The sequence below is a fragment of the Gossypium hirsutum genome, chromosome D08 (assembly GCF_007990345.1).
Source record: "Gossypium hirsutum isolate 1008001.06 chromosome D08, Gossypium_hirsutum_v2.1, whole genome shotgun sequence".
Classification (NCBI taxonomy): Eukaryota; Viridiplantae; Streptophyta; class Magnoliopsida; order Malvales; family Malvaceae; genus Gossypium; species Gossypium hirsutum.
Window position 1 is genome coordinate 9,904,673 of NC_053444.1, and position 144,179 is coordinate 10,048,851.

The following is a 144,179-nucleotide window of genomic DNA, read 5'->3' on the forward strand; positions in this document are numbered from 1 at the left end:
TAACTTCATTTATAAGCCTATGCTTATCCTCTTTCCTTTCTAAATTCCATTTGTAATCAAACAATATGGTTCTCCATATATATATATATATATAAAAGTATTTGTGAATTAATTACGTATCAACTTTAAAAAGTTATAAAATAATCATTAAATTATTTAAAAAATTATTTAAGTTAATGAATTATTTGGAAATTTTTATTTAAATCAATGGCTATTAAGTATTTTTTTAAAGTACAGCTAATGAGCTTTAAGTGACAATTCGATGATTAGTACAATGAATTAGTACCAAAATTGACCTAACAATCAGTGTCAGATTGGAGAAGAAAGCAACTTGGATTTTGGTTCGCAGATTTGTGACGTTCAAAGTTGTTTCACGAAAAAAAACCCTAAATTGTAGAAAAGAAGGGGAAGGAGAGCTTGCGATTGGTACAGGCAGTGCAAACAAAGAAGGCCATAAAACAACGACTTTATCAATCTGGTGACTTAAATGAAAACTTTCGAATAGTTCAATGACCATTTTATATCTTTTTGAAGTTGAGTGACCAAAACGTAAACTTATTAATTGTTTAGCGACCTTGGATGAAATTTACCCATATTTTTTGGGTTGAATTATAGAGTAACAATTAAAAGGTTAAAATATGTTATAAGCCCCTATACATTTTGTAGGTTTAGAATTTAGTCCCCCAACTATAATTTTCAAGAATTTGACTTCTCAACTTTTTAGATTTAAAAAATTAAGTCCATTTAATCACGGTTAACATTTTTCTATTAAACCTATTGATGTGACATTTTGAAATTAAACAAATATTCACTTGGTAGTTGTGTACAATAATGTTGAAAATGGTAATGTGGATTTTTTTTAAAAAAATTCATTTGAACTTGTGATGATAAAATTAATTTTTTTGTTGAAATAGTAATTTTTAAAGATCTTGTTCGAATAGTGTTATTAAGAAAGATTGACATCAATATTTTGATTGAAGTAGCTAATAATATGAATCATTTAGACAAACTAATGACATTATAGATTAAAATTTGAGAAGCAAGGCAAACTTAAAAGAAATGAGAAGTCACGTGTCAACCTTCAAGACCCTTCGGGCATTTAAATTATATATAATCACGTAACATTTTAATCAGAAAGTTAACAATATTAATTATTTAGGCTAACTAATAACATCATAAAAATATAGCAACCAAATTATGTTAAAAATTAAAGTATAAATATTTAATCTCAAATTTAAACATACTTCTAGAGGGACCAAAATTAAAATGTAATCATTTTTTTATAATTGTTAAAAAAAAAGAGTGGTTACGAATTAAGATCCACTCTGTTATTTTTTTATCCATTAATATTCAATATAAATATCATTACCATTCAAATGCGTAGGAACATTTGGAGTGGAGCCAAACCCAAGAAAGAGAACCCTCATGAATTAGTGCTACACTGGCCTGCTTTTCTGTTTTACAATATAATATAATGGTTGAATTGCAATTTTGATCCCTTTTAAACATTTATAAAAGCCCTTAATAGGACACGTGTCCTGCTTATTTTTACATTACAATATAATGGTTAATTTTGATTCCCCTTTTTTTACATTATAAAATGATGGTTCAATTGCAACTATGATCCCTTTAATTTCCCTAGTTTATATAATAATGATCAAATTCTAGTTTTGGTCTCTATACTACGCTCAAATTTGAGATTTTATCTCTATATTTAAATTTTGACATAATTTGATACTTTTCAAGAATTATTTATATAATTTATCATAATAATTGTATACAAATAAGTATATTTTATTACTTAGTGATTATTTTATTTTAAATTATATTATAAAGTTATTGATTTACACATTAAACGGTGTGTCATGTTTTAATTCTATCGCACATATTTTAATCTCAATTTATCTCATATTTTATTAATTTAATTTTATAAAATATTAAAAATATAAAATAATATTTTAAATGACAGTTATTCAAAATAATTAAAATTTTTAATTAATTATTAATGTTGTGAGGTATACAATCTAGAAATATATAAGGTGATGCAGTTATCCTATCCTTTTCCTTATATATTTGTTGAGTTTTATCATTGGGCTTTGGAGAAGACTTATATGCTAAATTAATTAATAAAATAAGTAACAAACAACTTGTGTGTACATTAACATTTTTCAACTAAGGGTGGGCTTTTAAGGAAAAATATTATTTATCGGAAATTTTTAGATTCCACAATCCGGTTAAAGGTTTAATAAATATGTTGTGTAATAAAAAATAAGAAAAAATTACTTAAATAAGTGTAACACTAATCATACTCTCAAATCTCTTGTAAAGTTTAGAAGCCTTCGATATATCAAATACTTATCTAAATAAAATAATAATAAGTTGTAAGTGGTTTTTATAAGGCAATAATACAAAAAAAATCCATTTTCCCTTTTTTTCAACTTTGACATTAATTAAACTTGTGTAATTATTTAAATCACTTGTGGAATTTTTTAGACTCTACAAGCGGATCGAAGATGTGGTAAGTGTCACATTTATTTATACATATTATTTTTTACTACACCGTATAAGACATTTGTCACACCCTAAATTTGCTTGTGGAGACTAAGAAACCCTACAGGTGATGTATGAATAATTTTTTAATTAGTTAAGGTTAGTATTTGGTATTTTAACGGTGTACCTTTTTATTCCAACAATCCCCTTAAAAAATTGCCATATGTCTCTCTCTTTTTAAATATTTTATTATATCCTTATACAATGCTTATTAACTCTTAATGTTGCTTGTGAAATTTAAAAACTTCACTATACCAAATATTTTCCCCCTTAAATTAATTGAAAAAGGATAGAAAGAACATAAAATTAAAATATTATTTTTAAATATTAAGAAATTTCAATGGGATTTTGTAACGAAAAAATTGATAATTTTTAAATAATTATATTTTTAGAAAAATTTGGTAAAAATATTTAATAATAATTTTGTTTAAATGAATAATTCAATAAATAAAATAAATTTACTAAGACAAACCAAAATTGGAATCTCATCATATTTGTTTGGTACTATTTCAGTATTCTCTTATAAATTTTCTTATACTTCCTCATAATTTTTGGTATTGATTCAAAAAGAGAATTTGGTACGAGATATAATTTTGGAGTAAATAAAAAAAACATTAATTTTAAATATTAAGAAATTTCAATGAGATTTTGTAATGAAAAAAATTGTAATTGTTAAATTATAATTTTTAATGCAAAAATTTGGAACTAAAAAATATATATTTCATGGTATTTCCTCAGAATTTTTAGTGTTTTTTAAATATATTTTGGTATTCCCTTATAATTTTTGGTATGATTTTGAAAATAAAATTTGGTATGAAATATAATTTTGAGTAATTAAAAATATTTAAATATTAAGAAATTTTAATGAGATTTTGTAACAAAAAGAATTTGTAACTGTTACATTATAATTTTTTAATGCTAAAATTTGCACTGAAAAATTATATTTCATAATAATTTTTTTAAACATACAAAAATTAAATAAAAAAAGTTACTGAGACAAACCAAAAATTGGTATGCCTCGCAATTTTTGTCATCCTCTCATGTTGTTTGGTATTTTCTCATAATTTTTTGTACTTCCACATGTTTTTTAGTATTCCTTATTGGTACATTTTCATATTTTTTTTATACTTTTTCATTTTTTTGGTATTCCCTCATAATTTTTAGTACATTCTCATGTTTTTGGCACTTCCTCATAATTGTTGGTATTCCCTCATAATTTTTGGTATTTTCTAAGAATTTTTAGTACTTCCTCGTGTTCTTTTTTGTATTCCCTCATAATTTCTTGTACTTCCTCATATTTTTTGATACACCCTCATTATTTTTGGTAATCCCTTATGCTTTTTTTTTTGTACTTTTTTTTATATTTTATGGTATTCCCTCAAAATTGTTTATACTTACTCATAATTTACTCCCTCTTATTTTTTGGTACTTCCACAGGTTTTATGGTATTATCTTCTTCTTTTTTGTATTCCTTCAAAATTTTTGATACTTCCTCGTACACCCTCATAATTTTTTGTATGGTTTCAAAATGATGTTTTGGTATGAGATATAATTTTGGAATAAAAAAAATATTATTTTTAAATATTAAAAAATTTCAATGAGATTATGTAACAAACAAATTTGGTAACTTTTAAGTTATTATTTTTATGCTAAATTTTTCAAGGAAAAAATATATTTCATGATAATTTTTAAAAATATGAAAATTTAAATAAATGAAAAAAAATTAGTAAGACAAACCAAAATTGGTATCCCCTTATATTTTTTCGATACTTCCTCATATTTTTTGGTATTCCCTCATAATTTTTTGTACTTCTTCATCTTTATTGGCATTCTCTTAGAATTTTTGGTATTCCCTTGTTATATCCTATCCCAGATTTGACACGTGGCAGCACGATGTTCGATCTGGTGCCCTGAGTATAGTATATTCATTTGTAAACTTTTAGTTTTCTTGAACAAATTGATTAATAAAACAAATTCATTGATTACATACATTAGTATACTTTGTATGCTTGTCCTCATATGATTTTTGCACGCCGAGCAAAATGGAAGCAAATGTTGCTCATTAGTTGTCTAATGTTTAAACTAATATTAAATGCTATTACGTGGTCGGATTGTAATGTAGAAAGACAACTTGTATTAGTAAACGAACCTAAACATGTCATTAGTCTAATAAAAAATGAATGAACCGATTGAAAGACTAATATGTCGTCTATCAAGTCCAGTTGGGGAGATACTTTGTCTTGGGCATCGAAGCGGATTTATCAAGATAGAGACATAGATGTGACTGATTGGACTAATAGTACATCGGACATGATCCAAGAAGAATAGATCCTGAATCTGTTTATAGATTTATTCACTTGTGACGTTTATAGTGTAACATACCTAAATCCTTAGTGGATGACAGACTATGTATGCGTGACTCGTACACTTTGATATAAGTAAAAGCCTAAGCTTGAATATATAAGGAATTGAAAGTTGGTGCGTTGGGTGTATGACTTCTGCAGTATGTAGCATCATTCACAACAGTAGAATTCATAGCCCGAGACATAGGTAAATGATATCCTCTCATTGGCATTACATGGTTGATGAAAAGTAAACATGGTCATGGGTCGGTCATCTTTATGATGACTGACTTGATTACTATTTGATAGTAATTGACTTTTCATGAAAGAAGATGTAATGGTTACCATGAGATAAAATAGGACCATATTGGGAGAATGAATATTATCCCAAAGATTTCAAGGATATCTTATGAGGGTAACATATTTATGACAAGGTCATTAGACGAGCACTGAGTAGTTGCTTTCATATTGGTATGTCGTTAATGAGAGTTCAGTCACGATACTATAGTGGAATGACTTCATGATTAAATGAGTTTATAATTAATAGGTGAAAAGCTGGGTGCGCTTTCCTTCAACGGTATTCCCAACGGTCAAATTTCAAATCCAGCCAACGGTAAAATTATAAATGACCTAATGTTAACTTTTTTTCCTATATAAACCTAGTCCATTTTCCACTCTTTTCACTCAAATCCAATTCTCTCCATTCTTTCTATCCTCTCAATTCTCTCAAGATTAGTTCCAAATTTTCCAATAATTTTTTATAAAAATATTCTAGTTTTACTTTATTATTTCATAAATTATTCATTTTAATTAATTTTCACGAACGGTAAATTATTTTATTCATTTTTCGATGACAAACGCATTTCCGTCACGCAATTGGAAATGGTAAGAATTTTTTTATTAATTTTAATTAAGTTAATTTTAATGTTTTTAAATTTATAATTTATTTTGTTGATATAAATAGGCATGATGGGGTTTTGGAGGAGTTCATACACAATTTATCAAAGAGCGCACCCAATGCAATTTGTTGTCATTTGCAGAATGTGGGATTCTTACATGTGTCTCGTATGCTCGGGGGCTGTAAATTGGATCCCACACTTATCATTGTGTTGGTGGAAAGATGGAGACCTAATACACACATATTCCATCTTTTATATGGTGAGTGTATGATCACACTATAGGACTTGACTTTACAATTGGGCTTACCGGTGGATAGGGGAGTTGGTACGGGGCTAGTGATCATTCTCGGTAAGGAGGACTTTTGCAATACACTATTAAGGAAAGTGTCGAAGAAGTTTCAAGGTGGCCAGATAAGGATCAAGTGGTTGGAAGATAATTTTAGTGAACTTAATGAGCACGCGATTTCCCTTGAAAAAGAACAATTCGCTCGAACATTCATTCCGAGGTTAATTGAAAGCCTTCTAATGCCTGATAAATCTTAAAATTTGGTACACAAAAAGTGACTACTACATTTGGTCGACTTTAATGAATGCGGTCAACTTAGTTGGGGATCAACCGTGTTGGTCACGTTGTACCGAGAGTTGTGCCAGACAACGGAACTATATAAGATGTCAATCAATGGTTGCCTGCTCCTACTGCAGTCATAGGCATGGTGGCGGCTACCATTTTTACATCTTCAAGTGGACGTCCTTATACATTCCTACTAGAGACAAGGTAAAATTCATTTGATAATAATATAGTTACAATAGTAAATATTGTTTAGTTTTTATATATTTGAATTAACATATTGTTTGAGTAGGTGGAACTTTGGCCTGAGTTATTTGGGACTACTAGAGCTACTCGAAGAAATCTGACTATTGTTAGATCAACGCTCGGAAGCTGATGTAAGTTGTTAAAATTTTCAATCATATAATAATCTAATGATTTGGAATTTAATATTTTACAGATAAAAAAATATAATTGTGTACTACAGTTTGAATGGATGGCATACGTTGATCCAACAATCGTAGAATACATCCCGCTAAAAAAATTGGTTAATCAGAGTATGTGGGATGCGAATGTGCCATTGGTAGTTAACACGATGATGGAGATGTACGAATCTGTTTGAGTGATGCGACAGTTCGAGTGGAGGCAAAATATTCCACCTCCATCACAAGACATTGAAGCACTGCACAAGCTTGATTTGTAGGGGAAAACCAACAAAAATTGGTAGGGATTCCACAAGAAATATATCGACATTTGGGATCGTATGAATGATTTCATACCCATGTGCGAACCTTTTTTGCACCGAAGATGACGACCTCTGCAGAGTATATGCTGTGGTTTATACACCACGGGAAGCCATATCTATTGTCAGTGGAGGCAAGGAGTAGACAAATTTGTCCGAAGAGATCACAATGAACGTTACAAAATCTTAAGTCTGAACTACGTGATGCAACGGGTTCATCATTGGCTCCAAACCAACAAGGGGCACCGATGTCTGCACCACATCCCTGTTGATTCCCTCTATATTTTCCTATTCCTTTCAGTAACCCAATGTATTTTACATAAACACCACACTATGCACCACCACAACACCCCACTTTTACATCTTGATCTACCATAAATAGATATTTCAAATTAGACTTCCCGTTATACTTATTGAGCTTATTCTTGAGTAGTTTTAATGTATTTTTCATAGTTTTCGTTTAATTTTCATTTTTTAGCTCTAATAAGCCCTTCATGCATTTTGTGTTATTTTAAGACCTAAATTGGATACATGTGTCATTTGGACCCTAATGAATGATTGAGTGGTGTAGGAAGTTGAAAATAGTCGAGTCAACTACCCGTGACCCGAATAGGTCCCACTGAATGATTGAGTATGAGACAAACCACGAAGGGACAATAGGGGAGTTCACTAATCTAGCTCGCGAATTTAGCTCGATCAAATTGGGTGAGGATCGTGACCCCCAGTCTGTATATACCCAAGGTGCTCGCTAAAGGCCCAAGGTATTCATAGAAAGGAGATCACATGTTCTACAGGCAACCCAGAGTAAAACACATGTCTAGTGGGTCTAAAGCCCGCTCAGAATGCCAGTCCCAAGAACATAGAGGACTGTATACACTGCAGGCAACCCAAGGCGAAACACGTGTCCAGTAGGCTTGGAGCTCACATGGAATGTTAATCCAAGAACGATGGAGTCAAGACAAAATAGTGGGGTCGATTTATGAGCTGTGATAGTATAAATACCTGAATGCTCCTATTGATGAGATACGAGACAAAATTACTCAACAGATCTCAAGTTTCAACATAGATTAGAGGCCAAAATTAAAATTTGACAATTTTCTTATAATGTAAAAAAGCGACAAAAACTTAAAAGAAATGTGGAGCCATGTGTCAAAATCTAAGACTTTTGGGGTAAAAAATTATATATAACCACGAAATATTTTAATCGAAAAATTAACGTTATTACCTATTTGGACTAATTAATAACATTATAAAAATATAAGACCAAATTAAAATTTAAACATTAAATTTAGACATATTACAAGGATTAAAAATGTTATTTAACCTTTTTGTAAAATGAAAAAAAATTAAGGAAAAATGGTTGATGTTCCGCGTGTTACCTTCTTTTTATATATAAGTGTCACATTACTTTTATATATAAGTGTACAGATATGGCTTAGTATTTGATATCAATAAAACTTTTATATATAAGTGCATAGAAGCTAAGACTTAGAATTATATTTTCTTTCATCCATCAAAATTTGTGAAAGCAAATATGACTCTAGGTCTTGGCTTCCATACATGACAAAGGTACATTGTATTGTTGCATGAACCTGTAATGTTGCAGTAAAGGAATGTAAACCCGCTGTCATCCTGCACTCTTTCCCTCACTTATGTTGTGATCACACTGAATATTTTCCAATAGAATGAATCGTGGTGTACTACATAAAAAACATACATCATCGCAGTAATAAATAGATATCCTTTAAGATAGTACAGGGACTAAATCCCTGATTTGAGGATAATAAAGGGACCTAAACCATAATTTAACCAAGAAAAGGAAAAAAACCAAATAAACGAATTTACCATTTCTGAAAATGAAATCAATAGTTCCTTCAATGTAGCAGTCTTTGAAGAAATGCATGCCCCTATTGTCGCAGAATGTATCTTGAAACCCTATGAACTTGCAGTTATAGAAGGTTGTGTTGTCCCCTGATATTCTCATGGCGATTGTCTGTGCCAAAATTTTTATACCATCCGGTATCTCAGCTAAATTTTGTAACAAAAACAAGCCATGAAAGGACTAAGAAACCTTGCCAAGATTCAATAAAAAACCTAATAATATAACGCTCAAGTAATTTATAATACTATAAATTAATATGAGAAAAGATGTAATAAATAGAAACATTACCACAAATGTAATGTTGGCAACCACAAAGTAGTCGCTTTCCACCGCCACTGTTACACTATGCACCGTACCAAACTACTTCGCTGTCCCATTAAACACTATCTTGGACATATTTAGGGACATCAACACCTAAACCCTAAACTTGAGTGGAAACATCACCAAAGGAAAGGGCATCGTAACATTGAAGCATGAAATTCATAATACCTCTAACAGGTCTGAAATGAAGAGAAATGAATCACCTACAGTGGTATCACGATACCCACCATTGGGTTTAAAAAAAATAATTGCAAGGGTAGTTTTTATCCAATGACCACACCAGCAAAATTAGATGTTTATGGGCATTTTGGTCCAAAAGTTAGGGTCAAAATCAACTATTTAAAGCCATTTCTAGATAAAAGAAAGGGATACTCTTTTGCTTCGGCTTTCTATCATCTTTTTCATTAGTTTTAGGTTAGGGTTAGGGTTAGGGTTTTTCTTTTCATTTTTAGTTTAGGTTTTCTCTTTTCTTTTTAGAGTAGATTTTATTCTCATAGTTTCATTTTTTTTCTTTCTTGTACAAGACTTTGTAAATGAAAATGGATGAAGGTTTTAGGGTCCCATTTGTTTCACATCTAAATGAGCATTTCTTATCCTTATCTTTATATAGTGCTTATTAACTGTTTGATGAAATATTTGTTTGGATGTTAAGCTTTATCATGTGTTAAGTTGTTGGATGGTTGGTTTATTGGTTGTTTGTTAGCTTAAGTTGATGTCTATTCTTGATTTTCTGATTGTTCAATTATATCAAAATGCTTAATACGTTAGAATTGACGCCTCTAGTAGAAAACTTAGATAAACGAGACTGAAAGGAGAGTTTATCCTTAGATAGTTCGATATAATCGTGCCGAGTAGTGAGACTGAGAGGTAATCTATATGCCTAGGTGAGACCGAGAGGTAATATTAGGTGGTATCTTTTAGTCTAGGATGAGACCGAGAGAAAATTCCTAACTAAGAGTGACAACTTATATAATCGGTATAGGTTCATTAGTTTAATTATCACTCAAATAAACAATCAACCATCGTTTAATCATTTACATTATCTAAAACATTAGGAAGAAAGTTTAGCTTAATTAGTTTAATTAATAGTTTAATTTTAGTTTATAAACAATTAACTTGATAAACGCATTTACCCACTTGACAATCCTTTGGGTTCGAACCTTAGGATACTTGAGTGTCCCATAAAAACTACAAATATTATAACTGTCACTATATGTTTGCAGTCAAAACTCGTTTTTCAAAATAGTTTTTCAAAATCGTTTGTTTTTCTGCGCATAAATGCATGCGGGTCGCACCTCTTCTAAGTGTGTTTCTTGCGACACTTTCGTCCCCAACATATTACGCCCCGATGAAAACATTGATGTCGTCACAAATTCCAATACTAATGTCGACGTATCTGCCAACAACAATGATTCTGGGATATTATTTGTAATTAGCTTATGCGGCACCGTACACTTATCCCCTGATAGTGTCGTAAGCACCCCCACAATATTATTTTATCAAGGTGTCTCATCTTTGTAACCACCTTATCATAGAACAGAGGAGACACGTTGGGAGACTAGGATGACATCACACTCAACCACGGAGGAATGAGATGAAGATGAAGACGGGGATCGAGGTGAAGATGAAGATGGAGGAAGGAGCCGGAACCTCAACTTGTATGAAGAAATCCTACCCACAATCGTCAGCCATCATCTTATGGTACACATTTGGCCCGACGGCACTGATGATATTTCATTCCTTTAGTTTTGTGATGTAAATATATCTAATATCAATAAAATATGGTCACTTTTTTAGTTTTGTGTTGCAAATCATAATTCACTTTGTTAAATTCTAATGTATATTATATACAAATTTTCCATCCATAATTTTTTATAATAATAATTTAATAATAATTTTATAAAATTTTAAAGGTAAATTATTAAAATGAAAATCAACTCATAATTTAATAATATTAAATAAAGTATACCCAAAAATAAAATCTAATACCTTGAGAGAGAGAGCCTCGAACTACCTATTACACCTAGTTTATCCTTATTCATTATTTCACCATGGAAAACAAAATAGTGAATGGGGTAAAATTTATTTCTCTATTAATTTCTATGAATAATTCAAAGTTAAACATGTAATGTGACCAAACGATTTGTGAGGTGTACAAAAGAATAAACAAATTTTGTACAAAAAACAAAAGAAAATAAATAAACTTGTGTACAAAAAATGAATAAAATTTGTTAATGAGGTCTTGTCCTCAATGTATCCCCCAACTATGGACATGTTACCCTTGTATACCCTAGGTTCTTACAATAGCTGCATAACCTCAATTGATTGGTCCTCTCCCAAATATCTAACTCGAACGGGGTGCTTGAAATAGGCGGCTACATACTCTCATTTGAGAACGATGGGAATTCAGATTTCCATACTTTATACAAGTGTCCCACTCTATACACTTAATTAATATATGGTGTGTATTGTATTTGTGTCTGCGCACATACAGAAATTGCATGTGCACATAGGAATCAAAGTACCTAGAATCTCCTACAATCATAGGTCTCTTGTGTAGGGAAACATTGTACGCTACCCAAACAAGATCTTGGTTCGGTCTAAAGAACTCTGTGACCCGAAATGATAGGTTTGGACACAAGTGACACACTAAATACATAGTGTTTTCTCTCTCTGCATTTTATTTAATTTCTTTCATGACATCCTCACACCAAAGATGATCACCCGCTACCTGTCTAACATATTTCTCTACTCTCTCTATATTTTGTTTAATTTCTTTCACAACTGAGGTTATCGATAAATGACACGTCCCATTCAATATGAAATTGATACGTTCCGCTAGGTTCGTTGTCATGTGCTTGTATCGTAGACCATCGTCATACAATTGTGTTCACTAGTCGAAGGGTATGTGAGTAGGTTCCCTGTACCAGCGAAAGTTATCCAACATTTCATGTAAACGATGTTGGACGAGCTCGTACCCTGTCGAAAATTCAAAGGAAAATAGTATACCCATGAATGCAAACATTATATATGTTATAGCATGATTGTGGAAATAGTGACAATTACATACCCATGTTAATGACTTGTTGCCGCTGACTATCCAAATGATATTTTGCCATGTAGTTAGAAGTGGCATGTCTTATATAATACCTAAGGTGTGTGCGATCCCAAAGGCTTCCATACTGTTCAATTGCTACTAAGACTCCGAGTCCCCTATTAGAGATGACACATATATTGGGTTGTAGGACAATATGACAGCATAATCGTCTTAGGAAGAAATCTCAATCATATTCCATTTCTCTCGGTGTTATTGCAAATATTATCGGCAGAATTCTTCGATTACCATTCTATACAATGACCATTAACAACCAATGCTCATACCTCCTATACAATCAAGTGAAATCAATTTGTACCAATGATTTACAGTACCGAAAAACTTCTCTCCATTGGTCGAAGTTCCAAAAGAATCAATGGAGAACTCTTTCCCAGGGGCCAAACGATTGTGGCAGTACACTGCCTATATTTCCAGATAGGTTATGGAACCTGGTACGTACCAATCCAGTACTTGACACCATTAACACAAACCCTTATAAGACTTATCCCACCCATTATGCACCTTCTCCATAGCCTTCTATTTTGCGACCTATGCCTTGTAATATGATGGCTTGTAATCGTACTAACTGTGGATATTGGCAATCAGAACCAACACAGGAATTCTAGGACTCGTTTTTACCTTAGGTAATATTATGTCAGCTATCATGTCAGATACTAGCTTCGAATGATCTTGTCTTACACTTGCAACAGGAGGAGTTAAAGTCAGATACGAAGATCATGATTTTCCATTAGCATTTGTCATCACACATTGCCCACTTGGCCTCAAATTTCTCCAAATAGGACTTTGTGACATAGTAGTTCACGCCATTCTTAATGCTAAACTGCTTCACTGTAGGAAGAAAATAATATTTTGATGAATACTCCATGCCAACTTGTAATTACTCGACATTTGACAAAGAACTTGCATGATCAAGTCTTCTGTGTAGGAGATCTGAAAACTTTAACCTACCCTCAGCCGAGATGCTGATGTTATGCATGTGGGTCGAAGATGCATATGCCTTGAATCACATATCTATTTTAAGAGCATTATCCGAATCGTTAACGTCAGACCGTAAGATTCGAGCTTAGTTGGAACCTGTTCAGGTTAAGATAAAATTGTTATTTTTGAACCATCCGATTTGGGCCGCCGAATTGGATCGAGATCAAATTTAAATCCACCAAAAACATCTGTTGCCCCTTTGTCTGGGTCTGCATCTTCTTCTTCAGCTACATCTTCATTCTCATCTTCCTTAACAACCCTAGTAACATATGTAGGTTTGGATGTCCCTTCAACGACTTCAAATATAGGGAGTAAATCATCAGTTCTTCTATACCCTACGCTATGATCAAAATCTCCACCAGATTGCCAAATAATGTAGGCTAATGCCATACTGGTATAAGTGTTTTCGGCCTAGGACATTAGACCAATAAAGTTGAATTCAAATGCACTGACTGAATGTCGTGCCTAGGTTTCGAAGTTTGGGTTACCGAGATACCTCGAATGATGGACAGAATGGTCACCGAAGTTAAAATTGATGTTTGAAACAAAAGAATGTCTTTCTATTGATGTTTTCGGGACATTGTAATGTGATCTTTGTAACAAAGTGGTAAACCCATAACACAACAATGTCGTAGGACTTTCTACTTCTTGTTTGGTGCCCGCATGACCCGAAACATTGGTTGAAGACAGACCAACTCCATCAACTTCAAAAAACTCAACATATAACTCAAGTATAGCATTTCCACTTGAGCAATTCAAATCCAGCACCTCCTCGAACTTTATCTTGCCTTTTACGTCAAAAAGCTCATACTTAACAGGGTCTAGTGAGGTTAGATATCTACATTTCAAGCTCGAAATTTTTTCTGGCTTGAACCTCTTAGTTTCCTCATAATTTTTGTCCATAGCTCATGAAATTGAATGTTATGATTGAAAGTTAAGCCCATTGATTGGACTCCTACAAATACGACCCCAACGTCGATATTACAAATTTAAAATGAATTTAATATTTAGAAAGAATGAGTTTTAATTATCCAAAATTGAGAAGAATGAAACACACTTAAAATAGTTATTTAGAGAAATGGGAGACAATTCTTGAAATGTAAATCTGAATGAGATACAATTTGATGGGTATTTTAATGGAGAAAAAATGGATGGAGGGATACTAAAATATGCATCCTAGAAGATGTGTTTTCGTCGAATAATAGAAATGTAGATATTAGTTGAAGGCGATGTGTGCTTGAAAACTTAACTGGGATTCCGAGCGTAGGGCATTTGGGAAAATAGAGGAGAGAAAGCACGTCTATATGGGCGTGCTTTCACTCATCCATTTGTCTAAGGCATGAGCAAATGGCCTGCGCCTAGGAATCCCGTGTAAGCTTTAAAGCACAACTTGAGCATACATTATTATTCAATAAAAACGTGTCTCAGAAGATGTATTTTTAACATATCCCTCCCTCCCTATTTTTTTCTCTTTCATTCTCACTCCTCCAACCTATAAATGGGGGGCTCTCCCCTCTACTCCATCTTTCTCAGCCACCATCCCTCCCATTTAAAATATTGTCTCTCAGTTTTTTTCCCACTTCAATGTCTAAATTTTTAATCAGAAATATTTATTTTTGTTTCACCTAGAAATTGTGCTAGTTTTAAGGTATTTTTGAGTTTCTAGTGATGCTATAATGCTTCGAGACACACATTTCATATGTCGTGTCGAGATGAGACCATTACTTTAGAAACTCGTCATATGGAAGTCAGGTTCCAAGGTAATGGTAGTTTATGTAACACTTCAAAAATTAGGTTAGAGAAAATTGGGTTTTGAAATCAAGAGTGGTCATCCCTCGATTTTGAATTTATACTTCGGAAATTTTTGTCAAGTAAATTAATTTGGTTCAGTGGTTAACTGTTCTGGGTATATGTGTGAGGTTCTGAGTTCGAATCCTGTTTCTGAAAATTTTGTTATTTTACTTAAACCCTTGCTCTCGAATGTGTGGTTTATAAGTTAATTGTGTGCAATTGATATCAAGAATGAGCTTGTTGGTTCAGTGGTAAGGCCCTAACTTACCCTTTGGCCTTGTGGGGTAGTTTATTTTAGTTAAAATTTCCCCAAAACAAAAACTTCCTTTAATGTTCATGGTTTTTATTTTTTTTATTTTTCTAATGTTACTTTCGGTTTTTTTCTTCACCGTTTCGATTTCACTGTTTCAAGTTCATTTCTTTTTGCTATGTTACATTACGTTGGTTCTATATGGGATATTGCTTCTTCTTTAGTTCAATTTGTTGGCTGGTAAGTTTGATTTAAGTTCTGGTGTCGAAAGTTCTTCGATGTAACTTTAATTTTAAAATGTTAGTTTTTAGCAATTTAATTGTTTGTTGGATAATTGCTTGTCGTTTAAGGTCAAGAATTCATCATTGTTTCTCCTACATTGATTTTGTATTATATTGGTGCCAAAACCCCTCTTTTTATGTGTTTTCAATTGTCGAAAAATGGGCTGTCGATGCCATACGGCCAGGAACATGGGCGTGTGCCCAGGCCGTGTGAGCCACACGGGTAAGGGCATGTGTCCAAGCTGTGTAACTCACTATTTATGCTTTAGAACCACGTGGCCAAGGACATGAACGTGTGCCCAGGCGGTGTGAGCTACGCGGGTAAGGACATGAGCGTGTGCCAAGCGGTGTGAGTCATATGGACAAGGACATAGGCTCGTGTCCAGGCCATGTAACTCACTGTTTATGATTTAGAACCACACGGGCAGATGATATGGGTGTGTGTCCAGGTTGTGTATCATATAAATATGATCCGAAGATTATTTTTGAGGCCGTGGGTGTTGCCCAACACGAGCACTGACCTCCACAATGTATTTATGATATGAATTTATTCGTAAGATGACTATCTGATGCCCTAAGACTGATATATGGATGATATATGCGATATCTGAACGTGTTAGACTGATTATGAAAAATTTGTGATCTGTACGTGTATCTATTATGTTTGAACCTAAGTAAGTAGGATCCATACGAATGTAATATGCTATTGTCTATATGTGCGAAGTATCATGTATGATCCGTATTCTGTTGAGCTTTTTGGTACGCCTCTACGTTGCTCTGTTTGTGAAGAATATGAGATATCTGAACATGTTAAATTGATTGTTATTGATTTTGTTTTATGACCATGCACGTGACTTAATGACAAATCTGATATGATCTATTATGGTTTGAAAAGTCTGTTTTACAAAACATGGATTCTCATGGTTACTAATTCTGTTATTGAAAGATAACATGTCATACATGCTCTTTACTCTGATTCTATATATGTATGCCATGACACAATGCATAAGATTGGGGTTAATGGTAAATGAGGAAGATTTTGTACTGGCAGTTAATGATCTACGTAAGTAGTGGCTTGACCACATATATTTGATTGGCAGTTTAACTACATATTGATAAGCCATCGTTCCTGGGCAACCCAGGGTGGCGGGTCATCGTTGTCGGGTAACCCAGGATGACTTTATTGGTGTGTTATGGATGGATGAGTTCGGGGAAGAACTTTATTTTGGTATGTAACGGAGTTTGGAAAAACTGCTTCTGATAAATCTACATTCTGATCTGTTTGAAAAATATTGCATTTGTATAAACATACAAGTTCTGTTCTGTTTTGCTCTGCTCCATTCTGTTCTACTCTGTTCTGTCCTGCTCTGCTCCATTCTATTTAGTTCTGTTCTGCTATTTACCTGTAACACGCCTAACCCATATCCGTCATCAAAACAGGGTTACAGAGCATTACCGAACAAACAAAATAGTAAACTATTCAAATCATACATTAATATAAGCATAATCAAATTTTACTCAAATATATTCATAATGTCCCTTAATAGAACCCTCGAGGCCCTGAAATTACTACAGAAATTATTCGGGACTAAATCAGAAACATTTGGAAAATTTAAGAAAAAGCTAAAAAATTTGGATTGCAGGGGTTACACGACATGTGACCAGGCCGTGTGACTCACATGGCTGAGACACATGCCTGTGTACCAAGCTGTGTGCTAGGCCATGTAACTGTCTGACTTGCATGCCTTGAACCTACAGGGGACACATTAAATACCATCCAAAATACCAATTAAAAATGACATTAATTTAGCAAAAAACACATCAAAACCAACCTAATAAGTGCCTAACCAATGTACCTTATTGGTACCACAAGTATATACAATTTTACTACGAAATAACATTGATTCAATTCATCAATTCACTCAAGCAAGTCCTAATCAAAATACCTATCAAAGGTACCACAATTACAACATTTCAATTATATATTCACCATACATACTAGCATAACATCTATACCTCATTCTCATATAGTATGTAAGTTGGTTATTTGCACAAAATATCAATCATAATATTTACATAAGCCAAACATTAACCAAAACAACACAAGAACCTATACATGCCATATAATCTGAATTAAGACGTTCCAAAAACTACCGAGATAAGCTGGATAGTGTGACTTGAGTACCGATCGATTATCCAACCTTTCGAGAATCTACAATGACATTAAAAAACACAAGCAAACTTCATGAAGCTTAGTAAGTTTGACGAGTTAAACAATAAATCTTACTGAACTAACTATAATAATTCAAACAATAATAATCATCTAAGAGAACTCCCATTCCTTCACAACTTCAATCGACAAATACATCCATGTTCAGATTAATAAGAAATAAATAACATATCTTTCAAATTCATTACCAGATTACCTTACTGAAATTTTCCATTCGAAGAACGACTTACGGGTAAGAGTACATCGTCAGTAGAAGCTCATAGAGCTGGTTCATAAGAGTTTAACAGAAGCTCGAGTGAGCTGATCCACCCAAATCACACCAAACAAACAGTAAAAAATGAGAGTTTGCAACAAATGCTAAACCTTGGCTTACATGGGTAATAGGCCGACAGAACATGTCAACAGAAGCTCATGAGAGCTGAACAGAAGCTCGTAAAAGCTGATCCACCCAAATCACGCCAAACAAAAAGTAAAACACGAGAGTTTGCAACAAATGCTGAACTCCGGTTTACTTGGGAAGTAAGTCAACATCTCCCTCCAATACGATCTCCACTCCACACCTCCATCAAACACCAAACACGAATGTACTCAAATCCTACGTTCAATCAAAACTAAGTATTAAATTCGATAATATAATTCCCAACAATAATTCAATTCCAACAATAGAACATATATATAATACCAATAATTAATTTATAAAAATGTTAAATTTTAACTGTTCGAACTTACCTGGACTGAATTGTACTTGTTGCAAAGGTTCAGGGATTATTCTGCTATTTTTCCTTTTCCACGAGAATCTACAAAATTTTAATCTAAAATGTAAAAATATTTATTTATTAGCATATATTCAAATTCCAAAATATTTTACAATTAATACCCTTTTATTTTTCAAAATTATGCAATTGCCCCAAACTTTTACCATTTTGCAATTTAGTCATTTAACTCGAATTTCATCAAATTAACCAATTTTCTCAAGTCAATATTTTATCCAAATATACTAGGCCCTCAAATAGCCCTTAATAAACATAAAATTCACTATTAAACCTTAAAATTTTGACATTTTCACAATTTAATCCTCAAATCAAAATTTAACAAAAATCACTTTACAAAATCATCACACAACACAATCAAAGCTCCAAATACATGATATTCATAAAAAAATCCAATATTCAACAATGGAAACTTCCAAATTTTTAACAGAATCAAAAACGAAGGTAAGAACTAGTTAGACTTAGTTGCAACGATCTTAAAAACATAAAAATTACAAGAAACCAAATCAAATAGACTCACATGCAAGAGTATAAAGTGGCGAAACCTCCGAGTTAAGCTCCTATGGTGTTTTAGCAATGGAAATTAGAAAGATGAAGAGAAAATGTCTTTTTCTTCTTTTAATTTTGTTTTAATTTCAACAAATTTACAATTATGCCATTATCATTAAATTTTCTTTCATTTTTAACTCTAATTGTCATCCCACTCATTATTTATGGATTAATTATCACTTCAGCCCTTCCTCATTTATTAATTAAACCATCTAATCACCTAAATGTATTAATTAACAAGTTTTACACCTTTTTCAATTTAGTCCTTTTCTCTTAATTAACTATCTAAAAATTAATATTTCTAAACAAAATTTTAATACGACTTTAATGACTCTATAAATATTCTAAAAATAATATTTACGAGTCAATGCGATAGAAATTTTGGTCCCAAAACCATTGTTCCGTCACCACTAAAAATCGGGTTGTTTTAACTCCCCCCTTAGGAAATTACATCCTCGAAATTGTTACCTGAAAATAGATTCAAATATTGTAATCCCATTGATTCTTCAGTTTCCCAGGTAGGTTCTTGTGAACCATGACGATGCCCCAAAGAATTTTACTAACAGTACTCGTTTATTCCAAAGTTCTTTGACTTCCCGAGCTAAAATTCCCACTGGTTCCTCTGAATACGTCAAATCTGACTGTAGTTCAATCTCGCTATGAGGAATCACATGTGAAAGATCAGATATGTACCGCCTCAACATTGAAACATGAAATAAATTATGAATTTTCTCGAGTTTAGAGGGCAAAACTAATCTATAAGCTGCAGAACCGATTCTTTCAAGAATCTTATACGGTCTTATAAATATCGGGCTTAGATTATCTTTCTTGCCAAAGCACAACACTTTCTTCCATAGAGAAAATTTGAAGAATACTCAATTTCCAATTGAAAATCCTATATATTTTTCTTTTCAGATCAGCGTATAGTTTTTTTTATCAGATGCAGCTTTTAAAGAATCCCGAATAATTCAAACTTTGTCTTCAGTTTCTCGGATCAAATGAACTCCCACCATTTTGGATTCACTCAACTCAGACCAATACAATGGTTTTTACATTTTCTCCCATAAAGAGCTTTAAACAGTGTCATTTTTATACTAGATTGATAACTATTATTATAAGCAAATTCAGCTAATGGTTGAATGCTTTTCCTAGTTACCTTCAAATTCAAGTATACAACATCTCAGCATATCTTCCAGAATCTGTATCACTCGTTCTTATTGCCCGTTAGTCTGAGGATGAAATGCTGTGTTGAAATTAAGCTTAGCGCCTAAAGCCTCGTGAAGTTTTCTCTAAAATCTCGATGTAAATCTCGTATCTCGATCTGAAATAATAGATGTCGGAACTCCGTGTAGTCTCACAATCTTGGATACGTATTGTTCCACTAATTTCTCAAGTGAAAATTACGTTCTGACTGAAATAAAATGTGCCAATTTAGTGAATCTGTCAACAATTGCGTAGATCGAATGAGCTACAAGTAAACCAGATACGAAATCCATCGTGACTCGCTCCCACTTCAGTACATTTGTTCTTCTTTCAGGAATCATAGCAAAAATACCAATTCAAAATGACATTAATCGAGCAAAAAACACATCAAAACCAACCTAATAAGTGCCTAACCAATGTACCCTCATTGGTGCCACAAGTATATACAATTTTACAACAAAATAACATTGATTCAATTCGTCAATTTACTCAAGCAATATCTAATCAAAATACCAATCAAAGGTACCACAATCATAACATTTCAATTATATATTCACCATACATACTAGCATAACATCAATACCTCATTCTCATATAGTATGTAAGTTGGTTATTTCACAAAATATCAATCATAATATTTATATAAGCCAAACATTAACCAAAAAAACACAAGAACCTATACATGCCATATAATCTAAATTAAGACGTTCCAAAAACTACCGAGATAAGCTGGATAGTGTAACTTGAGTGCTAATCCAATCATCTAACCTTCCGAGAATCTACAATGACATTAAACAACACAAGTAAGCTTAATGAAGCTTAATAAGTTCGACAAGTTAAACGATAAATCTTACTGAACTAACCATAATAATTCAAACAGTAATAATCATCCAAGAGAACTGCCACTCCTTCACAACTTCAATCGATGAATTCATCCATGTTCAGATTAATAAGAAATAAATAACATATCTTTCAAATTCATTAACAGATTTCCTTACCAAAATTTTCCAGTCAAAGAATAACTTACGGGTAAAAGTACATCGTCAATAGAAGCTCATAGAGCTAGTCCACCAAAACACGCCAACAGAAGCTCATAAGAGTTAAACAGAAGCTCGAAAGACCTGGACAGAAGCTCGTAACAATTGATCGACCCAAATCACGCCAAATAGAAAGTAAAATGCGAAATTTTGTAATAAATACTAAACCCCAATTTACTTGGGTAATATGTCGACAAGAAACGCTAATAGAAGCTCAAGAGAGTCAAACAGAAGGTCGTAAGAGCTGATCCACCCAAATCACGCCAAACAAAAAGTAAAACACAAGAGTTTGCAACAAATGCTAAACCCTAGTTTACTTAAGTAATATGTTGATATCTCCCTCCAATACCATCTCCACTCCAAACCCTTGTCATACACCAAACACGAATGTACTCAAATCCTGCATTCAATCCAAACTGAATATTAAATTCGATAATATAATTCCCAAAAATAATTCAATTCCAACAATAGAACATGTATATAATACCAATCATTTACGAACTTACCTGGATTGAATTGTAGTCGTTGCAGAGGTTCAGGGATTATTCCGCTATTTTTCCTTTTCAACGAGTATCTACGAGAGTTTGATCTAAAATGTAAAATTCTTCAGCTATTAGCATATATTTCAATTCATATATATTTTACAATTAATACCCTTTTATTTTTAAAAATTACGTAATTACCCTAAACTTTTACCATTTTTGTAATTTAGTCCTTTAACTCGAATTTCATTAAATTAACCAATTTTATCAAGTAAATATTTTATCAAAATATACTAGGCCCTCAAAAAACCCCTAATAAACATCAAATTCACTATTAAACCTTAAAATTTTGACATTTTCACAATTTAATCCTAAAATCAAATTTTAACAAAAATCACTTTACAAAATCATCACACAACACAATCAAAGCTCCAAATACATGATATTTATCAAAAAAATCCAATATTCAACAATGGAAACTTCCAAAGTTTTTAACAGAATAAAAAACGAAGGTACAAGCTAGTTAGACATAGTTGCAACTATCTCAAAAACATAAAAATTATAAGAAACCAAATCAAATAGACTCACATGCAAGAGTATAAAGTGGATAAACCTCCAAGTTAAGCTCCCATGGTGTTTCGGCAATAGAAATTAGAAAGATGAAGAGAAAATGTCTTTTTCTTCTTTTAATTTTGTTTTAATTTCAACAAATTTACAATTATGCCATTATCATTAAATTTTCTTTCATTTTTAACTCTAATTGCCGTCCCACTCATTATTTATGGCTTAATTATCACTTAAGACCTTCCTCATTTATTAATTAAACCATCTAATCACCTAAATGTATTAATTAACAAGTTTCGCACCTTTTTCAATTTGGTCATTTTCTCTTAATTAACTATCTAAACGTTAATATTTCTAAACCAAATTTTAATACAGTTTTAATGACTCTATAAATATTCTAAAAATAATATTTTTGATTCAATGCGATGAAGATTGTGGTCTCGAAACCACTGTTCCATCACTACTAAAAATCGGGTTGTTACAGTACCATTCAGTTTTATTCTAATTTATTCTGTTTTTCTTTGTTCCGTTGTACTACCTTTGATTAAATCTCTGTGAGACTCTAGAAGTGTTCGTACTGGTTATACAACTATTCTTAAGTTTTTTGCGTTGCTACGATTTATGTAGTATGCTTTGCCTATTTGTATTGAGTCTGGTTATACGCAGTGAATGGTAACTCACCCTTTGTCTTACCTTTATTTGTTCAAGAAAACATCAAATTTAGGGTTGGACGGTGTACGGGAGCTCAGATTGTCTTACACTGTAATAAATGTGATTTGATCTTTTAGGTTTGTAAATTGTCTTTGGTTTTTCCTTGCTTTCCTTTTGATAATCTCGTCCGTATCAGTCAATTTCTAATAAAAAACTATAGAATCACCTAAACCGACAAAAATGAATTTCTGGTTTTCAAAGTTAAAATCTCGAAAAGAAATCAGTTTTCAATGCGTTGATGTAACTCATCCAAATTCGACTTAAACTTCTAGGCCGAGTTTGGGGTGTTACAGTTTATATGGTCACGAGTCAAAGTCTAAGTAGAGGTCCCGGTCAGCGGTCGTTATACGGTCACGGGTTGGAAACTCAAGGGTCAGTTGACGGTCATTATGCGTTTAAGAGTTTAAGGCTTTTTGGATACCCGGAGATGATGCCTTATAAATACCATACATAAGTTTGAGGGCATAATCATAGGGAAAAACTAAGGAGCTTTTTGGCATAATCAGCTTATTATTTTTCCCTATCTCCACTAAATGTGGTGTCATTAACCTTCATCTTATTTGAAATCCCAGACTGAGTTTGAGGCAAGAGGACTCTCAGGGGGGATCGACTATGACAATAGAAACATTTGCTCTCCTCTTAAGAGTCTTCTTGCATCCAACAAGGTCCCGGGCTTCAAATAAGAATAAAGGTTAAAAACACACCTTTCAGTAGAGATAGAGAAAAAAATTACGTTGATTACATAGGAAAGCTCCTTTATTTTCCCCTATGATTATGGCATCAATCTTACGTATGGTGTTTATAAACCAGCACATCCAGGTATCCAAAAAGTTTAAATTCATGACCGCATAATGACTGTCAACTAGCCCCCAAGTTATACTCCAACCCATGACTGCATAACGGTCGTTGATTGAGACCTTTATATAAACTTCAACCCATGACTGCATAAAGCATCTTCACCCTGGAACCTAACTTATGACATGACATATGACATATGTGTGTCTTCGAGTGTTATTGCATCCTCGACAACTTAAATCTACCTTAAACTTTCACAATTTCTACCTAAATTCCCAAAATAGTAAAAAAAAACCTTAACCCATAAAAATCTTTAAACCTTAAACCCTAAACTCTAAATCTTAAAACTAACCAAACCCTAAAAACCATAAATAGGAAACCCTAAAGAAAAAAAAAGCGACAAAGGAGAGAAAGCAAAGCGCGTCCAACTGGGCGCACTTTCCTGTCAATTGTGCAAAAAATGTGTCCAGCTGGACACATTTTCACACACACTCTCTAAAATCGACCTATTTCTCTAGTTTTCCAAAATCCCGATGTAATTTTAAAAATATTTTTCAACATATTTGCTTAATTTAACCTTATCCTTTATTAGTTGATTTGATTGATGAATGAAAAGTAAATATATATATATGTTTTTTTAATGTTTTTCTATAATTTCTATTGATATCAAAATTGTTAAAAAAAGGAAAATTAATTTTGAAAAAAAAATCGAATTTCTCTCTCTTACTACAAAATTTGTATTAAGTTAGCAAATAATATAAAATATGTATTAAATTTATTATTTTTTTTATTTTTGTATTATTGGGCTTTAGGCTGTGTTTAGTAGTATTTTTTAAAAGAACTTTTGAAGCAAAAGACTGTTAAACAAGCAACTTTTAAAGGAAATTTTTTGCTTTTCAATAGCACTTTTTCTTAATGAAAAAGTTAAAATTTTTAGTTTTTCTCCTCCAAAAGTACTTTTGACAGCTTAATTATGTTTCCACCTCTCCAACACATGGTACTTTCCCTTCTTTGGTTAATTGCTTAAAAAATATTTAAAATTTATTTTTCATATATTAAAGTATTAACAACAAATTATAATAAATTATTTTCTATATTCTTATTAAAATATCATAATATTAATTAATTTGAACATTATTTAAATGCTTTTATGTTACTTTATAACATGTCTAAACAGAATATTTTATTTCTCAAAAGTACTTTTTTTACAGTAATATTAAACACTTAAATCTTAAACCAAACTTTTTAAAAAGTATTTCTCAAAATCACTTTTCCAAAATACTTTTTAAAATAACTTCTCAAAAACAATGCTAACTAGCCCAGCCATTAGTTAAAGAAAAATTTAAAAGTGACATTAATGATTTTTAAGAGTTAATTGCACCATACATCTTAAATTATGTCATTTATTTTAAATTGGTCATTAAAGTTCAAAATATTTTAATATATCCTCCAATTATTAATGTTATATCAATCAAGTCCAATCATTAATAAAATAATTAATTATACAATTAAATAATACGTCAGATTTTGTGTAACATACCTTGAAATGAAAATTTTAAAGAAAAAATGATATTATAAAAATGGATGTAAAATCTTGGTTTTGATGGTTTTAATGCTTTTGTAGAATCTTTATTATCTATCTCTTTCTCTGTGGTATCTGTAAAAGATTTGATATGTCATTTTGCAGTTAAATTTAGTGTCATCAAACAACTGGTATTCTGTAGCAGATTAAAACGCGTATCATTCAACAAAAATATCAAGCAGCTAATATTTTGTACCAAATTGAAATTTTAAAATCTTAGAATATAAAAAATTTGAATCACGGATTTAAACAAAATTTTGTTAGACACCATCATCATTACGTATGAAACCAACGACAGCAATAGAAATTTCAACAACATTTAAAGGAGAAAACCCCCCCCCCCCCGAAAGTCAGAAGGAGTGATGTAAGTTGAAGTGGACTTCATATTACGGGATATATAAATCATTTAGATTATTGTAAAAATAATATGAGTTTATATCATTGCATAATTTTTTTAATAGATATTTTAATAATTTAATTGTTGTGATTCTGTCATTTTGACTTAAGTTATCTTTGATTTAAAAGCCACAACTTGAGATTTAATTATTGAATTTAAATGTCATATTGATTTAAAATATTGTTTATATTAATATATATTTAACGGTTAAATTTTTTATATAAAAGAAATAGTTAAAAAAATTACTCTAAACTTAGCGTGCATGATCTCTATAAATAAAATATAAAATATAATAGTGAAATTGTTAAAATATGAATAGTAAAATAGAAAATCATGTTAGTTTTACCCATAAAAGAATTTACTTTATATATAATAGTTAAAAAGAGCAGAATCGATTCATATAAAAGAATAGTATATAATAATAATAATAATAATAATAAATTTGATGATGCAACATCTAATTAATAAACATATGAAATGTAATTGATACATTAACAATTATTTTAAGCACAAATTATATATATATTGAAGCTACAAGTATAAATAAAATTATAAATAATATAAATCTGAATAATCTATAAGTAAAATCAAATATTACAAAGCTAAAAGATTAACCATAGTTAAATTTAAGCTAAAATTAAATTTTTTGATAAACAATATTAGGGTCTGGTCATATCTATTTTTTTTATATCATGCTTAGAACTATTTATAGTCCCTTCCCAGCCCATAAATAGGAGGATAATACATTTCGGCATACTCAAACTCACGTCCTCCTATAATGACAGCAATGTCCATACCAATTAAATTAAGACCCAATCGATTAAATAAAAAAAATTTAAATGTCCATTCTTTTTACTCAAAGTAACTACGATACAAAAGGGGTAAGAAATGGGTAAATCATACCATTAACCATCTAACTAATAAAGTATTTTTGTTTTAGTCGCCAAATTACAAAAACTTACCATTTTTTATCAGTTCTGTTTTACTTACTTTCTATTAAATGATTAACGAAAATGATGATGTGGCATTTTAATTGGTATGATAATATATTTAGTTCTCAACACTATTCTAAATAATTCAATGAATTTAACCCTCCAAATGTACAAATTCAATCGATTTGGTCTTCAAATACATCTTCATAAAAAATCAGAATTATAAACGCATAAAAAAATCATCTTTGAGAATTTCATCTAGAAGGAACTTTCTTGTTTCTCAGTTTAGATAAGGTTAAGTCTTTGACTGTTTATTTATTTATCTCTATTTTTAAAGCTTAATTATAATTTTTACTCTAAGATTCTACTTAAAAAACATTGTCTTTCTTCACAGAAGTTGCAAGCTTGGAGTTTAGGTACTTTAACATCGGCAGAATTTGAGTTTTTATTTATTTATTTTAGCCTATTTATCATTGTAGACTTGAAGGTTTTGCTAGAAAAGCATTGGATTTCTTTGAAAATGCTGTAATATTAAAATCCGTAAAATTCTAGTTTTTGTTTTTGCTTTTGCTTTTGAAGTTGGTGGAACATCCTCACCCGAAGTGAATACATCACAAGCAAGGGATATCACACTTGAACACTAAGACTACTCAACTCGAACATCACTTTTAAAACTTTGTTTTGACATAAATAGACTCATTTGGAGTTATTCAAGTCATTTCTAGGCTTTCTTTAAAGTTCAGTTACAAACGGAGACCATTTGGGATTTATTCGGGTCAAAACAAGGTAAACAGGGTCAATGTCGCGACACTAACTAATGCCGTGACATCAAAAGCAGATTACTAAATAGTAGACCTAATCATGGGTCAGGCCACCCGCCCAGGCTTGAATGCCCGCCCGAAAAGTGAGAGGGTTTGAGCAAAAATATAGGCCCGAAAAATGGGCTTAAACAAAAAATGGGTCTTTGGTATGATTTTTTGGCCCAAGCTCGACTAGGCCCGGCTCGAATAAACTATTTTGTTGTTTTTTGTTGTCATTTCGCTATTATATTGCTACTATTTTATTTTTATTGTTTGGATATTGTATAACTCTTGTTTTATTGTTAATTTTACTACTATTTTAGGGGCATTTGCTTGTTAACTTGTAACTATCTTAGTGTTATTTAGGTATAAATACTTTTTTAAAAGTATTTTCAATTTGTTGGAAAACATTTATTTTAATGATTTTAGTGTATTTGATGTATTATATTTTTAAATTTTTTTATATAAAACAAATCTAAAAAAAATTAATATGGGCAGGCCGAGTCGAGCTTGAGTTTAAGATTTTTAATATGGGCTGAGCTCAGGCATAATTTTAGGCCCATTTTTGGGTCGAGCCTATAAAATTGGCCTAAAATTTTGTATTGGCCTGACCAAGCCCATTATTAGGTCTACTAAACAAGGATAATGTCACGACACTAGGAAGTGGGTGTCGCGACACCAAATACAGATTATTCTAATTACATGTCCAATATAGTGACACTGATTACTGATGTGGCGACACAGAAGACAGATTACCCAAAACATGTCTGAAACAGCTAAAACCAAGTCTAAACTATCATCAATCATTCCATATCACTTTTAAACATTATAAAACATAAATATCCATCAAAACATCATATGATTCCACATTTAACTCAATCAAAATTTAACTAAGTTTGTAAGGTTAACAAAATGATTAAGATTCTTCAAGTATTTTCACTAGAAATCATGTCCTTATGCTTTGCATTAACCTATGTACATGTCATAATCTAGAACCAAAATTTCAAAATCATAATCTCTTCCTAGCCTTGAGATGTGATGAGTTGAGATGGTATCTTCACTTTAGAGCTTCAACTCGAGTCTTTACCTAGGCATTGAAAAAATAATGTATTAAGCTTATAAATGCTTAGTAAATACATCAAGAATTAAACTTAACGTTTAGAACAACCAATGTTAACATTTAAATACCTGAATAATAATAATAATAATAATAATAATAATAATAGACAAGTAAATTAAATAGAAAGTAACCATAGTGAATTCTTAGACCAACATTCTATAATTTACTTACCAATTCATTAATATGGCCACTTACTATTTTAGTTATTAGCTCAATTATAGATTCAATAGAACACGTAAGATATGCGAAATGAACACTAGTTCATTTGTACAAACGTGCATACACTACCTTACACTAAAGTGTAAAGTTAACAAACTGCACCAAAGTGCCACTATCACTAGTATTGAAGTGCGAAATCTCTGAATTGCACCAATGTGCCACTATCACTAGCGCGCTTGAAGATCTCCTAATGGCATGCCATCTATATCCTACTAGTTCACACTTTGTCTACATTGTAATTTATAGGTTGAATTCACTACATTTACTCAACAATTAAAACAATTTAAATTTTACAATTTAGTCTTTATTAACATGAAAATTTACTGTTCTCTATAAATTCCACTATAATATCACTTTTCGTCTATTCACTAATACACCACACTTTGTTCAAACCCTATTTATCAACATTTTAGTTCACATGTCTAATTTTTTACACTTTATAATTTTGTCCCTTCTTACTACTATTTCAATATACCAAATCTATTCATTTTGTAATAAAAATCCAATTCATATTTTCACTACTCATTCATCAACTTAATATATGTTATATTCACATATTGACATACAAATTAATCATATAATAGTATTACTTAATTCAAAGTTGCCTCCTTTTCTGTCTATTAAGACTTCCATAAACAAAGACAATGTGGATAGGGATAAAATGAATATCCTTAAGAACCCATACGCAAATGAATTGTGGACGGCTACAAATTACCTCCACTGTTATTGAGTCCTTCCAACCAACCCAAATACATCTAGAAAAATCAACGGTCTTTATCCTGCGAGAACGTTGAAATCCCAAACTGATAATGATTTTATCTGCTTTACCTCCACTAACCGTTGTCTCAAGCAAACTAACAATGTTAGGTTTATATTCTCTGTTGTATTCACAAAAAAATCAAGGAAACTTGATATTGGCACATCCCTGACAATTTCAAGAAAAAATAGACAAATCCATAAAATAAAATAGATAAAGGAAAGAAAACCAAACTTACTGCTTGTGAGTTCCGAGCTTCTCTAATCGCATTCCATTCGAAGGTGAAGAATCTTTTCGCATTCCATTATTAAGTTGAGGATTGATTAACTCGACCGTGGAATTTATAGAATCGAACAAGGAAATATTAGCGATTCTAACTAATTTAAACATGTCCCCACAATATTTGATAGTTCGATTAAGCTTTCATCCAATACGGACTGGGCCACCTTTTCCACATTTATTTTTAGGACCAGAATTACCCGCACCTCTATTGGAAAAATCAGCCTCATTCGAAACTCCATCTTTATTAGGGTCAGTATTTTTTTTAAAGTAACTATCGTACGTTTCCCCGGATCAAGAACTGCACCATCCAAAGTTACATTCATACTGCTAAAATCTTCAAAGATGGGATTAAAATGTGTAATAGCACCAAACCCCAAGTCACCTTTGTGCAAATTGGCAGCTCTATCAACAACCCCCAAAGTAAAAAAAGAACTGTAAGAACCAGCGTGTACATCACCAACTAAGATAAAATTCAAACATGAGGAATTAAAATTATATATGGCAGCAGACCCAAAATTACCTTGATTTGGCCCAAAGATGTGTAGAGGCCTCTTTCCAAATTTTTTAGTCAAAAGCCTGACATTACCACTGCCCAAGCTTGCTTCTCCATCAACACGCACCCCGGTCAAATTAACAGACCCCGCTTGAGCCTCGAAATTCGCATTCAATCCCCGGCCTATCACAGTCTTATGAATTAAAAATTCTTTATAATTTTCCTTAGCCCTAGTGTCATGGGTTGCGCATGAGATCTCGCAACCATGACGGATTCGTGCGATCCATCGCATTCGAGGGAGGTCATTTGGCCTAACTGGACTGGTCCATTGCCTGGAGGATTTAAAAGCCCATCTCCGGAGCTTGGCAAATAAGGAAAGAGATCTTTTGAAGATATGCTTGGCAAATATGGAAGGTGATCTTTTGAGATATGTGATCCTAGATATTAAATGAAATCTTTAGAAGATACGATTATGTAATCTTAGAGATTTGATATTGTGATAGCTTTTAATTGTAGCCATTGATGTATTTTGATTTAGACCGTTGATTTTGGAGAGCCTCAACTATAAATAGAGGACTCTCTGCTCATTGTAAATCATTCAGTTGTTAATAAGAATTTTGAGAGTATTCACTCAAACTTTTCTCTCAAGTGTTCTTGCTTTTGTTCATCTTTCAAGGCTCGTTCTTACTTCACTCTTCTGCAGTTCTTCGTGGAAACCCTAAGGGAATTCTGTTGAATCCTTTATTATTGCGAGTTAAGCTGACTTAGGCGTTTTTACTGTTAAATCCTTTATTACTGCAAGTTAGGTTGACTTAGGCGTTTTTGAGCAAAGAAACTGCCTAAGGCCGTACGGATCCGTGAGAAAACTCTAAGTCCGTGACAGTTGGTATCAGAGCCAGTGTTTGTAGGTACCACTAAAAGATGTCCAAAGAAGCTGCTGAGAATGTTGAGGGAATGGAGACCCGCGGGAGGGCTAGGAAAGCTAGTCGTTCGAGAGACATACTGTCAGCTTTGGAGGATCAAGTCATCACTCTCAAGGATTCCGTGGGAGACATCAAGGAGAGGATTGATGATGTCGATGATAGGCTCCATGGTGGGTTGCAGTCCATGCAGGAGCAACTCAAAGAGTATGTGTTGGATAATGTTGAAAAACTGAATGGCAGAGATGATGTCATTGAGGCTATGGTAACAGCCTTGAAAGAGGAGATTGCGGAGCTCAAGGGTGAACTCACAATCTACAAGGTTGCTTTGGGCAATGGAGGGTTAGCTGCTGTAGCACCCAAGCCCAGTGTTGATGTTCCCAAGCCAAAGGAGTTCAAGGGAACAAGGTCTGTTAGAGATGTGGACAACTTCCTTTGGGGAATCGAGCAATACTTCCGTGCCAAAGGCATTATGGAGGATGCCACTAAGGTAACTACTGCTGCTATGTATCTCACTGACGTTGCTTTGTTGTGGTGGCGTCGTAGGTCCACTGATGTGAGTCGTGGTGGGACTGAAATTGAAACTTAAGAGGAGTTTCGATGTGAGTTTAAAGCACAGTTTTACCCAAAGTATGCCGAGGATGAGGCTCGGGCAAAGTTGCGTCGGCTTACGCAACAAGGCACTATGAGAGAGTATGTGCAGGAATTTAGCAAACTTATGCTTCAAATCTCAGATATGGGTGAGAAAAAGCATTCTTTTCCTTCATGGATGGGTTGAAACCGTGGGAAAAGCAAGAGTTGCAACGCCGAGGAGCCCAAGAGCTTACCAAGGTGATGTCTTTGGCAAAATCGCTTGCTGAATTTGGTGGGAAGAAAGACAATGCGAATTTTTCTAAGCCCAGATTCAATCAAAAGGGTAATAGTGGGGGAGATAAAGAAAGGCCCGCTAGGAATGACAACGGTAAGAAACCTTGGGACAAGAGAAAGAGTGGGCCTATAAGTTGTTTTCACTGCGATGGTCCACATATGATCAGGGACTACCCAAAGAAGGTCACTCTCACGGCTATGGAAACAAAGGGGGAGTCAGATGTGGAGGACAATAATCTCGGTTCGATACTAGGGGGTGTCGAAGATAGAACGAGTCATGGATTGATGTTTCTGGACATTATTGTGGCCGGCAGAAAATTGAATGCGCTGGTCGACACTGGGGCGTCTGATTTGTTCATGTCCGAAGAGGCAGTTCAGAAACTGGGCTCAAGATAGAGAATGAGCTGGGTTGGATCAAAACAGTGAACTCAAAAAGTGTCCCAATCAAGGGTGTTGCCAAGGGAGTGGATCTTCAACTGGGTGATTGGGCCGGCAAGGTATCCATTAAGGTAATACCACTCGATGACTATGATTGTGTGGTTGGACTAAGTTTTCTTGATCAGGTTAAGGCACTTATTGCCCCTTCGAGTGATTACATGGTGATTGTGGGTTCGAACCATCCATGCATGGTAAGAATGACAAAGAAGAGAAGCTTAGAGGGAAAAACACTGTCAGCAATTCAATTTGCTAAAGGAGTACGCAAGGATGAAGTCTCTTATTTGGCTACCTTGAAGATCGAGGATACCGTTAAGTCCGTTAGTGAAATCCCGAAAGAAGTGAGCCAATTATTGCAGTGCTTTTGGGATGTGATGCCTGCTCAGTTGCTAAAAAGTTTGCCACCAAAGAGGGAGGTGGACCACAAAATTGAGTTAGTGTCTAACGTGGTACCGCCAGTAAGGGCCCCCTATCGTATGGCTCCGCCAGAGTTAGAAGAATTGCGAAAACAGCTGAAGGAGCTATTGGATACAGGATTTATTAGACTATCTAAATCCCCATATGGTGCGCCAGTGTTGTTTCAAAAGAAACATGATGGGTCCTTGAGAATGTGCATTGATTATCGGGCTCTAAACAAGGTCACTGTAAAGAACAAGTACCCTATTCCTCTTACTGCAGATTTGTTCGACCAACTTGGTAGTGCAAGATGGTTTACCAAGTTGGATTTGAGATCGGGGTACCATCAAGTTCAGATAGCCGAGGGGGATGAACCAAAGACAGCTTGTGTGACACGATATGGTTCGTACGAGTTCCTTGTGATGCCTTTCGGACTCATGAATGCCCCAGCTACCTTCTGCACCCTAATGAATAAGGTACTTCAACCTTTCCTTGATCGTTTTGTGGTTGTTTATCTTGATGATATTGTGGTGTATAGCAAGTCTCTCGAGGAGTACGTGGAACACTTGAGGGAGGTGTTCCAAACTTTGAGGGAAAATGAGTTGTTTGTTAAAGAGGAGAAGTGCTCATTTGCCCAACAAGAGGTGTCATTCTTAGGCCACATTGTGGGAGGGGGTAAGATCCGAATGGATAAGAGCAAGGTTCGAGCCATTTCCGAGTGGGAGCCCCCAACCAAGGTGATAGAGTTGAGATCTTTTCTTGGGTTGGCAAATTACTATCGACGCTTTATTAAAGGCTACTCGAGAATTACCACACCCTTGACGGACATGTTGAAAAAAGGGAAGGTATGGGATTGGAATCCAGAATGTGAGAGGGCCTTTAATCAATTAAAGCAAGAGATGACGAAGGAACCTGTGCTTGCCTTGCCAGATTTTTTGAGGCCATATGAGGTACACACAGATGCATCAGATTATGCTATCGGGGGAGTCCTAACGCAAAATGGACATCCTATTGATTTCGAGAGTCGAAAGCTTAATGAGACGGAGCGAAGATATACGGTCCAAGAGAAGGAGATGACTGCGGTGATGCATTGCTTACGCACTTAGAGGCATTATTTATTGGGTTCCAGGTTCGTTATCCTTACCGATAATGTTGCCAACAGTTATTTTCTAACCCAGAAAAAGTTGTCTCTCAAACAGGCTCGTTGGCAGGTCTTCTTAGCTGAATTTGACTTTACCATGGAGTATAAGCCGGGGAGTGCCAACATTGTGGCTGACGCACTGAGTCGAAAGATAGAATTTGTGGTAATTAACCAACCTGATGGTTCCTTGTTGGAACGTATTCGAGAAGGATTGTCCCATGATCCCACAGCCAAAAATCTGACGGAGTTGGCCAAGGAGGGAAAAACGAGAAGATTTTGGCTTGATAGAGAGCTGCTATACACCCAAGGGCGTCGCCTCTATGTGCCTCATTATGGGAAGCTACGTAAGGAAGTCATGAAATAGTGTCATGACTCGAGATGGGCAGGCCACCCAGGGATGCACCGTACTTTGGCCCTTTTGGAGGAACGTTACTATTGGCCTCACATGGGTGATGATGTGGAAACTTATGTGAAGACTTGTCTGGTTTGCCAACAAGACAAGGTTGAGTTAAAGACCCCAGCCGGTTTGCTTCAACCCTTGCCCATTCCGGAAAGACCATGGAAGAGTTTATCCATGGATTTTATTGTTGGTTTACCTAAGTCTGACGGGTTTGCGAGTATTCTTGTTGTGGTGGACAGGTTCTCGAAGTATGCGACGTTCATTCCGGCCACCAAGGAATGTCCTGCTGAGGAGGTAGCTCGTTTATTCCTTAGAGATGTGGTAAAATATTGGGGCGTGCCACAGTCGATTGTCAGTGATCGAGATGGACGATTTACAGGTCGGTTCTGGACCGAGTTGTTCAAGTCAATGGGCTCAGACTTGAACTTTTCCACGAGTATGCATCCGCAAACCGATGGGCAAACTGAGAGAGTAAATGCATTGTTAGAAACATATCTGCGACACTATGTGAGTGCCATACAAAGGGATTGGCCAAAGTTATTGGATGTGGCTCAATTCTCATATAACTTGCAGCGAAGTGGGGCAACGAACCAAAGTCCGTTTGAGATAGTGATGGGCCAACAGCCACTCACACCCAATGCTGTGGTAACTTGTTATACAGGACCAAATCCGGCAGCTTATCGTTTTGCGAAGGATTGGTAAGAGAAGAATGACTTAGCTAGGGCTTGTTTACACAAGGCAAGCAAGCGCAATAAGAAGTGGGCCATCAAAACCGAAGAGACATGCAATTTCAAGTAGGTGACTCAGTCCTTGCCAAACTACACTTGATGTTGCGATATACGGGCTTGCACAAAAGGCTCGTGCGAAGGTATGAGGGGCCGTTTAAAGTTGTTAAGAGAGTGGGCAAAGTGGCATACAAGCTTGAGTTGCCTCCAAAACTTAAAATCCACCCAGTGTTCCATGTAAGCATGCTTAAGCCATTTCATTGGGACCAAGAAGATCTGAATTGGGGCAAGTCTGAACGAGCACCAATGGGGGTAAAGGTCTCTTACGACCGCGACGTGGAAACCACTGAGGCAGACTGTGTGATTAGACAAAAGTACCATCGACCACGTCATGAATACTTAGTTCGATGGAAGGGACTTCCTGATAGCGAAACAAGTTGGGAACCTGCCGAGGCATTGTGGCAGTTTCAAGGAAAGATTAACCAGTTCCATGAGGAGGATGCGACGAGGGCGTCGCTAGAACAAGTGGGGGAGAATGTCATGGGTTGCGCATGGGATCTCGCAACCATGACGGATTCATGCGATCCATCGAATTCGAGGGAGGTCATTTGGCCCAACTGGACTGGTCCATTGCCTGGAGGATTTAAAAGCCCATCTTCGAAGCTTGGCAAATAAGGAAAAAAATCTTTTGAAGATATCCTTGGCAAATATGGAAGGTGATCTTTTAAGATATGTGATCCTAGATATTAAATGAAATCTTTAGAAGATGCGATTATGTAATCTTAGAGATTTGATATTGTGATAGCTTTTAATTGTAGCCATTGATGTATTTTGATTTAGACCGTTGATTTTGGAGAGCCTCAACTATAAATAGAGGACTCTCTGCTCATTGTAAATCATTCAGTTGTTAATAAGAATTTTGAGAGTATTCACTCAAACTTTTCTCTCAAGTGTTCTTGCTTTTGTTCATCTTTCAAGGCTCGTTCTTACTTCGCTCTTCTGCTGTTCTTCGTGGAAACCTTAAGGGAATTCTGTTGAATCCTTTATTGTTGCAAGTTAAGCTGACTTAGGCGTTTTTACTGTTGAATCCCTTATTACTGCAAGTTAGGCTGACTTAGGCGTTTTTGAGCAAAGAAACTGCCTAAGGCCACACGGATCCGTGAGAAAACTCTAAGTCCGTGACACTAGCACCTGCAGAACCCTCCTTTTCTTTTCCGATTTTCTTGAAAATCGCTTACCAAAAAGAGCCGTGAATCTTGATCCTAATGTTGCCTTCTTTGTAACCTTATCCTTGGAACCCTGGGAATCACTCTTACCACGCCGAGATTTTCGCTCCACCATCATCGACATCCCATACATTGTTTCAGCCACTACCCCTGTTCCGATCACAGCCTCTCTAGATAATTCAAACGTTGCCTTTTTTCCACTCTCACTAACCGGATCCATGGCCAGCGAAGGGCATATATATTTAACTTGCTCGTACTTACCACAAGAAAAACATATCGTCAGAAGAGCTTCATATTCTACATGTTGAATCTCTCCGTTCACCAGCACCTAAGAAACAAGCGACCTATCGAGGTTGATGAACATCGTCATTCTGGAAAAACAACCCCTGGTCCTACTATCTATTTTAAAATAAAAATTTGCAACTTTGCCTACCATGCCCCCAATCGCCTTAAGAATCCTCCTTTTATATATGAACCCCGGTAATCCTGGCAACCTAATCCAAGCCATGACCATGCTGGAATATAGTTGAAGCGGTGAAAAGTCTTTGGTCCATGGTTGGACAGTTAAATACTAGCCATAAATAATCCATGGCCCCTGAGTCAGAACTTTTTCATAGTCCTCGATATTCTGAAACTTTGCCAAATAGCAACTGTTTTCTATGTCCATGAGTTGAAAAGGTTTTGATGGCTTCTAGAGGTTTCTAATTCTATTATGGAGGGCAACATAGCCAATAGTATGACGCAGAAGCTTCAGGACTACCGTCGTCTCCATCTTCTTATAAAGAATCTACTTGATTCGGATTGAAAAATCTATTTCCAGAATCCCATTAATGATAGATCTTATCACATCGCCTTCTAGTAACACAAGACCTCCATCGCTACCATTTCCATATACCATGTGTTCCTTACCAGAAGCAATTAAACCTATCCCTAGAAGTTTATCCTTCCAGGACATATTCAGAGATAGCTCTAAATCCATAGCCATATCCACCACCACCCCTTCGGGACCATCCTTAAACCTTACTTTCTTGGTGTTCTAATCCTCGGAAGATCAAGTTCCATCGCAACCATCATCGCTCAGAACGTTCGCCATTCTTGAAACTTTAGAGTTTTATGCTTTATTGCAACAAGTGAATTTTGAGTAAAAAAAATGAAATATATTAAAGACAATGAAATGAGGTGCACTTGTTGTTAAAACATAATATAATTAATATATTTTATACATGATTAACCACATAATTAATTAATTAATTAAAGTATCGTAAATATATAAGAGTTTAGCTAATGATTTATTTGTTTAATATTAATAAATTATCTAATTATTTTAATATATATGAAATTAGTTATTAATTATTACATTTAATATAGATAAGTTGGTTAGCCAAATCCATTACGCAATTTGTTTTCATATAGCTATAAATAATTATAATTAAATAAGTTATTTGATTAATCTTACTTTCTAAAAATTAAATTTTTAAAATTATATCTCAAATTTACAGTATATAATATAATAAAAATATTATTCCAATGATTATTAAGTAGTACAATAGAGATTAACAAAACTCCTACTAATAGAAAAACGGCACCCCTGCAATGTACAAAATAAATTTTGTAGTCGAGTATAAATGTTTCTTTCCCCACACATGGATAAGTATTTTTGTCAATTTAATTATTATTGATTGAGTCTTAACTCAATTGGTATAGAAATTATTGTCAATGCAGGAGGACGTGGGTTCAAATGCGGTGAAATGTATTATCCTCCTATTTATAGGTTGAAGGGGGGCTATGGATAGTTTTAGGTTACCCAAATTTTAAAAAATTCTAACCGATGTCCCACCTAAAATATTAAATAATTAATTTTATATTTATATTTATATTTTTTTAATAATTAAATTTAAGATTTTATATATAATTTGGTACTTGAGTATAACATTTTTTTTTATAATGTGGTACCTATGTTATTTATTGGTCCACTCCGGTACTTGTATTTGACAAAAATTATATATTTTGGTATCCAAAGGTAACAATGTTAATTTTTTTAGTGCTTAATTTATGTTTTAGAGTTGACTTAATGAGAATTCATAATTAGCTAGTAATATTAACAATTAACTTTCATTCAATCAACTCTAAAACATGAATTAAATCACACTCATCTAATTGTATTTGACAAATTAAAGTAAAAGTAAACAATTCATAGTTAATACTAAATTTATTCTATTAACCAAATCACGAAAAATTCAATCATAATAAAATTAGCAATTAACTCCTATCAAATCAACTTTAAAACCCGAAGTAAACGCTAGAAAAGTTAACATTGTTATCTGAGTACTAAAATATAACTTTGGTCAAATATAAGTATCAAATTAGACAAAAAAAAACATAAGTATCACATTAAAAAAAAGTGTCAAACTGAAATACTAAATGATATATTAAGCCTAAATTTAAATAAAAAAATATCTAAAATTATTTAATTTGATTTTGGGCTTGATTGAAATTAATAATCCTTAAACAAACCCGACTCGAGCCAACCGAGCCGGACCGAATAGGATTAATAGATAATGAAGAGGCTGAACTAATTAGTTTGCACTTGAATATTTTATATATAGAAAATAGGTGAGAAGTCCTTAGAATTAGGAAAATATGTTATTACCACTAGTTAATATTTTATTTTAGTACACATCTAAAGGTTGCTTGAGATTTAAATGAAGGAGTCATAAAGAAATAGAAAAGCTTTTGGTCTCTATGGTCCATGCTTATAAAAGGCTGTGCAAACATGAAACAACTCAACCAGGAAAACAAGTTCCAAAGTCGATGAGAGAAAAGGAGATGGTCAATCTTCGCTTCCTTTATTCACTTCTTGTATTTCAGCTTCTACTGTTAAAGGTAAATGTCAATCTCTTGCCTAAACATTGAGTTACTACTGCAAATAAAAGTACTTTGCTACTAACATTTTTTTTCTAAACTTTAATCTCTTTCTGTCTTCTGCAGTGTGACCAATGCAATGCTGTGAAGGATTTGAAAGAAACACATTCCGCCGCTAGCTTTAATGAAGATTGTGATCAAGCAGAGGAAAAGAGTAATTCTTCTCCATCGCCGTCTTACATTAAACGCCTTGAAAGCAAGTACAAACCTGGTTACATAATGGATGAAGAAGAGGACAAGAGTTCTTCCTCATCTTCTTACATTTTACGCCTTGAAAGCAAATACAAACCAGGTTATGTAGTGGATGGAGCAGAGGAAAAGAGTTCTTCCTCATCTTCTTACATTTCACGTCTTGAAAGCAAATACAAGCCGGGTTATGTAGTGGATGAAGTAGAGCAAAAGAATTCTTCTCCCTCATCTCGTATTGCACGCCTTGCGGGCAAATACAAGCCGGGTTATGTAGTGGATGGAGCAGACGAAAAGAGTTCTTCTTCATCTTCTTACATTTCACGCATTGAAAGCAAATACAAGCCGGGTTATGTAGTGGATGAAATAGAGGAAAAGAATTCTTCTCCCTCATCTCGTATTGCACGCCTTGAGAGCAAATACAAGCCGGGTTATGTAGTCGATGAAATTGAGGAAAAGAATTCTTCTCCCTCATCTCGTATTGCACGCCTTGAGAGCAAATACAAACCCAGTTATGTAGTGGATGGAGCAGACGAAAAGAGTTCTTCCTCATCTTCTTACATTTCACGTCTTGAAAGCAAATACAAGCCGGCTTATGGAGTGGATGAAGTAAAGGAAAAGAATTCTTCTCCCTCATCTCGTATTGCACGCCTTAAGAGCAAATACAAACCGGGTTATGGAGTGGGTGGAGCAGAGGAAAAGAGTTCTTCCTCATCTTCTTACATTTCACGTCTTGAAAGCAAATATAAGCCGAGTTATGGAGTGGATGAAGTAGACGAAGAGAATTCTTCTCCCTCATCTCGTATTGCTCGCCTTGAGAGCAAATACAAGCCGGGTTATGGAGTGGATGGAGCAGAGGAAAAGATTTCTTCCTCATCTTCTTACATTTCACGTCTTGAAAGCAAATATAAGCCGAGTTATGGAGTGGATGAAGTAGACGAAGAGAATTCTTCTCCCTCATCTCGTATTGCACACCTTGAGAGCAAATACAAGCCGGGTTATGGAGTGGATGGAGCAGAGGAAAAGAGTTCTTCCTCATCTTCTTACATTTCACGTCTTGAAAGCAAATACAAGCCGAGTTATGGAGTGGATGAAGTAGACGAAGAGAATTCTTCTCCCTCATCTCGTATTGCACACCTTGAGAGCAAATACAAGCCGGGTTATGGAGTGGATGGAGCAGAGGAAAAGGTTTCTTCCTCATCTTCCTACATTTCACGTCTTGAAAGTAGATACAAGCCGAGTTATGGAGTGGATGAAGTAGACGAAGAGAATTCTTCTCCCTCATCTCATATTGCACGCCTTGAGAACAAATACAAGCCGGGTTATGGAGTGGATGGAGCAGAGGAAAAGAGTTCTTCCTCATCTTCTTACATTTCAAGTCTTGAAAGTAAATACAAGCCGGCTTATGGAGTGGATGAAGTAGAGGAAAAGAATTATTCTCCCTCATCTCGTATTGCACACCTTGAGAGCAAGTACAAGCTAGGTTATGGAGTGGATGGAGCAGAGGAAAAGAGTTCTTCCTCATCTTATGTTTCACGCCTTGAAAGTAAATATAAGCCGGGTTATGGAGTTGACAAAGATGAGTATATGCAATCTCCGTCAAGGATTGATCATCATAACTTGGAAAACGACAGAGATGATGACATAGGAAGTGAAGATGTAGGTGTATTCACCATAGATGATGTACATGCTTTCAACGTAGGGAGGAAATTGAGCACTTTCTTTTCCATCAGGAACAACTCTCTTTATCCTGGTTTCTTACCTAAAGAATTAGCCGATTCCATCTCATTTTCATCATCAGAAATTCCCAAAATTCTCAAGTTCTTTTCTATTCCTGCAGCCTCACAGAAAGCCAAAGTCGTTAAAGATACAATTAGGAAATGTGAACTCGAACCGGTCAAAGGGGAGACCAAAATCTGTGCCACCTCTTTGAAATCCATGCTTGAATTCGTGAGAAATGCTTTGGGGCCCGATGTTGATTTTGAGTTAATAAGCACAAGCCACCCTACGATGACTACACCAATATTGCAGAGTTACACAATTACAGAACCTCCTCGAGAGATCAAATCTCCAAAGAAAGTGGCATGTCATCCCCTCCCATACCTTTACACGATCTACATGTGCCATTATGATACCTATGAGACCAAGATTTTTAAAGTTGCACTCGTTGGTGACAATGGCGATAAAGTGGATGCTCTCATTGTTTGCCATATAGATACCTCAGCTTGGAGCCCTAAACATGTTGCGTTTAGCTTGCTCGGTACTAAGCCTGGTATCCCTGTTTGCCATACTTTTACTGAAGGTCATGGTGTTTGGATTCAGGGCTCCACTATTGCAGCCATTTAAGACGTAGCTTTACTTGGATTCAGGCCTCCACTATTGTGGCCATTTAAGACGTAGCTTTTGCCGTCACATTCACAACTCAAACCACCCTTGTGTCTCTCTAGTATATAATAAATGCTTCCAATGTAATAAATTGAAGGATGCGAGGCTTTTTATGCTTTTAAGTTTCAAGTGACTCAATCACCATTGTGTCTGTAGTAGATAATAACTGTTTCCAATGTAAGAAATTGAAGGATGTGAAGCTAGAAGCTTTTTCAAGTGACTCAAATAGCTTATTTTATGCCTTTTTCTTTTTGGGTTCAAAAAACTAAATTAAAAGATCTCATATTCATTAAAGAAAAAAATCAAAAATTTATATATTTGTTTTGATTTATATTTGATATATGTTTAATATAGAAATCCATCCATAATAAATTATTCTTTCATTCTTAAAAATCATAATATTTACATATTTTACGCGAGATTTATTATTGGACCTCTCCTTCATTCTTAACATTTATGTGTCACTATATAATCACTTATAGCATGTTTGTAGTGCATATGAAACTCATTCAATTAAAGTTGACTAAAGTTATCATTTTTCAAGTTTAAAATATCAGTTGATTTGTAATGTATTTTTGGATGAGATCCAAACATTTCTATGTTGAGTTATCTTTATATAATTTAAAGATATTTCTCTTTACTTCATAACGTCTTCTGGAATCTATTATTTTGAGTTTGGGGCTCAAATTATGATTATTTTTGTGAAGATTATATAAATAGAAAATTGTGAATGTAATTAAGACTAAAATTGTGAGTTTTAGACTTTGGATTAACTTTTAAATCATGTCGGGTTTAATTTTAAAGCTTAATTTTGATTATGTATAAGCTCGATGATGTATTTATGAACTCTTATATTTTTTGGATTTATTTATTACAAATGTTAAAGTATTTTAGGTTAGTTTACTTACAAAATAATATTATAACCAGGTCAATTGTTTGGAGACAAAGGGAGGGGTTGTTTCCTTAATTTTCAAGTAGATTAGGTCTCTCTTTATCAAGATCTACAAAAATAAAGCCTACTTGAAAATATAATAACAATAAGTAGGGTTGTATCCACAAAAACCAATGATAATTTTATTTCTTTAATAAAAATGTAAAAAGATACTAAAATAGAAGAAAAATCAATGTGAAGAAGTTGTAGATACAGGTAAAATTTGTGTTTGATTCATAGGGTTTTGTGTGAGAGCATATGACTATATTCACTACTAGAGCTTGGTATTTCAAGGCCATTTCTTTAATGAAGAGTAGTAAAGAGATGGGGGAGATTAGAGAGAATTATTAAGTATATCCAGCTCATTGTAAGATAGCAATAATATAAATAAAATAATTTTTATCTAAAGGTAAAATTATTATTTTAATCCATTTTTGTTATTCCTTAAATTATAATATTATTACTCAACCAATGATATAATCCCTATTACCTTTCTATTCTATTTCCAGGGCTAAAGTATCTTTAAAGCTCTAGAGCTTTTAAAAGAAATATTCTTTTTAAAATTTCAATCAATTAAGTCTTTTGAGTGTTAAAGTTAATGGTCAAGAACTAAAGGGTAACAACTGCCCCTTTTGGATTATTTTATGTTAATCAGCAGTAGAAATTTGCTAATAGAAAATACCATATTTACAGTATTATATTAATTAAAAAGAAAATAATTAGATGTCAACGATGGAAATTTGCATTTAACAAAGTGCATGGGAAGGTCAAAATATACAAAAACCTCAATGGCATTAAGCTATTCTAGACAATACTATTCGCCTATACTGTACATAGCTATAAGAATTACGGTACGCATCCTTAAAGCTCGCCTGCCATGGCATCTATCATCCAGGCTCCACATGTTAAATCTTCCATAACTCGCATCATAAAATTTCTATACTACGCATACAAATATCTAACACCTTAATTAGTAGCTGTCATTCAAAAACGACACCTGATCTCAACAGGATATAGCCAAAGGAAGGAGCGTGGTTTAGACAAAACAATCACCTCGATTTCGTGTGTGATTCATTCCTCACAGATGCATGGTTAAGAGCCACTCCAGAATTAGAATGAGTTAAGATCCAGAATAGCGGTCAACTCAATATGATGTGCTCAGGAGATTTGGCATTCAGCTGAGCCATATTAGTAACTATATTACCTTTTCAGATATCCGACACTGTTGCAGTTGATGTGTCTCTGATCATGCATGTTAGTCATGGCAAACCTCAGAACCAGCTGAGACAACCTCTGCAGGCTTGCACATGCACTGCTGCACATTTTCTCTTTTGGAAGTATCACTGCAAACCTCGTAAGTAATGAAATTTACATCGATTGTAGATGACACTTCTCCAGAAGCTTCCATCTTGACTCCCTGTCTGGAAGGGCCACTTTTACTGTCGTTGGATGCAACATCGTAATGACCATTGGGAGCATGTTGAGCACCTTGGCTAGTTGATGGAGAAGTTTGGTTGGTCGCATCTTTGCCAATAGCATGGCAATTTTTTTCTTCCTCAGACTGAAAGATCGACTTTACAAAGTAAAAAATTTTTGCTTCTTCAGACTGAACGACTGTCTTGACAAAATCAGAAACACATTCTACCATCTCTAATTTAGAATTTCCATGATGCTTGATGTCATTTACATCCTCAGACATCTGAACTGTACCATCAAAGCCATTAGTAAGAACATCCTTACCAGCATCCTTTGACGCTTGTACAGGAACTGCCACTTCATTGTCAGCATGTTCGATATTATCAGAGTGTTTGACAGATCCAGCATGCTCAGAATCAAGGTTCTGTTTAACAATGCTGTCATCAGCTTTCTCCTCTGAATATATATTTTGAGAGTCAAATTCCAGATTGCTTTCTTCAGGTGCTGGAATGCAAGAGGAAGAAACAGCAGCAGATTCTGGAAGATTGACAGTCTCAGCCATTATATCGGAAGTATATTTTAAGGTACCATCGGGAAGTGGTGTTGTAGACTCAATAGCAGCAGGTTCATCAGTTCTATCATCTATTTCAGGTTCAGGGTCCTCAGCAGAAACATTCAAATCAAACACAGCTGGGCACCTCTCTACAGATTTATAGGTCGCCTTGCCCATAATCTGCTCCTCCATAACATGTGTCAGCAGTGGTTTCTCTAACATATCTACACCTGGAAAGACCAGTATATTCATGTTCCTCATCTTCGGCTTGCTTGCAGTTTCTAGTGGTTGGAAACCAAAGACAGAAGTCCATGTTTCCCTGAGTTCTGGGACTGCAGGTATGACCAATTTCTGAACATTCAGGGATCTGAGGGCCTGAACTCAGGGAACAAGGAAAAAGAAAATAAAAGACAAAATTAGGGTGAATTATATTAATTAAAATCAAAATAGCCTAATTTGATATCACGCTATTACGCTTTTCAGGCATACCTACAGATCTTTGAATAAACACCGGTTACCTATGAATTATCCTGTGTCACTAGATTGAGGAAAAAATTGATTTCTGGTTTTCTCTTTTGAAAAAATAATCTAATTCGTAAGTATTTTCCAAAAAAACTGTGGCAGGAAGTGCCATGATCTCATACGTATAAAATAAATTTGTACATGTCCAAGTTTTAAAAAAGTAATATAATACTCCAGCAATATAATAGAGAAATGCAAATATAAAAATAAAACAGAGAGATCACTGATTCAGACATACAGATTCAATTGCGCAAAGAAGCCGGCGACACATCCCTTGACGCCTATAAGCATACCGGGTGCCAATGAAAGGCATCTCAGCTAACTGGTTTCCATGGATCCTATTAGTCCAATAAGTAAATAATAGTAATCATTAGGATTTAAGCAATCAAGTGCAACAGTTTGGCGAGTGGGCAAGTTTATCTTTTTATGATCAGCAACCCTATGGCAATCAATACAACACGGAAACCAGAAACAAGAGTATTACCTGATGGAAGCTGCAGAGATGACCTCATCCCCCCTTTCTAGAATTGCAGTGTAAAAACCACTGTAGTTTAGCCTAGTGAAGTTTGACCTGAGAACAAAAGGAGATTGATTAATAATTCTCTTGAAACAAGAATGTCTTGGTTTTATTCAATTTCAAAAGCACAGCAGCAATAATTCTGCAGAAAAATCATATATCATCTCACCATAAATATAGGCATTAGGTGGTCTTTCAGATATTTTGATACATGCCAATCTCTTAAATGTCAGCCTTTAATAATTTTTCTAGGTTCGATGCCGACATTTCATATAGTTATAAACTCTTATAATGTATAAATCTCACACTAAGCCAATATATATTGACTGTTCTGATGTTGTTATCAACAAATTTGGAGCCATTTGGCTTCATTCAATTTAGAATTCCCTAAATCTGCAGACCTAGGGCAAGGTTAACATTGCACAAGGTTCTGCTAGAAACTTCTAAAGCAGTAACGTGACTCTTTATCAACAACACATGCTTCTTCAGACCTATCAGACTTCAAATTAGGGACTATTGAAGAAAGTTCTGGCCACTTCTTCATTGCCAAACCCCAAAAGGGATTACAAAAACAAAGTACATAAGAGCAACAGGCAAAAAATCATGCCATACGTTTCACATCACAGTTAGAAGGAAAAGGCAACTTTTCTTGAAGAATGTAATTTATTTACTATAAACTGATATCTCTTGAAGCAAAATTAGAGCAGTTTAGGAGCACATACCAAAAATTATAGACAATATTATGAATCAGATTGATCCCACTTCTGTGGTCAACAAGAGGCAAAAAGCACTCATCCATCACAGATAATGCAACAGCTAGCTTTGAATTTGATTCAACCTTTTGATATGCTTCATTAAGACAAACATCTGAAGTGATATCAAAGCGCTGAACAAGAGTCCATGAGAAGCCTTCTTGCAGTTCATGTTTAACCCCAACTAGCATCTGAAGTCTCTCAAACAACTGGAAAAACAAGAACTTCAACATCAACTTCCAAACACGCACACACACACAAACAAAGCAAAGATTTCCCACTTGTTTCTAAAGGGTGGGGTGCTATGGAATGTCATGCATTTAAAGTCAGATCATAACATGCGTGCATGTGAGTAGCTCGCAATGAAAGCTAAAGATTAGTTGAATGCACACAACAAGAGCATAGGGCTACCTTCCCATTCTTGCTAAACGTAGTGCACAAGATGGAATCAACTTAGAGGTTGCGTTCCAATAACTGAAACACCTCTTAATTCAAAAAAAGAAAATAGAGAAATAAAAAGAAGAAACACCTCTAGTAGATAGAGTTAGGCTCCTGGTTAAGAAATAGAGAAAACAGCCCTTAAATTTGACAAAGCAAGAACCACAATTCCCCACAGCAAAAAATAGCAATTAAAACTATATATAAAAATCTAGCAAGTCACTACAATTCCCCACAGCACAATTATATCAATTGATAACTAAAATTATACCTCTTTGCATCTCTTCCCACAAAAGAACGCACTACTTGAATCATCATCAAAAGCATCCATTGGCTGAATACATGGTTCATGATCTACAAAAAGAAGAAACAAAATGTCCTCCTGAAATGAATGACATATAATAGCAAGAACAAAAACAGTTACACCAAATTAAAAAATAAAAAAAGGTCAAGAGGAATCAAAATCAACACAAACAAACAACTTGGAACTTAACAAATGCATACATTTTTCTTCACATGAATGGCATGTTAGAACTGTAGAACTCATATCCTCAGTTTTGGCCCTTTGATATGTATTTCCAACCATCCCACAATATTTGCATGTACAGTACACACAATTCCAGTTACCTGAAGGAAATGCCTGTGGCGAAGAAAAGAAAATCAGAAAAAAGAGTAGATTAAGCACGATCAGGATTTCAATTTTCATTGACACTAAAATCTATACTTCTTCACGTTACTCCAAAAAGGAAAATACATTGAAATAGAATTCTCACACAGGTTTCTGGCTACTTTTCACAAAAAATAATCTGCAACGATAAAGTAACTTCACAGAAACTCCTTTTTCCCAAAGCCTTCAACAAATAATTCTAAGCATAAGTAATATATAATCTAGCTTGTTGCTCTATGTTTCATTAACTCTTTGCTCTACATTAGCAAGACCCATATAAAAGCAGGTAAAACAAAAGAATGAACTCAAAGATATTTACAGCCAGAGCGCAAGCTGTAAATGAAAGAATAACACAACATTGTAGCAGAGTTGATCTCGATGGATAAGGTCTTAACATAAATATACAGAAATTGCCATCCTTACTCACCCAATCCCATTAATCAAATGGATTTCAGGGTCTGCTAACTTCCATGACAATATAAAACAAAATTATTAAGCCTTTTCCGTTTCTTTCATTTGCTCTAGAACTGTAAACTGATGCAGAGAAATCAAAAGTTGGGAGAGGGAGCAAGGTCAGGGTAGGAAAATCTAATGAAAGTTAGATCCCATATGCATGTAATAAAGACATATGCCAACAAGTACTTACTTCTATATCTAAGCAACTTTGATGGAATGTTGATGGGCAACTATCACAACAGATCAAGTCACCACCATCCCCACAGATACCACAGGTATCATCATTTGGGTCTTCACCACCAAAATCGACAAAATGGAAGCCCCTACATTCAGACTGCTGCCGTTTGTTCCATGCATCTAATAAGCATTGCAAGAGGGGAACTCCTGTTTCTAAACATATATTCAGAAAAGGTTGACAGATTTTGCCCCCTGCATGAGTTTCAAAATCGGCAATGGTGAAGACATCACTACAACAGTTGCATTGGATGCCATCCCTAGTTATCCTACCAGCCTTACTCTCACGAGTTCGAGTTCTTCTTTGAACCAAATATTCCACCTTCCCATTCTGTGGAACAGTGCCCAAATCAATCATCCAAGAAAGCAGAGTTCGCTTTCCATCATATAGAACATAGCCATTATTATCGGATTCAGCTCCATCCATTGAGTTACGGACCAGCAAAGCATACCGCTTTCTCTTTTGTGTCTGCTGTAGCTTACGCTTCCTGCTTGAGACTTGCGTACTCCTTTGTAATGTACCATCAGAGTTTTCCTCTTCATGAAGTGGAAGCTTCTCTTTGAGCACCTTCTGTTTTTTCTTTTTCTTTTTCTTAATGTCTTTCCATTTCCTTTTTTGTTTATTCATTTTATTTTGAACTTGTCCATCATCCACTTTATCATCATCTTCCCCTTTTGGCATCTTTTTTCTGACCCTTTTCTTTAGAACTACTCTTTTTAGGATGCTAAGTTCTTCTTCAGGAATGGGAGTAAATATGAAATCATTTGGACCAACTTTAGAGTCACAACCACCATTCTCATAATAGCTTTTAAGCACCCTGTAGGCCAAGGTAACTGACCAGTGAGTCTTTCCTTCAGGATTAACATACACTGCATCATTGTACTCTTTATTATTCCTAGGCTTGTAATCAATTTTCCAACCAGCTGCTTTCAGCAGATTCACTATTCTATCTCTCAGAGCTTGTTTTGCTTCTGACCTTCTCCATTCCCCTTCAGCCCTTCTTTTCTTTACCTGGTTTTCACTGCCTTCCGCATTTACAGCCTTAGGTCTTACCATTAGTGAAGCCTTGCCGTCATTCTTTTCCATATCATCAAATATATCCTTATTAGCAGATAGAAACCTCTTAAGATTTGAATCTTTTGCAATCAGTTTCTTCTCTGACAATGAAGTACTAGGAATGTTAAATTTCAACCTCCCTCTCAACTTTTTTCTGCCTCTTCTTAGCCCACCCAACTTTTTTCTCCCATCTATAAGCCTACTCTTCAAACCCTTACTACCAGCCTGCAGCTTGGGTGGTCTTCCACGCTTACGGATCATACCTTCCTTTACCTTGCTATTACATTGATCACTCCTCTCACTGCCCTTCATTTTAGGTGGTCTCCTACGCTTACGATTGACCTCCTCCCTTAACTCACAATCAAAGTGATTGCCCTCTCCCATTTCCACATCAACAGGTTTCATCTCAAAGCCATCATTGACATTCATCTTGGGTGGTACATCATGCTTGTGGTTTGCTTCCTTCCTTGTCTCTACAGAGTAACTCTCTCTTGCTTTAATCTCATCTGTTTCCTTGTTAACCCCCTCGTTCTTCTGCCCCTTCATTGGTCTGCCACGCCTACGTTTATGATTTGACTTCTTAACGCGACCACCATCAAGCTGATTACTCTCATCTGCTTTCACATTAATTCCTTTCTTCTCAAATCCACTATTCTCTGGTACCTTCCTTGGTCTTCCACGCTTACGCTTTGACTGCCTACTTACATCCCCATCAACATGATCACTTTCCACTGCTTTTATTGTAAATCCTTTCTTTACAGACCCACCATTGCCTAGTACCTTAGGTGGTCTGCCACGCTTGCGCTTGAGCTCCTTCCTCACTTTACCATCTGGGTAATCATTCTCTCGTACTTGCAGCTCAGATGTCTTCTTCTCAGACCCGTTCTTCACCAGAAACTTGGGTGGTCTCCCACGCTTGCGTTTTCCCATCTTACCCACCTTACTCTGCACATCCTTCACTTCACTATGAGACTGATCATTCCCCTTATCCAGCAACTTGGGTGGTCTCCCACGCTTACGCTTTCCCATCTTACCCACCTTACTCTGCACATCCTTCACTTCACTATGAGACTGATCATTCCCCTTATCCAGCAACTTGGGCGGTCTCCCACGCTTACGCTTTCCCATCTTACCCACCTTTCTCTGCACATCATTCACTTCAGTATGAGACAGATCATTCCCCTCCTTAACCACCTCAGTTGTTTTCATTTCAGAACTACTGTCATCCTCAGTTTTATCAACCTTGTCACCTTCAATCACACTCTGATTCTTGACTGCAGACCTCGACCTTAAAACCCTGCCAGAAAACTGCACTTCACCTTTTAAGCCTTCCTCCTTGGCATTTTTCTTCACACTGTCTTCTTTATCATCTTCATTAACCTCCACCAATCCCTCTTTTTTCTCAAATTCAACCTCTTTCAAAGAACACACTAACGGCTCTTCGTTTAAATCAAGAACCATTAGCTTCAGATCATCCCCTTTATTTTCCACAATGTCTTGCCTTGGCAAAACCTCACTTTCATCAGGTTTAAACTGCAAACAGCTAGTTTCGAAGCCCCCACCCATCTCCTACAGAACCCTAAATTCAAACAGGCTGCTCTTTTTTTTTCTTCGCTCACAAAATCCCCTCACTGGATTGCATATTAACACAAAACAGTAAACAAGTCACATTGGGTTTCTCTTTGACAACAGAAAATTTCACTGCCCAAACTACACAACAGGATCTAGCAAAAAATCTAAAAATCAAGACCCTGAAAATTCAAAAACCAGGAGAAATCAATAAAAATAATTATTATTAAAAAAACGTGCCAGAGTGTCGTGTCAGAACCGGCGGAGATCATGAACCTTACCCCCAATGCAGCAGATTGAACGGAATCTTACCGTCCTATGGCGTCGTACAATACTATAGAGAGATGAAGGCGAAGGTCATTCTAATGGCGTTTCAAATCTTTTGGGAATTATTTGTTGGGGTTTCAGAGAAAGAGAGAATTGGGGTTTTTGGGTTTCAAGGTCTCTTTACTACGGCTTATTGGTGGTTTGGTTGTATGCACCAAACCACTATGTTGGATGGGTAAAATTGTCTTTTCCAATTGTATCTTCATTTTTATTTTCCCTCCATATTTGCGCACATTTTCTCCTTCCTAAATTGAAAATCAAAACTTGCTTTGTCCAAATATTCAATTTTAATAAATCAAACAGTTCTTTCCTTCTTTTACCGACCATTCTAATAACAGACCGTCAAAACCAGATTTTGAAAGAAAGCTAACCGTTAGATCTTCGTTACTGTTATCTCAACCATTAAAATTAATCACTGTTAATAAAAATAAATCAACACTTGTTAATTGAGTTTTAGCTCAAGTGGATAAAGGAATTTAGGTTTCGAATGCATTGGTCAATCTTTGGTTTTAGTCCCTTTAGTTTGTTAAAATTGTAGATTTTGTTAAACGTAATTTGGTTACTCTATCTTTATAATATCATTAATTAATTAAAATGATTTCACAATTAATTATTTGACTTAAAATTATTGACTTGATTTTTTTTTAATTGTCGATATTATAAAATAATAAAAAATCAAATTATGTCAAATTAACTAAATTTTGAAATTGAACCTACTAAAGGGATTAAAAGCAAAATTTAACCAATATATTCAAAATCTAAATTCCTTGTCTTTTTTCGTTTCTTCCGTCCCTACATGTCTCTTTTTTTTGGAAGAATGTTTCATAATCCCAATCCAGCTGTCTAACAGGTCGGGATTACAAGTTCTTTTTATAAATTAGTCTTATGGAATCTGTACCCTTTATATAAAAGCATTTAATTGAATTTATGTTTTAAATATTAATTCAGTTTAAAAATAATTAAAATAATTTTACCTTTTTTAAGTAGTGTTTGAAAACCTTCTAGTAATTAGATTTAGGGTGGGTTAGGGTGCGTTTAGCTTACAATTTATCTCGCATTACAATATTGCTGCAGTATCTAATCTTACCGTCACTATTGTTTTTACACTAACCGCAAACTCACTCTTAGTGTAATTGCTTGCAAATTACACAATCGTGGCATGTTTAAGTAATTATTGTAATTTGTGGATCCCACCTACACTTTCCAAATCATAGAAGAGGGTGAGAATTGGAGTAACTACATTGATAATTACACCCAAATCTATTTTTAAAATTTATTTTTATATAAGTTATAAAAATTATTTTATAAATATGAACATGTAGGAGTGTTTTGGATGATTGTGGCCAAAAAATTCTTATATTATAAATCCTAAAAATTTATATTATAAATTTTTATCATACTAATAATTTGTTATAGTAATTAATACTTTTTTTAAATTATAAATGATGTAACTGTGTAATTACAATTTGTACTACCAAACACGATATAGAGAATTACGATGTAATTACACTTTGTCAGTCAAACACGCTTAAGGAATTATAATTCTTTGTAATTACAATAGAGTGTAATTACTATTACTACCCTAGTAATTGCACTTGCATTCAATTACATTGTACTACCCAAACATACCATTAATATCTTTGATATAAAAAGGTAAACTATACCATTAATCACTAAACTATGCAATAAATTTTTTGATTGTTTTTAGTCACCCGACCACTAAGTGGCACTTTTTTTAGTTGAAAAATAACAATTTTAGTCTTCAGGCTTTATACTTTGTGCCAATTTGATCCTAATTATATATTAAATGAAATTTTTAAAAATTTCTAAAAATTAAAAATTAAATAAGAATAGATAAAAATTTAAAAAATAGATCAAGTGAGAAAAATGAGAGAAACTTATTTTTAAACCCTCCAAAGTTTCTCTATATTATCTATATAGAAATATCTAATACCCATTTTGTAAATAAAAAAAACACATGAAAAAATAAAAACGTTAAGCAATTTTATTGGTTCTTTGTTTTTTACCTCTTCTGTTTCTTAACATAGTTTTTTCGTAATTAGAAAAGAGAATTTTAGAATATAATTTATTTTTACAATTTGAGTTTTGAAAGTAATTTAAATGAAATGGAATTTTGAATTGATTTTGAAAAAGAAAATTTTGTGGTATATTTTGTATTTTGTATTTTTTTTTTGCTAAAAAATGGAATCAAATCAATTTGACAAGTCTATGTAATATCACTTATCGATGTTCTTCAAGGGCATGGAACTCAACTTGAAGATATTATTAATTTGGTTTTGAGAAACACTGTGAAAACATATAATAATCTAACTTTTTTTTTTGTTGTTATGTTTTTAATTTGCTATTAGATTCTATTGAATGATAATTTTCTTTATTTCCCATCCATATTAGTTCTTCAATAACAACATATTTAAGATTTTACTTTTCTAGAATTTTTACAAAGAATTTTCTATTTTTAAATAAATTTGAGTGCTTATACAATTTTTATATAGAATCATGATCAAGTAGACTAAAAAAATATAAAAATTGATGACAAAATTTGTTATTATACCAACTAAAAGATTGCTACTTAGCAGTCGAGTGACAAAAAAAGTTGAAATCATTAGTGACCAAATTGTAACTTTTTTTAATTAAGTGACCAAAACAAAAACTTACCCATAGTTTTGTGACTAATAGTGTAGTTTACCCTATATGAAAAATAGAAAAATAAACAATTTTTAACATCTATATTTTTATCATTTGGGTAAACTACACTAAAGGTTACTCAACTATTAGTAAGTTTACGTTTTAGTCACTTAACTTCAAAAGATTACATAATGGTCACTGAACAATTTGAAAGTTTACATTTAAGTCACTGGGCTATTAAAACTGTTGTTGTACGACCTTCTTTGTTTGCACTACCTGCGCCAATCCAAAATTCTCATTCTTATTCTCTTCTACAGTTCAATTTTCTTTTCATGAAATAGTTTTGAATGTATGCGAACCAAAATTCAAATAACTTTATAAATATATTTGTTACATGAGTTTGTGTTTTCAAGAAAGCCTCATTTAATTTTTGTATTAATTAGTTTATAAATATATTTGTTACATAATTTTATGTTTCCACCCATATTGTGAGTGTATCATAATTTAATATTTATGGTGTGAATGAAAGAAATAAAAACAATATAAAAATATTTAAGCAATGATTTCTTTAAATAAAACAATAATTGTTGATAAAGTGATAAAAATGTAATTAACACTATCAATTAGATTTTTGTTAGGTTGATAAGATTAAGATTTTATAACCTTGTGCACCCAAGCTTAAATCCTTAAGAGTGTGGTTTTTCTTTATTTTGTTTTGAAATAAACTAATTTACTTATATAACTTTTTTTAATATATTATTTTTGTTTTAAAATTTTGATTTTCTTTTTGTTAATTTTTCAATTGAGTTAGTATTTGCTGACTCATTATATTCAAGATTATGGCAAACCCATGAGTGAAAAATAGAATTATGCAACAAATATATTTACAAAAAATTGATATAAAAATAAGGGTGAACTACCTAGTTAGCCACTCAATTTTTAGCACGTTTACATTTTGGTCACCCGAAATGAAATCTTTGCAATTCCTTCACCTAACTTTTAAGGTATTTTCAGTTTAGTCACCCAAATGTTAAATCTCTAACAACAATTAATTGTACATGCCACATCATGTTTACACTTTCATTTTGATCACCCAACTTCTAGGCTGCTTTCATTTTGGTCACAAAAAAAATATTTGTTTAAGTATTGATTAGTGTAAAAAAATTAAGGATTAAACTCAAAAATTGGTAGAAACTAAAACAATACATTAAAAAAATTATTTTTTCCAACATCAAAATCAATTAAATAAATTATTGAAAATCTTATCCCTTGACAGTGTTAGACAATTTGTTACTATAATATTAAAATTAATCAAATTAAGTAATTTAATCTCCTTCTAAAATTTTAAAATTTATTTTATGTTTCTAAATTAAAATCAACTCAAATAACTCATCTTTAATAATTGTCTACAAAACAAAAATTTCTTTTAATTATATGATCTTGAATCTTTCATGATAAAGTAAAAGTAAATAAAAATTCTTTAAATTAAATTAATTAATTAATTTTATCTTCCATGCAAAAAAAAACTCATAATTTTTCATCATTTCTTTACCCAAACGGAGAATAATCAATTAATTAAATTAATTGGAAGGATATTTTCTTGATTATATAATCAAAAGGAATTTAAGTTTCATAGGAAACTATTAAATATGAGTTATTTGAGTTGATTTTGTTAAGGATAACTTGGAAATGCAAAATAAAATTTAGAAAGAGAATAAATTAATTAATTTTTAAAGTATAGTAACAAATTAGTTGACGTTATTACGGGATAAAAATTTTCAACAATTTATTTAATTTGTTTTTATGTTTTGAAATTTAAAATTTTAATATTAAAAAAATAAATTTAGAATTTTCGGCAATGAGATAAGAATGTACAATTTGAAATTTTTGTGTATTATTTTAATTTCTATTGCTTTTTCACTTTAATCTTTGATCTTTTTTTACCCCAGTCAATACTTAAAAAAAGATATTTTTTAGGTGACCAAAATGAATGCAACCTAGAAGTTGGATGATCAAAATAAAAGTGTAAACATGATGTGACATGTATAGTTAACCTCCATTAGAGATTTAACGCTTGGGTAACTAAAATGAAAGCGCCTTTAATGTGATTAAAATGAAAACGCCGTCAGATATTTAATGCTTGATGTGACTAAAATTAGATAAATTATTTAATAAAATACAAAATAATTATCATCAAGTTTTTACATTTATATTTAAAATATCATAACATAAATATTATATTTGATGATATAATATAGGTTAAAATATGCCATAAGTCCATATACTCTTCGTAAAAAACATTCAGGATTAAACATCAAATTAGTACATAAATGTATACGTAAGTAATTGAATTAGACATGTTACATCTTTGTTAATAGAATAAATGATATAAACGTTAGTTTGATTATCAAATGGAATGTTGTAGGAGAATGAAATTTTGATAAATATGCAAATTGTGTTAATTGAAGTGTAGCATATTTGGATTGAATTCTTATATTGATTATGCTTATTTTGTGACTTAAAATATGAAAATTACCACTAAGTGTAATTGCTTGGTGTACGGTTTGTTTTCTCCGTGCGTAGGTATGGTAGATTCTAGATAGTTTGAGCAGTTGATCCAGCGTCCTGCTAGTGATCCTCGACTTAGCAAAGTTTTTAAAGTTACCTTTTGATTAGTATATGACATGTATCTAGAGTTTAAGCCGATTTTGTATCGAAAATGGTTGAATTTAAAACTTGGTTGCTTGATGTTGTTTTGAAGTATCATTTTGGCATATTTTAGCTTGAATGTAGTTGGCATATTGTTGTTTTGGTTATAATTAAAATGTAAAATATTATTACAGGTCCCCAACCAAACTTGTACCATGTTGATTTTTTATGGAAATAGTATATCACGTCGCGACGACATATCCCCAACATCACGATGAGGAGCAACTCATGAATCACATTGCAATGTGTAATCGAGGTTACAATGAGACTTACTCATTATGTTGCGACGCGACGAGGAACCCCCAACGTCGCAACGTCAACCTGAGATTTTGAAATCTTTATGATTTGGTCCTAATTTGACCTTGAGTTAACATTAGAGCTTTCGTAAGCTCGAATAAGACTCATAAAGGTTTGTAAATCATATCATATTCATGAATTGCTCGTAATTAAATGTGTATTGGTATAAATTGATTATATTTGATCGTAGTTGCTCCGACAATGAATGTGGCATCCTGTAGCTCGAACCTAGTGGTCGGGTTGGGTATGAGATGTTACACTATCCCTGCATGGCCTTCTCTTAAATGAATGTTGCGCAAGGCAATAGGCTTGAGGTGCGAACCCCCTTGGTCTATGTTGCCGATTTTGCTGAGGTTGGCTAGGCATGATGCCCGACCACTCGTGCACCTCGTTCTTGGTTAGGGCACGATGTTCCATCCACCTCACATGGGTGTCGCTCGCCAATCATCGCCTATGGCAGATTTCCGCTCAACTGTTGATTTTTTTTTAGTTTCTCTTGGGTTTATCGATTCACCACACTTTTTTTAGTTCTGCAAAAAAAAAAATAGGATTACAAAAAATACCTAGTCTGTTTTCGGCTCACATGATTTTTTTTAATTTTACATAAATAAAAATAAATTTAAAATGATTCTAACATGAAAATTATAGTCCATGATCTAATTACGAACCTAAAATTATAAAAGCTTAAATATAGTTGATCCATTTTCTAGTAACCACAACTTAAAAAAAAAAGCATTCTTGCCAATAAACCTGCAAGACAATTAACTCTAGGAATATCTTCAAATATAAGTCATGAACTTTCAGGATATACTTTTAAGTTTATTCAATTTGGTTCAATCTTTTCAAAGTAGGGTAGTTGATTTCTTTAATCCAATCCAAGTCGATTTTCTAGACATATTGGTATAAACAGTTTAAATATCATACATGGACTTGCACACAATGTATGTAAAGATCAAAGCCAGTGATTTTATTACCAAAATATGACAAATTTATGAGTTAAGCAATGCTCCATACTAATGGGCACTATTTTGGCATTGCTGATACTCATAAATTGCTTCAACAACATTTATTTTTTCTTAAATTGGTCTGTAATTCTTACCAGCAGGGGAGAATTTTGTTTAATGAATTTGAAATTGTTTTTGCTTATGATAAGGTATACTTTTGCCCTAAATTTAAATATCCAAAATGAATTTATATTGAATCTATTTATTTAATTTTTAAATACATCTTTGAGGATTTATATTTTTATAATGATCATGAAAAATAAAGAGATGAGTAATTCTTTTTAATAATAATTGCCGTACAATACAAATTTAAAATCCTTGGAAATAAAATCTTAAAAAACCGAAAAGTGAAATAGCATTTAAGAACAGAAGAAAAATTTTAGAGAAATGAACCAGCCATCCCCTCTCTTCAGCAAAATTTGAGCTCAATCGGCACTAATCTCTATGACCAGCATCATAAAACATTGAGGAAAACTAGAAAAGAAAAGAGAAAAATAGATTAAAGATGATTCCCCAAAAACTTCGCATGCACTACTAATCATCAAGGTGGAAAGAGGCGAGTAACTTGAATAAGCTGATGTGATACATATATATTTTATTTTATTTGGTTAAAGTATTAGATAAGTGAACCTCAAGTTGTAACTTATCGGTCGGAGTTTTTGTTTATCTTAAGAATAGACCGAGTTTAAATCATTGTTGTAAAAATATATTAAATAAGTAAGACATATGTATTACTCGATAAAATATTATTTTTGCCTTTAATGAAAAAATTAAACCTTGAAAATTTTATAGCACTATGATATTTAAACAACAATTTATTTATTTTGGATTTAAATTCAAATAGTATATTTAAAATTAATATGTATAATAAATATATAATATCAAATATTAAAGAAAAAAACTAACAATAAACTATTGGAAGAAATTGTCAAAGCATTTCTTCCTCAAACATTTGAATTGAGTTCGAATATTATAATTATCGTTTTTGAGAAAATTTTATTTAAATACCACCCTGACCTGAATAGGATTTAAGCTAATAACTTAAAATAGATCAACACATTTGTAAGGTTGTAACCATTATCTTATATTGTTTCTTATATTTCTGTAACTCTTTTGTTATGCTTTTATGCGATAGTATTCATTTTTACACATTACAATACTCAGAATTTTCCTTTTCCAAATATTTCTAGCTTTCCAATTTTCATGATTAAAAGTGCCTGCTAATCTGTTATTAAGATCAGATTTAAGCAATCTTCTTAGAGATCCCATTTAAGCATGCCAATGGGTATATCACCTTGTGATATTATCCAAATATGAACACTTAATTATTTAAGTTTGGAAAAGCTAATGTATTGGATATTGACCTGTTTCCCTTTTAGCAGATTCCCGTAGCTCACCAATAATGATCTTAGCCCAGTCGACATAACAAAATATTTTAATTAAAATGTCTAAGTTTAATCATTGATTGGCCCAAGTTGAGTGCCAAGATCTGCCACCCACCAAGATAAAGCAAAGGGCTGATATTAGTGAAGACACCTGCGTTGGATAATGAACCAATGGTTGGCCCGGATGGCCGGATATATAAGTTGTGGAGGTGCTTTGAGGCCTGTTGAAGCCGACTGGACTGTCATTTCATTGTCTATACTATTTCTGTTCATAATATTAAATGCTTTTAGAGAATCAAAGTACTGTCTCTTGAGTGGAAAATTTACTGAGCAATTTTTATCTTTGCTCTGCATCATGATTCGTACACATTTGACATGAATACTTCACTATTTACCTCTGCTTGGAAATATTTACAGCAGAGTTGAGACAAATTGTGTGTCTTTTTTTCCTTAGATGATTGAGTACTTATATAATAATGTTCTTTTAGGACATTGACATGATTTGAAACTGTTTCAAGAAATGGACCCAGCTGTATAAATCAATTCCAACAGTGGTTCTGAAGATTAATACAAAGCAAAGTTGTTGGTCCCAAAATTATGTTGCAGAAAAGACTAAACAGAAGCTTTAGTTTTCATAATTGTCATTAGTTAGCCATAAACATCAACTTCTTAAATGAACGGTCGGTATTTTCAATCCAGCTGGTCAAAGAAAAAAAAAACATACATGTGAGATGCATGCATGTTGATGTTTACATAACCATAGGCCTATGGGTCATGCATTTTAGATGATTTGGAGCTTTCAGCACATGGGAATGAAGGTGATTTCAAAAAGGGTGTTCGAGTTTATTGTTTGTTTGTTTTTTTTTTCTTTTATTTGAACCTGTTTAGTTAGCCAACAAGAAGGACATAATTGCAGTGGTTAGGAGAAATGAGGAGTTCTAATAATTACTCATTGAAACCGGGGGACAAGCAAACAAGAGTGAAAAAAAGGCATAAACCCCATTTCCACCACTCAAGAATTGTGCTTTGTTATAGGAGGAGAGAGGAACTTGATTTTACAGCTAATTACCTAAAGCTAATAATATAGAATTATGACGATTCCTGTCGTCATATTTTAAGATTCAACCTGATTTTCATATAATTTGCTATGCTAAATTTGGTTTCTCAATTAAAGTGATGCTGTTGTGAGTACATATGTAAACTGTTGTTCTTGAAAAGTCAGTAGAAAAATGGGGGATTAGGCCCTGACATGATGAGTTTGTGTATAAATTCAACGAATTAGTTGTTTATTGGTGGGGGCAAATATTTTATTATTTTAGTTAAAAGAAAAGTTTTGCTTGTTCCTAGAGGAAAGGACGAGATCAGGTAAAATGATATAAGTTTGGTTAGGACTTGGTTTTGGTGTCCAATCAACAGAGCCAAATTTCTGCCTTTGTAGCCATTCTCAACCACTGCATGTGATTCACCACCGTTCCTGGAGGAAAGGACGAGATCAGGTAAAATGATATAAGTATGGCATGTTTGATACTCGTAGTTTTTGAATTTAAATGCAAAAGGTAAGGCTATTTAACCAATCAAATTCTACCCTGAATCTCGATTATGGTAAATACAAGTTTCTGATGCAAAATGATGATTTCCATTTTGAAAGGTTTTCAAGTATTTTGGGATTCAAGAGGCAATGAGTCATCATAGCCAAAACCCAAAAACTTAAGCCATACTTCTTTAGCTTCCCGATAGCCACATTTAATATGTATTGTATCTTCTCTTACTACTTTCACTATCAATTAAATTTCTAGCTTTTTGGTTCACAATGTACATAATCCGATCACTCTATGCCAGCCAAATGAATGATTTAACTCATAAATAAAAGCAACCCTGACCTGATTAGGCAGTAAATTATTTAAAAATGAAATATCAACATTCGAATTAATAAAAAAATGTTGTTGTGTGGGGATAAAAATAAACTTATAAAAAATTAACGAAGACATCAAGGTTTGTACCAATGTCACTTTTTTTAAGATTTTATTCACCCCACCTATATTTTGATGTGCAAAAGAGTTACTGGAAAATGAACTTTGAGGATACAATTAAACCCAATGATTATCTATGTTTTGTACTGACGAAAACAGTCCACTGAACATTGAGTGGAGCATAGTAAGAATATCAATTTCTATAAAGAATTTCTACAACAATTCTTTATAGAAAAATATAAGAATAATAGAAAATGGACGAGAATCAAAAGAAACAAAAGTTCCTATAATTTTGGTGCATCCAACAAATGAAATTTGACTCCTTTTTATAGGAGTTCTTATGTCTCTATGACTATCCATTTAATATTTTTTAGCAATAAACATAATTATTCAATAGATATCTACTTGAATAATTATGACCTTTGTTATTAATTAAGTGATATAACACAACTCACCACTATGAATAGTGACAACTCTTGGTTAATAACCAAGTGACACAACTTTTGGATCACTTGTAACTTTTCAATTATAACTATTTGAACATTATAATGTTGAATTAAACGTCCATATGAAGTTCACCTATCTAGCCAAAAATGAACTTTGGAACCATTACCTACTTTCGATCAAAATCATTTACCAATAACCTCTCTACCAACAATACTCTTCAAGTATGTGGATGATTTTTAGTTCGATTCACCTAAAAAAAGCTCTCAATAGAAAGATACTTCGTTTGAATCACTTGTACCCATAACTTTGTCAACTTCAATGATTACCCTCCATTTTAAATTCACAAACAATACTAAATTCCACTCCCCCATTACTTTCAAACCTAGATCACCCACCTTAGTTAGCAAACAAAGTACTTCCCAATTGGCAAAGTGTATAGCATCCAATGTAAATCTCTATAAAAAATTATGCCATAACTTATCAATTTGATCTTAAAACCAAGGAGGAATTGTGAAGTTTGCATGGTATAGGTTAGTAAGGTTACAACTAACGATTTAGTCAAAACAAGTCTCATAGCCAATGAAAGCTGGTTAACTTTCCAATTAGCAAATTTCTCTTGAGCCTTTTCAAAAAGATACCAATACATTTTTTTGTCACTATCCCATGCATAAAATGTACTCCCAAATATCTACTAGATTACTTGTCAAAGATATACTTGTTAGCCAATTCACTATCCTAACATTCTCCCTTGAAAAGTTTCTTTGACCCAAACAAATTCAATTTATCAAAGGCTAACTGGCTTGCTAAACCACAAAATAAATTCTTTTAAACACTCACGAATCAATTTAATCTAAGTATCCCAACTAGAAGAAAATATAATCAAATCATCAGCAAAAATACATAGGATATACTAAGTACTCCACAACATGCTCGAATGAGCTTTAATTTTCCCCTTTCAATCTTATCTTGTATAATATGAGACAAACTCTCCATACCAGAACAAATAAGTATGATGAAAATGGATCTCTTTGCCTAAAACCCCTAGAAGGGCTAAAAGAGTCTATAACTTCTCTATTTCACAAGATCTGAAAGAAACTTAAACTAACACAACTCATAATTAAAGATAATAAGGTATTATTTAGACCAATATCCATTAAAATATCTTGAACGAACTCCCAATTCATCTTAGTATTGCATTATTCAATTCAATCTTCAAGGCTATTAAACTCACTTTACCCTTCTTCCTTCTCATTGAGTGGAGCATCTATTGAACAATCACAATATGTTTTATAATATGTTGACCTAGAATGGAACTACTTTAATCAGGAAAGATTAACAATTGGAGCACCATTTTAGTTGATCAACAATAATATTCAAAAATGACTTTATAAATAACATTACGAAGACTAATCCGGTGAAGTTGATTCATATATTATGGCATTTCCACTTTCAAAATGAGTGTAGTAAAGGTATTATTAATTCCTTTTGGAACAACCCTTGAAATTAATGTTTCTCTCACCAAGTGAATGACTTCTTTGCCAACAATATCCTAATTATGTTGAAAAATAGAGCTTGGAAATCATCTAGACTTGGAGCCTTATTTATAAGTTCCCATACTAAACACGGTCTCTTTAATTTCATCTTTAAAAATTGTTGTATGCAAACCTTTAGAGCAAGAAAAGATAAAAGATAGGAAATTAACCTCAATATTTGATCTTTTGCTCGCGCTCATTGATTCATTATATAAATCCTTATAAAAAATTAACCTCTAACTTTTTTAGCTCAGTCTGATCAACCACCCAATTTCCCTGTCCATTTTTAAGAGCTTGAATTTTCCTCTTTTTTTTGGTTCTCTCCATGTCCCTTTTATGGTCCATGTTAAGGGTTCATATTTGTCCCTTGCACTAATGTTGTCTCCAAAGTCCAGACCTGCATTTTCCATTGGAGCGCAATGTGCCTTACCATTGCACCCAACACTTTTTGGTGTTATTTTGAGACTAGTAGGATTTGAACCTAGTACTTAATAGGTTTATTAAAACTATATAACCATTACACCACAATCTATTTTTATAAGGACTAAAGTAAGAAAATACGAGGCATTCCTATTCCCTTCCTATAACCATTTAGTCCAAGCTTTTTGAAACCAAATAAATTCCTCTTATTGCAATTCATACTTGAGTTTGGTTAAGAATACATTATCAAAATTATATAATTTCTCTTTAACACCTTTTAGTCAAGCTAAAATTATTTTACATCTCTTAGAAATATTTCCAAAATGAAATTGATTCCATGTTCTCAAGTCAATTGTCATTTCAACTAGCTTATTTGACGATCCCTTATTTGACCTCTCTAGGTGATAGAGAAAAGCTCTGCACATCAATCAAAATAGGACAATGATCAGATTTTACACATGGTAAATCAAATAAGACCATATTCTAAAATATAAGTTTCCACCCTAAATTAGAATAAGCTTTATCAAACATTTCCTAGATAAAATTGTTGAAAAAATCGATTTAGAAAATAGTGTCAAATGCATAACGAAAATTTTAAATTTTTTTTCTAAAACTCAAGCCTTGTGGTATTTATATTAATAAACTCAAAATTGAATTAGTATTTGTGCTTTGAGCGAGGCAATCTAGGTCATTTCTTGGTTTTCTACTAAAGGATCTTCTCTGCCATCATCGAACCTCGACTTGCTTAGAATATGGACTCTAACTTCATGAATTGATTGCACAGAATGAGAACTTGAATTAATTCTCTCTATGAGAAACAAAAAACTTGAGCTCTCAAGAAAATAAAATTTATTTTCTAAATAAATTGTCACTATTTTCTGACAAAATAATGTTTTTCAAAATATGAATAACTAGTGTAATTTTGGCTCATCCCATAGTTTTTATTTATAGAAAAAAGTTACAAGAGTTTTATTTGAATAAGAGGTAATTAAATAATAATAGTTTAATAGAAAAAAATATAATATTCTCTTATAGGGAATAAGGGGGGTGGCGGCACACCCTGATAAGGACTAGGGTTTACCACCCCTTACACCATGGGATGGGCTCTTGGGTTTGTCTTGTGTATTGTGTATAATTATATGTGTTATTTGGACTTTTAACCAACTTATACAATTTAACCAACCCATAACCACTTTTTCTATTTCCCAAAATATTAATTAATTAAAAAAATTACCCAATTAAATTATTTTCTTAACTCAATTCTAATTCTGTTAAAGTCATGACAATTTTAACGTATTAGAATCTATGAGCAAATATGTTTAATTGTGCTGTTCAATAGAACTATGATGACTAATTAATTTAATTTTCACTTTGAATTCCAATTATTTAATTTCAATCAATAATAATTTGAAGAAATTAATTTAACTTCTAACTCATCTTTTTTACTTAGCGAGAAAATGCATTCATTGTGGATAGTGATGCATGCGATCTATTTCTCTTAATCGTCATTTTCATTCGTATTAGTTCTACATGAAATTTGTTTTGGGTTATGTCAAGCTAGACATATATAATTAGGACTCAAATAATTTGTAATTAAGTTCTAGCTTTTTGTCTATTAATTGCAACATTATTTAATCATGGAGTCATCACACTAGAGTACCATGATTGAACTCCCCCTTATTATATACCATTACGAAAGCAACTTTATAGTTAATTGTCCAATGACTTTGACATAAGTGTATTACCTTCATAAGATATAATTTATCACTAAGGGTTATATCTGTTCACCTAATATGATTCTATTTTATCTCATGGTAACCATTATATCTTTCTTCATGAAAAAGTCAATTACTAACAAATAGTAATCAAATCATTCGTCCTATAAAAATGACTCGTGACCACGTTACCTTTCTATGTATCATGTAATGCCAATAAGAAGATACCATTAACCTTTTATTGGGCTATGAATTTTGCTATTGTAAATGAAGCTATGTCATGCAAAAGTCGTATATCCAATGTGCTAGCTTTCATCCCTTTAGTTGTTTGAACATAAACTTTTAATACATCGAAGTATATGAGTTATGCACACATAGTTAGTCACTTACTCTGGATTGAGGTAACTCATACTATGAACACCACAAGTAATTTAATCCATAAATGATCTAAGATTAGTTCAACTTGGGTCCTGTTCGATGTATTATCAATCTAGATAATCACATATATTGTAACATCCTGTTACCCGACCCAATCGCTGGATCTGAGTTACGAGGTGTCATATTCATTGCTGAAGCAACTACTATCAAACTACATTCAAATATAACTAAAACGAGTATATAAAATGATACATAATCATTTCTAAGTCTTATTCGAGCTTGCGAAAGCTCTTTTATTAATCCGAGGTCAAAATATGACCAATTTGTAAGAATTTTAAAGTTTTGAATTGATGCTGCGACATTGGGGGTTCCTCGTTGTGACATAACTCACTATTTGGTTCTTGTCATGACCTTGAGCAACAATGTTGCCACCTAGATTTTGCTCTGTTTCTCGTTGTGACGTCAGTAGTTCGTCGTCGCGACGTGACTCACTATTTTTACAAGAATCAACTTGGAACAAGTTTGAATGACCTGAAACATGTTTAAACACCTTCCATACTACCAAATCAAACTCTTGTCAATGCATACAACAAATTGTGCAAAATTTGGCACTTTTAAGTACCATAAAATGACTAACTTTTAATAATAACTAGTCAATTTGGCTTATACAATTCATACTTCCAAGAACCAACCAAAACATATTCATAACTATATTCACCATATTAGGGCCTAAAACTAGCTAGATGAACACATACAAACACGAATTCAAAGCATTAGCATAAGTTTATAACATATATAATTTGACATTTGAACATTCAACCAAAATCCCAAGGTATATGCCTTAACACCAAAATGAAACACAATTTACAAAATTTGTTGAGTCGTAAACGGTTGTCTCGATACTGGCTTCAAGTTCAGGGGCTTCAAGAATCACTTAAACTTGCGCACGGAGAAAACAAACCATATGCTGAGCAATAAAGCTCAGTTGTACATTTGTAATTCAAGTATATAACATAAGCATTAAATAGATTAATCCCAAAGTAAACATGTATATCCATATGCACATATCAACCACCTACTTACAATTTGGAGTTACTAAGCTTTGCATTATCATTTTGTGTATAAAACAAGCACCAAATTATCCCAAATCAATTCAACATATGTGAGCATTTCATTTTAATTATAATAGAAACATTTCAAATATACCAATGTCAAAAACATTCAATTATAAGTCCTTTTATGATATATCACTTATAATATCACATATTTCATTCATTTTTAGACTCTACTAACTCATTCATATTCATTTCGACCCCCAAGGCTTGATTTCATCTAAGTTAAATGTTCAACTGTACGATTACAACATTTAATCACAAATTATTCTAAAGGTGTCAATTTATAACTCATTCATCTTATTTTACCAAGTTTACATTTTGCAACCCCTATTAACCTGATTCGGACTCGGACGAATACTTGGATCATCCAACCAACACACCAAACTGACACCGAAATGCATTCTGGCATACAAAACGCATACCTAGCACACGAAGTGCAAACTGGTGAATAAGCGCATGTAACAGCCCGATTTTGGCCCTAATCGAAATAGTGGTTTCGGGACCACAAATCCGAGTCTGAAAAATATTTTTAATATTATTTTCTATGTTAATCATGTGTGAATTTACATGTGTGAAATTTTCGTGAATTAATTTTATTGTTTGTGTATTTAATTAATAAAAGGACTTAATCGCGTAAAATGTGAAATTAATTAATTAATATGTAAAGTGCTAACTTGCTAATGTCTTTATAATGTGAAGCCCTTAATAGGAAATTTGGCCATTTATTTAGATAGTGGACGACATTATGTTATAATATATATAGTTTTTATATTATTTATAAAGCTTATAATATATTATATTATATTATATTATAAAGTTATTATGATAATGATAATAAAAAAAAGAAGACAAACATTAAAGAGGCCGTTATCACCTATTCTTGGCCGAAGCTAAAAGAGAAAGAAAATAAGAAACAAGCTAGGTATTTGACACTTTCAAGTCTTGATTAAGGTATGTATTTTGTTGGGTTTTTAATAATTTTTATGTTTTTGAGATTGTTGCTTTGAATACTTCAAAACCCATGTCTTAATTTTGTGAATTGTGGATGATTTTGAAATGTACCATTGATGAATGTTTGAGTTTCATGATGTTAGTTGATAAAATATGAAATATAAGTGTTAGATTAACATGTTTTGTCTTTGAATTTTTGGTGAATTTCAGTAATTAGGGCTAAATTGAGAAAATAAATTTTTGAGGGACTAAAATGCGAAATAAATGAAATGCATGAACTTGTATGAATACAAGGAAGATTCGGCCTAACTATGCTGTTGTGAAATTTTGTGTATTTTGTGTTTTATGCAATAAGGACTAAATTGTAAAAAGTGTAAAATGTTAGGGGCAAAATGGTAATTTGCCCATTTATGTGTTTTTGGATTAAATTGAGTGAATTGTGTGTTAAATTAGTTAATTTTGAACTTATTTAGATCAAGAACTGAAGAAAACAGAATTAGATCGAGGGAAGTCGAAAGTAGTCGAGTAGTTAATTTCGTTCGTCGATATCCGAGGTAAGTCTATAAGCACATAAATGTTGTTAAATTTGCAAATGTATAAATTTATTTGTTGAATTTAATTTTTTGGATATATATGTGTATTGGCCGAATGTGTGATAAGCCAGGAAATTTTATTTCGTGTTCGATTCGATCGAGATATGTTGTCCGAAAGCCCCGTACGAACCCTAGGAATAGTTAGGATACATATGTCATGACATAGGATTCCGATATGTGTTTTCATATAAGACCACGTCTGGGACGTTGGCATCGACCTGTGTTTACGTGTAAGACCCTGTCTGGGACAGTGGCATCGATATGTGATTACATGTAAGACCACGTCTGGGACGTTGGCATTGTATGAGCTTTCTGATTATCCGTGTATCCTTTTTAATCCCGAACGGTTCAACGGGCAATGTTAAGTGAAGACTGAATGTGAAGTCGAAATAATAATAGTGTTCAGGTATGTATTTTTATCATGCTATGGAATTAAGGTAAATTGTATATTGAATTGATGATACAAAGTTATTTGTTATATGAACAATATGTGAGCATGTTCGTGCTTATAAGTGATTCGGTAGTATAAGGAGATTTGGCCTATTATTATAGTTTTTGAATTATAAATTGTTAAGTATACAAGTATTTGAGTATTTGTGCAATAAGCTTATAAAGTTAAATGTTTACTTTTATTTGATTTGGTTGGCTTGGTAAAGTGGTTTGATATTAATGTTAAAATGAATAATGTTTGCTTATGAGTTACTAAGCTGCAAAAGCTTACTGTGCATGTGTTCTTTTTTACCTTTGTTTTATAGATTTAGAAGTCACGATACGAGCTCGAGGATCGTCAGCAAAGTCTATCACACTATCAACATCTTTTGGGTATTTTGATAAAATTTTTGAACTCGATATTATGACATGTATAGGCTTGCTTATGTTTTTGGTTAGTTTTGGAACATGTATATAAATGGCCATGCGAAAATGGCTCATCTTCTTTTGATCGAATTTGGTGTTTATGTATATGGTCTTTATGGTCATTGAAAGGGAGTTTATAATTATGCATATTTGATTATGGTATAAGCTTGTGATATGAAAATAAATGTGTTATTTATAGTTTGGACATATTAAATTTGGTTAAGTGATTAGTACATGTATAATTGTTATGCATTGGACGATAGATTGATTGGTTATGAGTTGAACTAAATTACCGAATGTATATATATATTGTTGAATGAAATATATGTGTGGATAGATACTAGCAAGTATATTATACTTGTATGGTGTAATTTGGCTTTTGGTGTTATATAGATTCGGTTATGATTTAAAAGTATAGAGCTATGTTTAATCCATAAACCTTTGATAATTAGTTTGAAATGATATTGTTAATTATGTATATTCGACTATGGTATGAGTTTTTATATATGTGCATATTGAATTCGGTTTAAGAATTTAGCCTTAGCTTGTTATACATGTAATAAAATTACCGTGTTTATGCTTGTGTGTATAAATTATGGTTAAGTAAGTTTATGTTTAACTTGTTATTATATTTTGATAGTGGGTGATGAATTAAGTTACGAGTATAGTAAGTATAAATCTTACATGGAAATGTGAAAGTGTTAAGCCATTAGCTGAATTATTTGATTTGTAATGGATGGTATATTATATGTATATGTATATAATAGCCAAGCTTCATTAGGTTAAGTTTAAGTTTGAATATATTTATATATATATTTGGCCTCATAGGATTTGCCAAATTCGACTATTATGTGCTTGCATATTTTGTTAACTGAGCTATTAACTCGTTAAATTTATAACTTGGTTATGTAGCATATTCGGTTATAGTATTTGATTAAAATAAGTTCGGTTATATTTTTTTTATAATGTGCTAAGGATTAAATAATTTATATGCAATGACCTAATATGCTTATGTTGACTATATGGGGATTGTGAAATATGGATGGCTGAATATGTCTATGTTATTTGAGTTAGGTTGAAATGGTAAAATGTGCACTTTTAATTTGCTTGAATGATTAGTGTATGTACTTGAATTAATTATTAAGCATGCAAATTTGTTATACTTGATTTGTTTCATTTTTGTTTATGCTATATAAAAACATATTTTATATATAGTGCATTATTCGGTTGTGTATAAAAAAAATTCATAAGTTAACTAAAATTTAAAATAAGCTTTGTCCGGTAATGCCTCGTAACCCCAATCCGGCGACGGACACGGGTTAGGGGTGTTACAGCGCATATCTGACCCACGAAGTGCATACAAACACATAAGCGCATAATCCCGTACTCAAAACAATCCTATGGCATACCAACTATATTTGACTCAGCCTAACTAGTTAATAGGGTATCAAATTCCAATTCCGCTTACAATGTAATACACATATAAAATTTTCAATCATATATACTATAAAAATTCAATTTACTGACTTAACATATGTATTTCACATCATTCAATACATATTCTCACTCAATTCCATAACAGAATTCATATTTCAAATGATTCATGTTATTTTCTATTTTATCCAATTTAGTCACCTACTTCGAGAATTCATATTCAAGCTTGATCCAATAACTTATATCATTACTATATACTTACCTTAATTCGTACTCCCGTATACATGTAACATGAGAACGTAATCATTTTATATGACTTTAAATTATAAATGCACAAACCATAATTTTTGACTACTCGTCGACCACTTTTTTTTTCCTTTCCCCCTCGACGGTTCTGCGTCAACGTTAGCTACGAATAGTAATAAACATGACATACTATCAGATTCTAGCCAATTCACAAACAATTATCAATTCATGTAAATTTTGCAATTTATTCAATTTAATTCGTAAAATCGAGATAAGCATAACTTTCAACTAAAAGTCTCAGATTAAAATCCGATTTTACCAAAAATTATTAGGGGTCCTCTATTTTCTATCCCTAGCAATAATTCACAATATTTTTGCATTTTATTCAATTTGGTCCATAATATACGAAACTAACAATTAAGCTTTACAATTTAGTTCTTTTCTTATGCTAAGCTTAATTTCTAGTAATTTAACACCAAAATCATTAAATTTTCAACCGTGGAAACTTTCTAAAACTTTAACAGTTTCACAGATTAGTACATGGGTTTGCTAGATCAAGCTCCCATGATCCAATTTCCATAAAAATCAAAGAAAAATGGCTAGGGACTTACTTGAAATTAAAGCCAAGAAGCTTAAAAACCCTTGGCTATGGCATTTTCTCTTCTTTCTTTAGAATTGGGTGGAGAAGATGCAATTCTCTCTCTTTCTACCGAACACAAATATATATACCAAGCTTAAAATGTTAATTAACATAATTAACCTTACTTTAATTTAATAAACTTTATTTTAATTAAGCTATTAATCATTTAATCATATCATCCACATGTATGAAATTTAACATAGTATAATTGCTATTTTGAACTTTGATTAATTGCAATTTAAGTCCGGAAGCCATTTACTAATTAAAAATCTATAGCGATTAGACTTTATAATTTAGTCTTTGGGCCTTAACTAACCACAATTTCAACTAAATTGGTTGTCCACAATCCAATTCATCTATACTTTAACTCCGTAAATATTCTTATAAAATATTTATGGGTCAGTTTATAAAAACGGGATTCCGAAACCACCTTTTTTAAAACCATTAGAAATTGGGTCATTACATCTATATCTCTATCTTTTGGGAATCAATTGATCTGATACCTAAGACAAGGTATCTCTTCAATTAGATTTGATAGATGACATAATAGTCCTTTAATCAATTTGATCAATTTCAATTCATTAAACTGTGGACCTTTTAGATTACCTACTACAATAAATAGTTTTCTTGCATTTTCCTTTGACCACATAATGCAACTTAGTATTAGTTAAGCCTTAGATAACTAGTGAGCCAATATTTACTTACATTTTATTTGCGTGCAAAAACCATTGAGGACAAATACAAATAATATTAACGTGAATAACGAAAATTTATTAATTATAAGTACAAATGACGAATAAACTATGCTTAGGGCACTAGATCCTAACAAAAATTCCAACCATTTGAAGACCTTTACCAAGTATACTTGGGTTCTACAAACTCTATATCCAACAAGTTACAAACCTGTGATACCTTTTGCATTCTGCAATATCTATTACAATCCAATAGGTCAAAGTTTGATTTCTCTATTGATGTCACAATCTCATTAAAGCCACCCATTATAAGCTACAGTAGACTTGACTAGCATGAAATATTCCTCATTGTCTCCCAAAGTAGTTTTTTATGGGTTGATAATAGATCATCGTAGATAGTAGTAAAAGCTTATTCTTTATCATTCCATTTAATCTTAATTGTAATAGCTTGTGGCATCACATTTGGTATATTGACATTAAGTTCACCATCATTCCACAACAACCAATCCCCCTGCAAAACCATCATCATTGACAATCCTCTATTTCAGCATACCAAGATTACTAACAATATTTCCATTTTAATCCTACTTATCCTTGTCTACATAAAGCCAACTGCAAATGATTTATTTACCTTCAAAAAGTCCCTAATTGAGCTAAAAAAACTCAAGCTCTCTGCACTCCTTACATTCCATAAAAGAATCTTCCTCACTAATAGTAAAATTGTATACCAATACTTGAGGCTAACATGCTTCCTCCGTGGCAACCACATCATCCTCACCATTTGTGGTTGTTGAACTTTCAAGCTATAAAACATTAAACCTATCATTCAAGTCTCCATTTAAACCTCGAACCATACCTCTGTCATTACTCAGTAGCATATCTTTGTGTCTATCAAGAGTTAATATAACAACCCACTTAATGAAGTCTCTGTATCTGGTTACTATTTATTGTGTTATGGTATTAAGGCGTAGCTCTAAAAATGTGAAGTTTTAATTTTGTCTAAGTATAGTATTTTGTGTATGCACCAATTTGCAAATCCTGTGTTTTGGCGAGATCTGTGGATTGGCGGATTCTTCTGTTGAGTATACGTCATCCTAGAAGTTTAAGTGAATTCGTTAAGTTTGTAGTTAATATATTTGTTTATTATTTTAATAGGACATTTTAGTTAGCCAAGTGAGAACTGGTTAGAATGGAACTAAGATACTGTAGTTGATAAGACTTAAATAATGATAAGTGTACTTAATCACGAGATTCAAGGATGTTTGTGGAACAATTTGATCCTTCCACTAAACCTTGTCTTTGTGCTTAGTATATAAGGATACCAGTGTCTTTAGTGATAAACTTTGTGTTTTCTTTGAATTCATCTTCTTCTTGATTTTCTCCGTATTCTTTGAAAAAGCTTAAGTTTAGAAACTAGTCTGAAGTTGGGTTCGCTGTATTCAGCCAACTCCTAGGTTTGTTTTAGCTCTCTGGTAAATATTAAGGAACCCTAGGTTATTTTCATAATTATTTACGTGTTTTAAACCTAGGTTAAATTAGTATGTAAGGAGGAAGCTTTTTGATTTTGGGTTAAGTGTTAATGTTTCTTGCATGCATGTTTGGTTTCAATGGTGTAATGATATGATAAGTTTAGTTATTTATATGTTAGCTCAAGACAATATAGAAGGTCCAGGTGATAAAGGCAAATGTCCTACTATATAGACTTTGATGTGTTCCTTCATACTTCCATGTGTGTAGTATTCCTGTTTTATATTTCGTGTAAGGTAAGTACTTATACTCTATAAAGGTGAAGTGTCTATATAAAAGTGGTGGTTCAGAGTTGTTAGTTTGGGTCTGTAATATATTTGTTAAAGAGTAGAACTATTCTTTATGCTTAAGCCACTACCTTCTACTTCTGACAATAATGATATGGATAGAATCATGAAAATGATGTTAAGGAAAAATATTCATGGCGATGCCTTCAATGGAATATATATTGAACCGGCAGATCGTGATGCATGAAAATAGTTATGTAGCCTCTGGTAGGGTAAATTTATGTTACAAACCAGATTGACAAATCATGAAAAAAGATGCAAGTAAAGGAATATGAATGGAATATATTATATGAATCTGACTGAGGATTTGGGTACGTGGCTGGCATGAAAGATGTTTATTTGTCTGGTCATATGGACGTAATGTATGGGCCAAAGAACTAGTAAACCGACATATAGATTGTTTATGTATAGTACTCGCCATCTGGTGAACTGTGTGATTGTGTTTGACTCTTTGAGATGATCTGCTTGAAGTATTAGTGGTTTGATAAGATTTCTTCTGGAATTCACTAAGTTCTTTTGAACTTACTTAGTTACCCTTCTTTTTCAAGCTTGTTGTTGAAGAAAAGGAAAATTCTGTTAGACTACGCTAGAGGACGTCTGCTACTGTGAGACTTTTGTTATTTTGTACTATGCATGACATATGAGGGTGATGTCTGATTGTATTTTGAGAAGAATTTGTACTCAAAACCTATGTTGAAAAACTATGTTTTAATGAAGCTTCATTTGAGATATGAAATGGTTTTCCAGTGCTATATTTCATACGATGAAAATTATCTTATTAAAGCTTATACGCCCTATGGCTTATATATTATTTTATTAAATGTTTAATACAACACTCCATTTTTATAGAGTATACGCCAAAAATGGTTTTAAAGATAGATGATTTCTCTGTTGTGACACGTTATACTCGAATCACCCTAAAGGATAGGGTTTGGCATGTTACAGCTAAAGTCTTCTTTTTGTTTGTGGACCAATCCATAGTACCAATATTATCCAAAATTCTTACACCATTACCTCCCCACTTTGATCAATATTATCCAAATGATGCAAAGGGTTAAAATTTGAGAAAGAAAAACTATTACCAACATGAACTCGAGGAGTTCCTTTAAAGATAACTCTTGTAGTCAAGCCCCCTGAATCATTTTTAAGCTAAAAAAATTGTTGCTAAGTTCCCTCTTAAGCTAATGCCTTCAACCCTACCTACATTGTATAGTCTTTATCAAGGACCTATCTTGAGCTTGAGTATCGGTAATATCAAATAAAAATTTCACCTTACCTTTATTTTAAAGCCCCTTTTTTCAACGTAGCAGACTCACTTCTTTCATTAACACTGACAAGATCCTTCTGACCCACATTGGCCACACTTCTCCCTATAAATCTTTTATCATTGATTCACTCTCCAACTTATCAAATACAACAAATCTTTTATTACTCCCATTTAATTGTTGAGCTTAAGCAACATGTTCTTTTTTATTGCCTCCTCACCTATTTCTTTTCCCAACAATCATCAAAAGGTTAAAAACAAAGGTGGTTGAACTTGGTTATTCTCTCGACCAACATCATTGACCTTTACTCTAACTTCCTCTCCTATATTCTCTTGGGTACAAGCAACTTGAATTCTAATAGGAAAGTTATCAACCTTATAACCATAAATACCATATCCAAAAAAAAAAAATCTCATGTAACCCTTCATACTCAACTTTTTGCCAATGTGGTCAAATCATTAAACCCCCAATAAGAGGTTTGCTTAAATCAACTTCAATACAAGCTTGAGCATACTTACCTCTCGATGAATCCTCCATAGGCTTATCAACTTTAACAATATGCCTCAACAAATTGCCCATTAAACTCAGTTTCTCTCAATTAAAGAACGCAATTAGTAATTCATGAACACGAACCCAATCAACTATCAATTCTATAATTTCTTGGCTCAACTGGAACAAGGGTTTCCACCTTCTCACTTTTAAATAGCGCCCAGCTACAATCCAATGACCCTCAAATAAGATATAGAAGTAACCAGTGGGGTTGTTAACTCTTGCCAGAAAAGGAAATCATGTCCAAGTTATACTAAAGAGAAGTCTTCTGCAAGTCTCCATAATTGTTTTAGTTTATTCAACAAAAATACATACCTCATTGCCTTATCCAACACCTTCGCTATCAATGTTTTCCTCCAAGGATCGCAAAGGGCTTCAGGATTTTCCTTTGAGACCGACAATCTAAGCCAATTAGTATTTTCTTTACCTTGAAAGTTCCAATCCTCATTAGACTTTGACGACTCTTGCAATACCTCTTCCCAATCAATTTGGCTAGATACCTTCTATAAGGATTGCTTGTTCAAAACCGAGGTCCCCTACAAACTAGAATGTCTCATGATCATTCGTTTGTATCCCTTCATTTTCATACATTATCTCCTCATCACCATTCCTCGATCTCTTTATTGTAGGAGCTCATGAAGACCCTATCATAATGTTGAATCTTGGTGGTGAATGTTGATTTTGGCTCATTGAAATCTCACATTGAATGGGAATAGATAGTGGTTGCCTAAACCACTATATAAAAAAGATTTCATGCCACAAGTTTAAAGCATCCCAATCTCTTCCCTTCTCATATGTCTATACATTAATATACTTCGAGAAATCTTTTTAATTAAAGATTTAATTAATTTGTATTTTTTTATAATGAAGTTATTATCCAGTGTAGGCGGCCGAGAACGTAGACAATTTGTTGAACCTCGTAAATTTAATGAATTCTCTCATTTGTGTTTTTATTTGTATCTCTTAATTTTTCTATCGCAATTTAATATTTAATAATTATTTATCGAGTTTATTCACTGTATTTAGATCATTACGATTTAATAGTGATATTCCTAATTCGATTTTAGTATTTAATTGGAGTTATATTTGTGTAAAATATTACCCTATGTACCCAACAATAAAGCATTCTAATCTCTGATCGGAGAACGCTTCTCCATGGGAGACAAAATTGCAGAATCCAACTAGAGAGGTAAACGCCGGTCATTCACTTCTATAATATCTTTTTCAGTTAATCTTAAACTTTATTCAATACGAAAATATCATATTTTAACCATTTTCTTAGCATTTGATGTATTTGGTATTGCCCGTAATAAATTCCACATTCTCCTCGACATGAAGTAATCATTGTCCTTGAAAGACCAAAAAAAAGCGTATTGGATCAATCAAATTCAAAACTCCCGTGAGTAATGGGGTTTGCATACGTAGCTGGAAGCAGGCGGCTTTTAAAACAAGTTGCTTCACACTCCTAGCTTTGTCTTGTCAGTCAGTCAAACCGCCATGGCAGCAAACAATAAAAAAAAGGCAACCTCAATTCAATGCTTGGAAACCCCATTTTCATATTTAATGCCTATGGTTAAGTGTTGAAGCAAAGCATTGACTAGCATCCCAATGATTTTTGTGGTATCACGCGAATCATCATTATCATATCTGTTGAAACATGAAAGCAACATGATGAGAAAAGGTCATCAACATGGTAAAAGAGAAACGAAGATTCTAATGAATACTGGGTTCCAGTTTAGTGTTTTGATATAATTACTTCACCATATAAATGCTTTTGCTAAAGCATGATGCTAATACATTCACATTGAATGCTCAACAACGTGATCAAGCCCTCCACACATCTTCCTTTCTTTTCTGTCCTTTTGGTGTTATCCAAATCCAATTGTAGAATTATTTCCCTTCTCTTGAGACAAAGATTGGGTGTCCAATGGATGATGTAGATTTCTCAAAACAAAGTTTGGCGTTTTTGGATTGTTTTTCCTTACAGTAATGGCATGTTGCAATGTGAGTTTAAGGAAAGGGTCCATTCCATTAATAACTATTTCTTTTTTGCCTTTAATTATGGGCACAACACAGCAATGGAGAAAAGGAAGTAAATAAAAAAACAAAATTCTGATAAAAATATTAAAAAAGAATGAGTGTACATGAATGAGAGAAATACCTTTTTTAGCTTTTCTTTCTTTTGTGTAACGCTTTTATTAAAAACCCAGCCTTTTTGCCAGTTTTCATGAAGTTTTCCTCGTATTTTTTTTGCCCTCCATCTCTCCCATGTGACTCATCCTCTCTCTTCCTATGTGTTTTGTTTTTAAATCAAAATAAATTTTTTGGCCATTCCTGAGATGGAACTAAAGCGGACATTGATAGTGAAGCATATCTAAGTCTGCTCTATCTATATCTCTCTCTTTCTCTTCTGTACAACCTTAAAAGTTGTCCGAAAACCAGACACCCAGATTGAGAAACTGAGTTTTGAAGCTTTTCGGGAAGTGGGTTCTTGAGTTCATCATCAATTATCTGAGGTAGGACTGTTGTGCTATCAATTTGTTCTTTCTTTTCTTTTTTTGGGTTAGCAAAAGGGTACCAAAATCTCTGCTTTAGCTAGAGAGGATTAGTAAAAAGAAAGGAGAAAATTTGCCTTTTATGGTTACTATAATGAGGGACTTCCCTTCTTGTTTCGGTGAAAACGGTGTTCAAGTTGCTGATTCATCGTCGTCATCGTCGTCAAGTGCAGCTAAAGCTGCTCAGAACTTGGTTACTTGTGTTTATCAGTGTAGATTACAGGGTCGTTCATGCTTGATTACAGTTACATGGACCAAGAATCTGATGGGTCAAGGCCTTAGTGTCGTAATAGATGATTTAGCCAATAATTGTTTATGTAAAGTTGATATAAAGCCCTGGTTGTTCTCTAAGAGGAAAGGATCAAAGAATTTAGAGGTTGACTCTGGTAAAATTGATATATGTTGGGACTTGTCTAATGCTAGATTTGGTGTTGGGCCAGAGCCAGTTGAAGGGTATTACTTGGCTGTTGCATTTGAACAAGAAATGGTGTTACTTCTTGGGGATTTGAAAAAGGAAGCTATCAAGAAGATTGACACCAGTGCTCATCTCAATTCCAATGCTGTTTTTATTGCAAAGAGAGAGCACATTGTTGGGAAGAAGTTTTATGGTGCCAAGGCTCAGTTTTGCGACAAGGGACGGATGCATGATGTGGTAATTGAATGTGACACGGTCGATCTTATGGATCCATGCCTTGTTATACGCATCGACAGTAAGACGGTCATGCAGGTGAAGCGGCTCAAGTGGAAGTTCCGCGGCAATCATACCATTTTAGTGGATGGACTACCAGTGGAAGTGTTCTGGGATGTGCACAACTGGCTATTTGGCAATGCTTTGGGCAATGCGGTTTTTATGTTTCAAACTTGCCTCTCTGCTGAGAAATTGTGGGCGAACCAGTCGGTTATCGATCCATCTGCCTTGACATGGTCTTACTCTCAAAAGTTTAGAGATCATCAAGCACACGGACTTGGTTTTTCATTGATATTGTATGCTTGGAAACATGAATAGAAATTACTTGTGAGATTTCAAATGTACTTTCTGCTATGAAATTCCGAGATATGTGATTAACATATATTACATGCAAACCTAGCAGTTGTTATTCGTTTACTTCTTCTGGCTGATTTGGATCACTAACCTGTTTTTTTAAAGTTCTTTGGAGAGCTGTTATGGAGACTAATGGATTGCAGGAAACTGTGAAGGAAAAATGCGGAAACATTGCTGTAAGCTCCCCCCATTTGCTCTCTGTTAGCATTAAAACTTGATCTCTGTAATTGCAGGCTGATGAATCCTCGAAATGAAGGACATGGGGATGAATGCAGATTGAACATTTTCATGCCCTAAAATGATGGGAGGCATGGAATAGGTGTGGTACATTTTCTCCTTTGCATTATAGTTAGTTTTTGTTATAAGGTAGGAAAGGTGGAAAGAGAACTTGTAGAGCTTATACCAAGCCCTACTATAGCTAAGCTAATTGAACTTAATTTTCAAAAGCTTTAGTTTCATTATAGTTTGCTGGATGCGTAATGACATGATTGCAGACCTTGTGAAGGCTCATGATATCTGCTAACTACGAAGGAAATGTGAATCTATGTTACTCGAATTCTTTATTTTTTTCTAAAGTATTCATTACCGGCTCTTATGTGTTACACTTGGATATGAGTGTGAGGGTATGATCTTCGAAAGTCCAAAAACATAGAAGAAGAAAAAACGAACTTGTTTAGAAAACATATCTAACATTCACCCCGAAACCCAATAACATAGATGAAAATAAGTGGAGAGATGACATTTATTGGAGGTGGATGTCAACATCGCAATGGGAAGAAGTTTAAATATGGCTAAGACTAACTGACTTTTCACATTGATTAAAATTGCACATCTTTCAAGGATTGTAGGTCTGCACATGAGTCACTTGGAAGCCCATGCGGAGATTAGGCTTCTATATACATCAATTATAAGGGTCATTCATGAAGCTCAAGCTTGTCTACTGTTAGGAATTTAGCTGTATAGCAGATGCAGAACTTGCCATTGAGTTCAAGCAAATGCCGACAGAAGTGAAAATTGTTATATTATTTTATCGCTCATTAAGGATGCAATGTAGAAATTTCGAAGTTCTACCAGAAACTCCTTTTGCTTATCATAGACATCAATCACTTACATCTTCAAACATAATTCATAAGCCTATGAAGACGGACGAAATACAGGAAACCAATGGGCAATGAAAAAGGAAGTACATGTACCACATATAACAATTAACAGAGACTTTTATGTAGTCAGATAATCATGGTTGTTACATCATGATCCCTAATTAAGCATTCTCTCATCTTACAAGTCATAAACTTGTTTCCCAGTGAACTTAACTTCAATAGGACTGACATTCTTCCCAATTGATCTGAAGTTCTGGCCAAATCCTTGGCGACCTGGGTTCACTTTCTCAGGATAAACTCCATCTTTGGGGTGGAGGTATTGGACCTCACCATTAGGAAAAACCCTGTAAAACTGGTACTTAATCTTGTACTTAGACCTCAGCCTGGTACCCAAAGCCAAGCATTGTTCTTTCCTGGCCAGCTTGAGCAAGTTAGGTCCTTGTCTCATGATGGCTGCACCACCAGTTGGCATCTCAAAGATTTGTTCTTTGGGTGAATCCCATGTGATGACATAGAATTCTTCAACTTGGGCTTTTCTCAGCAGTCCACCAGTGCTTCCTCCGAAGATGGGTGATGGGGTGTTTGGGTCCAATTCTGGAGGGGTGAAACCCACCGGAGCTTCCTTTGTGGCAGCGGCAGCAGCAGCTTCATCTGCAGCTGCAGCCCTAACGCTAGTTCTCTGAGCCATGGAGAAGTTGATGGACTTGGGGGTAGCTAATGAAAATGGTGAAGATGGGTTCCATGGAGCCAGAGACTTTGAAGTGGTGATAGTGGGAGTGAAAAGACCTGCTTGAGTTGCCATGGGTATGCTGATTATGGGTGTTATCGAGGTGCAGTTGGGGTATTGATGTTTATGGGGAGAGCTTGGATTGATGAAAGAAAAGAGGATGAGATGTTGATGGGGGTGGTAGAGTTTTGGATTTAGATCTTCGGATAAGATGATGATATTAGTTGGACCAATAGGATACTGGATTTTGATGCTTCCCTCTTACCCATGCCTACTTTTTTCTTATCATTATATTTCTTATTTGATGCTAAATTTAAATTTTAAATAAAAGAGGATTGGTTTTTTGTTTTTAAACATAATGCAGGATTTTTATATTCTCTAAATTATTAGAGCATTAGCGAGTTTGTCAATAATGGTGAGATTCAATTCGAAAATTTTGATAAAAAATTTAAATTTTGAATTAAATAATTCGAGTTATTTGAGTTAATCAAGTTATTCGGATCATCTCGAATAAAAAATTAAGTTTTTTTTTGTTTAACTCGAATATGAATTACACAAGTCAAGTTATCTAAAAATCCGAATAAGAAAAATAAAATTACGTTGTTTTGATAAATGTTTACGTTTTTTAAAGTTAAAAGTCAAAACCATTGAGTTAAAAGGTAAAACTACGTCGCTTTAATAAATGTTTACTCATTAAGTTAAAAGACAAAATATTATATTACTTATGTAGTTAAATAATCCTGTACTTTGTTTACTAGTTAAATAATCGGTCTATGTAAATGCAACATTGAATATAAATAATAGGATTCATTAACTTGACTCGAAATTTTTTGACTTGATTCGATTCGATTTGAAAAAAATTCAAATTGAGTTCGGTTACTAAAATAGGATTCGTCAACTCGGCTGACTCAAAACTTTTTGACTTGATTTGACTTAACTCGATCGAATACTCACCCCTAGTTGTCACCAGGACTAAGATTTATGGGTGAGAGGCCAATTGAGTGTTAGCTTGATTGGCATGGATATTGTTACCGATCTAGGAGGATGTGTGTTTAAGTGCGTTTAAGCGCATTATTCTTCTATTTATAGATTGGGGAGTTGTTAAAGGTAATTTTTGGCATTATGTAAAAAAAACATATAAATGTATTGAGATTGTTAAAAAAAATATTGGAGAGAGAATTGCATTATCGATTATACATTTTTTTGGGGATTATTTTTAGGGGAAAGTATTCAAAGCTCTAAGGTTTGATGAAAAAAAAATCCAATTATATGGTTTGAAAAATACACACTTATCTATTCTATTTATTATTGTTATTTTCAACCTTTATATTAAAAAAATTCCAATAATTTATTAAAACATAATGTAATTTATTTATTTTATCTTCAGTTCTTACATTAAAATTTTTTAATTAAAAACAATAAAAATCTAATAAGCTAAAACATAATTAATATATGTTAGTTTATTTTTTATCGGAAGTTACATGTATAATCATAATTTTAATTACAAAAAAATAAACTCTAATAACTATAACTAAAATTGTTGGGGATCGACCCGATTAATTAACAAATAAGAATAAATAACAGAAGAAATTGAGAAATTGAAAACACAAATTTAATGTGGAAAAATCTCTCCAAAGAGGATAAAAAATCACGAGTAAAGATAATTTTATTATAATGGCAAAAGAACAAATAGTACAAAAGATGGAGATAAAACTAAACCCCAAAACTCGAAAACAAAGAACCTTCAAAATATAAACACAAAATTCTCCAAAAGTATTATGAGTCCTAATCTCTAATGGGTGTATTTTTTAAGGTTGTAAAAGAATTCATTTACAGGCTAAATTCGTAGGTCAAATAAATTATGCTAATAAATGTTAAATATACTATACTAATAAATACTAAATCTTCTAGAAATAAAATATATTTTGTTTAACTTGACTTGATCGCTTATTTGATTGAAATATGAGGCATATTCAACAAATCTCCACCTTGACTCGTATTTCCACAACGTCATCTTTGCCAAAGCCTACCATAGGCCTATCTTGAACTATGCAGGGAATTAACTAAGCCGAGCCTGTGCTTAGAAGCTAGAAGACTTCTAGCCTTCGACTTGTGCACTATCAAATCAAAATTAAGCGAGTCTAATTTTCACGAACACAGTGCCTTAACTTTTCAAAATTTGCATCCAAAAAAGAACCTCTCTTCAACGAAATGGTCATACCTTTTCCCCTCCTATGACCAAGTTGTCTCCGCTCCAATCAAGTTGACTTTGACTCTGTAACAGACGAGGGATGTCCGATTTCACCGGTCACTATAGAATCTTCCAAAATATAAAGGTTGTTGGTCCTTTTACCTTTTAACAAAATGATAGCCCCACGAGACACCTTAATGTCGCTTGACTCGATATTGATTCTACAACCTTTCAAGTCTAAAATACTCAAAGAGATTAGATTCTTTCGTAAATCAGGTACATACCTAACATCTGAGAGTGTCCTAATCGTCCCATCGTGCATCCTAATTTTAATAGTACCAATACCTATTACTTGACTGGATGAATCGTTTCTCATGCACACAACTTCACCTTCAATCGAATTGTATGTGGAGAACCATTCTCTATTGGGACACATGTGGAAAGAACATCTCAAATTTAGGATCCACTCAGACGTAAGCTCGGAGCTTTCACTCGTTGACACTAACAAGAAACCATCACCGCTTTCATCATCCAAATTAGCACCAGCTACATCTTCCTCGTTACTCTGAGCAGCCCTTTTATGTCACAGTTTATAACAATCTACTTTGACGTGACTTAAATTTTTACAATAGTGACACCTTTTGTTTCACTTCTTTGATGCTACCAAAAACGGAAGCTTGATTATCTGCCTTGCTATGTGAACCAAACTCATTGTCGAATTTGTCTTTACTCAAAAAATGGCCCTTTACATCCTCAAAAGAGAGTTTGTCTCTGTCATAAATCAGGGTCTTCTTGAAAGACTTGTATGAAGAGGGTAAAGAACATAATAATAGCATAACCTGATCTTCATCGTCAATCTGAACCTCAAATTTCTTTAAATAATCTAAAAGGGTAATGAATTGACTAGTGTGATCTCTAATAAGCTCACCTTCGTTCATGCGAAACATAAATAAACGTTGTTTCAATACTAAATGATTAGCTAGAGACTTAGTCGCATAAAGAGTTTCTAACATTTTCTACAAGGCAAATAGGGTATTCTCCATCAATACCTCCCGCAATACCTTATTAGCGAGGTACAACTGGATTGCAGACAGGGCCTTTTCATCAAGCTCTTCCCATTCTGACTGATCTAGATTCTCAAACTTTTTCCCGATAACGACCTTTTTCAAGCCTGTTTGAATTAGAATTTCCATCATCTGAACTTGCCACAAATTGAAATTTGTGACACCATCGAATTTCTCAATGTCAAACCTTGTTGTTGCCATCTCTGAACGGGCTGACCTACGAAAATTGAACTAGTTCTGGTACCACTTGTTGGGGATCGACCCGGTTAAGCAATGAATAAGTAAAAATAGCGGAAGAAATTGAGAAATTGAACACACAAATTTAACATGGAAAAACCCCTCCGAAGAGGATAAAAAATCAGGGGTAAATATAATTTTACTATAATGGCAAAAAAATAAAGAGTACAAAAGATGAAAATAAAACTAAACCCCGAAACTCGAAAACAAAGAACCCTCAAAACATAAACACAAAATTCTCCAAAAGTGTTATGAATTCTAATATCTAATGGGTGTATTTTCTAAGGTTGTAAAAGAGCCTATTTATAGGTCAAATAAATTATGCTAATAAATGCTAAATACATTATACTAATAAATACTAAATCTTCTAGAAAGAAAATATATTTTGTTTAACTTGACTTGCAAATAATATCTTATTTGACTAAAATATGTGGCATACTCAACAAGAATTTAATCAATCATTAGAGAAATATAAACCAGTATAAATATAGACTAAAAACTCACACATGTTTCATATAAGGTGAGACTCAAATATAGGATCTTAAAATTTCTTGTAAGTTCATAAAAAAAACATCAATGAAAATTATGTTTCGTTATTGTCATTCTCTTTTACTTTAAAAAAAAATATTTTATGTAAATACATGTTAAATATTAAAACTTAATTTTAATTTTATATTAATTTTTAGATGAATATATTTTTCTTTTATATTTTAATTAATTATTTTTCTATGAAAACCTTATAAATAATAATAACTAAGTAATTTTCAAGGTTAATATATAAAGAAACTAAATATAAATTTGAAATACTTAATTTTAATTGAAGTAAAACATATTTTTTAATGAAATAAGTCAAACATATTTAATTTTATTATATTTTAATATTTTTAATATGTAATTAAATTTTTACTATTTTTAATTAAAAATATATAATAAATAAATAAACATATAGATAAATAATAAGAATGAAATTATCTTTTTAAAATATTTTCTTAAAAAATTTTATTCAAAGATGAAGATTATAAAAAATATATTTCATAATTTTTAATCTTAAGGAGGTAGATAATAAATATTTATACATTATTATTAAGTTTATATATATATATATTTCATACAATAATGATTCAAAGTTAATTTTAGAAAAAGTGAACTCCCACCAATAAGTCACAAGTTGAAGTTGATTGTTATTTACTTTATATTTTACTTAATATAATATAAGCATTTAATAAGATGTACTTTCAAAAAAAAAAAAACTACTCAATTGGTCACCAACTTCCATAAATTTCATTTTGAGCATTAAAAAATAAAAATATTCATTTTAGGCACCGCAGTAAAAAAAATATTTTCATTTTAAGTACTGTGGTTAAAAACTATTCTCATTTTGATCACCCATTGTTAATTTAACGTTATTGTATACTTATTCAATCGCCCAACTTTAATATATATAGAGAGATCTTTACAAAAAATTGAATTATTTATCTGCGGTGATAAAACTTAAGTTTTTCCTTATAACTCAAATCATTGTAAAAACTTAAGTTTTTCCTTATAACTCAATTCCTTGTAAAAACGTAAGTTTTTCCTTGTAAAACCCCAGGAAATTCATTACTAGAAAAAACTTAAATTAATTTTAGAAGGGCAAAAATGAAATGAAAATTATAGTATTTTTTTCAGTAAAAACTCAAAATTTTCCTATAAAAACCTATGTAATTCCCTATAAACCCCTCCCCCCCAAATATTTGTCTTTTTTACTTGGAAAAGGACAAATATTAATTCTAGAAAATAAAAAATTAAAGGAAATTAAAGAGAAAAAATTATTTTTCTTGTAATGACCCAAGTTTTTCCTTTTAGGGTAAATTACACCATAGGTTGCCCAACTATGGGCTATTGTTTTTGGTCACTCAACTATGATTTTTTTTTTAAATTGGTAATCCAACTATGAATTTTTTTTGGTCACCCAACTAATTGAGATTATTATTTTTTGGTCCATTTCTGTTAATTACACTTACAAGAGGGTGATGTGCTAGTTGAAAAATTGGCATAATAATAAATTTAGCTCTCAACTTTTACATATTATATTGATTTAGTTATAAATTTAAAAGGTTAACCCTTAAAATTTACAAATGATCTCAATTTGATCCTAATTCTAAAAAAAAATAAAGAAATATATAAAAATACATAAATATTTTCAAAAAATATATAATAATAAATTTTAAAAAATAAAAAAATTAATTGTTTACCAGACTTGCTTTTGGTGGCTATTTTGTCGATATTTTCAATTGTGACTCCTCCATTTGGTTTTCTTGCCAGCACTGAAGTAGTTTCGATGTTTTTTTGAGCTCTGCTAGAGATGCACGTGCTGTTTTGTAGTTACGCTAACCTCTCACTCTCTTAAGAATCCCTCTCCCTCTTTTCCTCATACTATAATAACAGTGGCAGTGAGCAATGACAAGAGTTTCTTTTTGGGACTGGGCTTTGGTTGTTATGTGATTCAAGTCACATCATGTGACTCATCAAGAGCGAGGGCCCAAAACTAAAATGAAATTCTTTAAATGAGTGCTTAGCTTAATATTTCCACATTTTGTTGATTTAACGTGTTAGGTGTCAAGTTATTTGTTAGTGAAATTATTCCACAAGTTTGAATGTGTTCGTATGTTTTATCTCTAAGTTGCTAAGTTAGTTTTAATGTGTGTGTTATTTTACCATGTTTGAGTCATTTGTTTTTGAATATATGTATATACGTGTGAGTCAAAGTATAGTTTCTAAGTTCATAGTTGAATTTTGAATGAAGAAAATGTGCTCAAGTGTTGCCTATTTATACTTGATGTAGGTGGCCATTCATTGCCGAAATGCATGCACACAGGAACCTTCCAGAATCTTCATGACTGAAGCTTTCAATAAGGTTCATGTGGCTGTTCATATGGCGTGCAAGATACATGTCAACATACATTCCTTAAAGGTGAAGGATTCACGACTATAATACAAGTGCATGGACGGTGGCAACATGGGAGATGGATTCATCAAATTCAAGTTGTCCATTCAAGTATTCAAGATGCATTAAATCATCAAATTAAGATGTGCATGAGCCATGCAATGTACTTTCGGCTAGGGGGATTGAGGTGAATTCAAGGGCTGCTCATTCATGGAACTTGAAGAATGCTTCATGGCTAAGCATGCATGAATGCACCAAGTGAAACAACATGATTATTCGACCAATTCATGCACCATCCTTAAGCATAAACCTAATTTTAATGCTATGAGTGTGAACACGTTAAACACAACTAGATACCGAATTTGAATAGGCAATTTAAAGTTTATAAATAGCTTTGTAATTGAGCATTTTGGGAAGACTATTTTTAATACAAAAACATATTTTGTGAGATTCTTCTTTCTATAGTTCTTAATCAAACTTATCGAATTTATCGAACTTTCATAAGTTTGTGACGTTCAACCCTTGTCTTATCACTTCATTTTCCCATCCCGAAGTGTGGTGACTTCCTTATACCAAGGTTCGAGTAATTCGTCAAGTTTAAGCAGGTTGGGTTCCATTTTAACTTTGGTTCCTTAAATCATTCGAGTACTCTGAGTCAAGGTTTCCACCCCAATTTGAACCTATTCGAGACGATCCATCCTTAAAGCAATTTTTTAAACTTTCCAAGTCTCAAGAAATCGCATCAGGTTGGGCCAAACCCTGCGCTTTGTTGTAATTTTCTTTTAGGCTTTGTCCCTTTATATTGAACAAAAAGTGGCTCTGAACTCAGATTGACAACTTTTTATTTTGTTACTTAATTTTGGTTCATGAACTATAACTCCATTAAAGAAAACATGTGACAATTTAGACAAATCAAATCATAACACATGACAAATAATTAAATTAGTTTCCTTTTTCTTCCTCCTCTTTCCATCTCCTCACTATTTTCTTCCCCTTTCTCCTTCCATGTATATGGTTCCTGCCTTGATTAGTTAGTAGTGGTTAAATTAAGATTAATGGGAAAGAAGGCCAAATCAGCGCACCTAGTGTAGCCCTCCCACGGTACTGACCGGGGTTCGATTCCCCGGATGCGCAAATTCCTACGTTAGCGACATCCATCCGCACGGTGGTATATAAGACACCATAGAAAAAGAAAATATTGCTGGAAATTATCCATGAAACTTGTATGTGCATGACCGACATTCATTGTCTTCATTTACCAGCCTGATAAGAAGTAATGGAAATATAATAGGAAATGAACCATGACAGTTTATCACGAAAAGCATTTATCATTCAGTAGTTACAAATTACAGGCAAATACAAGCCAACAAGTTAGACAAGCAGCCCTCTGCGTAGGCTATACAATCTGCAAATTTTTCTTATACATTAAATCAAGCCTAAGCACTACTGACGATCCATCAAGGCAGGAAGCATATGCTGAAAAAGATCTTTTAATACCGAAAATATAGAGCAGAGAACACTGTCAAAGGAGGACATATTAAACAGTGAAAAGATGTTGCCTTACAGTCCAAACAATTTCAGCCACATCTCCCGCTAGACTTGCCATGACTAACCACTAACCCACAAAGATTTGAATCTAACATAAATAAAGGAACAAACAAACAAACTATTTCGACTCTTTCAACTCACATGTCAAAAGACTTATTTAAACCAAAACAACTACAAAAAATATTTTGAATTATTTTCCGGCACCCCCTTAATTCAAAATCACAAACACCAAGACCAAGCATGAAGTAGTAGTGTTTTTGCTTTAAGAAGTGCTTTGGTAAGTATATATACTGCTTGTTCTTCAGTGTTGCAGTGCTTCAACATGATCAATCCTTTTGCAACCAGCTCTTGGTTAAGATAATACCGAATCTCTATGTGCTTTGACCTTCCATGGGAAACTGGATTTTTTGTCATTGCTGTTGCTGATAAATTGTCACGAAAAATTGCCATTGCTCCTTTTTGCTCTTGGTGAAGGTCAGCAAGCAATTTTCTCAACCACAATGTTTGACATGCTGAGGATGCTGCTGCAACATACTCGGCTTTAGATGATGACATTGCAACAGTTGGTCGTTTTTTATAGCTCCAAGAAATAGCTGCTGATCCAAGAATAAAGAAGTTTTCAGAGGCTTTTTCTATAATCCAAGGCTCCTGCCCAATCACTATCAGTAAAACCACATAAAATGAAATTAGGATTATGTGAGTACCACAGCCCAAAAGTTGTAGTTTCAGCAATATAACGCGAGATTCTCTTAGCTGCTCCAAGCTGACGCTCGTGGGGGCTGTGCATGAATCTTGAAATGCCTCCAACTGAGAAAACTATATTTGGACGTGTCTGAGTCAAGTAGATCAACCCTCCAACTAAGCTTCGAAAATATCTACCATCAGCCTTGTCAGTACCATCTTCAAGCATTCACATTCATTGGAGTACCAACAACCTTGCAACTAAACATGTTAAACATTTTCCAAAGATCAACAACATATTTCCTTTGCGAGATCAAAATTCCATCTTTCCCTTGTTTCACTCTAATTCCAAGGAAATAACATTTTACTATTTTTGCCCACGGATGCAAGCTCTTCTTCCATAGCATTTCTCCATTCTCTTTTTTGCCGCAGCTTCCTCAAAGTAAGTAGGATCTAACCAAATAGAGCAAAAGTACATATTTCATAAATTTCGGCAAGTGATCTGAACCTATGTGGAGTGTCATTTGAATCTTCTGAGTCTGGTACCATTAACATTGAAATGAGATGTTTTAAGAATGGACGATGGATCTTCTTCTAAGACTTCCTGTCTGCTTTCCCATTTCCAGCATGATTCTTTACCAAATTCCACATCTCTTCTGATAATGATTTTCCCATTTATGGGATTACACGGTCTAAAAGCTTTGGATTGTGAACAATATCCAACAAATATACACTTTTCAGACCCTTTATCAAGCTAATGAAACTATTGGCAATTCACTAGAGTAAATGCAATGCTACCTATCCAAACTTCAAAAGGAGTTCGGTTCAAGATTGCTCTAGTAGAAGAAATATTCAGCAAGTAAACTGCGCAAGTAAACTGCGGTACGAACAGCCTTTGCCCGAAATTGATCTGAAGGTCTTGGCTTTTCAACATGCTTTGGGCCATCTCTACTACAGTTCGATTCTTCCTTCAAATGAAAAACTTGAGCAGGGTACTCCGGGATATGAAAGAGTTACTTTTAGAGGTAGGGGACATGGTAGAGGTAGAAGCCAATACAAACGGACGAATAGTCGTGGCGGGGTACAATGCTATCATTGTCGCAGATTTAGACACATTGAAGCAAATTGTTGGTCTAAGAATAATTGAGCTAGTTATGCAGAGAAAGAAGAAGAGGAAAGTACGTTGTTCTGTAGTTGCCGAAAAAGAAGCTGGTGTTTGGTTCGTGGATAGTGGTTGTTCTCATCATATGACTGGAGACAAGTCCGTTTTTAAGGAATTGGACAAGATGACAAAGAAGAAAATTTTGCCTTGGTGATAACAAGCAGATACAAGTGGAAGGTGAAGGCACAGTTGCTGTCCAAACTAGTCAAGGCAAAATAAAACTCATTCAAAATGTTTTATTGGCTGTAGTTTGGCACATAACTTGCTTAGTGTCAGACAACTGTTGGATAGTGGATCTCTATCTTGTTTGATGATGGAAAGTGTGTTACTAAGAGAAAAAAACAGGTCAGGTTTCAGCCAATATTTGTATGAAAGCAAATAAAATGTTTCCCCTTAAAACTTCAAATATTGAATATGCTCTGATACCAAAGTGCTAAAAAAGATCTTTTAATACTGAAAATACAGTGCCAAAAGAAGTAAAAAAACAGTCAAAGGAGGATATATTAAAAAGTGGAAAGATATTGCCTTACAGTCTAAACAATTTCAGCCACATCTCCAACTACACAGACCACTAACCCACAAAGATTTGAATCTAACATAAATAAAGGAACAAACAAACAAACTATTTTGACTCCAATTCACCTGCCAAAAAACTTATTTAAACCAAAACAACTAGGAAATGATATTTTGAATTATTTTCCAGCAGCATATACAATTGGGAGAGAGAGAGAAGGAAGAAAATGAAAAGAAAAAGAATTTAATTAAAATTTTTTTCCGTATACCATGTGTTTTTTAATAAAATTATAGTTCAAGGTCAAAAATATGGGACGGAATAAAACATTAGGAACTACTTATGACAAAAAAAACCATAAAGAAAAACATTAAAGGTTAATCTGGTAATCAGAGTATACTTCAAACGCTATTTTACTGTTAAAGCCTTTCTTTTTCCTTCTTTTACTTTTCTTTTGAATAAAGAAAAGAATTGCTTTGACAGCAAACTTATTTGAAAAATCAATTTTTATTAAAAAAATAAAAACAATATTTTTTTAAAAATATTTAAATTTAATCATAAATTATTAATTTTTATTAGATTCTTTCTCTTTTCAAATTAATTTTTTTCTTCCCTTAATTCTTTTGCTGCTAAAAAGACAAGAAAATGAGACAAAGAAAAGAACAGAATAATTTATTCTTCACTTAAAAATATTTTCTAAAAATTAAATGAATTTTCTAAAAATAGTTTTTTATTTTATTTTATAAAAAAATCAATTGAACAATCATTTTTTCTCACTCTTACTCTTAATTTTGTCCATAAGGAACAGTGAAAACAAAAATCATCCAAGCTTTAAGCTTTGCCCAGACACCAACCATAAGATGACCTAATCCAATCCAATCCAATCCAATGCTATCCATCTTAGCAAACACACCAATAGTGTATGTATAAAAACTTATACCTCATTTTATAATGACGAGATAAGCGTCAGCTTGCAGATATTCTCTTTGCTTTTCTGGGTATATTTCCTCCAACATAATCAACTTCTCGGGTATAATATAGCAATTTAAAACCTCAGGAAAAATAAGAAGATAATCAGGTGTCCGTTGGAGTGGGCATTAACCTAAGCTTGTCATCTGAGGAACTAACCCTGGAATCCCTCTCTTCTGCTAGCAATGACTGTAAATCACTACCATTAGCCAAGCTGTTGAACTCAACTGCTTTAGATGGAAGGGTAGGATATCGTCGTTGGCAAAAGGTCATTAGCCTTTTCACTGATTGCAAGTATTTGCGAGTAGTCTCATCGTTCATTATGTGGGCAACACTATTGGTATAGATCTTCTCACGAGCTGAACGTTCATGGATACCAACCATAGTGACACCAATTGGCCAGGGCGCATTACCGATAGCCATCTTAATGTAATGGTCCATGGCAGCCAGGTAGTCCCTCTTCATGCAGCATTCAACCACCACCAACAATGCTTGACGGATATCATCAGGAAGCACCTGCCATTCGAAAACATGACAAGTAAATACTGGGTCTTGTGAAATCTAAGTTCTGTGCACAACGCCGCAAACAAACATAGTGGATACCTATAGAAAATTTCAACAAATAACTGGTTGGCTCTCTGTTTAATCTTCTCATAGATTGAAAAAAAAAAAAGGAATCAAAAGGTGCTGGGGAAAAAAAAAGCAACTTCCCAACCATTAAACACTGCTAAAACCATAAGGAACTGTAATGCTTTGTAGAAACCAATTTCACACAATTAGTATGGGGCAATAATGCAAGTTCAAAGCATGGGGATCAATTCATATTTGAAAGTGACTTAACTTCATAACATCCAGCAAAGGATGAGAGTCATGCTCGTGAATGGAATCATACTGAAGCAGTATGCACTTTTGGAGCTTAAACCTGTTTAATTGTGTTAGAGAAACTATAGGTTCAGTGACTCTATTTACAAAGAAACAGGGACTCAGGGAGCAGACCACCAAGATAAATGCTGCAGAACATGGTTGACCATAAATCTAACCAGAAAGCAGGCAGTAAACAACTTAGCCATGCAATGCGGCTGACAAAACCTTGTTATAAAGATGAATCTCCTATCCATCTGAACTCCAGGTTTACCAATGGTTGGCTATATAACACAGTCACCTGAATAATTCTTCATGAAGACTTCATTGACAATTACACTTTAATGCTATTTGAAATTATTGACCATATTAACAGTCTCGTAACTCTTTACATGGAATTAATAAACCAAGCCAAACCGACAAGCTTTAATGCCGCAAAATTGTCCAAGTCCACTTTATCCAAGTAAATTGGAAGCTCCTTGCGCCACTTTGTCTTAGTCCTCCCAAAATTGTAGCTTACTAGAATATCTAAGCCTATTGGAGGTGCATAAGAACTGATAATATTTAAATTTTAAAGTCTTGCTACCTAGTATGAGTTAAAGCCAAGATCCTATTGTCCTCCTAATGTCAACAACCTCATCAACCAACTGGCAGTCTAAGCCAATGAAGCCTTGGCTGACTAAGGTAGAGGCCTAGAGAACTTAGTGATCCTAGGTTTGAGTCTCACCTTGTATATATGTGAGTTCTGGTTAGCTAGTTAGTTAAGTTGGTTGAGTTAGTTATTCAGTTTAGTGCTTATAATGAATGTTTCTGACCAAAAGATAAAGGGCAGTCTTAAATTATACCTATCCAATTCCTATTCCCATCTCAACTTGAATTTTATACCATAATTTGCGACCCTATTTACCAATGGGTTTAACTTTCTTGCCCATCCATTTAGTCTCATGCAGGCACACAATATTAATATTCTTCCTAATTTAGCCTCCACTAGCCTACACATACCTGTAAGAGAACCTATGCTCCCATTAGCTTGGGGAAACAGGAAGCCTTTGATCATTTGATATCACACCAGTAGATGTGGCCACTTAGTGGGGAACACTTGCTAAGAAAATATTAAAAATTACGGATCATCATGGTTTCTGTCCCCTAACCAAGCAACTGTTTGAGCGTTCAAAGGGAATAAATCTCAAAACAAGAGATGAGAAAGCGACAGACATTCAGACACCAATAACACTTTGATCACTAGAATTCCAACTCGAAGATACCATGAATATATGTGAATAGCAGTAGAGTAATAATTCAACTCATTAATTTCTTTAGCTTCGCCCATCTCTAGACCCCCAGATTAAGGGAACAGAAGTCACAGAACATCTCTCAACATTGCAGTCTTCTGAACTAGCAAATAAAAGTCCTGTACCTCTAGTTTTGATCTAACAAACAGCTAGTCTAACAATTTAATTCTTACCGATTTCATTAGTATGTCAAGTAAAATTTCAATTCCTTTAGTTAGAAAACCTATACTCCATTTAACTTGCTAACATATAAAGAAAAAGAAGGAAGCTGCAATAATTCAAATCAGCGAAAATATGTTTACCTTCTTCCTACAGAACTTGAACAATGGATTCAAGTAACGAGCGCACTGCTTAAACGTGGCTACCATGGACTTCCCTTTTGCCGTTCTCTTTTCAGCCTCACCCATATCATCCAGCTCCTGTTTCCACTCATTCAACAACCTCTTGAAAAACACCAGAATCTTATCTTCATCACACAGCTCATCGAAATTCGCCTTCATTCTTTTCAAATCCTTATCCATATCGACTCCGCTGGACCCACCATCACCACTCAACTCTCCTCCTCCTCCTCCCCCTTCTTCTTCCCTATCCTGTCCTCCTCCTTCCCCTTCTTCCCTATCCTTTCTCTTCCTATCGCTCAAAATCCCCGTCTTCTGCCGCTTCCGCAGCTCGGCAATGTCTCTCAAGAAGTCATTGGTTTGACCGTCAGTCATATCGCTGTCGACCTCGAAAAGACCTGCTTTTAAGACGTATTTTAACCTTTCGAGACGAGCTGCGTCATCTTCGCCGAAGAGCGTAATAGGTTGTTTGAGGAAGCGAAGGCGGCGGATGACTTCTTGCCTTGGAAGGTCGAGGTTGTCAATGTTTTGTTCATCGGTGAGGGATTTGGAGGAACCGGCGGTGGAAGTTGCAATTGTGGATGCCGTGCTGGAAGCGGAGGGGTTAGGTTTGGCGGAAGTATCGCTGACATTGGAGGGGGATGCAGTGGATTGGCGGTGAGATTTCGCTTCGAGTTCGCGTTTTTCTTGCTCGCGAAGCTTTTGGATTTGCTTTTGTTCTATCTCGGAGCGTTTGAATACGCGCTTTTCGCCGGTATTCTGAGCTAAACTTTGCCGTTTCTTGAGAAGCTCTTCTTTGAGAAGATCCATTTAGGATCGATTATGGTCATCTCCGAGGCTTGATCTGAGTTTCGTTGAAGATAATGACGGATCGACGGTCGGCCATTTTCTCAGGTTCTTGACTAACCGTTTCAATATTCAAATGGATTCGAGTAGGCCTAAAAGGAATTTTCAAGTCCAAACCAAAAAATGTGAATTTAAATGGCCCAACCCAAATATAATCCAAAGGACCTGCTTTATCTCTTCGGCCGATGGCATCATTGACCTTTGAAGTTTGAACCACCGTTCTGATAGCCCTGCGTTTCATTAAGCTTCCATTACCGGTAGCCGAAGAAGATTGAGATGACGACTATACGCCGATTTTGCTGCAATGATCTTCTTCGTTTCGCATCTGTCAATCTCGACCACTTAACGGAAACCGTAAGCTTTAAAACTCTTGCCTTTTAGTTTATCTTTCTTTTTTTTGAACTTGGCAAATGCTTGGACGAGTTGTAAATTGTTTCCATCAATGATAATTGTGTTATTATTACAGTTTAACATGTCATTTTACATGACATATTTAGCTCGATGGCCCGATTACTTTCATGTAGCTGAAGGCCCCGGCAATCGAATAATGGGTTACAGTAAGCTTTCTGTTCTTCGTTCTTATTTATGTAACTGGAATTTTAACACTGATACTGTGAAAAGAAAGATTTGGGTTCTATTTCTGATGTTCATTGTCTTCTGTATTTAGTTTATTACTATAAGTAATTGGAATTACATTTTATCGGTCACGTTCAAGGTTTGATTTGAATAGGGATATGCTTTTAACTGGCAATGATGTTTTGGGATTGGTGCATCTAGCTTTAATTCCTTTGAAATTGGTTGCAGTTATGGGGAAAGTTGAGGGGCAAGGTGAGTCTTGGCATGGCCATGTAACGGCAGTCACTGTAGCGCCAGAATATCGTAGGCAGCAGCTGGCTAAGAAACTGATGAACCTTTTGGAAGATATCAGTGATAAGATGTAAGTACATTTATTGTTCATTGATTTGAGTAAATTCTGTCTGCAGCTAGTCTGCAGCAAGGGCTGGTTACAAGACTAGAAATTACAGAAGTATTAAGTTTTCTAATAAAATTTTAGGACTGATTGCAAGATTAGAAATTATCAGACTACTAAATTCTTTAATATATATATTTCATCCTTTCAGAAATTTGCTCCATGTTTTATTCATTCTGTAATATGAACTGCTAAGATAGTTATAAGGTTCGTTATTAGATATTTATGATGAAACTAATACAAGTTTCTGAACACAAACATTTTTGGTTCAAATGGTGAAGGTTAAGTAACTGGCTAACAAGCTAGGTCATCTTGTAGTTCTGTGTAGGAGATTGTCCTTTGAAACTAACTTGTAATTGCTGAGTCGAAAATGATTTTGTTTTGTTTCTGGTATTATTTAAAAAAATAATTTACAGTGCACTTCGAGCTTCAAGTTGTTTTAAATTTGGTCATGCTTGATTAGTTTTATCTTGCTTTGTACTTTCATGTCAGCCAATTTTATAATGCATCTTGATCTAATGCAAAATTATATAGTATGCATGATTTTCTTTTTTGTTTAATATACTCTAGTATTTTTTTAATAGAATAATTTATTTTGGCAGAGACAAGGCATATTTTGTGGATCTGTTTGTGAGAGCTTCTAATACACCAGCTATAAAGATGTATGAGAAGGTAATAATTCTAGAACTTTCCATTTTGGACGTTATTACATCATACTTTTCCCCTTAAGATTGTACTGCCTGGCATGCAGTTTGAGATGTATGTCGGTGCTGTTGTTCAGATTTTTTCTCCTATGTTCTGCAATCACTGTTTTCCCATGTCATTGGAAGTGTGTTTGCATGTACATGCATAAGGCACTCCATGTCTTCTATGTTTGCATGAGAATTAAGCATTGCCTGTTAGAATCAGGGAAAATGGCAAGAAAATGTTTGATTTGGTGAAGTTTGTAAAATGTGGCTATCATGCCTAATTGCACATTATTCTTCACTAGTGGGTAACAGCAAGGTAAATCCAGAATTTTGTTTTCTAATCTTTGATCTCTGTATGCGTATTTGTTTCTGGTGCATGTTCCATGGGGATGAGATTGGTTTATGATGTTGCAGAGGATGAATTAATCACCTTGAGTCATGATCAAGTGAATTGGATGGAGCACCAATGATTTTCGGATAAAAGAGATGCTAATGAGATCTGTAAAATACCTTCAGTTCTATGCTTTTTAAGAAAATTAGGATTCAGAGTTTAAACTGAGAAGTACGGATGGTCATACTTGTACCAGTATTAATGCTTTCTTCTTCATGTTATGAGAGATAGAAGAAGAAGAAATTGGAAAAAGAGGAAAGGAGAAATCACACTAAGGTTAAACAAATTTAAGGCCCCTCTAAAATTTTATGTGATGTGAGTTGGTTAAACAAATACTTCAATTGAATTTACCTTCCATCCTCATGAGAAGAAATTATACAGTTAAAGTCAAAATTACTTCTGTTGTAAGTCATTATCTTGTCTTAAGTTCAATGTAAGTTGGGCTTGTCTAAGTAGCATTAGCTCATGGCTTATTGCTCCATATCTATTGAAAATTAAATTTGGTTTCTCCTAAACCATCTCTATTTTAGGAAATGCCTTTTACAGGCCATATCTATAGTTTTCGCTTCTTAATAATATCAACCACTACAGTGCGTACCATCCCAGGTGCATCTGCTATTGTAGAGGTTGAATTCTGGAACTTATTGCTCTTGATTTGGAATGGTTCTACACCATAAATAATTAGTTGGGAACTGTCAAAATCATTTTTTCTTATATTGACTAGTAAGATTGCAGGTAGAGTCTTGCGTGATTGATGGCTTGCATTTCTGAGTGCCAGTAATGATATGATGCTCTTGTCTCTGTCTTCTGATGTCTTCATGTGTTTGTGCCTGTCAATGCGTATAAAGCAAGAAAGGCTTACCTACTTTTTTTTCATCTTTTACAGCTTGGATATGTAATATACAGAAGGGTGCTACGCTATTATTCCGGAGAGGAAGATGGGCTAGGTATGTGGCTTTTGATGTCCAACCAGAATTTTCTTTTTTGCCTGCATATCTGCTTCTTAACTTTAATTTTGTGGTTTGGTTTTAGATATGAGGAAAGCATTATCTAGAGATGTTGAAAAGAAATCAATCATACCCCTTAAACGGCCAGTGACACCTGACGAATTGGAGTATGATTAGATCCACTTCCTATGGAACTTCTCCCTGCTATTTTTTATTGTGTTGCTTCAGAACATTTCCATGTTTTTGCAGAGATGGGATATCAGAGAGCTTTAGGTATGCCAAACATGTGGGCATGAAAATGTTCTTAGTAATGAACACATTTAATGTTTTCAGTGTGATCGTGACCTTTATCTTTCATTGTACCTTGTATTTGTATAACTCTGGATTATGCTTTTATACAATGTTATCCTTCTTTACAAATTACAATACTCCGAATTTCCCTTTTCCAAATATTTCTAGCTTTTCAATTTTCATGATTAGAAGTTCAGAGTAGATTCTTAGAGCTCCCATTTAAGCAAGCATGTCAATGGATAATTGCTTTTTGGAGCTTCAAGTTTGTTTATAACATTTCTATTCCTAAATTTCTATTCAAGACTAATTTCTATGTACATTTGAGGAAACCTTTTCTATGTACATTTGAGAGGTGGTGCCCTGTTGGGCTGAATGATCATTTTCAGCAAGTAGCCTAACACTATTATCTTGAACCGAAAAAACCCAACTCATCTTTTCTTTAAAACGGTTGTGTATCAGTATAATTTTTCAATAAAAAAGTTGTTTGGTTATTCTAGTAAGACCGGTATAGTGTCAAACATGATTAAAAAGGTTGACAGAAAAGTTATAGCTGTATATCTATCCAAAGGAAATGGTTTTTGTGGCCTAAATTTGTGCAAAAATGGTAGGAGGCCCTTAGGAAGGCAGGAATAGGTTTGCCATAACTTCTTTTGGGTAAGGTCTCACGTGCCTGTTTGCCTCTTCGGAAAACAAAGGGGGCTCACGAACCTTTGATTCAAGAAGAAATTATGAACCAATCAGTCATCAGAGCAGCAGATCACATTTTGGTGGATTTTTGCTAAAAATGGGTTTTAATCCCAGTGAGGGTCCTCACTTTTTTCTGCTTTTATATTGACTCTTGCTTTCAGGTCGTCCATGCATTTTTTCCCTCACTGAAATCTCCATATCTTTGTTTTCTGGCAAACATGGTCACGGATGAATAGTTCCAACTTTAATCCCATGGTGTTAGGCGTGCTGTGGCCCGGTGGTTTTCTTCATGTTTTTCATGATTCCAGTAAATGTCAAACCATGAAGAGCTGATGATGCCGCCAACATTAAGGGATTTGTGTGTTAGGATCCTGATTCCTACAGTTGTGCTGCCTATTGTCAGTTTCAGGTGTGCTACTCTGCCCCTTGCACATTATTAAATTTTGGATTCTGATGTGGGGCTTGTAATCCCTTTGACTATTACTCATTTCACGTGGTCCTGCTCCTATTTTGTGCCCCTCCAAGTTGTTAAGCAGCTTTTCTTTAGCATATTGGAATGCTTGACAATCTAAAAGTATGTAGTACGTTAGCTACAGTCTTTGAATTGATATTCCTAATAACGTTTAGTCGTCAAGGAATTTGCTTTATCTGAAGAGTTTTACTGGTTTAGAAATAAAGCTTGCCAACTTTATTGTATCATCATTATCTCTAACAACTTAGTGACAAGAAATTAAAAGTCAGAGCACCAATGAACTGTTTCATATTGGGACATAGAGACATACCAAAACTTAATAATTTCAATAGAAGTTTCTTTTGACTGATATTTGTAAATGAGTTTTGTTTAATTGGTACTTTTATGTGAGAAGCAGTATTTACAAATTCCAATTGGGATATCAAAATCTTTTGGATGTGGTATTTTTAATCTTCTACCGTATGTTGAAAGAGCACCAACCTATTGGATGCTGTCTGCCATGTTTGGTATACTTTAGGAGGCATTACCAAACAAAGCTCAAAGCAGCTGGATCTTGTGGACTTGTCAATTGATCATTTTAAAAGACATGAGTAAAAAGACTTGTGTTCCTTTGCTACCCAGGCTTAAAGATCTTGGTTTCTTTGTCTTAATCATTCTTTTCAAAAGTAAATTTTAATTTCTATTTCATGGGAGTTTTTATTGAAATGGTTTTAATTTGTTCTCATAGCTGGATAGGATATTACATGTAACAGTGTAGTCTTAGATTTGAAATAAATTAATTATTATCATTATCCTAGTTTTAAATTGTTTTCTGATTTGTTATTTTATCTTATTTTTCGAATTAGTAATTTGAATTTCATGTAAATAAAGATTTCCGTCTAAAAATCAAGTTGAGCCATTTCATAAACCTCCCCTTACTTCAATATGCTATCAGAACCTTTTTGTCTAATGACATGATTTTTTATCTTGGCTTATATGTCTTTTTTAACCCTTTCCCTCAAACAAGTATATTCTTGGATCTTCATATATCTCTAGCTATTTACTTTTTTTGGTTGAAACAACGCCAATTCTTATTCACCAGAGCTAACTAATCGGTTTTCTTTATTACCAGCCAATGATCAACTTCTATCTATTAGTTGAAAGTGTCGAGGTTTGTGTCCAATTATTTTAGTAGTCAGTTAAGGGGCCTTGCTTAATGGATGTTGAACTACATCTTGGATTTACTTTTACATTGTCGTAATGTAACACCTCATATCCAATTCAATCGTCGGGTCCGAGTTATGAGATTGCAACTCACATCTCAAATATATGCAATTTTCGGAATTCATAAATTATAGCTACGTACGAATCACACTTGCAATTTAGTGATAGATTTAAAGATCTTTTTCTTTTCTTCTAGCTACAATTCAATAGATAACATCATTCAACTTATCACAAGTCACCCCTGTTCATTTATGTTACTTAGCCAATATGTCAATTTCCATTATAATCTTAGCCTGAGTTTAACCATAGATGAAATTAACACAAGTATACAAGGAAGGATAGTAAGTTCCATGAGAACTTACCTTTCAAAACACAAAATGAGTAGATCTTTCAAGGCTCAATCAACAACTTTAGCCTTTCCTTTACTTGAAGTTTTCTCCCCCTTTTCTTTCTTTGGATGGTGGAAGATGGCTATTCTTATCATTCTTCCTAGGGGTGAGTATTTGATCGAGTTGAGTCGAATTGAGTCAAAAAAAATTGAGTTAGTCAAGTTAACGAATTCTATTTTATCAAACGAACTCAATTTAAAAATTTTTCGAATCGAATCGAATCAAGTAAAAATTTTTCAAGTCAAGTCGAGTTGAGTTGACGGATCCTATTATTTATACTCAATGTTGTGTTTACATGGACCGATTATTTAACTAGTAGACGAAGTACAAGATTATTTAACTACATAAACAATATAATGGGTTTTCCTTTTAATTTAATGGGTAAGCATTTATCAAAATGACGTAGTTTTGCCTTTTAACATAATGATTTTTACTTTTAACTTTAAAAAAAGGTAAACATTTATCAAAACGACGTAGTTTTGCCTTTCTTATTTAGATTTTCGGATTACTTGAATTGTGTAATTCATGTTCGAGTTAAATCGAAAATTTTAATTTTTTATTTGAGTTGATCCGAATAACTCGATTAACTCGAACTATTTAATTCAAATTTTAAATTTTTTATCGAATTTTTTGAATCGAATCGGATTTTGCTCACCCTTAATTCTTCTCACTATTTTCCTTTTTATACATAGTTTAATCTTAATTAAGCGTACTTAATTAGTTTAATTAGGTTGTTATTGTACTTAATCAACCATTAGCTAAACAAAGTGCGAATCAACATCATCATCCACTAAGTTATGATGGATAATGGTTAAAAAACCATTTTAGTCCATTAGATCATTTCTATCTAGGTCCTTAAGTATTTTCTAAATTAAAACTCAATAGTGATTGGACTTTTACAATTTAGTCCTTGAGCTTTAATTAACTACTTTCTTAATTAATTTATCAAGTTTCAATATATTTTCATAATAACTTCCTTAATCTCTATTTTTCATCCTTATAGACTTGATTCATAGAAACGAGGTCTCAAAACTGCATATTTCGATACAATTGAAATCGGGTCGTTATAATTCTCCTCTTCTTAAAAAATTTCATCCACGAAACTTACTTGGAAAGAGGTGGGGATATTGAAATTTCATTGTTTCTTTCGGCTTCCATGTAGACTTTTCCACGCTGTGATGGCGTCAAGACTTTCATCAATGACACACGTTTGTTTCTCAATTCTTTCACTTCTCGAGCTAAAATCTTAAATGGTTCTTCATCATAGGTTAAATTAGACTGTAGCTCAATTTCGTCTAGAGTTAAAACATAGGAGGGATAAGATCGATATCTTCTTAGCATTGAAACATGGTAAATATTACAGATTTTATCTAACTCCAGTGATAGTGCTAAACGGTACGCCACGAGTCCAACTCTTTCAAGAGCTTCATAAGGCCTAATAAATCTTGGACTGAATTTCCCCTTTCTACCGAAACGTAGAATTTTCTCCTAATATGAGACTTTTAAAAAGACTTTATCACCTATTTTAAACTCGTTTCTTTTCTTTTCAAGTCGGCATAAGATTTTTGTTTATCTGTAGCAGCTTTTAAATGATCTCTAATAATCTTGATTTTATCTTCAGTTTCATGAACTAAATCAATTGCAATTAGTTTACTTTCACTCAGTTCCATCCAACAAAGAGGAGTTCAACATTTATGACCATACAAAGCTTCGTATGGTGCCATTCTTATACTCAATTGGTAGTTGTTATTATAAGCAAATTCCACTAGAGGTGGAAATCTTTCTTAACTTCCTTCGAATTCAATCACATAGTTTCGCGACATATCTTCACGTATTTGCATTACTCAATTCAATTAGCCATCAGTTTGAGGGTGGAATGTTGTGGTGAAGTTCAATTTAGTGCCTAATGGTTTATACAACTTACCCCAAAATCTAAAGGTAAACTTTGGGTCTTGATCTAAAATGATGGACAATGACACTCCATGCAATTTCACGATCTAAAAAATATACAATTTAGCTAATTTTTCCAACGAATAATCAACTTTTACTATAATAAAATGAGAGAATATTTTCATTTGTCAACAATTACCCAAATTGAATATTTCTTTTTAGGTGATAATGGCAACCTAGTCACAAAATCTATAGTGGTTCGCTCTAATATCCATTCAGGAATCGCTATAGGCTATAACAGTGCCGAGGGAACTTGATGTTCAACTTTTACTTGTTGACATACTAGACACATTGTCACATATTTAGTTATATCCGTTTTCATGCTTGGCCACCGGTAAAACGATTTTAGATAATTATACACTTTATTGCTACCCAGATGCATCACATAAGTACTATGGTGAGCCTCCTAAAGAGTGTCTCGCTTTAAATTTGCATCAATCTGTACACATAATATACTTTGAAAGTATAAACTCCCATATTTGCTTACCTTAAACTCACTGGTTTTCCCATTTTCAACTAGTCTTCGTTTTGCTTCGAGCTTGTCATCAGACTTCTACAGTTTTCGAATTCTTTGGAGAAACATAGGATTAATTCTTAATTCTGCTAAAATAGAGCCATCACACTCCAAGGCCAAATGTGCGTTCATCACCTTCAAAGCTAATAAAGACTTTCAACATAAAGCGTCAGCCATAACATTGGTTTTTCATGGATGATAGTTAATGATCTGATCATTGAGTAGCTTAAGCTACCTACGTTGTCTTAAATTCAATTCTTTTTGTATGAGAAAATACTTCAAACTCTTGTGATCCATAAAGATGTGACATCTCTCACTGTAAAGGTAATGTCTCCAAATATTTAAAGCAAAAAAAGAATTGCAATAAGTCGTGAATGGGATAATTCTTCTCATGAGGTTTGGGTTGTCGAGAAGTGTATGCAATTACTTTACCACCTTACATCAATACACATCCTAAACCGATTTAAGATGCATCTACTAAGAAATCCTTTCCCTAACTCAGGTTGTGTTAGTATTGGTGCTTTAGTTAACATCGTCTTCAACTTCTCAAAACTTTGCTCAGATCTCTCGGACCATTCAAAAATAACATTCTTCTATAGTAACTTAGTTAATGGGAGAGCTATCATTGAGAACCCTTTTACAAATCATTGATAATACCTCGTTAGACCATGAAAACTCCTCACTTCCGTGACATTCTTTGGGGGTTTTCAATCTATAATGGCTGAAATTTTACTTGGACCGACACGAATGCCTTCAGTTGATATTACATGCCCTAAAAATCCCACTTCTCAAAGTCAAAACTCACATTTACTAAACTTAGAATACAATTTCATCTCCCTTAAAACTTGTAATACAATTCTAAAATTTCGATTATACTTTTCTTCATTCTTTAAATAGATTAAAATGTCATCGATAAATACTACTAAAAAATGATCCAAGTATGGTTGAAAAATTCTATTCATTAAATCCATAAAGGTTTCTGGGGCATTGGTAAGCCCAAACGACATTAACAAGAACTTATCAAACATTTAACTTTGAGTTGGTAATATCTCGAACGAAGGTCAATCTTTGAAAACAAGATCGCTCCCTTGAGTTGATCAAATAAATTATCAATTCGGGGAAGTGGATTTTTTCTTTATCGTGACCTTATTTAATTGTATGTAGTCGATACACAGTCTCAATGTCCTATCTTTTTTTCTCCACAAACAGAACCGAAGCTCCCTAAGGCAATACACTCGGCCTGATAAACCTTCGATCTAGTAGTTCTTGCAAATAAGCTTTTAATTCTTTTAACTCAGTTGGGGCCATTCTATAAGGCACAATGGAAATTGGTACAGTCCTAGGTGTTGTTTCAATAGCAAATTAAACTTCTCTATCAGGTGGCAAGCCTGACAACTCCTCTGGAAATACATTTGGAAATTCTCGAATAGTAGAGACTTGATCCACCTTAGATCCCGATATATGCATATATAGGATATAGGTTAAATACACCTTACACCCTTTTCTAATTAATTATCGAGCCGTTATTACAAAAATTATATTGGTTAAACATTTAGATTTATTTGCCTCAACATTCACTAGCTCATCTTCCATGACTTTCAGTGAGGTTCTCTTCAACTTGCAATTTATTATGACATCGTGAGAAGTTAACCAATTCATACCAAGAATTGCATTGAATTCATCAAATGGTAATAGCATAAGGTTGGCCAAAAATTCATGTCCCTAGATTTTCAATGGACAATTCTTACAAATTTTATTAATAATAATACTCTGGCCCAATGGGTAGTTGCTCGCATATCAAAATTTTTAGTTTCTATTGGTATATCTCTCTCCGCAACTAATGACATGAAAATGTATGAATTAGTCGACCCAAGGTCGACTAATGCACGCACAAGTATATCAAATAAGGAAAATATACCAGTAATAACATCAGGAGTGTCAACCTCCTCTCTGGCCCTCATAACATAGGCTTTAGCAAGCACACAAGTCTCAAGTTTTAAAGAAGTATCCCTTGTTCCTCCCTAGTTGCCTCCAATTGTACTACCTATTCTTGATTTTCTACCTTTCTGCAATGCTGACACCAGCTTTGCAATCAATTCATTACCTTTCTCATATTTTTTCGAGCAATCTCTCATGAAGTGCTCTTTGGAGCCACACTTGAAACAAAATCCTTTCATCAACCAATACTCTCCAGCAAGATTTTTCCCACAATGTTTACAAGTAGGTCTACTCATATTCTATATGCTTCTAGTGTTAGCAACTGATGTAGCTTGAGATCATTGATTGCCTTGTCTTTGTCCTTCTCTCTTTTGGATCCTTAAAGGAGTAGAGGAATGGCTTTGAAAGTCTTTGGTCTTCTTGGCTCATGGTGATGGAAATGTTCTAACCATACTTCACTTACCAAAATTTTGGTTCTTAAACTTAGCTTATTACTTCTTATTTCGCATATCCTCTATTTTCTATGCTCGTTCAGACAAAATGATAAATTCTTTTAGCTCTAGGGCTCCGATCAACATTTGAATGCATTCTTTTAGTCCCCACTCGAATCGAGTACACATATCTGTTTCAGTGGTCACAAGTTCCGGGCATATTTACTCAATCAAACGAATTCTCGCTCATATTCAGCCACCATCATATTCCCTTGTTTCAACTCCATAAATTCTTTTTTCTTCCTCTCCAAATATAACTGACTTATGTATTTCTTCTTGAATTTAGTTTGGAAGAATTCTTAATTTACTCAATCTTTCAGGGTCATTGCTGTTAGATTTACCTACCATTAGTATGCTTTCTTTTTAAGCAAAGATACAACACACCTCAAACTATCATCGGGTGTGCACATTGGTTCATCAAAAATTCCTTAAGTACTTTCTATCCAATACTCAAAATTTTCTTGGTCGTTATCCTTTTTACCATTAAACTCCTCTGCCTCATACTTGTAGAGTTTTTCAATTGAAAGGTAGTTAATTGGTGTTAGTGTAAGAGCTTGAGGTTTAGTTTGCGTAACTAGGGACACTTTAGGTGGAGGGGGTGACATTTGCTGTTGGGGAGTTGAAGGGGTTGCTCCCATAAATTGGTTGAACCATTGGTTCATCATTTGAATAAAAACATTCCTAGTTGTTGGAAAAATTCGGTTCAAAAATAGCTTTATTGGACAACGGAAAATTAAAATTTTGAAAATCGAGTTGATTTGTGATATTTATAGCAATAAATGTTTCTCGAAATTGCGCATCTATTTTTCGTTAGATAGATCCTTTTCATTCTCAACTCTCAACCGGGCGACCTTTTCCGCTATTCTCATACCACGTATTGTTTCGAGTGTGGGCTCGTACTAATTTGAATCAAACATTAAACCAAAAATTATTTATTTTACTTTCAGTGGGAAAACAAAAATCTCTCTTTAATAGAAACTAGTAGAATTGTTATTCCATAAAGTATAATTTATACTTAGAAATAAATTCTCATTATTTTCGGGGAAAATAAAAATATCTCAAAGTTGCGTAAAACTTATTCTTGTGCATTTAGCCCTATCGGTACTATCTATTTATAGGGAGAAGAAGTGAAAACCTTGTTGAATTAGTAGAAGTCTATTTCAATAAAAAAACAACTTCCTAGTTGAACTAGAAGAGAGAGGGGTGGCAACCCTAGTTAAATATACTAGGGTTTTCCGTCCCATGTATCCAACATGAGGGCCTTTTGGGTCTCTCTCATGTTGGATCTAATTATAAGTGCTTCTTGAACTTTTAACCCAACACTATAATTCGATCCAACCCAATGCTTATTTTTCTATTTTTCGAAATAAACATAATAATTAAATTAATTAAATAATTTTTCAATTAAATAATTTTCTCAAACCGATTCTAATTCCGTTAAAATCATAACAACTTTACTATAAAAGAATCTATAATAAAATATATTTAATCTTTCTACATTCAACGGATTCACAATTACCAATTAATTTAATTTCATTTTCGAACTTTAATTATTTAATTAATTAAATAATAATTCAAAAAATTATAAATTAATTCTCAGGTCATTTCTATACTTAGTAAGAAAACCACATTCATTTTTTAATATTTTTCATTTCACTAACTTTACCATTTCTATCAATTTCTGTTCATTTGATCCAATATGCAATTTATTTCTGGTTTCAACGAGTTAACGAAGGGATCGATTGGGCGTATGTGATTAGGGCTTAAATGATAAGTTCTAACTTTTTGCTTATTAATTATAAACTCATTTAGTCACGAAGTTATTCCACTATAGTATCGTGACTGAGCTCTCCCTAATGACATACAATTACGAAAACAACTCGATCAGTGCTCGTCCAATGACCTTGTCATAAGTGTGTTACCCTCATAGGATATCTTTAATCTCTTTGGGATAAATCCACTCTCCCAATATTATCCTATTTTATCTCATGGTAACCATTAAATCTTCCTTCATGAAAATTCAATTACTATTAAATAGTAATTAAGTCATTAATCACAAAAATGAACGACCCATGACCACATTTACTTTTCATCTATCATGTAATACCAATGAGAGGATATCATTTACTCATGTCTTGGGTTATGAATTCCACTATTGTAAATGATGTTAAATACGGAAAAAGTCGTATACCCAACGCATCAACTTTCAATTCCTTATCTATTTGAACTTAGACTTTTAGTTACATCAAAATATATGAGTCACAAATGCATAGTCTATCATCTACTCAGGATTAATGTATGTCACACTATGAATGTCACAATTGAATAATTCTATAAAAAGATTTGATTTATTCTGCTTGGGTCTGGTCTAGTGTATTGTCAGTCCAGTCAGTCACATCTATATATTTATCTTCTGGAAGTCATCCGCTCCAATGCCCAAGACAAAACATCTCTCCAATTGGACTTGATAGACATAATATTAATCTTTCAATTGGTTTACTCATTTTCGATTAGACTAAGGACATATTTAGGTTCATCTAGTAATATAAGTTGTCTTTCCGTTTTACGATCCGACCACGTAATATTGCTTAGTATTAGTTAAATATTAGACAACCAATGAGCTAATATTTGTTTCTATTTTTCTTTACATACAAAAACCATTGAGGACAATATAAAAAAGATATTAACGTAATTCATGAATAATTTTATTAACCAATCTATTCGACAAAATTATAAGTGTACATAGATGAGAATACTACACTTAGGGCACCAGATGCAAGAACATCACCCCTTAGCCCTTGCGGGGTAGGCAAACTTTGAGCTCCTTAATTAGAGGCAAGAGCATTACTTTCTACTTCATCATTTATAGCTTGTCTTGAGTTAGCCGACATGGATAATCTATAGAGAAAATCAAAGCCAATTTAAATCAAAGATACATCACACTATTATAGACTATCGTTGCATGTATTTCTAGACTTGATGTATATCTCGTTTTATTACTAGAATCAACTAAATTTAATCTCTGATACCACTAAATGTAGCACTTAATATCCGACCAGATCGCCGGGTCTAAGTTACGAGATGTCACATTCGTTACCAAAGCAATAACAAGCGATTGCGATTCAAATAAACAATTTACAAATGTTGTTGTGATCATTACACAATCTTGACACGCTTTACAATCATATTCTAACTTTATACAACTCTATGAGAACTCTTGGATACTCAGAGATTTAATATGGGCTAAAATGCAAAGTTTTCAAATTTTTGTGAGTTGGAGTCGCGACTATGGTAAACCCACATTGTAACTTCGTCGATAGAGGCTCAGTATCACGAATTTAGATGCGCAATGTCATGAATTGAAAAGTAGTAGGTTGACGTCATGACATCATTAAAATTGTGTCACGACTTTGGTGGCAGACTCCCTCAAATGTTACCCACTCAATTCAACCTACCCAAATTGAAAAATTGAAATTGATTTTAAGTCCCCAAATAATGCAATTATCAGCAATATTTTCATCCATAATCACTTAATTTAACATTTCAACTTAAATACCAATTCAACTCACCACCTTATCAAGTAAACTTATGCACATAAAACTCATGAGGTTTTTGAAATCAAAAGAATTTAGCTGACATTAAACACCTGACCATAAACTTGACATTTCCAACCTTATATTTGAAAATCAACTTTAACATTCATTACAAAAGATTGACCACTACAAGAAAGACTCCCTATATACATGCCACAATGACAAGTACAAAAATAAACATACTCTTTTCGTCTTAATGATAGTGTGGTATTTGCACTAAACTGGATTTGGGATCTCCAATGCCTAAGGATCTACATGAAAAGAAACAATGATAGGTAAGCAACATTTAATGCTTAGTAAGTTCAGATGGAATTTACTGTACTTACTTTGATCGTAGGTGAACATGTTAAATACCAATTGAACTAAGCAAAAATCTAGCTAAATAAGGCACATAACATTACGAACATGATAAGCATAAGAAACATATATGCTCATGTGTCAAACGTCATAACTATAACCAAATCATCATAAAGATGCACCAATTTTTGTAAGATAATTCTATTCTCAATTCTTTTCACTAGGCTACTCGTCATGCCATTACGAGCCGCATACTTTTTTAGTTTAGCAAATCAAGTTCTTTTTTTTTTCCATTATCTGGTTTCAAGATTCAATTTAATGTTTTACCCAATACAATCTTAGTAAAAATAGACTTGGACACACGGGTGAAATACACCACACCAAGATAGCTCATGTGAGCATAAACTACACCACACCAAAGCACCTGAGTGCGAAGTTCGTGGGCAACAAATGCATATACATATGCAAATACGTCTCTCCACCACACCAAGGTCTACAGAGAGACAATGAATACTCGATGATCCGCAACAAATGTTGGATCCTAAACGACATATCATAATCTCCACATTGTTAACAAACCCATACATAGAAGCACATATGACTCTATTGGCATGTCAACTGTATCCTAGCCTTTCTATTAAGTTTACATGGGCATCAACCATTCATATATGCATATATATATATGCTATGACCCTTACATATCAATTTTCAGAATTCATAGATTGTAGCTATGTACAAATCACACCTACAATTTAATGATATATATAAAGATCTTTTTCCAATCTTCTAGCTACAGTTCAATAGACATAACATCATTAAACTTATCACAAGTTACCCCCGTTCATTTATGTTTCCTAGATAATATGTCAATTTCCATTATAATCTTAGCATGAGTTTAACCATAGATGAAATTAACATGAAACAAATACAAGCATACCTATCAAAAAAGGAAGGATAGTAAGTTCCATGAAAACTTACCTTTCAAAACACAAAATGAGTAGATCTTTCAAGGCTCAATCAACAACTTTAGCTTTTCCTTTACTTGCTCCACTTCTTTCCAATTCTTGCTCTAAGTAATTTTGGTTTGGATAAATGGATGGAGGACTTGAAGTTTTCTCCCCCTTTTCTTTCTTTGGGCTGTGGAAGAAGATGAGCATTCTCATCTTTCTTCCCATATTTTCTTTTTTATACATAGTTTAATCTTATTAAGCTTACTTAATTAGTTTAATTAAGTTATTATTATACTTAATCAACCATTAGCTAAACAAAGTGCGAATCAACATCATCATCCACTAAGTCATGATGGACAATGGTTAAATAACTATTTTGGTTCATTAGATAATTGCTATTTATGTCCTCAAGCATTTTCTAAATTAAAACTCAATAGCGATTGAACTTTTATAATTTAATAACTGAGCTTTAATTAACTACTTTCTTAGTTAATTTGTTTAACTGAATTTCAATATATTTTCATAATAACTTCCCTAATCTCACAATAAGAGTTTGTTATTACAACGTCCTTAGTTGGAATATCCACCTTTTTTATCATCAACTGTTCGAGTTTTGTTTCATCATCGCCAATCCAAGATTGTTCTCTACCAACCATCAATCTTACGAGGCGCAATAATGTAGTTTTAAATTTGAAATAAACTAATTATCATTATTTTATTACTAAATTTGAATTATTATTTTAATTTTGAATTAATAAGTTGTAATTTATAAAATCGTCTCTACCTTTATAAATAGAAATTAATTAAGTAGAGCCATTTGATGATGATAACTATGCAAAGTGTTAGATTAGCCTATGAAGGAGTTATATTAGAAATTGATTTCCTTGGTGGGAGAGAGGGATATTTAAACATGCTGTTATTTTCCAAATTTATGAGATACCAATACCAATATTATTAAATGAGATTTTTCTTTATAGAATTTTATGAACATCTATGTTGATAAAATTATTCATTTTGGATTTTACAATGATCAACATTTTCCTTTTGGGTATTGTCATTTCATTTTGCATGCATGATTTGAAGTTTCAAACTCTAGAAATGATCTAACCAGATGCTTGGTATAATTGGACAAACCTATGGATCTTATCAAAGACTTCATATCTGTGAGCCATTGCTTTTATCATTTTCTATTTGTTTACTTAAAATAGTTATTTCAATTTTTCGTGGCCATGGAATCAGATATTATTGATTTTTTCTTTTTTATTTGTTTATGACTTGCTTTATTCATAAAGGCAATTAATTCTTAAGAATGATCACAGTCACATCAACCATAAAAGAAGGATTGATCGAGGAGTACTTATTTCCATTTTTGTGGCCATGAAACAGATATTATTGATTTTATTTTATGTTTTGCTTTATAACCTGCTCTACTCATAAATGGAATTAATCTTTAAGAATGATCACAGTCACATCAACTTTAAAAGAAGGATTGATCAGTGTACTTTCTCAAAGAGTACTTTAGCAATGTGAAATATGATAGTCTCTAAGTCACAGTGTGCAGCATAGTAAAAACTCTGTGCTACTGTGAGAAATGTTTGCTTGAATCTGGAGTCAATGTCGTCTGAGGAATTTTCGAGTACCACTTGAGCAAGTTCTTGCATGGCAGATTCTATTTCCCGGGTTCTGCTCTGTTCTGTGTCAGTGTTATTAAAGCACCCATTGTCATGCACCTGCAACACCTCACATCATAAATGATGAGTAAATTGTTTGAAACTATCAAGAGGGATTGCTTATCCCCTTACCCTTAAAAATCACCTATAAGATCAATGAAAGCATCTATGATATATATGTAAATTATGTTACTTGGATTTGAATTTAAGGGTGAGTGTAAGCATTTATGAATTCTATGTATTTAGTGGGTCCTGGAGGATCATATCTTCATACTTATGTCAGGACATATATAGGAAAATGCTGAAAGAATGCAGCTGAATTGATAAGAAAGATTTGTTGGTTTCATGCAACTGACCTCTTGCTTTTGGTAGTGACAGAGCTGATGGCAAACTGTATTGATGAGATTGGATAGTCGCGGGTATTGGGGGTGAGGCACTAGCTCCTCCGTGGGCCAATATCCAGAGGTAAGATTGATTGTTTGCACCACTAATTCTGCTACTCCTTGGTGCCTATCACCTTCCTCTGCCCATTTCAGCATCCACTTTTCCCACTTTTTTCAACCCCACAAGGAAAATATTAACATTTAGAAAGCACCAAATTACCACATTGGAATTTCTAGTTTCCAACACTAGGTTTAGCTGTCCGATTTTATTTTTACTGGAAAGATAGATATGGATAGAATGATTACTTACAGCACGGCGAATGTCACGGCTAATGTCTCGACCATGAGCCACAAGTGCATCCAAGGATAGGTAGTTGAGTGTCCGAAGTAAAGCGTCAATGAGCTTCTGCATTGTCCTGTTTGAGTCCAACTTCCTACAACATAAATCACATGTAAACATCACTTTGTTTGTCAATCTTTCTTAGGCACATCACATTGACCCAGGTCAGTCTTTCCATCCTGTCCCTACATAAATGGCTTACAGGAATTCCTTTTTTTGACTAATACAGCAGTACAGCTTTTTACATAAAATCTGAACAAGCATAAGTTTTATGATTTAGCTTAAATTAATGTAAGCAGTTGTGGTTATACCTTCCATTAAAGTGGCTAAATGGTGCATCACCCAAACTTGTGAATACTTGGACAAATCTTTTTCTGAGCTCATAATCGCTCGGTCTGTGTATTCCACTGTGAAAAGAAGAGGCGATGGTCTCAACCAAGAAGGCGGTCTTAGCCCATGCCAGCCGCTCTTGGGACCTTTCTGGCTCGAAAATGCTGGCCGCTGCCATAAAGTAAGATAAGAGAAGGGATCTTCTGCTCATTCCAAAATCACCCAGACCCATTTCCCAGTACCACCTGCTCCAACTCATAGAATACCCATAACTCATTTTATTGTTAGTTACTGTGAGTAAACATCATTATATATATATTTAAAATAATTGAGCAAGCAAGGGGGTTAACGGGTTGCCTTTGCATGCCATTCCATTCCATCTGATGTAAAGCTTGACAATTGTTGAAGTCTAGCTTTGCAAGCTCAAGGTATGCATTGTTGTTCACATACGGCATCCTGTAATTTATTTTAAATGGAATGTAAGCTATTTAATTTCCTGTCTTTAGCAGAATATATATATTTTTATTTGTAATTTTATATAGAATTTCTTTTGAATAATAAAAGTTTCTACTTTTAATTATACTATGAAAAGGAAAAGGAAAAGGTAACCTGTAAAGAGTCTTTCCGATCCATACTTCATCTTCCCCACCATACTGTTCTATGTAAAATCTGGTTTCCACTCTTGGAAGGCTTGCAAGCCATGGGAACTTCAATGCAAACCCAACCTGTTAATTAACTAAAAGGTATCAAAATATACAAAGATAATTTTCAAGTGTTGTACATGCAATTTATGATTAAAAAAACTTTTAATTCAAGGGTTTTTTTTAATTCAAATTTTTGATTATATTTAAACTTTCAAAACTTGACCTAATGTTTTGTCATATTGTAAGATAAATAAAATACTAGTTTTTAGAAACAAAAATATTTTATAATTAACTTAATTGGCTTTTAACTTGCAAACTCCCACTCTATGGAGATGGAGTAGTGCGCTAATAAATTAAATAGAAAAAATAAGCTACCAGGGTTGATTGGTTGAGACTAGATCCGATCATGGGTCAAGTTAAATCAGATTCTAGCCGAGTCAATATAAAATTTTATACCTTAATTTGGTAGAGAAATAGATTTAAAATTTTACTCAAGTTTGATCCAAAATAAAAATGCTAAACTCGAACTCAAACCCTTATATATTAATTTTTTTATATAAAAATAAATTTAAAAAATACAATATATCAAATAAATGTGTCTCAGTCAATTAAAAATACATTAAAAAAAAATTATACTTAAATAACATTAAGATAATTATAACTTAGGAAACAAATACCTCTAAAATAGAAGTAAAACTAACAATATCTAAATAATAACAACAAAATAATAACAATATAATAGCGAAATGTTAACAAAATTCGAACTAAAAAATCTATCTGAAGCTCAACCTATTTAAAAACGGACATTATTTTTATCCAAACTCATTTTACTTGTATTTTTACTCAAATTTTCTCACTTTTCGAATAGATTTTACTTATATTTTTATTCAAATCTTTTCATTTTTCTAATAGAACATTAAGCGTGGAGGGATAACCTAATACCCTACTTAAAACGCACACACAAAAGTACGTGCGAAATAAAAGTAATACAGTAACTGAAAACGGAAAAAAAAAGATCAACACATTGTATCTAATCACTTATTAATAGGCGATATTGACAGATCAGTCATAAGAGAATCAATTTTATAAAGTAGTGACATATATATATATATATATTATTATGGAGAATATTTTATTCATACGAGTTTATGTACGGTCATTATATTTTATTATTTATAAATATAAACTTGGTATTTATTTATAAATTCTATTTTGTTTTATTCAATAAGTTGTTATTATTTACTGATTATTCCATATTTGTATATGTAATATATAATTTACCTCGCCAGATAAGTCTTTGCTTATGATCCATTTGTCTAAAAGTTGATTACTAGCTTGTTTCTCTCTTAAGAAATCGGATGAAAAACGGTTGGCATCTTCAAGAATCTGGTCTCCGGGGAACCGCAGTTGCGAAGCTCTATATAGGTTGAAAATCCCTGTTACTGCTTGGTTTGACTGTCCCACAAAGCAGAAGAACTCGCCGCCTTTCTCAAAATGTCGAAAAACGTCTGTTCCATTCATATCAAGTCCAAGAATGTTAGTAACCTAAACAACAATCCATTTTCAGAGCTATATGTAATGATCCAAAGCTTTATACCGGCAGAAACCTCGTATCCATGTAACCTTAGTAACCTAAACCCCATGGCTGTATCGTCAATGTCTTGAACCCGAGTGTTTCTTGCCCAACATATCCCTTCTTCAGTCCAGTATCTGAAATTTAAAAAAAGAAAACCAAAGTTGACGATCAGTTTCAACTTTAGGAAAATTAATTACTTATATGCTGCACGTACCGATAAGTATAGTCTAGGCATTGTTTAATTTCGGGGTTGAAATATCTTGAAATCCCAAGGCGTTGCAATCGGTCGATAGCCCAAATATGTTCGAAGAGATCAACGGGGTATACGTTGGGGACTCCGCCATTGAATCTTTGAACAATTTTGGTTAAGTAATTAAGACAATTCTCGTCTTTGGTTTGCATGACAGCATAGGCAGTGGAGGATGGTGAGAACAAGAAAGACCCATCTTGACACTGCAACTTCAAAAGCTTTTCCCAATCCAAGTCTAGCATCCCTTCAAGGCTATGTAGTAGTGTTGTGGCCACATTGTGCATTATCTCCTTTGGTATCCTATCCCACACATATAATACTTACATTACATTATGCACACATAATAATTGTGGAAAGCTTGGGAATTTATATATATACCTTGTGAGCTTTAGATCCCTCTGTTCGTAGATGTTTTGAAAGATAGGAGACTCATACGGTACTTCAATGTTCAAACTTCGAGCTATTTCCAAAAGCGAAGGAAAAACCACTTCAAACCCTATTGGCATATGCTCTGCTTTCTCATCTTCGAGTTTGCTTATGTTCTCTTTGAAAAATGACAATCCTTTCAAGAGAGAGAAAAAAAAATGTTGGGTTTGAATATAAGTATCGGATATGAATATAACATTCAAAATGAGAACCTTTGAAGTACCTTTTTGGCATTTGTCTGGATGAAGATTCCATGTTTTCAACGCAACAACACAAGCTAAAGTGTTGATCAATCGATCATGGGCCACGAATATGTGTTTGTCACCCCATGATCCGTCAGGAAGTTGATTGTCGGAAATCCATTCAAGGGTAGAAGGGAACTGAGGGGAACCACTGCCATTAACGTCTTCAATGAGAGCAACCCAAGCCGTGTCATAAGCTGAACAACTTATCTCTCCATCCTCCATGGAACCCAACATGGATCTAATATTTTCCACATGTTCCTTAATCTTACTCAATTCCAGACTCTTTTTTGGATAAACAAACAAATCACATTACCACGTGTGTATCTATATATAATGCTTATGATTACATATGAATAAAATTTTTTTGTTTTTTTTTTCACTTTTCGTGGGAGGCTGAAATTATTCACCTTAAAAGCTTCCCCTTCTTGGATGTCATCATCTACAACCTCGTTCCACTTTATCACAGGCAAACCATTTTGAAACACACCAGCATATTCTGCAAATAAAGTTTAGTGCCTTGGTTAAATAATATGAAATTTGTTGATAATCATAGAGGGCAAAAAAAACCAAAGTGGTCAAGTTGTAATTAAGGTAAGCAAAGTACCTTGAGTGCGGGGCTTGGATATAGCTCTGCATAAGCGGTGAATATCAACGTTATGTCCTTTGTCTTTACCCCATGACTGCCAAGTGCCTATAGTCGAATTAATTAATCTAATTAGTATTATTATATCTTCAGTGATTAGTGATTATGACCTTCAATATAAGAACATAGAAAAAGGACAAATAATATGGGCCACATTTTGGTACTTGGTTGAACTAAAATGACTACTGTCTACTGATATAATAATTAACTTCAACGAATCCCGGAATTTCAGAGTGATGATCAATTCAATCACTATGAAGTCCCAAAGAGTTTTTCCCAAGTTTTGTGTTATTTGAAGGAAAAACAGAAAGTAAAAAAGAAGAAAAAAAGCTTTTTTTCCACCCCTTCTCCTACCATATGGGGGGAAACATGATTCAACTTACATGAAGTAGACAAAGTGAAAATACTGATGAAACGAATAAGTTAATAATTTAAACTATACCTGCAAAAGGTATGCTAACATGGTTGTAGGAGAATGATAAAGAAGAAGAAGGAATAGGAGAGGAGCAAAGGAAGAGGTGGTGAATGGAATAGGAAGACATGTTTGTCATTTGGCAACCGGAGCAAGAAAGGAAAGAGAGAGAGAGAGAGAGAGAAGGGGGGGGGCAATTTGCTGAAAAGTAGGTGCATGAGAATAAGGTAATTTGAGGCTATATATAGTTTTCGTTTTGGTATTGAATTTTACTTTAGGAATGTTTTTGATTTGGTTCTAATTACAAAAATCTCTTTGAATAACTCTTACCTTTTAACTCTTCAATATTTTTAAGGGTAAACTACCAAAATAATCACTTTTGTTTGACTCAGGTTACATTTTATTCACTTATGTTTGAAATGTTACGTTTTAGTCACTTACGTTATCGTGTTGTAACATTTTAGTCACTGAGTCGTTAATTGTCGACAATGGTGTAACGGTAAGTTGATGTTGCACGTTAAATCATCATTTCAAACGAAAATTTTAGGTTAGATTTTACAATTGGTTCCTATATTTTTTTCATTTTCAACAATTTAAAAATTTTCTTTTATGTTCTTCTAACTTTTTTTTCCATTCTCTTATGCTTCTCCCTCTATTTTCCTCCCTTCTTCATTTCTTTTAACATAGTTTTTCTATGCTTTCCATTTGTAACTAGTCCACAAGCTCGCCTCACTCGAAAAAATTAAATTGTTCAAAGAAATAAAACAATGAAAAACTACGTTGAAAGAAATGGAGAAGGGAGGAAAACAAAGGGAGAAGCATAAGAGAATGGAAAAGAAAGAAAGTTAAAAAAAAAGAGAAAAAAATCAAATTGCTCCAAATGAAAAAATATGAGGACCGGTTGTATAAATTAACCTAGAATATTTGTTTGAAATGACGATTTAACGTGCCACATGTTACACCGTTAACAGAAACTAACGGCTCAGTGACTAAAATGTTACAACGTGATAACATAAGTGACTAAAATGTAACCTGAGCCAAACAAAAGTGACTATTTTGATAGTTTACCCTATTTTTAATAATGATGATTCATGAGAAAAGAAAGAGATATGTAAACAAAAATCACCACAATGATGGCATGATTTTGGGTAACAGAAAAAAATTAAATGGAAGAAATTTGTTTTTATTTTTTTAAAGAAATATATATCTATTACGATTTTCTGTTCAAAATTTATTGCACAATTTTAAATAAGAATAAAATTGTTAAAAATTGAATCCGAACAAACTTCACTGATATGAGCTAATTAGTATTCAACATTCCTTAGGCAAACCATCTAATTATCATATTATTAGATGATAATTACAATGTCCTGTAGTAAGAGAAGCAATTAAGGAAATGTTTTTATATCCTTTTATTTTTATTATTTTCTACTTTTAATAAATTATTTCAACTTCCTGCACTATAGGTTTAATTGTATTAAATATATTGATATTATAAATAAATTTGAATCATTTTTTTGCAAGTAAAATTCTAAAAGAAGAAATAAAAGAGATTTTTCTCTTAAGTAAAAGAAAATTACATACTTTTCAGAAAAATATATTTTAGTTATGGATATCTGTCGATTTGTTTATGCCAAATTTTGTTCCATTTAGAATGTATTTCAAAAAGATAATGTAATTAAAAAAGAAGAAGAAGAAGCATTTATTAGGTTGCATATAATGTATTTTATAAAACCTAACCTTGCAAGTCAGCTTACCATGATTTGATTATCTCAGATCAAAAGCAATAAAGTCGTTGATATTTTGGCTAATAGAGCGGCCTTTTTAGTAACGAGAATTTATACTTTTAAAGTCCACCAGCTGTGGCCTCGATGGTTTTATTAGGTGATGCGAATGGGAGAGCTATTCCCTAAAATACTATGAACAAAAAAAAAAATCCTGGATTGTCGTGTTGATACTTCTGTAGTTGCAATATTTATAGGGTGAATTATGGGAACGTTTTTAATATTTGAAAATCTAAAATTATGGGGAAGTTTTAATATTTTATAAATTTAAAAATATGGATCTAAAAGTATTCAAGTTATGGAGAAGTTTTTAATATTTTTATAAATTAAAAAATGTTTATGTAACAATTCGTTTTTCAGTGATTTTGAAACTCTGTTCTTTGGTAATCAAGTCTTTAAATATTATTAATTAATATTTACGAGTTAAATTTTAGTATTATGTTAAATTTTGGTCTGATGATTTTGTTAATTGGATAGTTAGTTAAGATACAAGTGTTATGACTCGAAAGTCTGTGATATTGGAAAATGAGGTATTGGGATCTTATTTCCATAAATCGAGCCTGTTAATATTTTTATTAAATATTTACAGAGTTATTCTATAGGTGAATTGAATTTTGGATAGGTAATTTTTCCAAATTAGTGACTAATTAAGGCATAAGAATTAAATTGTAAAAGTAGTAAAAATTAATCACTAGAATTTTAATTAGCTGAAGGACCGATTGAGCAATTTAACCAATTACTATTGGTTCAAATGTTCATCCATTAATTAAGCTTTAGAATTAATTAATTAAGTTTAGTTTAAAGTAAATAAAATTGTTAATTTGCAACCCTTAATTTGGTAAGCCCGATTTAGTCGTTTTATTGCAATTACAATTTTTAAAATTTTTAAATTTTTAAAAAGTTACCATTGTTGATTACTTGATGAAATTGGCGTTAATTGGTTAGATTTTAAGCTTAAATATGAAAAAGGACTAGTTTGTAAAATTTAATTGCTAGTTTTTGTATATAGGGACTAAAGTGTAAATATTTCAAAATTGATGTTAAATTTTTATAATATATGAAAATATAGGGTTATAAAAGGATGGAATTGAAATCGAATTGAAAAATGAAGTTTAAATTTGAAAGATATAGCTATTTCAGTTTTAGAGACTAAATTGAATAAAAAGCAAAACTCTGGGAAACTTTTGAAAAGTGAAATTAAACTGAATTATGGTTATAATAGGCTGTTAAAAGATGTTTAGAGTTGATAAATTGTAATGAATTATTATGGATTGGGATTTGAATCAACTGGAAGATAATTGAAGAAAATGAGAAATTACGGATTAGTCCTTGACACCTTGTTTGTTGTTTTCTCAGGTAAGTTCATATGGAACTTACTATGTTATATTATGTTATGTTTGAATTATATTATAATGTCTATTAATTTTGGTTAATTGTAATTTCAATGATTTTTTACATCGAATGGACTAAATTGTAAAATATGAAATACATGGTTAACATTAATAGACATATGGTATCGAATGATGTGAAATTGTTATAAGATTGGAATATGTGTATATGATGATGTTACGAGGTTAAGATGTATATGAATGACTATTCGATACATGAAAAGTGTGTATATGGCTATAGGGTTTGAAATGATACGGAAAAGAAAAACGGGTGTTGTGATTAGGGATTAATACGATGACTTGAGATGCAACATATGTTGCAGATTCTCTAAAGCTAGTGTTAGCAACATCGTACTAAGCTAGTTTTAGCAACCCTGATCTAAAGCAAGTGTTAGCAGCCCGAATATGTCAACTTGTATAAACAAATGGATGTTGTGATCAGGGATTAATTTGATGACTTGAGTTCCAACATCTATTATTGATTCTCTGAAGCTAGTGTTAGCAGCATCGAACCAAGCTAGTTTTAGCAACCCTAGTCCGAAGCTAGTGTTAGTATCCCAATAATGCCAGGATATGTGGTCAAATTAGTCTCGAGTATTTGAATTCAATGTACTATGGTTCTCCGAATGAAAGACAGAAATGGAAATGGTATTAAATGGAAACGAAATGGTCGGAAGGAATATATAAATGAATGAAATTATATATATGTTATAAATTGATATCATGGAATGTTATATATATTTGTGTTATAAGTTCATGATATGTATTTGAACTAACCCATTTAATATATTTGTTGAAATGCTTATGAAAGTGTAACGTTGTCAAAGATGCCATATTAGATATGAATCTATTGCTATTGTATAAATTGTTGAAATGTTAAGGTAAATTAAGTAAGTTTCGTATAAACTTACTAAACATTTAAAATGCTTACCCATTGTCTCTCATTTTCCTTATAGATTTCTAATTTGTGAAACATGTCAGTCGGATCGCAACGAAGCTTACGCTATCCTATCAGTGATTCGATAACCTTTTGAACGTTTTACGTTTGGTTATGTGGCATGTACATAGTTGTTTTGCAATGTTAGTTGAACTTATGGAACATGTCCCTGTGGTTTGTAATGTGGTTTGTGAATATGATATATGTGAATATATGAATTTTGTAACATCATATACCTGACTCGTTTGGGTACCGAATGCTACACTAACTCGAATAACTTAGCAATATTTATGTTTCCAATTTAATTACATACTTAAACAACTTGAATTTAAAAATCTAACTACTATTAAAACTCGTACAAAGTTGGTGATAAGTTCTTACGAGTTTGGTTCCAATGAATATGTACAAATTTTGGAATGAGGCTTGACTTGCCGTCAAATGTAGTAGTCAATTTGGGTCAATTTCGCACTTAAGGAGCTTGTTTTCTAAGCAATTTAGGATTTTATATTTCATTTTTAGTATTTAGGTATTAAGATTGAAAGTTAATAAAAGAAGTGTTTTTTAACACATTTTGTATATGTTGTGACTTAATAGGCCGACACGAGCCTTAGGTTGTTCTAATGTGTTCAATTGAGTGTGTAGGATGAAGATATAAAGGCCCAATTGACGTGGAAACAAGGGACGGGTAATACACAAGCTTCTCGAGCCGTCAAAGCTCCAAACAATCGACTAAGGCTGGAATTGGGTATTATGTCGCGCCAAAACCTTGGTGTGGCACAACACACATCGACATCCCCGCCAAGTAATTTAAAGTTATTTTCGTCTATATAATCAAATTTATAAGAAGACTTAGGACATGCCGAAGACCTAATTTGGGTTGCCCACACCTCTATAAATAAGACATTAGAGATTGAATGTAATCAAGTCATCCTAGACGCCTTCAAAAAACCTCGTGGTTTAGAATCAATTTTGGTTTATTTTATTTTCAATTTTTAGATACTTTCTTGTTTTTCTTCTTAAATGATTTTTTATTTTAAGGACTTGTTTATTTAATCAAACTATTCATTTTATATTTTTCTTTGCATTTGTTTTATTTCGTTATTTCAATTGAGAGATTTGCTACTTTGTTCCCCATTCAATACTCAATCTACAATTATTCAAATATCTTTTCTTCTCTTAATCGATCGTGTTTCTTACATGGTTTATTCAATCGAAGTTGAGATTATGAATAATATGAGTGGTTAAATCCCTTAGGGGAGATCAACAAGTAGATGGAGATGTGACTAACGAAGGATTTAAGATTTCTCGAGATAAATTAATTGGTGTAAATTATGTATTTTTAAATTGTTAGGCTTGAAAGCCCTAATAAGTTATCATAGGGTAGATGAGATCGGAAGATAAAGTCAAACTGAGTAAATTGTAATTTATCCTAGTTGAGAAAGTGATGTCTGGAGATAAAGGAGTATCAACCAATAGGTTAAGTTAATTAGAGCCGGAAGTTAATAATTACTTAATCAATTACTAATCCACTCTAGAACCCCAATTCGAAGTTAGTTGCAAACCCTAAAGCGAGTTAACCTTCCTAATCGGTTGACTGCCTCCCGACGTACTAACATCGATAGTGTGAATACTGCTACAAGATATATGGAATTGAGGCATTGTCCGCAAGTATAAGGGTAGTTTATTCACAACGAAATACTTAGTAAGTATTTTGAGGATCGTACCCTAAAAATTACAGTTTGTGGAAAATTGTTGTTAAGCCAATTACCAAAAATAACTACTAGTCTACTTGAGTCACGAATTAGTAGTGTTAATCTGGAAGTAGGATGCTAATAATAATAAACAAAATGAATTGAACTAAACCTAAACCTACTCCTAAGTTCATGTATCGGCTTCTCCTATCCCTTGTTTCGACTATGCGAGTCCTTTTAGCCTAATTGTTTTACCTGATTAATTATTAATGTAGGGTTCTAAATAATTGGCTACTAATTATCCTAGTAGGGCTTCTCAACTATCTACTAACCTAACTAGTCGACAAGAACTATTTATCTCTTGGTGACATAGTTCAGATCAGTGCAGGGTAAGGTTTTCACGAATAGGCAATTCTGATTTTGGGTTAATTCCCACCTATATGACTTCCTAGGGTCGTCAAGTCTAGGGTTTAATTGCACTCAACTAGATCCAACCAATCCAAATTAAACTCTACCTTTCAATCAATTAATTAGGTTCAAACAGTTGAATCACGCGAAATATATATAAAGCATAAATTGATTCTAATCTTTACACAAACATTCAATTAACAATGTTAAAGAAATAAATATAAAGAATAGAATAAAGGAAATAGATGCTAATGGATTTATCGATGAAAGTGTGGGTTTGAAACAATCTCCGCTCACTAAAATCTCACTTCAGAATATGATCTTCCAATTATAAGAACATAACATAAACTAAGAAAAAACTAAGAACGAAATAAAAACCTAAGAATGATTTTTGTCTCCCTCTAATGGTGTGTTTAATCTAGTTATAATGGTCTTTATATGGACTAAAGTCGGAATATTAAAGTGTTTAAACTACCATTGAAGTACTTAGAGTTAGATTAGGAAAAATACTCCTAATTGCCTTAAAAAGCACAGTTGTCACTTGTAGGGATTTTTGGGCTGCGCAAAAGTTGTGTTGCAGCATAGGTCGGTGTCGCAACACAGTAGGCAGTTTCGCTCCAGGACTTCTTTTTTACTTCTGTGTCGCGACATAGGCAACAATTTCGGCCCGAATATGCATCTTTAGCTCCCGATTTGTCCTACAAGACCATGTAACCTTACTTAAAAGTAAATTAGGATTAGTTTACAAAGTTACATTACTAACAACTTAGAAGTAATTCCCATGACCAAAATTTTAACAATATCACCATTAACATAAATCAAATAGATATGTAGCAGACACAATCATGTGAATAAAAAAATATTCATTAAGTATAATTGTTAGCAATTTTGGAAGATTATGCATAGAGAATGCTTAAGTCACATTGATCTTCTAGGCTTGTAATGTTTTGAGACTTAGGACGGTACAAGTTCAAAGGAAGATATGGCTCAAAACGGCTAAAACATTAGAAATAATTAGGCACATGACATTGTTCTAGATATTGTATAGAAAAAGAGCATATATATTTATTTAAATGGTTTAAAATTGAATAATTTTATATTTATATTTTCATTTTTAAGAAATATATATCTATTAAGATTTCTAGTTTAAAATTTGTCTACACAACTTGTTTTATTATTATTATAATTAGAGATAAAATTATTAGGGATTAAACTCAAAATTTCATGTCAAAACACAAATACTCTTGCCATTAAACTAAGAGATTATTGGCAAACTTAGTTTACTACTACATATAATTTCAATAATATGAATTAATTAGTATTCAACATTCCTTATTTGTATGTCGATTGAGTTTTAGCACGATTGGCATCGGCATTGTTACTAGTGTAGGAGGACGTAGGTTTGAGTGCGCTGAAACGCATTATCCTCCTATTTAAGAGTTGGAGAGGGGCTATGAATAGTTTTAGATGTTATATATATATAAACTCAAATGGGTAAAATCGAGTTCTGCCTTCCATTCACAAACTGATAGCCTTTTATAGAGGGCTATTCTCTCCTTACATCATCTAAATTGTTTAATCATTACATTACCCAAGGAACCATTACCCCAATAGAACGATCTATAGAATTTGCTAGCAAATTCCCAGACCAAATTCTTGATAAAGTCCAATTACAAAGGTTCTTAGGAAGCCTCAATTATGTTATAGACTTTTATCTAGGTCTTAGCAAATTATGTAAACCATTATATGATAGACTCAAAAAGAATCCACAACCTTGGACAAAAAACCATACCAATATTATCACCCAAATCAAAAAACAAATCACTAAGCTTCCTTGTTTATATTTAGCTGATCCAATTGCCCCCAAGATAGTTGAAACAGATGCTTCTGAAATAGGGTATGGTGGGATCCTAAAACAAGTTAAAGGAGGAAAAGAGCAAGTAGTCCAGTTTACTTCCAGACACTGGAATCCTACTCAGCAAAATTATAGTACTATTAAAAAAGAATATTGGGATTACCAAATGGCATGGTACAATGCCTTTTTAATGAACAACCAACACATGAGACATTCGTGGCTCATATATTTCAAATATGGCACCCAATTCAAATTCCCAAACTGGTTCCAATAGTGGTGGAATTGGTATGGACCATCATCCTTTGAGATACTACCAGAAAAAATTCAAAACTTATGGCCCAAATTCTTTGACAAATTTCATCCTGAACCAGATCAAAAACACATTTACAGGACAATCCATTTTTTCTCAAAACTATGCATTTCCTAGATTGTCTCATGGAATTATTCTTATGAGCAAGACCAACACACTGGAATTCCATTATTAGTTCGCAATTACAGGACTAAATGGTGGGACAAATTTATGAGAAATATGATTCAAAATATTTGGATAATTTTTTCAACAAGAATCCAAGATTATGTAAGTCTGCAGCCCCGGATCAAACCACAGCAAAATTTCTTCAAGCAAAGTCAACAGCCAGTGCAATGTTAGCTCAAGCCAAGACCAAAAAAGAATACAAAAAACTCATGGCTGAAATGCTCAGCTCATTGGACTCTGAATCTGAAGATGAATCTCCGGCATCCTCAATCAAAACGGTGGATCTTGCAGATGATACCACTTCGGTAACCATCACCAGGTCCAAAAAGAAATAATACATGAACAGGAGAGATTCCCTACAAGAAATGATGTGAACAGGAGAGATTCCCTGCAACAAAATAATCCGTGAACAGGAGAGATTCCCTGCAAGAAATGATGTTAAACCAGAACTCAGAAATAACGAAAACAAATTGAATATTTTCTTAAACTTAAGAATACCTGCTCCTCCTTGGCTCTGATACCAGGAAGTCCCGAGGATCTGAGGACCAGATTGGTAATGATATATTTTTAAGAAAATAGTTTAAGTTTGAAAACTTAATTTTGTAAATGCAATTTGAGAAAATATTATTTAATTTGAAATTTTGGAAACTTAAAATGAAACTTTGTTAATGCGAAAGTTTTGAAAAACTTTGAGAAACATTTGGGAGAAACAACTCAAATGGGTAAAATCGAGTTCTGCCTTCCATTCACAAACTGATAGCCTTTTATAAAGGGCTATTCTCTCCTTACATCATCTAAATCGTTTAATCATTACATTTGAAACTTTTGAAAATAAATTTTCAGAGAATATATTCTCTGGTTACAAAATACAAATTACATAACTATTCACTTGTCTTTTCTTGCAGGGAATATTTCCTGTTCACATCATTTCTTGTAGGGAATCTCTCCTGTTCACACATTATTTTGTTGCAGGGAATCTCTCCTGTTCACATCATTTCTTGCAGGGAATCTCTCCTGTTCACGGATTATTTTGTTGCAGGGAATCTCTCCTGTTCACATCATTTCTTGCAGGGAATCTCTCCTGTTCATGTATTATTTCTTTTTGGACCTAGTGATGGTTACCGAAGTGGTATCATCTGCAAGATCCACCGTTTTGATTGAGGATGCCGGAGATTCATCTTCAGATTCGGAGTCCAATGAGCTGAGCATTTCAGCCATGAGTTTTTTGTATTCTTTTTTGGTCTTGGCTTGAGCTAACATTGCACTGGCTGCTGACTTTGCTTGAAGAAATTTTGCTGTGGTTTGATCCGGGGCTGCAGACTTACATAATCTTGGATTCTTGTTGAAAAAATTATCCAAATATTTTGAATCATATTTCTCATCATTAAATTTGTCCCACCATTTAGTCCTGTAATTGCGAACTAATAATGGAATTCCAGTGTGTTGGTCTTGCTCATAAGAATAATTCCATGAGACAATCTAGGAAATGCATAGTTTTGAGAAAAAATGGATTGTCCTGTAAATGTGTTTTTGATCTGGTTCAGGATGAAATTTGTCAAAGAATTTGGGCCATAAGTTTTGAATTTTTTCTGGTAGTATCTCAAAGGATGATGGTCCATACCAATTCCACCACTCTTGGAACCAGTTTGGGAATTTGAATTGGGATCAATATTTGAAATATATGAGCCACGAATGTCTCATGTGTTGGTTGTTCATTAAAAAGGCATTGTACCATGCCATTTGGTAATCCCAATATGTAAAATATGGGTAATGGTCTATTTTGGTGGTAAATTTGGCTGGGAATTTCTTTGAAGCATTTGGGTTTTCACTCCAATCTCTTGGTCGGAGAATTTTTAATATTTGGACTGTTGAATGGGTAATAAAATTTGGATCTTTTGGATCTGTGTAATGTTTGAACAAAACAGATCCAGTTTGGACCAGTATATTTTCATAATACTGTTGGGGTTTTTGAGAATCCAATGGTTTGAAATGCCATCCATTGAAAAGTTCTTTTGCCAGTATATGTGGAGGTTTTTCTGAAAATTCTTCCTCCATAACAAGAATTTTTTCAAAATATTTGTTTGGAAAATATTGTGAAGATTTTTGTGTAGCAGTTTGTGAAGATACCGCTATCTCTTTTGGAAAAACCTCTTGGAGAGAAGTCTCTTTTAAAACATTTTTAAGAGATTTTGGTTTTTGTAAAATAATCTCTTTATTTTTTGAAACCTTTGCTGCTTCAGCAGCAATTTGTTTGAGAGGAGTTTCCTCTTTCATTTGCGAAAAGGCCAATGCTACTTCTGGAGATTGAGATAGGGACTCAATCCATTTTTTGATTTGAGAACCAATCTCATTTGGATCTTGTGCATATTGAATTATTGTATTTTTGGAGGATTTTGACGATGATGATGATTTCTCATCTTCTTCTTGGCAAATTTCATACCATGTTTTAATTGGTTTTGATGTGATTTGGGTTTTGGATGATTCTTCTATTTTCCCTTTTCCTTTGTCTCGGAGTTTGGGGGGCATTTTTGAAGAAACTCTCTGGTGAGAAAATCAGGCAAAGAATTAGTTTCTCCTTTGATGTATTCAATATCAAAATCAAATATGCTCAAAATTGCCTGCCATCTTGCAAAAATCTGTTTTGAGGCAATATTTTGAACATCTTTTTGTAAAACTTCTTTTGCTGATTTGCAATCGATTCGCAAAAGGAATTTTTGATTTAATAAATCACTTTGGAATTTTGTAATGCATAAAACAATTGATAAAATTTCTTTTTTAATAGTACTATAATTTTGCTGAGTAGGATTCCAGTGTCTGGAAGTAAAGTGGACTACTTGCTCTTTTCCTCCTTTAACTTGTTTTAGGATCCTACCATACCCTATTTCAGAAGCATCTGTTTCAACTATCTTGGGGGCATTTAGATCAGCTAAATATAAACAAGGAAGCTTAGTGATTTATTTTTTGATTTGGGTGATAATATTGGTATGGTTTTTTGTCCAAGGTTGTGGATTCTTTTTGAGTCTATCATATAATGGTTTACATAATTTGCTAAGACCTGGATAAAAGTCTATAACATAATTGAGGCTTCCTAAGAACCTTTGTAATTGGACTTTATCAAGAATTTGGTCTGGGAATTTGCTAGCAAATTCTATAGATCGTTCTATTGGGGTAATGGTTCCTTGGGTAATGTAATGACCTAAAAACCTTACTTTGGTTTGGAATAAACTTATTTTGGATTTAGAAACTACTAAACCATTATTTCTTATGACTTTTATAAAGATTGATATATGTTTAAAGTGTTTTTCTAAATTTTCTGAAAATACTAATACATCATCGATGTATACTATTGTGAATTGAGAATATTGGTAAAAAATATCATTCATTATTCTTTGGAACTCAGATGGAGCATTTTTTAACCCAAAAGGCATTACATTCCATTCATATTGTCCAAATGGTACAGTAAATGCTGTTTTATATCTTTCTTCTTCTTTTATTTGGATTTGCCAAAATCCGGATTTCATATCAAATTTTGAGAAAATATTTGCATTACAAAGTTTTTGTAGCAAATCTTTCTTATTTGGTATTGGGTATCTAATCCATTTTAAGGCTTGATTGAGAGGTTTGTAATTAATTACTAATCTTGGCGTTCCTCTTTCAAGTTCTGCATTTTTTATTACATAAAATGCTAAACAACTCCAAGGGGAACTGCTCTTTCTAATTAATTTTTTATTAAGAAGGTCTTGTATTTCTTTTCTACAAAATTCTTCCATTTCTTTGTTCATTTGTATTGGTCTTGCTTTTGTGGGTATTTGTCTTTCATCAAAATCGTTTTCGTATGGTAATGTTACTTCATGTTTCTTTCTATTCCAATAGGCATTAGGAATGCCAGAGCAAATTGTTGATTCTATTTCTTTTTTGATTTGATCTATTCTTTTTTGTATTTCTCTTTTTCTTAATTGTTCATTTAATTTTTTAAAACATATTTCTTCTTTTAGGAAAGAGATTTGCTTACGTTTGTAATTAATTAAATTATTAATTTGTCCATTATGAATGGATAAAGATTTTAATAGGTTGAGGTTTCTTATTTTCGGTTTTTCTACAAAAGGAAATTCTACCTTAGTGTTTAAAACTTTAGTGGAGATAGAATTATTTGTTACTTTATAAGGTTTGAGTAAGGATATGAATGGGGTTCCTAATATGACATCTTGGGTAATATCTTTTACCATTAAAAAACATGTTTGATATTTTATACCTTTGTTGGATATTTCTGCATTGAGAATTTTGTAAGTAATTTTTAATTTTTTACCATTTGCAGCCTTAAGAGATTCTGATGTTTTATTATAATATTTTGTTGGAATTATTCCTTCTCTAATGCAGTTTTGGTCTGCTCCTGTATCAAAAAGGGCTATTGTTTCTAATTGAAATTCATTATTTATGACAATATTTATTTTTATTAAATATCTTTGAATAGATACTTCAGTTAGAACCATCATATATTCTTGTGTATTTTCTTCAGGTTCAGGTTCAGTTTCTGATGAACTTTTTTCTGAGGTTTCGTCTTTTAAGGATCTAATTTGTTCCTTCATTTCTTATTGTTCTATTTTAAGCTGAGAAAGTTCTTATTTAATCTGTTTTATTTCCAACTGTAATTCAGAGTTTGTAATTTATCTTGGTTTTATTTTTTCATATTTATTAAATATTATATCTTGTATATTATACATTTGTGATTGACTAGAAATGATTTCTTTTTCTTTTTCTGGTTTATCTTTTAATGAGGATTTTAATTTCAAAAGGTATTCTCTTTTAAGCTCTAGGTCTTGAATTTTATCAATAACTTCTATCATAAATTCTTGATCTTTAGTTAGCATATTAATTGAAGGTTCATTCTCATCTCCAGAAGACTGGGATGTTGTATGTAATTCGTCTATTTGTAATTCATCTGTTTCAGTAGATGTATCATTTTCAGAAGAAGTTGTTTCTAATAGGATTTCATTTAATTTTTGTTCTATCTCTTCTTCTAAATTTAAGTTATTGATTTTTCTTTTGATTTTACAATATTTTGAGATATGTCCTGGTTTTCCACATCTATAACATTTTATTGTTTTGTCAATTTTGTTTTCTGTTTTTTGTTGTTTCTTCCCTTTTCTGTATTTTTTATATTTAGGTTTTTTATAATATTCTGAAATATTCTTTTTCCTATTTTTTGGCTTTTCAGGGCAACATGTTTTTGAAGAAGAAGGCTCATTCCTGATGTCAAATTGGTGGCAGAATGATCCTAATTCCTTTCTACATTGATATCTTTCTTTCTTGAGTTGTTTTTGTAATTTTAAATCTTGGCAAATTTTTAATCCTTCTTTTTGGGTGAAACTAATTAGTTCACCATATGTAAGCTTTTCATATGGAATAATACCTTTGTAATTTTCTCTTATTTGATTCATAACTTTTTCTCCGAATAATGTGGGAAGTCCTGCTAGAAATTTTTCTTTCCAAAATGGTTGCTGGTTATCAGATCTTTGCATGACTCTAGTCATAAAGACATCTTTATACCATTTAAAATCGGTTAATTTTTTACATTTTAAATTTGATAATAATTCTGAATTTCTATCTTTAAGATGAGAAGGATCTCCAATGAAGTGTTTAGAGATTGAGAAAATTAAAGTTGCTACTGCATCTTGGATTTCTCTTCCTTGTTCGTCTAAAATAATTCTATCTTGGTCATCTTTTTTTATTGCTTTTAAAATTTCTTCCTGTTGGGTTTTAGTCAGTGCATGATCCCACCATCCTTTTAACTGACCAGTAAATCCAGCAACTAAAAGATTAGCTATAGCATGGTCATTGATTAATCCATTTTGATTTTGGGTTTTATAAACATTTGAAACCATTGTCATTTGTTGTAATAAACTAAGAATATTATATTCGGACATTCCATCTATATTCCATTCATAGATTGTATTAGCATTGTATTTATTTTGGAAAACAGGTTTTTCTTCTATGTTAAGATCAGGTGCAGTGATTTTTGGATAATATAATCTTTTTGGTTCTTTCCAAGCCATCTTGTTAATTTGTTGTTCATCTGACTGATCCGAGTCAGATTGGGAGGATTGGTGTAATGTATTTACTGAATATTGGGTTTGTATTGGGGTATCAGGGGCGATTAATTCAGACTTATGGTTTTCTAAAGCATTAAGTCTATTTTGGATTTCTGTTAGGAAATCATTTTGGGATTTTTGGAAAGATTTTGGAATCTCATAAGGTGTGAATATTGGTTCTTTGGAACTTTTTTCGGTTATCTCTTTTACTGGTTCTCTCTTGATTGGTTGACTTTCTACCAAATTTTCAACATAATCTAATTGTTTTCCTATTGTATGAAGATTAATATTTGTATAATTGTTTTGTTCTACTATCATTTTGATATCCTTTGATGAGATTTGTTCTTCTGCATCTGGAGCTCTCATTCTTAAAGGGTTTGCTTTTATTCCAGTATTCTTATGAAGATATTGAACCTCCATTAAAGGGGGATGTCGAGATTCAACTTCTCCTTTATTAGTTTGCCATCTAGTATTATATCTTATTGTATTAACAGATCCTAAATAATATTCTTCAAACCATTCCAAGAATTTTATATGGACTTTATGAGTATTCATAAATCTATAATATTCTTGAAGAATATTTTCTTTTTTATCATTATAATTTTTAAAGTAATCTTCTCTTTTTTGCTTATTTTTGTTGGAATAGAAGTGCTTTCTACACCATTCTTTATTTATTTCAAACAATTTTTCTAAAACAAATATTTCTGAATTTTCTCTTTGTCTTGCATTATTAGTCATTGATGAATAAGTTGGTGACATGTTAGGTGAATTTTGGGGACTCTCTTCTTGTCTGGCATAGATAGGTTGAGCTATATTTGAGGAATTATCTATTCCTTGTAAATTGGTCCTAAATGTTGTTGGGATAGAAGAGACAGAGGCTCTGGCTGTCCTAAAATCTACTGTTTGTGTTTCTGGATTTGACTCTTCTTCTATATTTAACCTCCTAAAAGCTGTGCTGGTACTTCCTATTTCGAAGGAGTGTCTTGGAGGCATTCTTTGTGGCCTATTGAATTTTAATTCAACTGTGCCATCTTGGTGGTGAGAAATTTCACTTAATGAAGTGTTTCTTATGGGGGTTGGTGCCACAGGGTCTGTAGCACCTTCAAGTTTCCACTTATCAAGAAGGTTTATCTCATGCCATTGTATTGTTCTGGGGATTGTAGTATGAGATCTTGTGGTGTCTGTCTCTATTAAGAGGGTTTCTCCTTTTGGGCTTTGGAGTAAAGCCTTGGTATTAACTACAGAATACATGGCTTTGAAATGGAGTCTATAAACCAAAGTTAACACTTCTGTACCTGGAAGCATTTTGTAGTTATGGGTATGTATTTGAAGTGTTAAAGATTGTAAAATGTTTTTATCAGTCAAAGAAACCATAAAATTTGGATAACAATTAAAATGTATTGGGCCAGTACATAGGCTTGTTTCTATAGTTCTTAATAATGAGTCATTAAACATGATGTGTCTTTGGTCTCTTAAGACTACTAATATTGAGGTATTTTTAGTGGCTTCAACACTAAGAGGTTTGACTCCAACCTGGACTAATCCAAAATGGATATATTTGTATCTTTGTTCTTTGAGTTTATTAATGACGACTTTATCTAATAATTGGATTGTTTCATATTCTTTTTGAATAGGTAAACTCCTTTCTTTTGTTTTTATAACATAACTGCAAAAGAACAAAAGAAAGGAGTTTTCATCTTTGTTCTTTTGCAGTTATGTTATAAAAACAAAAGAAAGGAGTTTACCTATTCAAAAAGAATATGAAACAATCCAATTATTAGATAAAGTCGTCATTAATAAACTCAAAGAACAAAGATACAAATATATCTATTTTGGATTAGTCCAGGTTGGAGTCAAACCTCTTAGTGTTGAAGCCACTAAAAATACCTCAATATTAGTAGTCTTAAGAGACCAAAGACACATCATGTTTAATGACTCATTATTAGGAACTATAGAAACAAGCCTATGTACTGGCCCAATACATTTTAATTGTTATCCAAATTTTATGGTTTCTTTGACTGATAAAAACATTTTACAATCTTTAACACTTCAAATACATACCTATAACTACAAAATGCTTCCAGGTACAGAAGTGTTAACTTTGGTTTATAGACTCCATTTCAAAGCCATGTATTCTGTAGTTAATACCAAGGCTTTACTCCAAAGCCCAAAAGGAGAAACCCTCTTAATAGAGACAGACACCACAAGATCTCATACTACAATCCCCAGAACAATACAATGGCATGAGATAAACCTTCCTGATAAGTGGAAACTTGAAGGTGTTACAGACCTTGTGGCACCAACCCCCATAAGAAACACTTCATTAAGTGAAATTTCTCACCACCAAGATGGCACAGTTGAATTAAAATTCAATAGGCCACAAAGAATGCCTTCAAGACACTCCTTCGAAATAGGAAGTACCAGCACAGCTTTTAGGAGGTTAAATATAGAAGAAGAGTCAAATCCAGAAACACAAACAGTAGATTTTAGGACAGCCAGAGCCTCTGTCTCTTCTATCCCAACAACATTTAGGACCAATTTACAAGGAATAGATAATTCCTCAAATATAGCTCAACCTATCTATGCCAGACAAGAAGAGAGTCCCCAAAATTCACCTAACATGTCACCAACTTATTCATCAATGACTAATAATGCAAGACAAAGAGAAAATTCAGAAATATTTGTTTTAGAAAAATTGTTTGAAATAAATAAAGAATGGTGTAGAAAGCACTTCTATTCCAACAAAAATAAGCAAAAAGAGAAGATTACTTTAAAAATTATAATGATAAAAAAGAAAATATTCTTCAAGAATATTATAGATTTATGAATACTCATAAAGTCCATATAAAATTCTTGGAATGGTTTGAAGAATATTATTTAGGATTTGTTAATACAATAAGATATAATACTAGATGGCAAACTAATAAAGGAGAAGTTGAATCTCGACATCCCCCTTTAATGGAGGTTCAATATCTTCATAAGAATACTGGAATAAAAGCAAACCCTTTAAGAATGAGAGCTCCCGATGCAGGAGAACAAATCTCATCAAAGGATATCAAAATGATAGTAGAACAAAACAATTATACAAATATTAATCTTCATACAATAGGAAAACAATTAGATTATATTGAAAATTTGGTAGAAAGTCAACCAATCAAGAGAGAACCAGTAAAAGAGATAACCGAAAAAAGTTCCAAAGAACCAATATTCACACCTTATGAGATTCCAAAATCTTTCCAAAAATCCCAAAATGATTTCCTAACAGAAATCCAAAATAGACTTAATGCTTTAGAAAACCATAAGTCTGAATCAATCGCCCCTGATACCCCAATACAAACCCAATATTCATTAAATACATTACACCAATCCTCCCAATCTGACTCGGATCAGTCAGATGAACAACAAATTAACAAGATGGCTTGGAAAGAACCAAAAAGATTATATTATCCAAAAATCACTGCACCTGATCTTAACATAGAAGAAAAACCTGTTTTCCAAAATAAATACAATGCTAATACAATCTATGAATGGAATATAGATGGAATGTCCGAATATAATATTCTTAGTTTATTACAACAAATGACAATGGTTTCAAATGTTTATAAAACCCAAAATCAAAATGGATTAATCAATGACCATGCTATAGCTAATCTTTTAGTTGCTGGATTTACTGGTCAGTTAAAAGGATGGTGGGATCATGCACTGACTAAAACCCAACAGGAAGAAATTTTAAAAGCAATAAAAAAAGATGACCAAGATAGAATTATTTTAGACGAACAAGGAAGAGAAATCCAAGATGCAGTAGCAACTTTAATTTTCTCAATCTCTAAACACTTCATTGGAGATCCTTCTCATCTTAAAGATAGAAATTCAGAATTATTATCAAATTTAAAATGTAAAAAATTAACCGATTTTAAATGGTATAAAGATGTCTTTATGACTAGAGTCATGCAAAGATCTGATAACCAGCAACCATTTTGGAAAGAAAAATTTCTAGCAGGACTTATATATATATATATAAAGAGAAAATATAATAAGAATCTATAATGAGATTAATATTAAAATAAAACTATTTTAGACCAATCATTTAATTATCATAATTAAGTAAAAAATCCTATGTGTTTTCATAAATTTTTTATGAGTGACAATTTTTATTATTTGACACAATATCAAAATATTAATTTTATATATGAGTCATGGAGCTTTTTCCCAACCTAAGAATCTTATTTACAAAAATAGGATATTGTTAAACTTTATTCCTAAAAATAGATAAACTAATATAATAGGATTCCACATCAGCTTAATAGAAGTCATTAATGGTGGTAAAACCAATTTAGAAAAGCCTATTAACACCAAATCTGCAACAAATATTGATTCTTTGTAGTCATTATCTTTTGCCATAAAAAATAAAATATCATTTTCTAGTAATTTTTGGAGGCAGAGGCAGGCATCGTCCACTTCCCATTTTTCAATTTTTCTGACTTTGTGGTTTGGCCTTCTTAACATCATTCGCTTCCAATCTTCATGTTCCACCTTAACCTTTATATTAATTAATTACCTTTGATTTTGTCCTCCTTAATTAATAATTCATTTGTGATAATGAATATCAACATCGCGGATAAAAGAAAATTCAATGAAACCAACAAGTAATTAGAAGAGGTGGATTTCTTTTTCAAGTCCTTGAACCAAATTTAAATTTTAGAGTAACATTATTAGAAGGATTTTACCTGAATATCACCCCTGGTTCAAACGAGATTATACTAAAACTGTAAAATGCTGTAATTTATATAAAAAAGGAAATAAAAGGGAGTATGTCCTTAGAGATGGGGAAATTTAGGTGTCGGAAATATGAGTTTTAGGTACTAAAAAACGCCTTTACTTGAGCTCATACTTAACCCCAGAAGCACCATCATCGCCCATGACATTTTTTTTGTTGCCTTCGTCGACCTTCTTCCTTAAATGCTCTCAACTTCCCTTCAATGTTATCTCCATATGATAATTCAAACACGTCATCGAAGTTCGTCTGAAAGCAATAGTGGATTCTGGCATGGCCCTCGGTGCCCAGATGACGATTGTCACCAACAAATCAATGCAAATGCAAACAATAGCAATTATGGCTCCCGGGAAAGAAGTAGAGAAAGGGTGGATGATAACAAAATACCTCTTTGAGCGTTTTTATCTAACGTGGGTCCATGTGTACAAAATACCTTCTTTTCAGAATTAGGTTTAAAGTTACTCTAATTTAGAATTTAAGATTATTAAGTACCTTAGTTTGGGAAAAAGATTCATGTTTTTTATATACTTTGTTTTTTTAATTATATTAATATTTTATATTCTTAATATATTATTTTATCTTCTTTTATGTTATATTTTAAGTGCAATTCTATATATTTTATATAGATTATTATTTAATATACTGGCAGTAAAGTTTTTTAACTTTATAAGCGAACTTAAGAAACCTGCGGGATTAAACTTGTAGATGGCCTTAAGACACAGTCACTTTATAACCTACTTCTCAACAAGGAAGACTATTATTATATCTTTACCTCAATTTGGATTCAATTAGACAATTAAATATGAGTTTTCACTCTCCTATAAATACACAAAGATACCACTAGGTAGAGGAATCTTTTCTTCTCCCAAGAACTCTAATACAATAAATATTTATCTTCTAACACCTCCTCCTTTTCCGACCTGTTAATATAACAGAATTATAAACGTTTTACGAGGGGGTTTACGACATGCAAGAAATATAATAGAATTGAAATCAGAAAAGAATATGAAGGCAGAAATTTTTGTTCCTCGATAAGGAAACTATTTTTTTAAGAAATCGTTATATGAAATGGAAAAAACGAAAACTATTCGCTTTTTAGGTAATTTACATCTATGTCCTTCACAATATATATTTGATTTAGTTTATCGTATATAATTCCAAAAATTATTTATTACAAATAGTACTTTTATAGATTCAAACAAAAAAATCTAATAAATATAATTTGAAAGCATGTCAAAATTATTATCCCTTTTATTTTGGTCATTTTAATATAGTCGTTCTAATTAAGATAATTGTTTAAATTGATCATTATAATTAAAACTTTTGTTAATTCACTAACACTAGCCCGTTTGCGGCTCTCATCTTTCTTATTGCAAAATTTTGATTGCTCTCTTGGTTTTTTCATTAATTTGAATACATAGTCTAAAAGTTTGTATTTTCTTTCTTTTATTGGGTATTTAATTTTGTATTTTTCTGTGAATTATTGCTCCAAGGATATATCTGTTCGTAATTTTTATTGCTTTGCTGTTTCTTCATTAATTTGAAAACGTAGTTTACACTTCAGAGGGTAGTGATGAGGATAGGGGTTCTTATCTTATAAATCAATGAAAGAAAAGTGTTTTGGATTAATTGTAAAGAGGTCCTAGTTTTATTATAAGGTAAAAAAAATGTCACGTGTCAATCACTCAATAAGTTAATGTGCCACATCAGCAATTTGTTAGCGGATTAACGGGATTTTTAACTGTAGTGACCAATTCAAACAATTATCTTAATTAGAATAACTAAACTAACAAAATAAAAATAATGTTATTTTAGGGTGACCTGCGTTGTAGTTTACCCAAATGATAAAACATTTCATAATATTTAATCATGACAATATTGATTCCATAATTAAATTAATATTTTGTAGTGTAAAAGAAACTTAATTATAAATATTTTCTTGAACATTAATCTCATTATAGGTTCTTTTATCATATCTATTTTTTTTATATAATGCTTAAATCTACCCATAGCCCTTCCCCAACCCTTAAATAGGAGGATTATATGCTTTAACGCACTCCAACTCATGTCCTCCTACAATAACAATAATGTCGATACTAATCGAGCTAATGCTTAATCGGCCCAATATTTAAAAGTATTGAATGCAAATAAATCTATGAATTTAAATCTTAATTATAACAATTTAATTATAAGGTGGTGTTTCTTTGTTTAAAAAGTATACTTTTTTTTTCGTGTGGAAAAGAGTTGTCGAAACCATTTTTTGAAAACAAAAATTTAGTTGTCGACTTTAAAAACAAAAATTGGAGTCTCCACCGATCCTCGATTGAGGTGTGATCGGCTCACCTTAAAAACGATTTTGGTCTGTGAAATTTGAGAAAACAGGTTCGGGAGTCAGTTACGCATGAGGAAGGGTTAGCACCCTCGTAACGCCCAAAATCGATACCGAATTGATTGTTTAATGTATTGGTGTCGAAAATTTAAAAAGATTTTTAAAACTTTTTAACTTAAATGAATTAAAATAATAAAACATTCCGATTTCAAAGAATTAAAACGTCACACCCAGTGAGTTAGGGCACAATATTTTTTAATTTTCAAAATTAAGTTTGTCTTTTGATTCTTAAAACGCATGCATTTAAACCTAAGAAGGATGTTTGGTTATTTAATTCAAATGAAGAAAATCGAAACCCGGTAAGTTAGGGCACAATTTCTCAAAATTCCAAATACCGAATATTGCCATTTTTTTTAGAAATTCTTATTTCGAGATGACAAAACGTCATGTCCAGTAAGTTAGGACCCAACATTTTTGGATTTCCGAGAATAAGCTTTTATTTGAATCCGTATGATTTTATTGCAAAATAAATACTTGGCTCTCTAAATCCACCGAAAGAATCGAAGCCCAATAAGTTAGGACACGATTCTTCTCGAAAAACGTGAATGCCAAATATTTTAAAAATTTAAGAAATAAAATAATATTCATGCTTCAATAAAAAAACGAACATTTTAAAAAAAAAACAAATATACAAACATATTTTAAAATGCCGAAGAGAATAGCACGAGCAACAATCTAATAAAAGATAAAATAAAATAAAATAAAATAAAGTAACATAAAATAAAAACGAGTCAACTAAAAAAAATAGTAATAAACGAGTTGAATTAAAATGCTTTTGTAATTAAATGAGCAAAAAAAGATAAACATTTTGCGAAACAACAAAAGCATAAAATATATGCCTATGTATATAAAAATAAGAAGACCCTGTGCATGTATGTTTTAAAATTAGGAAATATATAAATATTGGTAGGTATATATATTTTAAAATTATGAAACAAAAATATATGTAAGTATGTTTATGAATACATTTATAAAAAATATGATATATAGAAGTGTATAAAAGTATGCGTATATTAAGATATGCGCATTTATATTTACAAGATATAAAAAATGTATAAGTATAGTATATAAATAACTATGAAAATATGTATATATATATTATATGCGTAAAAATATGTGAAGATATAAATAAATATAATAATCAATAATACCCAAAATAATAGTGATATGTAATACAACAACAATAATAACAATAGCTTAAAAATAACAATAATAATATTAACAAACTAATATTAAACTTAACTAGTAAAACAAACACGAAGGATTAAATTATAATCAAAACAAAAATTGAAAAAGGAAAAAAAACCGAAATCAAATTAAAAATAGAGGACTAATTTGCAAAATGCTCATAAACATGAAGGGCCAAAAGGGAAAATAATCCCACTTTCAAAATGCTGCACAGCACTAGAGTAAAATGAAACAGTTTCAATATTTCATGAAAGAAAAAAAAATTAAAAGCAATGGTTTTGAAATGATAGAAAAATGAAAAGGATTAAAAACATAAATAACTCATAAATAAAACCCCATTTCATTTGCAGCCAATAAAACCCATTTCAAACCCTAATCAAAACCACATTTCATTTGCAGCAATAGCAGCCATAGGGGCTGCTTCATCTTCTCCTTTGCTCCTCACACCGAAATTTCCCCGTTTCAACTTCGATCCGGACGAAGCGCAACAAGGGCATCGACGACGCGCCACTACTGGTAAGAACCTCTCCTCTCCCACTTCGTTTATTTGTTTTTTAAAAAACAAGGAGAAAAATAAAAAAGAACAAAGTAGTAAAAGAAAAGAAAAACAAAACCAACTAAATACCTTCAAAATTGTTTTTTTTTTATTCTTTGTTTTTGTTTTCTTCAATAATGCTTTCAATACCAGAATTTTCTAACCCTATTTACAGATTCGATTTGACTTTAAATAGCCAAAATAACGAAAAGAAAATCCCCCGAAAACCCTTTTTCCATCTCTACCACCATTTGTTGTTCGTGGTTCAATTTGTTGCAGGTACGTGCGTTGTGCGGGGCTGCTAAACGTGGGTGAGGCAACTTTGAATTCGGAGAAATCCAACAAAAATACGGAGAAATGGCAACTTGACTTCAATGGGCAAAACTATGATGAGCCAAAGAAGAAGGCATTGCCCCGACAAAGAATTCTAACTGCACCGTTCATGATGTTAATCTTGAACATACTGCAAATTTTTTACGTCATGCTGTTGCTCAGATTACAATATCAGTGCTTAACCTGGGCATGTCCTGGAATGACCATGCGAAGACGTCTTTGAATTCTTGAAGCAACTCAACAATGTATTGCTTTGTTTCTTCAGTTATGCATGTTCCCTTAAGGTCACAATCTTCATTGTCTCCTCATGAGGTAAATTTATTTATCTTCTTACTCTACCATCCTCAACAAGTCAGGAGATAAGCTACAATCTATGTCATTAATAAATACACGATTTTAACTTTTACTAGTTTTATCACTCGACACATTTCTCTGTACAATGGCGTCAGCACCACTGATCCCCAACTAAGTTGTCCCACTTCTTTCAAGTCAACTACTAGTTGTAGCTACACTAAATTTACTAGATTTTGAGATTTATTTGGCATAAGCAGACCCCCGATCAACCTCACTCACATGATTGAATGCGTGCATGAATTGTTATTTTTCAATGTCACTCGTGGAGGCCTCGATATGTTTGATTGTCCTCCAACCATTCCATCTTGATTTGGATACCCCTAAACTTGTTTGACACATTCCCTAATAGTTGCTCGCATGTTACACTCTATGTAACACTCTTAACACGTATTTGTAGTCGGAATAGGGTCACAGAGCATTACCGAAATTTACAGAACAAATAAACAGATATTTCATATCTGAAACTAGTCGTAATCAAGCATAATGCCCCTTATGTGAGCCCTCGAGGCCCAAAATAAAAATTAGAAACAAGTCGGGACTAAATCGGGTACTCAAAGAATTTTTTGGAAAACATTCAAAATTTTTAAAGGTGCAGGGGACACACGCCCGTGTGACCCACATGGTTAAGAGACACGCCCATGTCTCAGGCCGTGTGGGTATTCGAAATAGGGGCACACGGTCCTGTCCCAGCCCGTCTCCATACTCGTGTAACTCTTTGACTTGAGTCACATGGCCAAGTCACATGCCCCGTGTGCTAGGTCGTGTTGAGTATACTGACTTGCGCAATTTAAAAGATACAGGAGACACACGGTCGTGTCACCTAGCCGTGTGTCACACATGGTTGAGACACACGCCCGTGTCTCTGCCCGTGTGGACAAAAATAGGCCATTTTCAAGCCACATTTCTCACCCAATTTAT

General features: G+C 33.0%; 7 protein-coding genes across 12 annotated transcripts; 3 read left to right on the plus strand and 4 right to left on the minus strand.

Annotated features, from left to right (window-relative positions):
- Nucleotides 1–39,478: 39,478 nt before the first annotated feature.
- LOC107914718 (uncharacterized) lies at nt 39,479–42,450 on the plus strand. Its single transcript, XM_016843737.2, has 2 exons — nt 39,479–39,614; nt 39,720–42,450. Exons 1-2 carry the CDS (start codon nt 39,543–39,545, stop codon nt 42,183–42,185), a joined length of 2,538 nt encoding a protein of 845 aa, XP_016699226.2. The 5' UTR covers nt 39,479–39,542; the 3' UTR covers nt 42,186–42,450.
- Nucleotides 42,451–43,874: 1,424 nt separating this feature from the next.
- LOC107914699 (uncharacterized) lies at nt 43,875–51,815 on the minus strand. 2 transcript variants are annotated; one of them, XM_041099814.1, is made up of 8 exons: nt 51,618–51,815; nt 48,667–51,518; nt 47,858–47,993; nt 47,625–47,707; nt 46,886–47,124; nt 46,131–46,217; nt 45,885–45,984; nt 43,875–45,499 (listed from the first exon to the last, which is right to left on the minus strand). In XM_041099814.1, the coding sequence occupies exons 2-8, from the start codon at nt 51,331–51,333 to the stop codon at nt 44,411–44,413; spliced, it is 4,401 nt and encodes a 1,466-aa protein (XP_040955748.1). In that variant the 5' UTR covers nt 51,334–51,518; nt 51,618–51,815; the 3' UTR covers nt 43,875–44,410. The 2 variants fall into 2 exon arrangements, with proteins under 2 accessions (XP_040955748.1, XP_040955749.1); XM_041099815.1 differs by having other exon boundaries at nt 51,649–51,805.
- Nucleotides 51,816–78,101: 26,286 nt separating this feature from the next.
- On the plus strand, nt 78,102–79,945 carry LOC107914686 (uncharacterized). Its single transcript, XM_016843684.2, has one exon. The coding sequence runs from the start codon at nt 78,958–78,960 to the stop codon at nt 79,879–79,881; it is 924 nt and encodes a 307-aa protein (XP_016699173.1). The 5' UTR covers nt 78,102–78,957; the 3' UTR covers nt 79,882–79,945.
- Nucleotides 79,946–80,982: 1,037 nt separating this feature from the next.
- On the minus strand, nt 80,983–81,819 carry LOC107914691 (photosystem I reaction center subunit II, chloroplastic). The gene has a single exon (XM_041099818.1). The coding sequence runs from the start codon at nt 81,817–81,819 to the stop codon at nt 81,196–81,198; it is 624 nt and encodes a 207-aa protein (XP_040955752.1). The 3' UTR covers nt 80,983–81,195.
- A 7,714-nt stretch (nt 81,820–89,533) lies between these two features.
- LOC107914671 (pre-mRNA-splicing factor 18) lies at nt 89,534–96,334 on the minus strand. 5 transcript variants are annotated; one of them, XR_005917494.1, is made up of 4 exons: nt 95,489–96,334; nt 93,005–93,549; nt 90,415–91,881; nt 89,534–90,306 (listed from the first exon to the last, which is right to left on the minus strand). XR_005917494.1 is itself a non-coding variant. In XM_016843661.2 (2 exons), exons 1-2 carry the CDS (start codon nt 96,332–96,334, stop codon nt 93,139–93,141), a joined length of 1,257 nt encoding a protein of 418 aa, XP_016699150.1. In that variant the 3' UTR covers nt 89,534–93,138. The 5 variants fall into 5 exon arrangements, 1 of the variants encoding a protein (XP_016699150.1); XR_001688949.2 differs by having other exon boundaries at nt 89,534–91,881; XR_005917493.1 differs by having other exon boundaries at nt 89,534–90,303; nt 90,415–93,549.
- A 3-nt stretch (nt 96,335–96,337) lies between these two features.
- Nucleotides 96,338–99,787, plus strand: LOC107914677 (N-terminal acetyltransferase B complex catalytic subunit NAA20). Its single transcript, XM_016843675.2, has 6 exons — nt 96,338–96,724; nt 96,837–96,927; nt 97,175–97,307; nt 97,943–98,012; nt 99,307–99,367; nt 99,453–99,787. The coding sequence occupies exons 1-6, from the start codon at nt 96,647–96,649 to the stop codon at nt 99,542–99,544; spliced, it is 525 nt and encodes a 174-aa protein (XP_016699164.1). The 5' UTR covers nt 96,338–96,646; the 3' UTR covers nt 99,545–99,787.
- Nucleotides 99,788–113,490: 13,703 nt separating this feature from the next.
- On the minus strand, nt 113,491–119,191 carry LOC107908163 ((-)-kolavenyl diphosphate synthase TPS28, chloroplastic). The gene is made up of 14 exons (XM_041099970.1): nt 119,092–119,191; nt 118,611–118,697; nt 118,414–118,502; nt 117,985–118,315; nt 117,714–117,897; nt 117,300–117,635; nt 117,107–117,219; nt 116,791–117,017; nt 115,475–115,590; nt 115,223–115,321; nt 114,847–115,110; nt 114,506–114,629; nt 114,169–114,363; nt 113,491–113,872 (listed from the first exon to the last, which is right to left on the minus strand). The coding sequence occupies exons 1-14, from the start codon at nt 119,189–119,191 to the stop codon at nt 113,636–113,638; spliced, it is 2,502 nt and encodes an 833-aa protein (XP_040955904.1). The 3' UTR covers nt 113,491–113,635.
- Between the last annotated feature and the right edge of the window lie 24,988 nt (nt 119,192–144,179).

Bases quoted from the DNA above. Each gene is read 5' to 3' on its own strand.
- LOC107914718 (XM_016843737.2), top strand. From the start codon at position 39,543: ATGAGAGAAAAGGAGATGGTCAATCTTCGCTTCCTTTATTCACTTCTT. The intron at 39,615-39,719 runs GTAAATGTCAAT...TGTCTTCTGCAG, and splicing joins TTCAGCTTCTACTGTTAAAG to TGTGACCAATGCAATGCTGT.
- LOC107914699 (XM_041099814.1), bottom strand. From the start codon at position 51,333: ATGGGTGGGGGCTTCGAAACTAGCTGTTTGCAGTTTAAACCTGATGAA. The intron at 47,125-47,624 runs GTATAATTTTAG...TTGTTTTTCCAG, and splicing joins GTGGGAAGAGATGCAAAGAG to TTGTTTGAGAGACTTCAGAT. The intron at 45,500-45,884 runs GTATGTCTGAAT...CCCTGAGTTCAG, and splicing joins TTCTTTGCGCAATTGAATCT to GCCCTCAGATCCCTGAATGT.
- LOC107914686 (XM_016843684.2), top strand. From the start codon at position 78,958: ATGGTTACTATAATGAGGGACTTCCCTTCTTGTTTCGGTGAAAACGGT.
- LOC107914691 (XM_041099818.1), bottom strand. From the start codon at position 81,819: ATGGCAACTCAAGCAGGTCTTTTCACTCCCACTATCACCACTTCAAAG.
- LOC107914671 (XM_016843661.2), bottom strand. From the start codon at position 96,334: ATGGATCTTCTCAAAGAAGAGCTTCTCAAGAAACGGCAAAGTTTAGCT. The intron at 93,550-95,488 runs GTAAACATATTT...TTCGAATGGCAG, and splicing joins TCAAGTTCTGTAGGAAGAAG to GTGCTTCCTGATGATATCCG.
- LOC107914677 (XM_016843675.2), top strand. From the start codon at position 96,647: ATGACGACTATACGCCGATTTTGCTGCAATGATCTTCTTCGTTTCGCA. The intron at 97,308-97,942 runs GTAAGTACATTT...TTATTTTGGCAG, and splicing joins GAAGATATCAGTGATAAGAT to AGACAAGGCATATTTTGTGG. The intron at 99,368-99,452 runs GTATGTGGCTTT...GTTTGGTTTTAG, and splicing joins CGGAGAGGAAGATGGGCTAG to ATATGAGGAAAGCATTATCT.
- LOC107908163 (XM_041099970.1), bottom strand. From the start codon at position 119,191: ATGTCTTCCTATTCCATTCACCACCTCTTCCTTTGCTCCTCTCCTATT. The intron at 118,698-119,091 runs GTATAGTTTAAA...ATTCGACTATAG, and splicing joins TGTTAGCATACCTTTTGCAG to GCACTTGGCAGTCATGGGGT. The intron at 115,111-115,222 runs GCAACCCGTTAA...GAGTTGGAGCAG, and splicing joins GAATGGAATGGCATGCAAAG to GTGGTACTGGGAAATGGGTC.